Source organism: Chenopodium album, chromosome 7 (genome assembly GCF_948465745.1).
Source record: "Chenopodium album chromosome 7, dcCheAlbu1.1, whole genome shotgun sequence".
NCBI classification, from domain to species: domain Eukaryota; kingdom Viridiplantae; phylum Streptophyta; class Magnoliopsida; order Caryophyllales; family Amaranthaceae; genus Chenopodium; species Chenopodium album.
The window spans coordinates 1,184,069-1,328,247 of record NC_137840.1 but is presented as its reverse complement, the minus strand read 5'-3'; the positions used below and the strand labels follow the sequence as shown (position 1 = coordinate 1,328,247).

The window sequence follows — 144,179 nt, the reverse complement described above, 5'->3', positions numbered from 1 at the left end:
CATGTAAGTTGGCAATATTTTATTAAAGGATAGTTTGTTTAATTAATTATTAAATAGAAGTTGGGGTTTTATTTTAAGAAATTATGATTTTTAACAAGTTTTAGTAGGGAAGGGATTAGGAAAAACTAAAGGAGAAAAGTTTAGGGTAAAAGGGGTGATAGAGAAGGGGTATAAATATCTCTCTTATGAGGCAATTCAACTTTGCCCAGAGTGGAGAAAACCCAAGGTAAACTTCTCTCCCTTTTCTCTTTATTTTCTTATTTCTTTTCTTTTTCTCTCTCCTTCCCTTCCCCTTCTTGTTGCGCACCACCACCACCGGCGACCACCACCACTGGTGGGCCGCCGACCACCAGCACCAACCGGCAGCAGCGGCGACCACCGGCGTTGGCAGCAGCCGGCAGTGGCGCCGGCCTGCTGTCGGCAGTCACATCCTTCGAAAAAAAAACAAAAGTTTTAAAAATCAAATCTTTCTTACCCAAATCTAATCTAGGCTTTAATCTAATTGTAAATTATGAGTTTGGAGATTTAATTTTGATGTTTAGTTATTGTAATTATGTTAATTAATTTTCAGATTTGGTTTTTAATTAAAAAACCCCAATTTTTGAAACCCTGGGTTCTTGATTCATGAGTTATTGAAGGATTATGATGTATAATGGGGTAGACCTTTGTTTTAAGTGTTTTAAAGCTTAATTACAGCAAGTTTTAATTATAATAAAGTGCTGGAATTTTATGTAGAACACCTAATATTATGTTTCTTGAAGAAATTTTAATTACCCATTAATTGGGACTTCATTATGGTGTTTTAAATATAAATTCAGCTTACTTTAATTGAATTATGAGGGGTTTTAAAATAGTATATATTGTTGGAAATTTGTTTAGAGTGGATATTAATACTCTATTATGAATTTAATGTGTAGGAGACTTTGAAGTAAGCAATTTCTACTAGTCGTGGCAATTTTAAAATAGTACTCAAGGTACGTACGCGTACTTAGCATATTTTTGGTGATGTAGTATCATGCTAGACTTGACTTAATTAATCCTAAATAGTATCATGCTAAGATTTATGATTGGAATTGTGGATTTTTGATATTGGTGATTAAATTAGAAAGTATGATTTATTTGAGATGGATTAATAGTTGGAAAATTAATGTTTGGCATGTTGTGTTTGAATCACACTTTTATTTATGGCATGTTAAAATGCATGATTAATTATACTACATGTTTAATTAATAATTATGTTAGAAATATTGAAAAGGAATTTTATTATGGTTCAAATAATTTTTATTGATGCTTTAAGCATAAGGAAGGAGCTATATAAGTGTCTGTGTACACAAGGAATAAATTGTATGTTGGTGCCTTTGTGCACTTAAGGTGTTTTTAACACCGAGGGATAGGATTTTTGGCGCTTTATGCGTTTAAGGTGTCTTTGACACTGAGATAGAATTAAAAAGGGTTCAACATTAAATAATATGTGGTCACTAATTATTCAAGAATTAATTTGGCATGTTTGATTGATTGAATAATTATTGTTGATTGATTTATTATGCTTTGAGAGTCATCACCAAGTCCAATAACATGTAAATAACGTAAAGTGAAAGAGATTACGCACCAAAACTCTTGGAACGTATATACCTTGAGTATGAACAATGGGGGGAGTTATGGGGTTTTATATTTAACCATAACTTCTAATGGAGTACAGAACCTTGTACATTCCTTTTTATTTATTATTATGCGCAGGAATTCCGCCACCTTTGAGTGGTTTTGTCGCTGGCACGGTTAGCTCCCGTGTCAGTTAACCTCAATTTATTGGGGGAGGATAGTTGGAAACTCGTTCGATGCGTAATCAACGCTAAATGAATTATTTAGTGTCTAGTCATTGTGTTTTGTTGATTGATGTGTGTGCTTGTAAACAGGTGCAAAGAGGTAAGTGTGTTGATAGGTGAAAGCATGTTAGTGTGTTTAATTTACGCTTATGTACTCAGCTTTGCTGATTGTGTGTGTTTGGCCATGTCTTTACCTTGGCCCTATGATGACCCATTTTTAATGGAGAGTAGTGGAAACAAGTAGAGATAAACTTTTCAGGTATTGAAGCATAATCATGATGGGGCATGAGAGAAGAGTGAATCTTGCTAGCTTTCATTAGGTTACGATGTGTTTTATGCTTTATTTATTTATTTATGACTAACACAAAGGTTTGGTTTTGGAACGGTTTTGAATAAGGGCCTTTAATGGTTCCAAGTTGTAGTTTGATTTTATTTGACTTTGTTTGTTTGATTTTAAACTTTACTTTTGTTTGGTGGACTTTTGAGTTGACTTGTTTAAACGGTTTTTAATTTTAAATCTTCCGCTGTGTATCTTTGATATTTGCCTTAACCGTTTTCACGGTGGTGGTAATGTCTTAGATATTCCTAAATCGTATTTTAAAGTGTAGAATGAGTGTTTAAAGGAAAGGAATTTCTAGGGTGTTACAGGTGGATCCAGGAATCCGAACTAGGGGTAGCACTAGACAATAATAATTATAATAAAAAAGTATAACATTGTTGTAACGTATCATAATATATAATCAGCCAAATATGGATATAATGCGTTGTGTAGTCGTATAATAATTAACAATCAAATTTAGACATTTATATTAACAAGTTCAATTATATTGTGGATATCGATTATAATATTATAAACTTTCTACCTGTTTATTTTTTATTTTGTAAAAGTTACATATGAATTTATACCGAAAACTTTGGTGTAAATTTTTCCTTGTGCACATATGCTAACGTAAAACTTTGACTGAAAATATATTTAATAATTAATCTTATAATAATTGAATATTAAAGTAATAAATTTGACGATTCCAACAAGTACCCACATGAATATATTTATTGTTATGTATAAATCACAAATATTAGCTAAAGTGAATTAGATAAATTGTACAAAAAGTCAAAACGTTTCATTTATTTAAACGTAGTTGGAGTATGATTTTTTATAATTATTTCAGTGTAAATTTTCATACGATTATAAATAAGATTTAATAATGGCCAAATAAATGCAATAAATATTATGTAATGAAAATGAGAAGAATGTCATAAAATATAGCAGAGAGAGTATTTCATATTAACAAGGACTGTTTATAAAAAGTGTGAAAATGAAAAAAAAAATTTATCGTGAAAAGATAGTAATAGGTTATCCTTGTGTTAATTAAATACGTAGTAGGAGGAAAATGAAAATTCAATTGGGTTCAAAGCAAAAAAAAAAAATTTGATGCTATGGGGTCTCGAATCCTGACCTTCTTAAACAAAGATTGTTCACCCATCTAACTCCCTAACCACTGAAGCAATGCTGGGGTCATTTAACATTGATACAAATTATAATATATATACAGATATAAGGGACGCTTTTCCATTTTTTTTTGTGGGGGTAGCACATGCCCCCCTCCCCCGGGCGTCAACGTGGATCCGCCACTGGCCACTTTCTGTTAGTATATAAGCAAATTAAACGGAAAAACTTATCTCAATGTTGTGTAGACCAATTGACAATTGCCGCGTCATGGTAAACCACTGACCTAAAAGACGATTCCGCGCTACCCCGGTGCAGTAGACATTAAGCGGTTGTCTTCCAGGATAAGCACGACGTCGAAATTTGTGTGCACTCACAAACCCGAGTGGAACCAGAATACTTGCCCAAAAACCGAAGGGATAAATTTAAAGAGGGTAAAAGATAGTTGATTTTTGTGTGTCTTATGGAAGCAAGGAAACATGAATATATATATGTGTTTTAAGAGGTTGGAGCATAGCTTATAAAGCATCGGAATAAAGGGTAAAACCATCAGCCATTAAAGGCATAAATGCCATACTTAATCAACATTAACTAGCCATTAAAAGAGCTAATAAATGGGTAATTCAAGGGAGCATAATTACCGGCTATTAAAAGCAATTTCAACAGTCACACACAATTAATTATGTGACTTTCTTTGTTTAACATCAAGAACTTCCAACACTTTCTCCTTCTATTTCTTAAATACCGTGAAAAAAAACAAGTAAAAACTGTATTGGTGCGACGGAGGGAGTAGTAAATAAATGACGAAAATTTGCAAACCCACAAGTCCACGACAATAGTACTACTATCTCCGTTGCATATTATTTGCAACGATTTGACATAAAATAGAGAGGAAAAATGTCTAATCGTTGCAAATAATATGTAACGGAGGTAGTAAGTATCTAAAAGCGTAGAGGAAGAAACGAAGAATGCACTGATCTAAAAATTTGATAAAAATGCTCCAAACCGAAATTGCTTGATTAGCTGTGCACTTTTCTCTCTTCATTTTCCTGCTCTTCACTCTCTCTCTCTCTTCATTTCCCATCTGACTCCTTCAATTTCCCCAATATCTTTTATTGGGGAGAATTTTAAATCCCTAATTTCACAAATTTTACTCTCAATTTTCACATTTTTTTTTAATTTTTTTTTGATGTACTAATTATTTAGTTCGATTAATTCCGGGTTTGAAGATTTGACAATGGCGGGTCAAAATCAAGGAAATATGGATCAATTTGAGGCGTTTTTTAAAAGGGCAGATTTGGATCATGATGGTCGGATTAGTGGTGCTGAAGCTGTCGCTTTTTTTCAAGGATCTGGGTTGAATAAACAAGTTCTTGCTCAGGTTTTGCTCTTTTTGATTTCTTTTTTAAATTTTGATATGTTATATCTAGGGCATTATTTGTGTACTGGGATTTGTTTATTTGTTGATGATGTGAATTATTAATGTGAATGTGGTTTAAATTATTCAAATGGGAGCTTAATTGTTTTTAGAATTTGATTAAAATTGGGTAAGTTGTGAATTTTGGGTGCTTTTTTTTTTTTTATTATTTTTTTTATTTTTATAATGCATTCTTTGTGGTTAGTGTGAACAATTTCATGTTATATGTTTGAATATTTAGTTATTTACGAGTATTTATCTTATATCCTTGCTTAATTTGCTAAGATTGTGAGAAAAGTCTAGCAATTTTATGGATTAGTTGGTTGAGTTGGACCGGAACCACAATGTTGAGTAGACTTGTCGTAAGAGGTTTAAAGACTAGCTATACTACGAATCATAGGATGGATGTCCATGATTGAACCCTTTTGTTGAAAATAAAGTTTATAGCTTCCGCGAGGTGAGAGGTCACGATTTGAGTGAAAATTTGTATAGACCAGGCATTTTTCTACGAAGTATATGGTTATAGGTTTTTATGCTAGAATTAATGATGTGAACATCTAGTAATGAAGTTAGTCTTCCTCCTGTATTGATATGGAGGTTAAAAAAGTTACATTGTCAATGATCCAAGTATCCAACAATTGTGTACTGAAATAGTTCTGATTCGTGTTTGTTCGATTGGTTGTAGATATGGATGCATGCTGATCAGAATCGTGCTGGTTTCCTTGGTCGTCAAGAGTTTTATAATGCTCTCAAGTTGGTAACAGTGGCACAGTCTAAGCGAGAACTGACTCCTGAGATTGTGAGGTCAGCATTGCATGGACCAGCTTCAGCCAGGATCCCTCCTCCACAAATAAATCTACCTCCTGCCGCTACACCTCAAGCATCTCCTGTGCCTAATTCACCTGCAATGTCGATGGGTTCTGGGATGCCTACAGCGCCACAAAATCTTGGTTATAGAGGGCCTTTACCACCTAACCAGAACATGCAGCAGCAATATTTCCAAACTCCAGGGAACCAATTGACGAGGCCTGCTCAAGGTCTGCCTTCTAGCTCTGCTTCACATCCTATTCAAAGTGGTCATGGTCTTCAAAATTTAGGTGTCTCATCAACTGGGGTTCCAAACTCTAATTTGTCATTTCCTGGTCGTCCAAGCTTAGGCATGTCGACCCCTGGTTTCCAGAGCTCGGGCATGTCTACCCCTGGTTTCCAGAGCTCCGGCATGTCGACCCCTGGTTTCCAGAGCTCCGGCATGACGACCCCTAGTTTCCAAAGCTCAGGCATGTCGACCCCTGGTTTTCCAAGCCCAGGAATGTCGGCTCCTGGTGTCCCAAGTTCTGGAATGGCTCCATCTGTTGTTCCAAGCTCAGGAACATCTACTACTGGTCATCCACACTCTAGTGTCTCAGCCAATTGGATGGGTGGAAACATGAGTGGGGCTCCTTATGGACAAATGTCACAAGTTTCAAATATGGGGACCACTACATCTACGCCACAAAATATGCCAGTGACCCCCCAAGCTGCCAACGATAGCTCTAAAGCAACTGCTGCCTCTGGAGGTGACCCTTTTGCTGCTTTTTCAATGACCAAACCAGGTGCTTCTCCAGCAACATCTTCAGCTATAGTTCCTGTGTCTGCTCCAGCCCCAGCATCCTCCATAACAACTTCGTCGGCAATCGTTCCTGTAGCCTCTTCAACACAGGCTCCGTTAAGATCAAATTCTCTTGATTCATTACAGAGTGCCTTTGTGAATCAGCCTGTGGGTGGTGGTCAGCCACATCAGGCACAAGCTTTCTCGAATCTGTCTCAGTCTTTACCTCAAGTCACTTCCTCTGGTGTTTCACCTGGACCCGTTAAGCCTACTCTAGAACAATCCCAGCCACCATGGCCAAAGATGACTACTCCAGGTATACAAAAATATACCAAAGTATTCACAGAGGTGGACACTGATCGAGATGGAAAAATCACGGGTCAACAGGCACGTAATCTGTTCCTGAGCTGGAGACTACCAAGAGGTAAACTGCTGTTCTTATTCCTGGGATTGAGAATTCCAAATTAAGTGAATAATATTTTTATTTAGAAAAATAAATGAATTTCCCAGTGTAGCAGTTGGTTTCAACATTTCTGTATATGATCTCTCACCATTTCCCCGTGAATGCTATTTTCGCAATGTAAAATTTGAGGCTTTGCTGTTTTATTGTTATCACTTATCAGGGCATGGCCCTTGGATTATTTTCTCCACTTATCAGGTTTATATATTTGCTTCACTATTTCTTGCTGCTAACAGCTGTCAGTTGCAATGTTTGATGAAGAAATTTAGATTTAGGATTTGGAAATAAAAATCTCTAGATTTATTAATTTATAAAGAATTTGATGATATGAATTATAATTTTCAAAATCATGCTCTCACCTTTGTCTTGGATAGTTGGATATATTTATTGTCTTCAGTATGGGGATCAAATTTCAAATGGTTGGAAGAGGATTTGACTTTAGTTTGCTGGATGTGCTTTAAAGAATTACTACTGATCTTAAACAGATTGAAACTTCCAAAATATCCTTGTAAAGATTTGTAGATGATTGACCCCTCTCCATAGTCTCATTCTTTAACCTAGGGCCTAGGCAACCTCAAATGAGAAAATTCCGACACAACTATAAGGTGCAATATTTCCGAGCATCAGGAGAATTACACAATCACTTCATACTTCTTTGTCCTCTCAATTTGAATACAATGTAGTTCTTTGATTCAATATTTCTGGTAGGTAATGAGTGGGAATTTCGTAAAAGTAATTCTGCTCTGTAGACCAAATTGTAATATGAATACTAATTAAAATTTATCAAGGGTGGGGAGGAGAGGTGGTGATTTAGAAGCCTCACTTAGAGCTAATGGGTAGATAATATAATTTTCTTTAATAAGTTGGTGTGTTATTCATTCAATGGTAGAGAATGAAGCGATTGATATAATCCCAAGTTGCTCCCTTGTTTAAATGGACAAAATAGGTATGATACGTGATTAAGTGCTGCTCTTAGGGCACTATAAACATTAAATGTACTTCCTTGATTAGTTTAAGATTAGAAATTCATGTCAAAATCTTGTTTTGATTAGTGTAATTAATTTTGGATTAGTACTTAATATTTCCACTTTTAGATCATATATCCAAACCATATGTCATTTTCCTTAATAAAATTTACAAGAAAAGCAATGCCAATTGACCTCTACAAGGTGTTGGCATTAAGAAATTAAACCAAACAATTTAGTGAGTTGATGTAAGGGAAGTAGAAAAACCTTGGTTGCTGCCTAGAATCGAACAAGGCCACAAGATACACCCATTTACAGATTTCTCAAACACCCAACAAGCTGGCAAGTCGCATGACCACCACACGATCCTCCCTAATTCTATTCCTATTTTGGAGAAGCAATAATGAGAATTGGGTTGTTGAAGTTTGAAGCTGGTTCCCTTTAGTAGTTTGGCAGAGCTTGCAAATCAACATAAGTATGTTGACTTGGCATTGTTGAGTACTTCGATAGGCTTTTGTAAAGTTTCCATTTTGAGCGTCACTTCTCCATCTACATTTTGTAGATACGATCATAAAATCTACAAGTAGAGGATTTGATTTTTATCTAGCTTTCTTGCCTGAGTGTTACTATGTTTGTTAGAGCTTGATGTTGTTTTCTTAGTCCTCCTTTGGTGTAAGGTTGGTATCTTTTAGTATTAGTCTTAATGCTGATTCTTGTGAAATGGAGATCTATTGATTGAAGCAAGGGAGTTATGTGAATCTAATACTCAGGTTATTAAAGACAGATTATTGGAAGAATTGGGATGTTTGGCAATAAGGATCTTTGTTGGCTTAGATTGTCTGAATTCCAACATGCGTTTCAATATGTTGGATATAAAGATAGTGAGTTAATATATGTTTTGGGTAATGAAGCATATTGATTTCAATGGTATGAAAACAAAGAGGTTACCGAGCTGTCATATACAATAATAAATTCAAACCATATACGTTGAAATAAGAATGAAAATAATGATGCCTTTTCTAAGATGTCCTATATGGTGAATTAGTGATGGTGATGATTATTGAGGCTAGAGCAGTTATTGTTTAATGCTATCTTTCAATGATAGGATGACTTTTTGATGTGAACTTTCAGCGTTATGATAACCAAACATAATTTTAAGGGAGTGGTGTTATAGTGTTGCAGTTTATTTGGGGGTAACTACAAAAATTTATCAATCCTGAGAGGAACTTATTTATTTTATAATTTTTTTTTTGAAAAAATATTTTTTTTTTCTCTTTTTTCATAAATGCTTAACTTGCCTTTCTGCATGTATACATACCACCTATATTACCAGAAATCGCTTTAGGGTCTGATACCACTCTCCTCTAAAAAGGATTGTGGGCAAGGGATCATCATATTATTATTAAATGCAAAGCATGATAGTATCTTAAAACAATGGACTATGATGGAAGCATGGACAACCCCTGAGATAACTGACAAAGTTGCTGGATGCACTCGTCAGCGCTGCACAAAGGACAGATAGGATTCCTCATTCTATAGAAGGTAGGAACTGGCAAGTTTGCTCCTTAGAGAAACTCAAGGACTGTATGCTATATGCTGGATTGTGTTTATATCATCTGTGCAAAATTTGCCTCTGGAGGAAGTTAGCAAATGCATATTTTATGTTAGGCTTGTATGTTACTCCTGATTGATTGATGTAAAATAAGCATATTACTCCCTCTTACATACTTCATGTATTTTTTTCTGTCTTATGTCTATAGCTGTAGAGACAATCATTCTAGTAATCGGTATATATGCTCTGCTCATCGTATGATCCAATTTTTATTTCTCAGAGGTTTTAAAGCAGGTGTGGGACTTAGCTGACCAGGATAATGACAGCATGCTTTCATTAAGGGAGTTATGCATAGCCCTGTATTTGATGGAGCGGTATAGAGAAGGGCGTCCCCTTCCAGCTTCACTTCCCAATAGCATTATGTTAGATGAAACTCTTATGCGGATGTCAGGTCTTCCAAATTCATCGCATGGTAATGCAGCATGGGGAGCAGCATCTGGTACTGGTATGGTTAACACTCTAATTCTCCGATGTCATGTCTTTTTTTTTTTCATTCTTCGTGTTATTTTTGCTTAGTGGTCCCTTTTTAAAATTAGGTTACAGGCCAGTACAGGGAAGCGCTGCTTCCTCACCTGGTGCAGCTGGTTTGAGGCCAGTCATGAATTCAGCTCCTCAGCCTGATATGACCATGCAATTCCAGCAGCCAAAGTCAAGAGCATCTGTATTAGATAATTCCCAAGCAAACCATTTTAGTGACGGTGAGAAGGATTTGCTGCAATCAAGTGCTCTAGAAACAAATGATGCCGAAAATAAGGTATTGGCTTTCAACATGCTAATTACGTTGGTAATACTTGGCATTTCTTGGTTTTATAGCTGAAAATTAAGCCTTTTAGGATTTTGTATTGTTGGAAATTGGAGTCAAGCATTAGGTTTTGAGTGATAATTGACGTTTGTTAACTTTTAGTTACAGTACATTTTGGTGGTCCAAGGACATTTTTCCTTTCCTTTTTTTTCTTTCATGCCCTCCTTTTGTCCACAAGTGATCCTCCCTTCTCGTCTCTCTATTATATCTTTTGATTACTTGATCCTGCAAATTACACTGCACTAAATGCTTTCATGGCTCTTATCTCTTTGTAGATATATGTTCTATGATAGTACTTTTCCATGTTCTCATGAACTTAAGGGCAGCTCCCTTGGTGTTTTTCATTTTATGTAGCTACAAAATTTATTTTTAATTTGTTTATGATTATCCAGCCTTTTCTTCTTATACATCTTCTCTAATGTCATTTAAGAACAGTAAGAATTAGCAGTGGCCTTAATTTTTTTACAACAACTTTTTACAAAGCTGTTTATTTTCTTGAGAAAAAAAAAGCTATTGGTGGAAATATTTTGTTTGTTTGTTTCCTGTGCAATTCATCAGTTTATAAAGGGACACACCTTTTTAAAAACTTGAGCAGCGCACTAGTTCTATGTAATACTCCATAGTATCGAATTCACAATGAGAACTCTGAAAAGTGATCACTCTGTACTAAATCTGTTATCCTCATCAATATGATATAAAACCTAAGTGCTCCCTGATATATGAATACATAGCTTTTATAAGTTGAATGTGCTGTCTGGTGAGGATGCATGAACTATGGGGAGAACATGATGCACATGGTTGAAGCAGTTTCCACTTCATACAGACATTGGAGGTTCTGGTGACATTATAGCAAAAAATAGGATTCTCAGTACTAGATGCTAGTTGATATTTTGTACTTAGATGCTAGTTATTGTAGAGTATGGGATGCTCATAAGAATCTATCACATTTCCCCCGGTTCAAATGTTTCTGACTTCAAATGCAGTATTTGTATACAAGTTGGGATTAGATCTTTGAAATCAAGTACCTGATTGATTTCAATTTCAAAGCAAGACAGTAATCAATTTGCATTAGGAATCTTACTTGTCTAACTACTGTATTTATTTGTGTTACTTCAATATTGTTCAGTTTATGTTGTATTATGACATTGGTTGCTTACACATACATTGACAGCAGCACTGCTTTTATTATTTGAATATTGAAATTGTTTTTACCTTTTGTTTTCATCTTCATCAGAATCTTTAACTTTTGTTCATGAATTGAAGGTTGAAAAGGTGGAGAAAGTGTATCTAGATTCCAGGGAAAAGCTTGAGTTCTACCGTACAAAAATGCAGGAACTTGTGAGTTTATAAGTTTTAGATTTTTCCTACTTTTTCAGGAATTTTATTGGCACAGTGCACTGAACCTTCAATTCTTTCTATACGGATGTGTGTATGTTTTTTTAAGCAGGACTGTAGTAATAATTTATACCCTGATCTAATGAATTAAAATTTGAGTAGAAGTTTACTCTGATTGGATAATCTTTACCATACAGTGGTATTATTATTTTCTCTCTCTTTCTTTTGCTATTAGTATGCTGTTAAAGTTGATCAGTTATTCATTTTCGAAATCTGACAAGTAATTAGGTTCATTGATGGCTGCTGGGTAGGTCATAAAATTAGACAGTGACAAACAAAAAACTGTCATACCATTATCCCAATGCTCGTTTTTTATTTTTATTTTTAAAAATGAGTAGCTAGCAGTAAAACTCTGCAAGGAATCTCTTTCTATGCTGTTCTCAGTGTGGGAAAGTCCCACTCATTTATGAAATATTAATGGTTATTACTTGCATTTAAAATCTTGTAGGGACAACTAAAATGGGAAAAAAATGATACTAATATCAGCAGTCAACTTGATTGCTAGTATCATGATTGAGATGCAAGCTTCAATATATTTATATACGAAGTTTTCTTTTTTTTTTTGTTAAAATTTTTATAGGGCACTTACAGAGGGATCAAATCATCCTGATTCCTGAATGTGTGAGATAGTCCAATTTCCTATTGAAACCTCTGCAGAGACTTTGACTTTTCATTTGATTGGATGTTGATCTTAAATTTTAAGGCGCCGTTAGAATACCTGCTGGCTCTGCGTAGTGTTGTTAAACTGGATTGGGAACTTTTATGTCCATAGTGTGCATTTTAGTAGCACTTGTATCTACATGATTAGTTTTATTTATTTTAAATAATGTTATGAATGTCAATTTGATTTATTTTATAGGTTCTATACAAAAGTCGATGTGATAATCGACTGAATGAAATCATTGAGAGAGCATCTGCAGACAAGCGTGAGGTAAATCATATGTCCAGGGAATTTCATACATTGCATTATTGTCCCTCAACCCACATGAATCTAACAAAGTGATTTCTCAGGCGGATTTACTGGGAAAGAAATATGAAGAAAAATATAAGCAAGTAGCAGAAATAGCTTCCAAGCTAACTATCGAAGAGGCTAATTTCCGAGAATATCAGGTAACTCTTTCTTGATTGACATTTTCTTCCTATGAAAATGATTATTCCATGATGTGTGCAAGATTGGTGTCTTTTGTGGTCTATGACTTTCTTTGATATCGTTCTATTGCAATCCTGGACAGCACTAAAATTTAAGTGACAAATTGTTGTGCAGTTGAGGTCTCTTCATGTGTATTCTTCCTATAATCTACGGTATCTATTAATTGAATTTATGTGTTTTCTTCCTTAGAAATTTACTCGCATGTGCAGTTGTGCTTGAGGCAATAGGTGTACTATGATTATTCCATGCAATGGGGTCATTTTCTTACTGATTTTTCTATTATGTCTTTATTCCAGCTACTCCTTTCTTTCTTCCTTTATTCCCTTACTTTAACTTGTAGAGTGTTTTTTTTTTTCTCATATATCATTGCTCCATCTTTTTCACGAAGTTTGACTATTCCTCTATCTTAATTTCGTTAATGAATTAACTGCTTCTATAATTTGAGTCTACACATGCCTTGACAGCTTTCTGTTAGGAGTATATGATACATTGGTGGTTGCATAAAATTTTAGTCTCTAAGGCTAGGTTGTTTTCTTTTACAAATTTCTGTCTTTATTTTATTCAGGGGCGAAAAGCGGAGTTGCAGCAAGCAATTATTAACATGGAACAAGGTGGAAGTGTGGACGGTATTCTTCAGGTAGAGTGCAACAGATAGTTTATGACGGTTAACGCATGAATCTTGCTTTCAATTCTAGACTTGTATCCATGATTTTCTCTTTTTATAGGTACGTGCTGATAGGATACTGTCAGATTTTGAGGAGCTCCTAAAAGCTTTGTCTGAACGCTGCAACAAACATGGAATAGAGATAAAGTCCGCAGCATTGATTGAGCTTCCTAAAGGTAGTTTGAGTCTCTTAATCTTGCTTCTGTGTTAACTTACCCCTTTCTTAATTTCCAGTTACGTCTTATGTATTGAAACTTCATTATATCATATGTTGGGAATTGTTTGCTTGTTTAGTGCTAGCTTATAGTGTGATAAAGTGAAGCTAATTGTGAATTGACCTGAATATTGTAATAATCTTAAGGCTGGCAACCTGGAATTCAAGAAGGAGCTGCTGTCTGGGATGAAGAATGGGACAAGTTTGATGATGAAGGTATGCATTGTAGGAATTTTGTTGCTTACTTTTTGTTGATGAAGTTGTTCATATTTCAAATTATATTATTTCTAGAGCGCTTCAAATTTCTCGTTTACTGCACAAAGAGAGTAAAAAAGAAATTTGGTGTCTAATCACTTTATTTCTTCAGGACTCCAATTTGACAAGGAGGTCAGTACAGACACACAAACTGCTAAGACCTCTCCGAGATCCACATTATTCGAGAATGGAACATACTCTCATGATGATGTATATAGCCCTGATAGTAAAGGTGAACATGCTTTTGATAGTGAATCTGCATACCCCCATAGTGAAGATGATTCAGCAAGAAGCCCACATGGAAGTCCAGTACCTCGAGCATCACAAGATTTTTCAGATATTTTTGCAAAGAGCGAGGCAGATACAGATTTCCAGCAGTATGCTTTGTCCATTCTTTGCCTTTTTGTTCAACAGTTTCATTCAGTTCATTTTTTAAAAAACAATAATTTCTCTTTTGTCCTCCACAGGAGCTTTGATGACCAGGGTTGGGGCAATTTCGATGGTACTGATGATGCAGATTCAGTTTGGGGATTTAATTCCAAGGTAAGCCGGTTGCACCATTGGTTAGTGTTGGATCAAATATTCTTCTTCCCTTGTCTGGAAATGATTGTCACATTGTCCCAGTACCTTGTGATTAAAGATGTGACTTGATTTTAATCATTTTATAACACTAGTAATTTATGTTTATCTTTATCCCTATTACTTAAATATATGCAACACTGGATGTAGGGAGTATATTTCTGTCTTCATCTTTTCATCTAAGGATTTGTTCTTTCATCCTCGCAGGACCAGCGTGGTGATCATCTATTTGAATCCAGTGGCTTTGGTTTAAGTCCTAGAACTGATTCTCCACAAGGGGACAGCAGTTATAATAAAAGAAGCCCATTCAATTTTGCTGACTCTGTGCCAGGAACACCATCGTTTTCTAAGTCTGGTAACTCTCCAAGATATAGTGAGGCTGGGGACAACCTCTTTGATAATTACTCAAGGTTTGATTCCTTCAACATGAATGAAAGCAATCGGTTTTCTCCACCACGTGAAACCCTTACAAGGTTTGACTCCGTAAGTAGCAGCAGGAGTGGCTTTGGTGGCCATAGTCGAGGATTTACTTCGTTTGATGATGCAGATCCCTTTGGATCCTCTGGACCTTTTAAGGTCTCCTCTGAAACACCCAAGAAAGCTTCAGATAATTGGAGTTCATTCTAGTTCATTGGGTTTTGGTCTAGGATCAACTCCTATATTCTTCATTTTGTGGAACAAAGTGATACATGTAGCAACCATTTTTTCGCGTGCTTGTATAGTTTTGATCTTGTGTAAATTTGTCGGTATTTGTTCTTTTGTAATGTTTTGTAGACCTGCAATATGTTTCTCCTAGCATATAGAAACCAGAAGAACGTTGTGCAACATTAATTCATTTGTGTATTGTGTCAGTTGTACGCCTGGTTAGGAGTGAAACGAGATGGTTAAAAGAAACTATGGAGTAGTGAACAATCCACACATAAAAATTACGTTGCCAAGGCATAGTATTTGATAGTACTAGTATTATTTTTTTAGTTCATAAATTTTTTACGTGTTTCCAGGAATTTTGCTTGTTCATACGAGGCCACTTGTGAATTCTTAACATTACAATGTGAACTTGTATGTTGTCTCTACATACAACACCATTAGAAATTTGACACATCAACAAAAAATGGGAGAAAATTAGGAGTTAAATATAAATTGAATTTAATGGAACTTGTGCCTACTATTTTAGCCAATAAAAACATGACAATTTAGAGTTGTATGTAGGGACCACATACAACAATTGTATGTGTAGCCTTTACAGGGCTAGACTGCTGATCTTCTAGAGTAGTCTGACTTTGGGAAACAGACTGTAATCGCCGCTCACCCGAGCTCGGTTCCATAAACCTACAGCTTTCAGAACCTTTCGTACAACCATCAACAAAGAAGAGGAAAGAATAGGTAAGGTTAGAAATTACTAGCTTGTCATTAAGCGTTCTTGAGCCTAGCGAGGGCTCAGTCACTTCAAGGAGAGAAGGGTGGCTTGACCTTTTGGAATTAGAGAATAACTTCTTCGCGCTGGCAGCGTACGCCGTACGTACAAGGCTGTTCGGACCCCTTCCCTCTTGTATGAGGCGCGTTGTCATCGTCTCTTTCTTCTTTTTCCGTTGCAGGTATCTAAACATCTATTAGTTAAGGGGGTTGGGGCGCAAAGCGCAAACCGTTTTTTAATCAAATTATGATATGATTTGGTCGTTCGGAAGAGATTCTCTGAAAGCGTCCCTCACCCAGGACATCGAGCGAAGAGCTCCAATGCGCACATTCGGAGCTAGGCGGATGCCTCCACGGTTGTCCACCCTATGAGGGAGGAGATGCTTGTTAGCACTCAGGCTAGTAGAGCTAAGCGAGTGGACGAAGCTGAGAGTTCGCTCAGACCGAGGCTATCACCTTCTTTGGCCAGATTTTCCAACCTTTTCACAATTACAGTCCCCTTATAGATTTATTGTTTTCTGAGATATAATTCCTTTATTTCATTATAGTTGACACGTTTACTTTAAACCATTATAGAAAATCATATTTTAGGTTAGAGTTGAATAAACAAGTCAACCCCATTTATTCACGGAAATTGATTACAAGGTGAAACAGTGAGAGCACAAAAGACTCTTGTAATTTTGCAAATCTTCAACTCTGTGCGAACGTCAAACTTTCAAAGATGCTACTTGTAGACACCCATTTGTGTCTCCCCAAAACCAAACCCGGTGATGAGTACCTTTCACGTCGAATCATAATCGAATGAAGCAAAAGTGTGGAAAGTCTAGTGTTGCGGAAAGTTTTAATTCTTTTCTCTTCTCTCTGTTTTTGAAAACTTATTTTAAGAAAACAGCAAATCCAGTTTGGTTGGACCATGATATGGGTTCAATAGTAGTGTGGTTGGATGGGGCTTGCAAAGACCTTTCCAACGATATATTATAAGCCCAATTCCGATGAATATTGAGGAAGTTATGACCAATTTATTAAACTGGGCCCGGTTTGAGCTTTATATACGGCCCAATGATCTAGGGGAGGGCCTAATATGATTTATCATTCCTAATTCAATTAGCATTGATAAATTGACTTTTGTTGACTTTTCAGAGTTTTAATCAAAATCAAATAGCATTTTTGAGGAAATTATATGATTTTATCCTTCAGTACGGCAAACTTATCGGATTTTCGAAAACGCGTTAAAATCAGGCTTGGCGCCTAACCCCAGGCCTTGGCGCCTGGAACCAGGCCTGGCGCCTGGCGCTAGTGTTGGTGCCTAGCGCCAGCTAGCCAGGGTTGGCGCCAGCTCTGTTTTCTGTGCGTCAGACTCTGTTTTGTTTAATTTATCTTTTTGGCTGATGTCTCTATAAATATCGTATTAAAAACTCCGTTTTCATTCACCAATTCTCACCTACAATCAGTTTTCATTCATCATCAATTCTCTCTTAATTCTTTATTTCTTTTTCTCAAATACAAAATTCCGCATTCGCAAGACTTAGAAACACCTAGCCATATTCGAAGTTGCCTTCGCCCTAGACGTGAAAGGTTTAATTTCTGAGGGTTTGGTCCCAAATCTCTCTTTCAATTATTTGATTTAATTGTTTTGTTTATTATTTTCCTTGAAGTTACTAACGTGTGTATTTTGTTATTAGAAAGAGGTACGAAGCATCAAAGTAAGTACTTTAATTGTTTTTACTGATATTATGATGTAGAAATCATGTTTATATTGTTATTATGATATTCTTAGTATCATGTCTAGGGTAATATCAAATATATTAAATATGATTGTTACGATGCCTTTTATTCTCTTCCTAATATTTATGATTGTTAGTATCATGTTAGGGCTAAAGATTTGATTTTTATTGCTTAGTGACATGCTAGGGTTTGTTATTAATCTTGTTAGTATCATGCCTAGGATCTTGCTATTATTATTATGCTTTAATATTAACATGAACATGATTATGATTATAATTGTTATAATTTATGATGATTATTATTATTATTTTGATGATGATTATTTATTATAATTATTATTCATGATTATTGATTATTTATTATGTTGCTTGATACATTATTTTATTATTTATTGCTTGATCACACCTTTTATGCATGTTAAAGGGAATTGGTACTTGTAATCACGCTTAATAAGATATTTAATAATCTTGTTAGGGTTAATATGATTATAAATCAAGTGATCGCCAATAATAGATTTATTTGTATATTAAATTCAACCAACATAGATAAACAGGTTTAGGGTTAATCCTATTGATTGCATGTTAATTAAAAAGCGCACATGAATACGATCAGAATAAAGTAAAGGCCTATTATTAGGGCAGGTTCAATCTCTTTTAGGTTGGATTTGTACCTTCATCCCCGAACCCTTATTTGGTTCTAGACCTTATGGAGTTGACGATCTCTTGGATCGTTAAGGGGTGTAACCTTCACCTCGTGAACGGTTTACAAGTTCCTAAAAAAACTTGTTGGCGACTCTTTTGCTCTATCTTCTTCCCTTTTGGACGCCACCGTACTTTAGTGTATGATCACAGTGGGGTTCAAGCTAGTGGGATTAAAGCTTGAAATTATTCCCTACACTACTGCATCATATGAAAGTCACATACTTGATGTAGTTGACAAATACTTAAATTTTCCAAATATCTTTTAATTACACTTCTTAATTCTCCAACAGTGGTAAGTTCAAAATATTCACAGTAGAAAAATACAAAAAGGCAACCCCTAAATGGCACCGGTTCAGACCAAACCGGTGCCAAAAACCGCCCTAAAAATGGGCGGGATTTTAGACCAAGAGTAATGGCACCGGTTCAGCTCAAACCGGTGCCAAAAATACAAAGGGCACCGGTTTGAACCGGTGCCACTAAACCGTCCAATATTATTAAAAAAAACTAGGTCAATTTTAATACCCTAAGCTTTCCTCACTCCGCCTCCCATTCCCCATTTCCTCTCCTTTCCCTCTCTCTCCTCTCCCTTCTCTATCCTCTCTCTATCTCTCTTAGTTCTTCTTTCAGAAACCATTTTCGATCTCCTCTCTCTCTTAATTCTTCTTTCATCTCCCTTCGATCTCCACTCCCCTTAGATCCGCAGCAACCAAAGCCGCCACCACAACAACAGCCGCCACAACAACATCCGCCACCACCACCACAAACTTCGAGCACCGCCTCCATTCCCACCGGCATCAACATCAACAACAATTTATGGGTTTTTGTTTTCGAGTTCTGGTTTTTTTTTTTTAATTTTAATTGTTTTTTTTTCGATTTTGGTTTTTTTTTTCGGATTTGGTTTTTTTTTTCGATTTTGGTTTTTTTTTCCAATTTCTGGGATTTTTTTTTTGTTTTTTGATTTTAATTGTTTTTTTTTCGATTCAAATTTTTTAATTTTCGTTTTTTTTTCCGGATTTGTTTTTTTTTTTTCGATTTTGGTTTTTATTTTCGTTTTTGGTTTTTTTTTCCGATTTCTGGGATTTTTTTTTTATTTTAATAGTTTTTTATTCGATTCAAATTTTTCGATTTTAGTTTTTGTTTTCGGATTTGGTTTTTTTTTCGATTTTAGTTTTTTTTTCGATTTCTGGGATTTTTTTTTCGATTTTGGTTTTCTGGGTTTCAATTTTGATTTTGTTTTTTTTTTCAATTTTTGGGATTTTGTTTTTGAATTTGGTTTTTTGGGTTTCAATTTTGATTTTGATTTTGATTTTGGTTTTTGTTTTCGATTTCTGGGATTTTGTTTTTGATTTTGGTTTTTTGGGTTTTCTGGTATTTTGTTTTCGATTTGTTTTTTTTTCGATTTCAATTTTTGTTTTTTTTTTCGATTTCGATTTTTTTTAATTTCGATTTTAATTTCTGTTTTTTTTTTCGTTTGTTTGAATTAATGCTTTTTTTCTGGGTTTGAATTGTTTGGATTGAATTTCTGGGTTTTTTTATTTTTTCTTAAGCTTATTTTTACCATTTTTTTTTTCTGTTTTACTGGGTGCAGGTACAGATGCAAGAATATTGATATGTTCATATCGTAATTTTCTTTTTGATTTACAAGTATATTGTAATTTTTTTTATGATTTATAATGTAATTTATTTATTTATTTATTTATATGTTAGTTGTAATTAATCTATATTGTAATTTTGTATTTGATTATATATTGTAAATTTTGGATTATATTGAAACCAATTCGATTTATATTGTGATAGTTATTTTTTTTTAGTTAATTTAATTGTTAAGTGAAAAAAAAAAAAAACAAAAAAAAGAAAATTGGACATTTTTGGCACCGGTTAACCGGTGCCAAAAGGAGGGATAAATTTTTTTTTGAGTATTTTTGGCACCGGTTAATCGGTGCCAAAACGTGTTTATGGCACCGGTTTTGAACCGGTGCCAAAAAGGGGGTTAATTGGCACCCCTCACATTGGCACCGGTTCAAACCGGTGCCTTAGGCCGGGTTTGAACCGATACCATTTTCATTTTTTCACGTAGTGATTGTTGCACCACTCTCTTCCTTTCAAACAAACAAATTTAACGTTTTAATGCTCCAAAATTTATAATTATATATGCAAGTAAATTTTCCGTAATCTCCGTTCTTTAATCGTATTATATCTATGTTTAATTTTGTATGTTGAATTGAGATTGAAGTTAATGTCAAATTAATGAGACCCATTTCGATTAGATTGTATTATGTGATTCCTGTATAGTGGATAGGTCTTCTACAATTTAATGTAATAATGTTATCTTTTATTTACAATTGCTATTTCCAAAATTAAAATGAAATAAAATAAATCTTGCTCTTGGTTGCTTTTGGTGAATTATATTTCTTTTTTTAAAAAAATATTATTTGCTTATTGGTGCAATAAAAAAAAAACTTTATTGTTAGTGTAATACCCTAGAAACTCCTTTCCTTTAAAATACCTATCTTACTCATTAAAATATGATTTAGGAATATCTAAGACATTACCGCCACCGTGAAAACGGCTAAGGCAACTATCAAGATGCACAGCGGAAGACTAAAATCAAAAACCGTTCAAAACAAGTCAATTCAAAAGTCAACCAAACAAAAGTAAAGTTAAAACCAAAAGCAAACGAAGTCAAATAAAAATCAACCTACAACTTGGAACCATTAAATGCCCTTATTAAAACCAAACCGAAAACCAAAACCTAATGTTAGTTCCGTACACAAATAATCTCATGAATAATTAAAGCATAAAACACATCGTAACTAATGAAAACTAGCATGATTCGCTCTTCACTCATGCCCCGTCATGAATATGCTTCAATACCTGAAAAGCTTATCTCTACTTGTTTCCACTACTCTCCATTAAAAATGGGTCATCATAGGGCCAAGATAAAGACATGGCCAAAACACATGAACACACACAATCAGCATAGCTGAGTACATAAGCGTAATTAAACACACTAACATGCTTTCACCTATCAACACACACTTACCTCAATGCACCTGTTAACAAACATACACAACATTCAACATGACTCTTTAACTAGACACTAAATAATTTATTTGGCGTTGATTACGCATTGAACGGGTTTCCAACTCTACCTCCCCCAAATTAAATTGAGGTTACTGACACGGGAGCTAACCGTGCCAGCATCAAAACCACACATAGGTGGCGGAATTCCTGCGCATAATAATAAATAAAAGGAATGTACAACGTCCTGTACTCCAATAGAAGTTATGATCAAATATAAAGTCACATAACTCCCCCCATAAGTTCATACTCAAGGTATATACATTCCAAGAGTTTTAGTGCGTAATCTCTTTCACTTTACGTTATTTACATATTATTAAACTTGGTGATAACTCTCAAAGCATAATGATTCAATCAACGATAATTATTCAAACAATCAAACATACCAATTTAATTCTTGAATAATTGGTGACCACATAATATTTAATGTTGAACCCTTTTAAATCTACCTCAGTGTCAAAGACACCTTCACTAGTAGAAAAATTCAAAAAGGCAACCCCCTATTGGCACCGGTTCAAGCCAAACCGGTGCCAAAAACCGGCCCAAAATTGGGCGGGATTTAATAAGTTGATAAAAGGCACCGGTTCAACTCAAACCGGTGCCAAAAAAATAAAAAGCACCGGTTTGAACCGGTGGTTTTTTTTAAAAAAAAAACCGGCCCTTTTCCCTCCTTTCTTCCCCCTTCTTTCTTCCTCCTTTCCTTAACCATTCACATACTCCAATCATTCGACTCAAACGGAAAAACCCAAACCACTCCTGCCTCCGTCCCTCCACCACTGCTGCCACCTTGAACACCACCAGAAAACCCGAACCTAGCCTCCGTCCCCTCCTTTTCCCTCCATCTCTGCTGTTCGAATTGAAGAAGCCGCGCCGCAGCCCTGAACGTCGTCGCTGCCCTGAACCTAGCCTCGGTCTGCTGTTCTCCTCTTCTATTCTCCTCTTCTCTGATGTTCTCCTCTTCTCTTCTCTTCTGGGGCTGTTTGAAGACACCACGCCGCAGCCCTGAACGTCGCCGCCGCGCCACCTTCAACCGCACCACCTTCCACGGCTGCACCACCTTCCACGGCTGTTCTAGGTATAATTTTTTTCCTTTATTCACAATTATTTTATCAATTATGTATTTTTATTAATTTCTTTTTCTTGTTGAAGAATTGTTAAGCAAATTAAAATTTAGGTTTAAATATAATTTTACTTCAATTTTTACCAATTTTTGGTTTTTTTATTGGGAAATTGTGAAAATATTAGAGATTAGTAACCTTGTTACTCAATTAGTTGGATTTTATTATGTTTTAATGGTTAATTTAATGTGTTTTGGTGTATAATTTTGAAATAATTATAGAAAATATATTAATCTTGGTACTTAATTAAATAGGTGAAATTTGGTATTTTACTTTTAATGTTTAATTTGAAGTTGTTTTGATGGATTATTTTAAATAAGTTAGAGATTAGTTAACTTTGTTATTAAATAAGTTGAATTTTGGAATGTTTAAATGGTTAATATTAAATTGTTTTGATGGGTATATTTGAATTAATTTGAGATTAGCTAAGTAACCTTGCTTGTTACTAAAGTAGATGAATTTTGGAATGAGTGAATGGTTACTTTTAAGTTGTTTTGATGGGTAATTTTGAAAAAATTAGAGATTAGTAACCTTGTTAGTTTAGCAATTGTTAGTTCAATGAATGATGTGTTTTAGCTTATAAATAAATTAGTGAATTGACATGTTATGAGAAAGAAATAGTACATACCTTATATTTAACCTAATTTTTGTATATTGTGTTTTTTTAACAGATTTGTGAATTGAAGCACGAGTTTAATTAGCTTGAGGACTACATATTGAGCTCAAGTGGGTAGTTGCTATATTGGTATGACTAATAAACTTTACTTAGCTATATTTCTTTCTATTTATCCATTTAATAAAAGTTTATTCATGAAATTTCAACTTGTGTATTGTTTAATTGCAAATAAATACAACAATATATAGAATGCTTGAATTGCATCATCATATGCCTAGATACCCGTTCAAGGCTTTCTCATTAGGAGAAAGTCTTGAATAGTCCCCGGTTGGGACTGTTCTTGAATGTGTACTCTCACTTAGGTGGTGAATGTATGTTTTCTTTTCGATTTTAAGGAACATCTTGGCTTACCATTTCCTCACTATGTTCTCTGGGTACATATGTGGGTAATTAATTATCTACATCGTGTACTTGGAGAACTAGAGGGAAATGCTGCCGGATTTTCCTTAAAATTGGAAAGTTGACATACATTCACTAGTGAGAGTAGACATTCAAGGATGGGTTAGGTTGGAGTGATAAGGACCCTTTGGAAACATGCATTTTTTCACTATATGAATGGTATATTCATGTTTTGTACTTGAATTTGATTTACATAAAATATGTAGCACTTACACATTATAATTATATGATGCTATATATGTTTAGAGACAATTTACTAAATGGAGAAGGATCGTGGTTGGATGTATGGTAGACGCGATACATTGGAATTTTGGAATGGGGTTCAAGAGTTTTGCGAGAGGGCTTTAGCTTATCAACGCACACTTGGAGGCAAATGCCTTTATTGTCCTTGTGTTGATTGTAATAATGTGAATGTGGTCGATAGTGTTGAAATCATTAGAGATCATGTATTATGTCGTGGGTTTAGGCAATTATACCATGTGTGGATTTGGCACGAAGAAAGTGGAGAGTACAGTGGGGATCTTGATCGGAATGATGTGCGTGTTAGAAGCAATGAGATTCATGTGGACGAGGAATACGAGAATGATGAGTATATTGTTGATAATGGTGAGGATGGAGCCGATGAAGATCAGGCGGATGAGGTCGAGGATGAACAAGTGGATGAGATGTTGCATGGTGTTGAAGATGAAGTGTTTGAATTATTATCGGAGGCTTCCAAAAAGCCTTTGTATCCCGGGTGCAAAAAATACTCCAAACTATCGGCCGTGCTAACACTTTTCAACATTAAGTCGAAGCATGGGTGGACGGACATCAGTTTTACTTCTTTGTTGACCGCATTAAGTGATATGTTGCCTGATGGGAATGAAATTCCTAAGTCTTATTATTACGCAAAGAAGCTCATGTGTCCCTTTGGTTTGTAGTATAAGAAGATACATGCATGTCCTAATGACTGTATTTTGTATCGAAATGAGTATGAAAAACTACAGGAGTGTCCACGATGCAAGTGGTCGCGGTACAAGCGCATGAGTTGCAATCCTGGCACGGAGGGACCTCCTGCTAAGGTGTTGTGGTATCTTCCCATTATTCCAAGGTTTAAGCGTCTGTTCTCAATACCAAAAGACGCTAAAAACTTGAGGTGGCATGCAGAGGGAAGAAAGAAAAACAGAATGCTGAAGCATCCAGCAGACTCTCCACAGTGGAAGAACATTGATTTGAAGTTTGAGGAATTTGGTAATGAAGTCAGAAATTTAAGGCTTGGGTTGTGCACGGACGGGGTGAATCCATTTGGCACTCTTAGTACCCAACACAACACATGGCCGGTACTTTTAGTGATTTATAATTTACCTCCTTGGCTGTGCATGAAACGTAAGTATGTAATGCTTTCATTGCTAATAACTGGTCCTAAGCAACCTGGAAACGACATAGATGTTTACCTTGCGCCGCTTATTGACGACTTGAGAAAGATGTGGGACGAAGGGGTTTCCGTTTTCGATGCTCATCAGAACGAGATGTTCACATTGCGTGCAGCCCTTATGTGGACCATGAATGACTTCCCTGCATATGGCAACTTGTGTGGGTACAAGGTCAAAGGGAAAAAAGCATGCCCCATATGTATTGATGACACATCAAGCGTATACCTGACTCATTCTCACAAACATGTCTACCTACGGACTCGAAGGTTCCTTAGGCGTGATCGCCCGTACCGTAGGCAGAAAAAGGCTTTCGATGGAACCGTGGAAGAGGATACTGCGCCTAGACCATTGACTGGTGCTGAGATTAGTGCTCGGGTGAAAGGGATACGAACGGTGTTTGGAAAATCAGAAAAAACTGTGGTCTCAGCTGCTCTGTTTAAGAAAGAATCAATCTTTTGGAAGCTGCCGTACTGGAGAGAACATGACGTTAGGCATTGTCTTGATGTGATGCATATAGAGAAGAATGTGTGTGATGCTCTTTTGGGGACACTTATGAATATCCCAGACAAAACAAAGGACGGAAAGGGTGCACGGTTAGATTTGAAAGAGATGGGGATTCGTCCAGAATTGTGGCCTCAAGAAAAGGTTAGAAAGGGGAAGGAGCCGAGAATAGAAGATGAAAATGTTTTGAAAAAAGGGAAGGAGAAGAGCAAGGGAAAGGGAAAGGCCAAAGATGCGTCAAAGAAGAAAGTTAAGGGTAAAGGGAAGGATGAAAAGAATTATTTACCCCCGGCTTGCTATACATTGTCAAGGGTAGAGAAACGTATGTTTTGTGCATGTTTGTACAGCATTAAGGTTCCATCAGGGTACTCATCTAACATGAAAAGATTTGTAACCTTAAATGGAGGATTGAAGCTGACAAGTATGAAATCCCATGATTGTCACATTATGATGCAAGTATTCCTACCGATTGCAATCCGTGGTATTCTACCGAAACACGTGAGGGAAGCGATTACAAGCCTTTGTTCGTTTTTCAATACAATTTGTAGCAAAGTTCTTGATCCTTGTACACTAGATGCTTTGCAAGCAGATGTGGTTGTGACTTTGTGCAAATTTGAGATGTATTTCCCACCCTCATTTTTTGACATAATGGTTCATCTGGTTCTTCATTTGGTGCGTGAGATTAAGTTGTGTGGTCCAAGGTTCATGAGGTGGTGCTACCCTTTTGAAAGACACATGGGTACATTACAAGATAAAGTACGGAACCGAGCTCACCCTGAAGGAAGTATAATGCAAGGGACAGAGGGTGAGGAGATAGGTAACTTTGTGGCGGACTACATAGACCTTGCTCAACCTATTGGTCTTCCTACTTCTCGACATGAAGGTAGACTTGATGGTCATGGTGAAGGAGTTATGTCTTCGTCGTGTGCAATTACTAGATATATAAATGGATCAAATCATGGAGATAATTAAGTTCGTACATTTGGGTCGTCATTTTGCCATAGCTAGAGGTACTAACGATCTTTGGACTAGTAAAATAGCCCAAAGCCCAATTGGACGGATCCTATAAGGTCACACAAAGGGGCTAGATCGAGCATTAGAGGACGAGGCCCATCATGGGCCTCATCACTCTAGGTGGCCGGCCATATGGAGTGGACAAGGGAGTTTTGGGCTTCGTGCCCTAGTCTAATTATAATGAGATTGTAAATAGACTAGGTGCCTAGGTTTGCAGTGAGGAAGCAATTAACTGATCAGTGTGATCAAACCCGAATTAGCAAACACGAAACCCAACCCTCTCAAAGTCCTCTCTCTCACACGGCTCTCTCCTCCTCCTAGGCGTCGGTGGTGTGTCGCGGTGGTGGTGGTTCGTGCGGTGGTCGGTTGTCCGTAAAGGTGGTGATCGCGGTTTTCCTCAATCACTCGACCAATCTAGTATTGGTGGACGGCTCGTTCGAATCTCGTGGACTAAGTAGAGGAGCAACGCTTGGGGCTCTATTCTCTGCCTGATTTGCCTGTCAAATAGCTTCGTGGAATTCACGCGTCAAAGGTATGATTATGTGTCTTGTGTGTTATGCATGTGATTCTTGGGATTGGTACTTGATTGAATATGATTCATGTTTTTCCGCTGCGTAGTACCTATAAACTCCTACAGTGGTATCAGTTAGCCTCTTGCATGAACGCTCTAGATCATAATAATACGATTATTTGATGTCCACGTTAATTTTATAATCAATTAAGAGGGAGAAATTAATTTAATTATGGTTCAATTATTATATTTAATGTGATTAAACTTTTGGAATTGATTAAATGTGATTTAATTATGCTCAAAATAGCCATGAAGAGACCGAATTTAAGCCCTAAATTGTTCGAAATTTTTCGAACCCCCTCACCCTAAATTTCGAATTTTTCCGAAAAACCTAGCCCTAAAATATGATTTTTGTGCTTGATTTTGATTTAATTCGATTTATTTTATGATTCATAATTTTAATCGGATTGATTTATGCATAAAAGTGTTTTATGTATGATGATCAATTTAATTTTAAAAGTTAAAATTAAATTGGGATTAATTTTATGAAGAACCCTAATTTTAAAGTTAAATGTGATTTAATTTTAATCTTATGGACTGATTTAATTTAATTATGATAAATGTTATTTTAATTAAATTAAAATACAAAAAAAAAAAAAAAAAAAAAAAAAACTGTTTTAGGTGGTCGGCAACCGCGGCTGGGTGGCGCAGCCACGGCGGCTGCCGACCAGGTGGCGGTCCAAGAGGGAGGGGAAGGGGAGGGCGGTGGTCCTGGTGGCTGAGGCAGCAGCTGTGCAAGCGTTGCACGCTGCTGCCGTGGCTGCCACTGCTGCTGGTTGCTGCTGCCTTGCGGTAGTGGCTAGCCTCGGCTAGCCAACCACGGTGGCCAGCAACCGTGCAGTCACGGTTCTTTCAAAAAAAAAAAATTTGTTTTTATCTTATTTTTAAAATTATTTCAAGATAATTATGAATTATTTTGGGATAAAATTAGTTTTATTTTGGATAAGATAAAATATTTTGAAAATATGATCTTTTATTTTAAAAGATAAAGTTGGTTTTATTTGGATAAAATCTTTTATTTAGGATAAAATCAAATATTCAAAAGTTGTTATATTTGATATTATCCATATTTAAAGTTGTTAAATTGGTAATTATCCTAATTAAAGTGGTTAATTCTGGATAAGATTGACTAGGATATTCTGAGCATATTCCAAAAGGATAATAATTGATTTAAATAATGTGATTATCCCATAAATAGATTAGGATATAATTGATTTTAAAATTATTTGATTGGCTAGTAATTAGGATAGAATCTCCTAAATTTGTTAGGATAATCATGAAAGATTAAATATGATTTATCTTTCTAGATTAAAATATGATTTGATTCTATCTCATGACTAAATTAAATATATGATATTTAATAAACGGTCATGAATAATATATGATATTATCTAATTATGATTAAAATATAAGATATTTTAGGAAATGCGTTGACTTTATTATGAACATTCGATGTTGTAGTTTAGACAAACATGTTGAGTGATTTATTATATGGCACTTTTATAATATATGATATTATGTTGCTATATATAGACTAGTATGGCCCATAGATTCTTAAATACGATCTGCGCATCGTGATGTATTTTTGTAATCTAAAATATGGTCTGCATACCGTTAAGTATATTTGTAACTTTTATTTAAAGTAAATAGAATAGTTATTGAAATAATGTTAGTCCAAAGAAGCCCATGAAGTGAAGGCCCAAAGGAGCAAGGTGGATGGAGATCCATGACGATTCAAGTGGGAGCTTTTTCATTTCTAATTTTCTTAGGACTAAGGGGCCATACTATGTCATGATTTATTGCATTAGTAGATTATGCATGTTAGATTTTATTTATGTTGATTGATGATGCGCTAGAGTTCACTAAATAATCACAACATAATAAATCTAGGTCCCAGTAATATTGAGATAACTTTTCCAATTAAAAACCCGATGAAACCTTTGATATTTTATGATGGGTCATGCCTCAGCTGGGTGTCATATTATATCTTAGGGGAGTGGGGGTAAATCACGTTTTACACTTTTAATTGGTTATACTCAACAAGGTTACCTAAAGAGTTTAGAACCTTGAAGCTAAGGGTAATAATTAAGCATGTGATGATTAATTATTCAACCAAGAGTTGTAATCAGTAAAGAGTTTACTCACCTTGAAAATGTAATGGTTGATGGTAGGGCCTCAGTCCGGTCAATTATTGCACAAATAAAGGATCTTGGAATCACTTAATTTCAATTGGGATCAATTAATTATTGAATAAAGTGTTTTAAGTTACCAAATGAATGCGTTTATGGTACTTTAATTTTAAATTAAACATAATTATTAAACTTTGCCTTATTTTGACATAGATGGGAAGCCGTAACCACAATGACAACAACGTTTACAACCTTCGACCATTCCTTGAGAAGGATAGGTTGACAGGGGAGAACTTTTCCACTTGGGAAAGAATGCTAAGACTTGTTCTGAAATCTGAGGGTAAAGAGGATATCATTGATACCCCATTACCAGGACCTCTGCCAGAAAATCCAACTGCGGCAGAGATCAAGAAGCACAAGGAAGCTCATGACAGAGCTATACCTATCACTTGCTTAATGATTGCTACCATGGAGCCTAGTCTTCAAAAGCGTTTTGAGGACCAGGATGCCTACTCAATCATGCAAGAACTCAAAGCTTTGTTTAAGAAACAAGCTAGAGTTGAAAGGTATGAGCTCCATCGTGAGATTCTGGATTGTAGGATGGAGAAGGGAGCCACAGTTCATGATCATGTTTTCAAAATGATCGGCCTAATTCAAAATATGGAAAAACTGGGGCACCCATACAGTGATGATTTGGCAACAGACATCATTCTCCATTCACTACCAGAAAGTTTCAACCAGTTTATCATGAATTTTAACATGACTGCCACTGCAAAGACTATGAATCAATTGCATGCAATGTTGGTTAGTGCTGAAAAACAAATCCCTAAGGAACCTAAGAAGGAAGTTCTTATGATTCAAAAGGGAAAGGGGTTCAAGAAGAAGGGGCAAAAGGCTAATGCCAAGAGCAAGTGCAAGCAAGTTTCCAAGGCTCCTGAAAAGCCTAAGACGACTCCAAAGCCCAAGGCTGCAAGTGAAAGTGAATGCTTTTACTGCAAGAATAAGGGGCATTGGAAGCGAAATTGCCAGAAATACTATGAATTCCTCAAGAAGAATGGAGCATCAACCTCAGGTATAATGTTATAAACATTTTAACTTTCACTTAGGTATGTGATACCAAGTTGCAGTGCTTAACATAGTGATGTTACGCAGGAACTGCAAACAAGTGAAGCTAGCATGGAAATGGAGCTTGAAGGTGCACTAGAAGTGTTTGAGTGGCCAGAGATAGCTTCATAGTTTTAAATTTTTGATTAGTTTATCATGATTTTAGAACAAATTTCCAGTTTTGATGAAACAATATTTCGGTTTTCTTGTTTTGAATACTGAATTTGGTTTACTTGGCTTGGACAAGTGTTGATCCATGATCAAGGTAATAAATTATTTTCATTTTGCTAGACATGAGTTAATTTTGTTTTATGACATTGATATAAGTAAATCACAAAATAAGATTTAGATGATTCAAAATACACTTACTTATAACAAAGTAAGGTTAGGTCACATTAACCATTTGCACATCCAAAGTTTTGGATGGACTCTCATTCTTATATGATTATGAATCACTTGAGAATTAGAAGTCATGCTTGATAAAAGTTAAAATGACCAAGTTGCCTTTTAGTAGAAAGGGTAAAAGAAGCTAAAATGACTTTTTGGTACTCATACATATGATGTACGTGAACCAATAAGTTCAAAATTAGCAAAGAGATTTAACTATTTCATTGCTTTTACTAACGATTTAAGTAAATATATCGATAATTACTTAATGAAGTAAAGCTTGGAAACATTGAAATGTTCAAAATTTCCAAATGAAATGTAAAATCAGTTTGAGATAAACAATTTAACACCACAATATGATTGTTGTGATAAATATTTAACTCAAAAAGGAATGATCATCTAAAGGGAATTGTTGAATTAATTCACAATCCAGAAACATTACAATTAAATTGTATGCTTATGAAGAAGGAATCAAACTTTGCTTGCCATTGTTCGATCCAAGATTTAATGATTTACAAATATCGTTTTGAGGATATGCATTAGAACAACAACAATTGCGAATATATTAAACAAAAAACTTAACCAAAGCAGTAGAAAAGATGTCATAAGAGTTATGATTTGGAAATGTTCCAAAAGTTATCTTTTCTAAACAGGATTAAGGGTTATGAAATCAATGTAAAATGTTTACAAAGATAACATAATACACCCTAAATCAGAAAATTAGTTCTTCATGGGTTTTTCTCATGGAAACTAAAAGGTATTATTTCTACAATCGCGTAGAAACAAAATGTTTGTTGCTCGCGATAGTGTCTTTATAGAAAGAATGTCTTCCTACAAAGCCAAGTGGGAGTAAAGTTAGATCTCGATGAGATTCGAGACGAGCAACAAATGGATGTGGATAACACTACATCAGAGACGAAGGCATATGAAATCAGCTAATTTGATAAACCATGTGTCGAAGCAAGCTAATTCCACTAGCGAGGCTTCTATCGTCCCACTAGAATGAAAGGCTTCAAAGAGTTGAAGAGAATAATTCTATTGTGGCTCATACCTATCGTAGGTTACTTGGGATCAAAACAAACAGTTTGTTAAAGTTCTGAGAAAAGGTGGATTCTAAAATTTTCCTATTGGAATGATTGGAATCCATGGCCTACAAGCAAGCTTTGGACAAATGCCAACTCAGGAAATGGCTTAAAGCTATGAAATCCAGTATGGACTCCATGTTTGTAAAAATGTGTTAGTCCATAATAGTCTTACAAATAGAGTCAAACCTATTTGGGTAAGCCTATTCGGATTATTCTAGTAATGGATATCAAAATCACTTTCATGAAATGTTCTTGATGGTAAGAGTGTATATGATACAATCTAAGAGTTTTGAAATCCAGAAATTCCTAGAAAGTTTTGCAAACTTTAGAAATTCATTTATGGATTGAAGTAAGCATTAAGGAGTTGGACCATTCGTTTTGATTAGGAAATCAAACGGTTTGATTTCCTTAGTAGAACAAAGGAATCTTGTAGAGACAAGAAGTTTAGTGGGAGCAATTGGTCTTTTTAGTCTAGTATGTAGTTGATATACAGTACATATGAAATGATATATCAATGCTTGAATAAATCAAGCAATGGTTAGAAAGATTGTTTCAATATGATAGACTTAGAAGATGTTGAGTACACATTGGGAATTAAAATCCATGAATTGAATATTGAAGAATGATTGGAATGAATCGAGAGACTTATGTTGATAAGGATCTCGACAAGTTCATGAAGCAATACTCTAAGATAGGATATCTTCCCATGTTTCATGGTATTACACTCTGTAAAACTCAGTGCCTTCAAAAGCTAATAGAGTTGAGTTATAAGAATAGTGTACCTTCTGCTTCTGCAAAAGGTTCATTATATGTGCCATGAAATGTACAAAGAAAGATGTTGCATGTGACTCGTACATATGTAGCAGGTTTCAAGAAAATTCATAATGAGCATACGGAGAATTACTAAGAATAGATCCTTGAGTACTTGAGAAGCACTAAAAGGAATATTTCTAACTATTGTGTTAAATGGTAATTTAAGCAAGTTGTCAAAAGGTTACACGAATGCAAGTTTTCCAAACAAGCAAGATGATTCTAGATGGTGATCTGAATGCATGTTTGTGTCTGGATGGAAAAGAACAGTGAGCTTGAAGAGTTCAAAGCAGAGCACTGTTGCATACTCAATGTCAAAATATGTGTATTAAACTATAGTCAGATAGTTACAGAGGAAGTTCGAATTAGAATGTCATGTGACTAACAGGTCACCTTTGCCCAAAAACAAAGGAGCCAGAGTCACATCACAAATCCAAACAAAAGGATATGAGATATCGCCTCAATTATGAGATCATTGACCAGCGGAAGGTCGTGTTCTGCAAAGTTTTATTATGAGTGAGAAATCACTAAACCCCTTCCATGGACTAAGGTATAAGAGTCATATTAAATTCCGACGATTGAAGCAAGTTGTGTATTTTAAGTTGTATATGTTTTGAGAAAACATATTACATGAGAAATGCATCAATTTGCAGAATTATGTTTAAAATAGAAATTATTATTTCTCTTATTTAATTATGGTTTTGGAAATTAAATAAAATGTCCAAAATAATTATGAATTGATGGGCTCATCAGGTTGATGACCTGGTGAATTGAAACCCCACAGGTGAACAAAATTCATATATTATTTAAAGTTCCTAGTTCGAGATCATTAAAGTGGACATAAATGATTTCAATAAATGAACTAGCATGTAAGATTTATTGGATAGCGCAGTTTCATGGGCTATAGAGGCATAGTGATGCTCGGTCAATCACTTGGATATGCATGAATGATGCATGATCGAACTATTGACCTACTTTGAAGTTCAAGTATAGAGCTTCCGTATATATTAGTGGATTCCTTTGACATGAGTGGAACATTGATTTCATTCAATGGATGTTGTGACTGTGGTACACTCAAACGTCTAGCCGTAAATGGAGATTATAAAGGGTGTTTCCCGGTTATTTAAGAAGTTGAGTGGGAGTCATGTAACCACAAGATTGGATAGAGTCTACCTATTAAATTAGGAAATGTGTCATGGCCGCTTGAAGAGGGAGAATTCAGAAAATACGTGGCCGCGTTCAAATGCATTACACAGTAATCATTTGGTTTTGTAATTCTAACTCAGATTTCAAGAAACGATTTGTAGAGTAATATGATCTCGACATGTGATGCAATCATATTATCAAATCGACACATATATTGACTTAAGGAATTTGAATATTGCACCCTTGTCTCAGACAAGTGGGAGATTGAAGGAGTTATGTCTTCGTCGTGTGCAATTACTAGATATATAAATGGATCAAATTATGGAGATAATTAAGTTCGTACATTTGGGTCGTCGTTTTTCCATAGCTAGAGGTACTAACGATCTTTGGACTAGTAAAATAGCCCAAAGCCCAATTGGACGGATCCTATAATGTCACACAAAGGGGCTAGATCGAGCATTAGAGGACGAGGCCCATCATGGGCCTCATCACTCTAGGTGGCCGGCCATATGGAGTGGACAAGGGAGTTTTGGGCTTCGTGCCCTAGTCTAATTATAATGAGATTATAAATAGACTAGGTGCCTAGGTTTGCAGTGAGGAAGCAATTAACTGATCAGTGTGATCAAACCCGAATTAGCAAACACGAAACCCAACTGATGTGTCTATTTTATATATTATTTTACCCCCGTCCCTTGGTCATAATTAGTAGTGTTTTTGGCTCTTTAGAGCCACTTTTATTACTAATTGGTGTTTTTTAGTGTTTTTGTAGATTTGGTTGACTTTTGCAGGGATTTACACTTTTGGAGTATTTTCCCGAGATATTTTGGAGCAATCACGAGCATTGGAGAAGCACGACCAGAGTTTATAGCCCAGGGCCGGTTAGAGCCATCGAGCCGGTGATTAAGAGCTCGGTAATCGGGATACCGAGGTATATGGACCGAGTGATCAAGACCCTAAGTGGATATCCGGATTGGGCCAAGAAATAAGCCCAATCGAAGCTCCGAGCCTCGAGGTGAAGCAAGGGCCCGATCGGGCAGCTTAGCTCGATCGGGCAAGGCGCGCAAGATGTGTGCTGGTGCGTGGCCAGAGCCGCGCCCGATCGGGTGAGCTGCTAGCTCGATCGGGCGCGGCTGAAGGCCGCCCGATCGGGTGCGTGTTTCTGGAAAGGCTTTTTTGTCGAGCAATTAGTTTCTAATTAGGAGTTGTTTTAGTTTTGTTTAAGTACGTTTTTAGGACGATTAATTTCACTTACCTTCTTTCTTAGATTTTCTCTCTCTACTTAGTTTTCTCTCTCTCTTAAACTCTCTCTAAACCTTTGTTCTTAATTTTTTCATTAATTCCAGATTTATTTTGGTAACGATTTCTTTTCCCTTAATCTTAGTTATTTATTTTATTCCTTTCATCATGATTTATTTTATTACTTTGATTAGTTTAATTTTTAATATGTGTGAGTAGTTTAATTTCTAGGGTTTATGGGGATCTAATAATTAATATGAAGGGTAAATTATTGTTGTTGATTATCAATGCTAGATTAATTACCTATTGATTGATTTAATGCTCTGTGACTAGATTAGGCCTATCTTTTATGCATGAGTTTGACAATATTGATTCAAGAATCAAGAGATGAGAATTAATGTTTAGGTCTAGTTTCAATAGGCAAGTTAATTTATAAATGGTTAAGTCAAGATTCGAGAGATGAGATTTAATACCGGTAAATTAATTGTGTGATTGTAATACGTAGCGAGAGCCCTTTACAATCTGGTTAATTGATGTATTGATGATTGACTATTATTGATTATTGGTATTGCATGATAATTTCTTATTGGATTGTTTTAATGTTTTACAATTGCGGCTTGTAAAAGTATAGCAATATTAAATTGATGAATCGAGCAGATGTTAATTTGATATTGAAGGCTATTTTCAATAAGAACTTGGATCTAGTAAATTGCGAGAGCCTGTTAGATCTATATTGATTAATAAATTGCGAGAGCCTGTTAATCATGTTATTTATGCAATGTCAATGATTGATTACTATGTTTTACCCTGGAGTATTATTTATTGGTGAACCTATGCCCTAGATCCTTTCATATATTGTTTTCTTCCCATTCTCAACCTTAGTAGTTTAGTCTTTTACTTAATTATAAATATTGGTTACTTAAATAATTTAGATTATAATATTTAATTAGGAGTAAAAAGACTTGTTTCCCTGTGGAGATCGACCCTACTTCCCTATCTACCTTAGTTAGTGATTTAGGTAATAATTATTTTTGATTAGGGGATACGACTTTACCCTGTCACCAACCCTCTCAAAGTCCTCTCTCTCACACGGCTCTCTCCTCCTCCTAGGCGCCGGTGGTGTGTCGCGGTGGTGGTGGTTCGTGCGGTGGTCGGTTGTCCGTAAAGGTGGTGATCGCGGTTTTCCTCAATCACTCGACCAATCTAGTATTGGTGGACGGCTCGTTCGAATCTCGTGGACTAAGTAGAGGAGCAACGCTTGGGGCTCTATTCTCTCCCTGATTTGCCTGTCAAATAGCTTCGTGGAATTCACGCGTCAAAGGTATGATTATGTGTCTTGTGTGTTATGCATGTGATTCTTGGGATTGGTACTTGATTGAATATGATTCATGTTTTTCCGCTGCGTAGTACCTATAAAATCCTACACATGGCACAATTGGGTCGAAACGAATGTCACCAGACCGAGATCAGTTCTTACAAGCACACCTTTATGTGTTGCACCATGTTTCAGATGTGCACCCATATTTAGACGAGCACATGGCTTGTTTGCGTGCCGAATTTCCATCCAAAGGTGAAAGGGAACTTATGCAGTTGCATAATAAGAAATTTGTTGATTGGTTTCGTGAACGAGTAATGAGTGGATTGAATGATACTAATGTGACCGATACAGTACGGTGGCTTGCGTACGGTCCTAGGGATGATGTCCGTTCATTTGAGGGATATGACATCAATGGGTACACTTTTTGGACCGAGGCTCGTGATTTGAAATCTTCCTCCACCCAAAACAGTGGTGTAACTCTTGTGGCATCGTCAAGGGAGTTTGCAAGTTCTAAGGATAAATCACCTATCGATGCAGAGTTGTCATACTATGGTCGAATTCAAGAAATATGGGAGCTTGATTATTGTGACTTCACGGTTGCTCTTTTCAAGTGTAAGTGGGTTGATAATATTAGGCGTAATGTCAAACATGAGGACTTTACTCTTATAGATCTTGGCCACTTGAATGATAGTGCGGAACCATTTATCCTTGCATCTCAAGCTAAGCAAGTGTTCTACGTAACTGACCCAATGGATTCAAAATGGTCTATAGTGCTAGTTGGCAAAAGAAGAATCCTAGGCATTGGAGATGTTGAGGATGAGGAAGAATATGATGCGTTTGATGATTCAACACCTTTCACTGTTCCTAGACCTGTTGTACTAAATGACATAGACAACGAAGCAGGTTATATGCGATCAGACCACAACGAAGGAATTTCATAATGAGGTAGTTTGATTTAAAGTTAGTAATGGTTTCATTGCAAATATAGTTTAGTTATCATGTATATAGGAGCATAAGTAGGCGAAAATGATATATTTGTAGTTTGAAATTGCCTAAGTGTACTCATTATCATGCATATACAAGGTTATAGGACCATAAGTAGGTGAAATTGGCTTAAATAGCTTCTACTTAACCCAATTCTTTTGTTTTGTGTATGAACTAACATTTATTCATTCTAATAACCTACATTCAATATATTTAACATGTTTGTAGTTTGAAATTGCCTAATTGTACTCATTATCATGCATATACAAGGTTATAGGACCATAAGTAGGTGAAACTGGCTTAAATAGCTTCTACTTAACCCAATTCTTTTGTTTTGTGTATGAACTAACATTTATTCATTCTAACAACCTACATTCAATATATTTAACATGTTTGTATTTTGAAATTGCCTAAGTGTACTCATTATCATTCATATACAAGGTTATAGGACCATAAGTAGGTGAAACTGGCATAAATAGATTCTACTTAACCCAACTCCTTTGTTTTGTGTATGAACTAACATTTATTCATTCTAACAACCTATTTTCCATATGTAGATTGAAATTGGCATTTTGTACTCATTATCATGCATATACAAGGTTATAGGACCATAATAAGTAGGTGAAAATGGCTTAAATAACTTCTACATAACCATAATAACTATCATGCATATACTTTACTATACACTAATATTGTTTTATGATTGCTTTGACAGGTGCTTATATCTCATGGCGGACGATCATGATCCTCCTTTGGTAGAGGACATTGACGATGATGAGTATGAGGACGAGTACGAGGATGACGACTCCGATGATAGTGATGTGCCTTATGATGTGAATAAGGAGGATGACTTGGGTGAGCCAGAGGATCAGGCTCAAGATGAGTTCGACCGTAGGCTTGACGATTTTGAAATTGCAGTTGAACGTGCACCGACCATTGTAAATACAACACGTGAGATTGTTGGTGAGAACCCGACTCCTAAAAGTCAAGGCCAAGGACAAGATGAAAACAACATAGGTGGTGGAGGGGGGGAAAAGGCACCGGCTGAAAGAAAAACAAGGGGTCCGACGAGAAGCTTTAAGAAACCGGACGGTCCCATGGTCTTGGAGTATGACAACAAAGGCCAACCCGGGCCCAAATGGCGTCGACAATATGCTAATCAAGTTGGCTTATGTTCGCGGAAAATCCCCATTACACTTGTAATGCGGCAAGTACCTCCGGGTTTGATTCAAGCATTTTGGGATGATACAAGGGTAAGTGTCTTTTTGGCACATTTAGACAATTTAAGATACCTTAACCTTATGGTTGTTACTAAATAGAAACTAATAATCGGTTTTAATTTGTGCTTGCAGAGGCTGTTTTCTATTCCTAATGATCCCGAGAAGAGAAGGGTGTTTGAATCTTTATTAGGGGAAAGATTCAGAGGCTTTAAGACCAAGTTGACTAATCGGTGGATCTACAAGAAGAAGAAGGTGCAAACAAAGAAGAAGAATGCCAAAGAGGATAACCGTCTCCCGTGGAAAATATGGCCGACCGTGTCAAAAGATGATTGGGAAGAGTTCGTTAGAATGAAGAGTCAAAAGAAAGCCATTGTAAGTTTGTGTAAATCTGATCTCAATTGAATAATAGCTTGACACTTTTTGTAGTAATGAGACTAACATTTTTTGTTTTGTAGAAACTTCGAGAGCAAAATCAAGCGAATGCAAAAAAGAAGGAATACGTCCATCGTATGGGTCCTAAGACTTTTGGTGAAAAGAGACCTGAGTGGGTCGGTTCGGGTTTATACCCTAAAGCGCTTCTAGTGGCATCGAAGGAACCCTCTAGTTCCACAATCACTACATTGGTGAGTCGTGCCGGTGATTTCTTTTGTTCTCTCCATTCGTTTGATAAGAAAACCGAAAAATGGGTCATCAAGGGTCCGGAAGCAAAAAAACTGGCGGATAAGCTTGTAAGTTACCTATGAATTGTTGAAATTAAGTCACTTGTACATCTAAATCACTGTACAAATGATGTGTCTATTTTTTATAGTATTTTACCCCCGTCCCTTGGTCATAATTAGTAGTGTTTTTGGCTCTTTAGAGCCACTTTTATTACTAATTGGTGTTTTCCAGTGTTTTCGTAGATTTGGTTAACTTTTGCAGGGATTTATGCTTTTGGAGTATTCTCCCGAGATATTTTGGAGCAATCACGAGCATTGGAGAAACACGACCAGATTTTATAGCCCAGGGCCGGTTAGAGCCATCGAACCGGTGATTAAGGGCTCGGTATAGGTGATATCAGGGCATTGGGACCGAGTATTCAAGACCCAAAGAGGAAACCCAGATTGGCCCGAAGAATTGGAGCCCAATCGAAGTCCAAATTTTGGCCCAAATGAGCCGCCCGGCCAAAAAGGCTGGCGCCCGGAGGTGCGCCCGGCCGGGCGGGAGAAGCTTGGTCTGGCGCCCGGTGACGCGCCCGGCCGGGCGCAAGATTAGTACTGGAGTCAAAAAGGCGCGCCCGATCGGGCGGTGCCTCACCCGATCGGGCGCGTGTATTTTTAGGAGACGATTAGCGTCGTTTTAATTTGTTTTAGTTTAGGATTTTTGTACGGAGTATAAATACTCCTCCGTAATACGATTTTAGTATTATTCTCTCTTAGACTTTCTCTCTCTACTTAGTTTTCTCTCTCTTAATCTCTCTCTAAACCTTTGTTCTTAATTCTTTCATTAATTCCAGATTTATTTTGGTAACGATTTCTCTTCCTTTAATCTTAGTTATTATTTTATTCCTTTCATCATGATTTATTTTATTACTTTGATTAGTTTAGTTTTTAATATGTGTGAGTAGTTTAGTTTCTAGGGTTTATGGGGATCTAATAAATAATATGAAGGGGTAAATTGTTGTTGTTGATTATCAATGCTAGATTAGTTTCCTATTGATTGATTTAATGCTCTGTGACTAGATTAGACCTATCTTTTATGCATGAGTTTGACAATATTGATTCAAGAATCGAGAGATGAGAATTAATGTTTAGGTCTAGTTTCAATAGGCTAGTTAATTTATAAATGGTTAAGTCAAGATTCGAGAAATGAGATTTAATACCGATAAATTAATAGTGTGGTTGTAATAAGTAGCGAGAGCCCTTTACAATCTGGTTAATTGATGCATTGATGATTGACTATTATTGATTGTTGGTATTGCATGATAATTTCTTATTGGATTGTTTTAATGTTTTACAATTGCGGCTTGTAAAAGTATAGCAATATTAAATTGATGAATCGAGCAGATGTTATTTGATATTAAAGGCTATTTTCAATAAGGACTTAGATCTAGTAAATTGCGAGAGCCTGTTAGATCTATGTTGATTAATAAATTGCGAGAGCCTGTTAATCATGTTATTTATGCAATGTCAATGATTGATTACTATATTTTACCCTGGAGTATTATTTATTGGTGAACCTATGCTCTGGATCCCTTTATATATCGTTTTCTCCCTACTCTTATTCTTTGTAGTTTAGTTTCATACTTAATTATAAATATTGGTTACTTAAATAATTTAGATTATAATAATTAATTAGGAGTAAAAAGACTTGTTTTCCTGTGGAGATCGACCCTACTTCCCTATCTACCTTAGTTAGTGATTTAGGTAATTATTTTTTATTAGGGGATACGACTTTACCCTGTCAACAAACCATTAACTGTTTTACTGACCTCATTTTTCCTTATGCTATAGCTTGAGCACACTCAAGAGATGGTGGAGGGCAAATTTGAACCAAGTGTGGAGAATGACCCTTTCACCATGGCTTTGGGAAGGCCATATCATCCAGGACGAGTAGTAGGTTCGGGAGGGTCATTGCTTGGATGGAATAAGGTGATGGATCCCGAATACACAAAATCGGGTAGATCTCGAGCCAGTGTTAACTCACCGGGGGAGTTGGATGCCAAGGTGACATCAATTAAGGAACAAGTACGCAACGAGTTAGTTGGTGAATTGAATGCTTGGGCGAAGCTGATGAACTTACCGACTTTGCTATTCCTCACGAGTACCCCGGTCGACTCATGTTCTGAACCAAAAGGACAAGGAGAAGGTGATAGACATGGAGGAGATGAGATACGTGGTGAAGATGTGCCACCTGAGGTAAAATCAATTGGGTTATTAAAAGTTTTAAAATACTGAGTTAATTGAGATTTGAGGTGCAATGATTGATGTACTGTTGCAAGTTCCTACTCCTACACATGCGGACTCGAGGGAGCTTGAAAATCAAACACCGCATGAATTTCCAGAGTTACAGGTGATTTGTAACCCTCTACCTTAATGAATTTTGTTATATTATTTATGCTGTTGTAAAAGTCCTATTTAACTATCTTCTTTTTATATATATACTTGTGTAGGAAGACACCCGGTGTGCACTTCTAGCCCCGGGGCATGCAAATAGTACGGCGTTGAGTTTGGTGGCGTATGGTAGTGCCCAACCGACGACGGGTGCTACGGCGGGGCCACATCATTACTCGGTTGGGATCAATTCAGTAGTTGTGGGGTTCGAAGACATCCCACTACCCGTACCGATAGAGGAGGTTGAGATAACAACGCTTTGGCAAGATGTAGGTAGCTTCGTTGATTGGCCACGTGCATGGGTGAAGTTGATTAATAAGGAGGTAAATTATTTAGTTCTCAATTTTTTTTTTTTTTACAATATGTAAGGTCCGCCAAGTTGATTTTGAGCCGAAATGGATACTCACTTGCCTATTTTTTTCATTTCTCAACTAATAAACTTATAAATTCTCAAACCATATCATAATTACATATGTATAAGTGATTGTGAGTTGAAATTGCATAAAAGAAGCAAAGTTCTAATTTTTTTGGCGCATTTCATCAAAATAAAGCCAATTCGAGCCGAAATGGCTACTTACTTGCCTATTTTCTTCATTTCTCAACTTATAAACTCCTTGCATCTCAAAAAAACTCATAATCACATATTTATAAGTGTTTGTCATTTGAAATTACATAAAAATCGCCAAGTTCTAAGTTTTTGGGTCCAATTCATCAAAATCAAGGTCATTTGAGCCGAAATGGCTACTCACTTGCCTATTTTCTTCATTTCTCAACTAATAAACTTATACATTCTCAAACCATATCATAATTACATATGTATAAGTGATTGTGAGTTGAAATTGCATAAAAGAAGCAAAGTTCTAATTTTTTTGCCACATTTCATCAAAATAAAGCCACTTCGAGCCGAAATGGCTAATTACTTGCCTATTTTCTTCATTTCTCAACTTATAAACTCCTTGCATCTCAAAACAACTCATAATCACATATTTATAAGTGTTTGTCATTTGAAATTACATAAAAATCGCCAAGTTCTAAGTTTTTGGGTCCAATTCATCATAATAAAGCCATTTTGAGCCGAAATGGCTACTCACTTGCCTATTTTCTTCATTTCTCAACTTATAAACTCCTTGCATATCAAAACAACTCATAATCACATATTTCTAAGTGTTTTTCATTTGAAATTACATAAAAATCGCCAAGTTCTAAGTTTTTGGGTCCAATTCATCATAATAAAGCCATTTTGAGCCGAAATGGCTACTCACTTGCCTATTTTCTTCATTTCTCAACTAATAAACTTATACATTCTCAAACCATATCATAATTACATATGTATAAGTGATTGTGAGTTGAAATTGCATAAAAGAAGCAAATTTCTAATTTTTTTTGCCACATTTCATCAAAATAAAGCCACTTCGAGCCGAAATGGCTACTTACTTGCTTATTTTCTTCATTTCTCAACTTATAAAATCCTTGCATCTCAAAACAACTCATAATCACATATTTATAAGTGTTTGTCATTTGAAATTACATAAAAATCGCCAAGTTCTAAGCTTTTGGGTCCAATTCATCATAATAAAGCCATTTTGAGCCGAAATGGCTACTCACTTGCCTATTTTCTTCATTTCTCAACTTATAAACTCCTTGTATCTCAAAATAACTCATAATCACATATTTATAAGTGTTTGTCATTTGAAATTACATAAAAATCGCCAAGTTCTAAGTTTTTGGGTCCAATTCATCATAATAAAGCCATTTTGAGCCGAAATGGCTACTCACTTGCCTATTTTCTTCATTTCTCAACTAATAAACTTATACATTCTCAAACCATATCATAATTACATATGTATAAGTTATTGTGAGTTGAAACTTATTATTTCTCAAACTATTTCAGATTTCGAATGGAAGAAAAACTTCAAAGAGAAAGAGGGTGGAGAAGCCTAAAAGAATTGATCAACCTAAGAAGAAGCTAGGTGAACAACGGTCCAAGAGTGAACAAGCGTCAAAGTTGCACTCTTCGAAAGGTTCACCCATGCCACCTACTCCACTTGTTGAAGACATTGTTCTTCAATCGCTCTCTGCTGACATGACCTTTCTTCACAACCGTGCTTGTCATTTGGTCGATCCCATGGAAGTTGCACTTCCTAAGGCAATGTTCCACTATGACGAGGATGCAATTGCATGGATCAGCAAAGAAGATGTGAAGGAATTTCTACGTGGTGCAAAGCTTAACATTTCCCTCATTTAAACATTCATGAGGTACTTCAATGCCCACATAATCTATACTTTTTTCAAGTTATTCAAATTGATGGTGATTATCCTACATCTGATAAATTATTCAATGTTCATGCACGCAGAGCACTACAGGAGCACTTAACTGACACTGATTCTCCTTGTAAAGTTGGGTGGTTATGCCCCGAGCAGTTATCTACTACTAGAATCATAGGCAACCCCCATGACGTGTTGTACTATGTTGAACAGAGTATAAGGGAATCAGCGCGTGCGGGAGACAAGTTCATATTCGCCCCATGTTATAGAGAGTAAGTCTAACCATGTCAAATTCAATCGATTTGGCCTCATTATATGTTGACTCCTAAATATTAATTACCTTGTCTATTGTGAACTTATGTAGGGAGCATTGGAGCCTCATGGTGATTTGTAATTACACTAACACAATTTATCACCTTGATTCAGCTCGATCATCGGAGAAGTGGCTCGTGAAGTCTATATTGCAAAAGTAAATATATATAGCAACCTAGTGATGATTATTGCTAATAATAACTAATTTAGTAATCATACGACTAATCAAATTTGAATGTACTTTTTTTTACTACAGTGTTATGAAGAAGCTACATTGTCGTGCTCCAAAGGGTCCAACATGGAAGACACCGTTGGTAATTTACATGATATTGTGATTATCTTGAAAATCTATGTTAGTAAATATTTGCTCATTTCCTTTGCATGTTTCACTGATGTGATTTGTTTGTCATATGCTAGTGCGCACAACAAGAGAATGGACTTGATTGTGCTTTGCATGTGATGAGATTCATGCTTGACATTGTGACTCATTGTACGGACACTCAACAGCTTGATGAGGTAAGTCCTAAAACTTATTGAAATGCTATATTGATGTGATTTCTAGCCTTAGACACCTAATATTATCCAACAATGACATGTTATGAGAAACAAAAAGGCTATTTCACAAGAAAGGTAGAAAATGGGCTGAATAGAAGTCATATATATGGGCCATATTAGGGCCATTTTGTGTTAATATGCTCTTTTGATGTGATTTCTTTCCTTATACACCTATAACTAGATAATATTGACATGTTATGAGATAAATAAAGTTCATTTAATAAGAAATGTAGGAAATGGGCAAAGTAAAGTCATATAGGCCATATTCGGGCCATTTTGAGTAAAAAGCGTCATAAACCTTAATAAAATGCTCTCCTATACAATTTTAGGGCTTACACACATACAACTACCCAAAATTGACATGTTATGAGAAAGAAATAGTTCATTTGATAAGTAATGTAGAAAATGGGCTACATAGAAGTCATATAAGCCCTATTTGGGCCATGTTGAGTAAAATGCGTTGTTAAACTTATTGAAATGCTATATTGATGTGATTTCTAGCCTTAGACACCTAATATTATCCAACAATGACATGTTATGAGAAACAAAAAGGCTATTTCACAAGAAAGGTAGAAAATGGGCTGAATAGAAGTCATATGGGCCATATTAGGGCCATTTTGTTTTAATATGCTCTTTTGATGTGATTTCTTTCCTTATACACCTATAACTAGATAATATTGACATGTTATGAGATAAATAAAGTTCATTTAATAAGAAATGTAGTAAATGGGCAAAGTAAAGTCATATAGGCCATATTCGGGCCATTTTGAGTAAAAAGCGTCATAAACCTTAATAAAATGCTCTCCTATACAATTTTAGGGCTTACACACATACAACTATCCAATATTGACATGTTATGAGAAAGAAATAGTTCATTTGATAAGTAATGTAGGAAATGGGCTATATAGAAGTCATATAGGTAATATTTGATAAAATACATATTGTTTTGCCTAATTAATTATTTTTAAAATAATGTTTTTGTATTTCAAGTTTTGCAAGGTCCAAAAGGATGGTCCGTTGACAATCAAGGATCTCAATGAAGTTCGTGACATGTTGGCGTCTTTTATCACCTTCAACATGTAAATGGCATTGTAATTGTAAATTATTTATGTTAACTTTTGAAATATATAACTTATTATTCATTATATATGTACTTACTATTATTTGTATATGTAAGCAACTTTTTTTTTTGTATTGCGTTTGGGAATATTTATATCTATATATATTATTGAATTCTTGTTTTTAATATTATTTTTGTATCTTATTGTAATAATTAATAATATTATTATTATTAGTTTTTATAATAATAATATTATTAATTATTATATTTAATATAATTGCTGGAATTACAGGTTATTATTATTGCTGGAAACAAGTTTTTTTTTTTAAATATTATTGCACGATGGAAAAAAAAACAAAAAAAAAATTGGTGAATAGGCACCGGTTAGGCAGCAACCGGTGCCTAAAATATCTACCACCAAAAAAAAAATTGGCGGGAGAGCAGTTTTAGGCACCGGTTAACCGGTGCCTATTTTACCCTATGGCACCGGTTAACCGGTGCCTATTCCACCCTATGGCACCGGTTTTGAACCGGTGCCAAAAACTTGGTTTTTGGCACCCCTCACATAGGCAGCGGTTCAAACCGGTGCCTTAGACCGGGTTTGAACCGCTGCCAAATGCCTTTTTTCACCTAGTGCTTAAACGCATAAAGCGCCACAAATCCTATCCCTCGGTATTAAAAACACCTTAAGTGCACTAAGGCACCAACATACAATTTATTCCTCGTGTACATAGACACTTATATAGCTCATTTCTCATGCTTATAGCATCAATAAAAATTATATGAACCATAAATAAATTCCTTTACAATATTCCAAGTCAAATTAAACATGTAGTTTAATTAAACATGCATTCTAACATGCTACAAATAAAAGTGTAGTCCATATAATCATGCCAAAAATATAATTTTCCAATCCATAAACCATCACAAATAAATCATGCTTCACAATTCAATCACCAACATCAATAATCCACAATTCCAAACATAAACCTTAGCATGATACTACTTGTAATTGATTTAAATCAAGCCTAGCATGATACTACAACACCAAAATATGCTAAGTACGCGAACGTACCTTGAATACGATATTTAAATCGCCACGACTAATAGAAATTACTCACTTTGAAGTCTCCTACAATTTAAAATCATAGAAGAGTATTAAAATCCACTCTACACAAATTTCCAGCAATATATACTATTATAAAACCTCTCATAAATTAATTAAAATAAGCTGAAATTATATTTTAAACATCATACTTAAGTCCCAATTAATGGGTAATTGAAATTTCTTAAAGATACTTAATTTTAAATGCTCTACTAAAAATTCCAGCACTTTATTTTAATTAAAACTTGCTGTAATTAAGTCTTAAAACACTTTAATCATAAATCTAAACCATAAAACATCATAATCCTTCAATAATTCATAAATCAAGAACCTAGGGTTTCAAAAATTGGGGCTTTTTATTAAAACATAAATCTGAAAATTAATTAATATAGTACTTTTAATCAAACATCAAAATCAAATCCCAAAACTCATAATTTATAATTAGATTCAAGCATAGATAAATTTTTAACAATAAAGATTGTTATTTTTTAATCGAAAATGGGAAGGGAGAAGCACGGCAGCCACCAGCTGCCGGCGGCTGACGCTGCTGGCAGCGGCGGCCACTTGCTGCCGGTGGTCGGCAGTGGTGGGGGAGAGGGCAGCCGAAAACAAAGAAAGGGGAAGGGGAAAAAGAGAAAGAAAAGAAAGAAAAATAAGGAGAAGGGAGAGAGAAATTTACCTTGGGTTTTTCTTCACTCTGGGCAAAGTTGATTTGCGTCATAAGTGGGATATTTATACCCCTTCTCTACTAACCCTTTCCCTAAACTTTCCAATTTTTAATTCTCCTAATCCCTTCCCTAATAAAATTTATTAAAGTCATATTTTCCTAAAATAAAACCTAACTTTTATAAAATAATTAATTAAATATACTTTCCTTTTTTATAAAATATTTGTAAATTTATATAGAATAAATAATTAAAATACCATAATTAAAACATTAAAATTATTTAAATACTTTTACAAAATACATATTTTAAATAAAATACGTATAAAATACGGGGTATTACAGTTAGGGTTGGTGAGGACACCGTGGAAACAAATTAAAGATGTATGTGATAATTGAGAAAATAATCATGAGAAAAATAAACACAAGACAAGTAGTAAAAAAAATGGACATATATGAAGAAAAAAAACCCCACAAATGATAAAACCAAAATAATATACTATATGAAATAAAATAGGAGAGTATAATAACCATTCAGTACAAGAAAACTCTCACTATACGAACTCACAAAAGGGTAGTACAAAAGAAACAATGGATTCGTAAAGAAAAGGTATATTGGTAAGAAGTTATAAGGAATGAAAGGTTATGTGTATGGTATGGCTTCTAGTGTGTATTTTTATTGATTGAATTCCCATAAACTATATTTATATTGTAGATGGAGCTTAGAAGAAATGAGCACAATATTTTAGAAGTCCCATCATCATTCTTGTATCCATGATGTTCTAGAAAATTCATGAACCATATTTTTAGTTACTTTCAATGTGAAGACTTCTTTAGTTCGTTTTAGTAGCTTGCATAATACAAGCTAGTAGAAAAATATAGAGAAATAAGGAGCAATATCAGCCATGCCACAACCACATGTATCTAAAAGATTCTATTCCATCGAGATAATGTGCCTATAAAATTCACAACCAACATTTATTATATGCTTTTATTTTCTCTAACAATGCAATGTAAGATAATGATAATAAGTAATTCCATGAGTTGTGATTTTCAATAACTAAAATTAATTAAAAAGATATTGATCATTTGTACCCTTGCTTTCTTTAAATATTGTGCAAACAACTACTATGAAATGCACATGTAAAGATGACACCAACCAGTCAACCACACTATCCTATATATTTTAGTAAAGAGGTAATCATCATAGAAAAATTAATGATTTATGCAACTTCTTTCATTTGGATATGACTTAGCTTGTTGGAAGAGAAAGAAAGGAAAATGGAAGGATCCAATGTCTTATTTATACCAACTTGTTCTGAATTTTTTTGACAAGAAGAAAAAGGGATTTCATTAATAAAATATCACCAAACGACACTTACATATAATTCTTAAGAAATCAATAATTCCAACACAAGTACACACCTTAAAACTAAATACATCGTAGATTTTATTAACAATCGCCTTTATAAAAAACTTCATCTGAAGCAATACAATATGTGAGTTCGCACTGATTCGGCTTGAAATCCACGGATGCGTAGTCGTTTGAGTGAAAATATTCATGTGCTCCTCCGGATTCTTGTAGAGAAGATGAAACCCTAGATCTTCAACTCTTACCATAGAAACATAAAAAGAAAATAAACTCAAGAGAAAAATCATCATTTCAAGAATGAAATCTGTTTATTGAAAGCAAATTAAAGATTCTTGGGGATTACCAACGGCAAGAACACCAGTGGAGGCCCCTACAAAGATTCACAACTGAGACCAAGAGGAAAATAGATGGCAGAGATGAAGAGAAAAGGGAGAAGAGAGAAGGAAAACCTTCAAAATATATAAATTGAAAAAACCTAGCAATGGAGGCTAGGAAAACCCTCCCAAGGGAGAAACCCTAGAGGGAACCAAAGAAACCCTAACTTGTTCAGAAGTTGATAATATTTGGTCGGAAAGCATGACCCCACGTCTACTTTCCATTCCCTTTCTTTTGTTCCCCTATGTTTGGATAAAGAGAAATGGAGGGATGCATAATCCTTTACTTGATATTTAATGTTAGGAGGGAAGGGAAGGGAAGAGAATTGGAAGGATCCATTTTCCTTCCCCTTTTAATAAAACAAATCCCTCCATTGTTGGAGAGATTTGAAAGGAAAATAGAATGTCACCCTCTCCTTCCTCTCACCTTCCTTTCCCATCCCTCTATTTTTCTCCCTCCCTTTTGCTTCACTATAGTTGTTCGAACATAGTGTTCAAGGTGAATAAGAAATTTGAGTTGAACATAAAATGGCTCAGCTCGTTTGCTAAATTTGAGTTGAACATAAAATGGCTCGTTTGCTACTAGACTTTGATTGATTGATGGGCCAAGAAAATCATCTATTGCATAGCTATAAATCATTATAGTGTTTGGGTGTGGGATACTAAGTTCCCTCTTCCATACCTGTGGAATAAAAGGCATCACTAAGAATTATTCTACTACTCACTACCTCAACCTCAAAAATAAAATTAATGTTTATTTCCCCTTTTGTATGTTTGGATTCTGATTTGTGTATATGTAGTCCGAAGTAAGACTAAGATCCAAATCCTTTTATTTTGTGTCTAATCTATGCTATGCTTGAAACATCACACTTTGCATCAACAATGAAAACGTTCTATCTCTGAAATTGACTTGATGGATGATTTGTAGGTGTAGAGATGGATGATGCTTAAATTATGAAAGGAGATAAGCTAGAATTAAGGGGGTTGAAGTTTTATAGATTTCATGGGGTGATATTTGAAGAAAAAGGGAAATTATACATTATAGCACGAAACTTTTTGAAATTCTACACTATGCCCTTACTTTTTGAACCTTCTACACCGTTAGGGGTGTTCAAAAATACCCGACTCGTTTGACCCGACCCGTTGACCCGCTGACCCGCAAAATACCCCGCGGGTATTTTTTGAAATTTTGCAATTTTTGCGGGTCGGGTACCCGACTCGTTGAAATACTAGATTCGCGGGTCGGGTAATGGGCCGCCTTGTGAGTGAAACGGGTACCCGTTAAATACCCGAATTTTTTTTTTATTTTTTTTTATTATTTTTAGGCTGGAAGGCACTTTAGGGTTACTTACTCACTTAGTGAGTTGCCACTTTAGTGCTTCACAAGTTCACAGTTCACACCTCACCTCACCTCTCCTCTCTCATCTCACAAACACTACTCACCTCCATGGCTCCATCCCTCCTCCACGGCTCCACCTCCTCCTCACCCTCCTCCACCTCCTCCTCATCACCCTCCCTCCTCAAATCTACACACTCCATCACCACCACTCTCGACCAACGAAGAAGACGGAGCCAACGACGGTAACGACGAGGACGAAGTGAGTAAGTACACAATTTTGGGGGAAATGAATTGTAAGTTAGTACTTGGGTTTTGGCTTTAATTAATTGGAATTGTTTTCAATTTTGGTTTTGGGTGAAATTATTGTAAATTTGTAAGTTTAAAATTTAGGGAAAATGAGTAGTAAGTTTGTAATTTGGGGGAAATGAGTTTTAAGTTTGTAATTTAGAGTTTTGGATTTTTGTAATTTGTAATTGCATTTATATTAACGAAATTGTAAGAGTAAAGAATTTTAGTTTTGGGTAAATTATTGTTTGTATTTCTTTGTAGCATATGAATACAATATACTGATATAGATATCATTTATATTTAATAATTAATTGTATTTTATTTTAAGTTTGGTTTTTCACGGGTACCCTTTGACCCGACCCGTAAAATCCGGGTACCCGGAGTTCGCGAGTCGGGTCATGGGCCGAGTACTTGACTACCCGCAAAGGCGGGTACCCGAAAAGCCGGGTACCCGGTTATGAACAGCCCTATACACCGTAAGCCCAAGGTACAATTAGTTACTGTACGATAACCACGTCATCATGCATTTATGACGGACGTTAGGTGGGCATTTAAGACGTCACCTAACTCTAACTTTCTACTGATCTTTTCTCTCTCTCCAAAACCCTCCCAAACTCACTCCCTGTTTCATTTGTTTTCGGAAAAAATTGATCTGAAATCCTAAATTGCGAAAACAAAAGAGCGAATCTTCAAGTTGTTGGTGGTGCGATTTGAAGCGAGGAAGCTAGGGTTTTCTGGTGCAAAATTGTGTGCGGAATTTATCATTGTTCAAGGTATATGTGTTGTCTGTCGTTGTTTAAATTTTGCAAATTGTGGTTGGATGTTGTTGACAAATGTTTGGATTGTGCTCTTGGTTGAATAAAGTTGATAAATTTGTTTATTTGTTGCTATAATTTAGTGGTTCTGTGGCATAATTGTTACAATATTTGCTTAAATATGCGAAATTTAGCTCAAGTATTCTGGATGTGCATAGTTAGTTCGTTTTCTGGGTTTTTGGCATAATTGAGTTTGATTTTGGTTAAAAGTTGTGTAATGTATGTGGTTATTTGAATGTAATTGATGGGTGTTTGGTTGTAGTTTGGTTTGGGTTTTAAATTTGCAGATGGAAGTGATATTAATTTTAATGGATATAACCTTCAATCGCAGTTGAAAGGTTTGGAATCTTGAGTCTCGGTCAAGAAACACTAAGCAACACGAGCTTTAAACCTAAACTAGGCCAAGAATACATAAGCACAAGCTTACGTAAAACTTTATAAATTTCAAATCAATCAATCATACTTTTCGTTAAACACCATCAAGTATTTATAAGCTAAATAATTAGCCTAAAATCGTGTAAAATAAATTCTAATCATACTAGGAAACTAACACTAACTTGTAAAGATAATATTTTGCAAATATGATTTTATAGTTAAGCTTATCTTCTACTAACCAAATTAAACTAACAAAAATATCCTAATAAATTCGGTCACCTAATTATAAAATAAAAAATAACAATAAAAATAATTATAATAACAATATTGATGCCTTGGAACCGCATCAAGAAGCTTAGAGTAGAGAATGTTGAAAATTCATTATGGTGGAAATTGTGTTGATTTAATAATTGATGATGTTGATAAGTGTTTATTCTTAATTGATGTGATAAATAATATGTTTGAGGAATTTGGTAGGAGAGGTTTTGAGTTGCCTGAATACCCTAGGTTGCACTACTATTTTAAAGAGAAAGCAATTAAGTTGGTTGATGATGGTACAATGATGAAAATGTTTGAAAAAATTGAGAGTGAAGAGATTGATGTTTGGGTTGGGTATTTGAGTGAGACTTCATTTATATTAAATTTGGCCAAAATTGTTATACCCCAACAAGTGCAGCCTAAGCCACAAGCCCAAATATTTGCAAACCCACCTCATGCTCCACAAATTGAACCTCATGGCCCCTCCAACTCTTCTGTTGATACCCAATTTCAAGCTCCTGACCCATCTCACTCATGCATCCTCTTTACCAGCTGACCCATCAGTTGGTAAAGTTGCTAAAAAAAAGTTGGTCCTTCTAGTTTGTCAACCAAGCCACCTAGACCAAAACTTCCAGTAAAGAGAAAGAGCCCAAGACTAACACCTCTAGAAAATACAAGTTTACTTGACTCCCCTCCCCACCACTCTCCTGTTCATAACTCCCCTCCACAAAATCAGTTCCTCCAAGTGAACAGCGGTGGGAGGAGATTACTTAGGTTGTTGGAAGAAATTTTCTAGTCTCCTCCCCATGTATCACTAATTGCCTCCTCTCAATCCCAATTATCTTCACCAACTGAAAATAGGAGGAGCCCTAGGCTTATTCTGAATCAAAGTTAGTTAAACACTAATTCCATTTTGTAATACAAAACTGTAACATTTCCGATTTACTAATTAATAATAAACAAGAATTAAAGGAAAATAAACGACTTTTAAATAAAATTGCGGAAGCATACACCTAAATCGGAGGTATTACCGCCATACTCAACAAACTGTCAAGTGCCAAGGCATACAAAATCCCAATAATACAACTCAATAAAACTAAGTAAGCTATTTATACAACTTTACAAACTCGTTATAACACACTAATCGAAACACTTGAGCTCCTTTAGCTACGATCATCACTTGATTAACCTGCTTAAATAATCTTGACTGCTCACCATTAAGGACAAATTCCAAAATAGATCGTCGTAGGGCGACCATAAGAAAAAGACATGGTCGCAAACACAAATTGTACAACAAAACAACACACACGTAAGCAAAAAGCTGAGTAATAACCACATATCATAATAGAGAGTATAACATACAAAATAAATAATCAACATTACTAGCTCAATTAAACAATGTAGTTCAAACTACATTACACTTTGTACTTTGAAAATAACTTTTATCAACTCAACCTCGAATAATAATACGAACCTTTAGTCAACTCATCCGTCCCATAAATGTGCCACGCTCTTTATTTTATACCTAGCCTTGAACATGGGTAATTCAAAAAACAAACCAACAAGTATAAAAACTTGAATAATATAAATAAGGAAAATTTGTCAAAAATAACACCACCTTTAAGCGGTCTTCCCATAATAGCACCACCTTTTGATTATTCCTGAATAACACCACCTTTCACATGTATTTGCCAAAAATGAAACAAAAAACCGGTAACCTGTTTTACAGGTAACCCTGGGACACGTGTTCTAGTTTGATTGGTCAATTTATTTATTTTTATTTTTGGACTTTGAAAAAACTTTTAAAAAAAAACAAAAAAAAAAAACCCCTTCCCACGACTTTCACCGGCATCCACCACCTTTCGCCGGCATCCGATCCACCACCCCCACCAAGACCATCCACCTGAAACAACCCTATCCCAGGCCCCCGTCCTAGTTTTCGACCCCCTTTCCAGCACCCCCTCCCCTCCCCTACCCCTTTTCAGCACCCACCTCCCCTTCTCGACCCCTTTGCACCACCCCTCTCCCCTTCCCTACCCCTTTCTGGGCGTCCCTTTCCCCTCTTCCCTTTTTCGATTTCTGCCCCCTCCTTCCTTCCCTTTTCAATTTCGGCTTCCTCTCCCTGATTTCCGTAGGCTAGGGTTTCGGTGGTGGGTTGTTTAAGGGTGGGGGAATGGGTGGAGGGGTGTCGTTCAGGGGAGGGGGAAGGCTAGGGAGGTCGATCGGCGACGAGGGTGGGGGAGGGGCGCCGGCGAGGGTGGGGGGAGGGGCGCTGGCGAGGGTGGGGGTTGGGCAGGGAGAGGCAGCAGGGAGGCTAGGTGGTGGTTTTTTTATTTTTAATTTTAACTTTATTTTAATTACTTAGGTTTTTTTAAAAAAATGAAAATAAAAATAATTGACCAATGACATTGTGACACGTGTAATAGAAAACCAGTACAACCGGTTACCAACCGGTTGTTTCATTTTTGGCAAATACATATGAAAGATGGTGTTATTCTGGAATAATCAAAAGGTGGTGCTATTATGGGAAGACCGTCCAAAGATGGTGTTATTTTTGACAAATTTTCCTATGAATAACCAGAAAACACCTTGAACCAGACCACATACGGGCCAAATCCCACTGTAAAATAAATAATAAAGATTGTACCTCATTCTTTAATCTTAACTCATGATCATTATCTCTTTAACAACATGCCAAGAACTAAGGTATATAATACCGAGCCTCAAATTAAGAACAAAATAATAATGTTCGCCCTTTTGATCTCATACATTGATCAAATAACCATTAACAAAGTAGTAGATAATATCTCAATAATGGCACAGGTTCCTAAATTAAATAACATAACAATTCGATTCATAAATATCTCAGCTCCTAATTAATTCTCAACCCAAAACAATACTCTGCATTAATAACCATAAGTATATATATATATATATATATATATATATATATATATGATTACCTTTCTGTATGGAATATTTCAAGCATCCCACACTTGGGCCCCACTGTGATCATACACTTAAGCATGGTGGCGTCCAAAGGGAAGAAAATTAGAGTAAAAGAGCCGCCAACAAGTTTTAGGAACTTGTAAATTGTTCACAGGGTGAAGGTTATATCCCTTCACGATCCATGAGATCGTTAACTCCATAGTGGTAACTGCCCTAATAATATTGAACCTGCCTATTCATGTGCGCTTTCTGACTAACATGTAATCAATATATTAACCCTAAACCTGTTTAATCTATGTTGGTTGAAATGTAATGCACAAACGAATCTATTATTGGCGATCACTTGAATTACAATTATATTAGCCTAAACAAGATTATTAATTATCTTATTAAGCGTGATTACAAGTACAAATTCCCTTTAAACATGCATAAAAGGCGTGATAAAACAATAACAATAAATAATATATATCAAGAAACATAATAATCACAATCATCATCAACATCATAATAATAATCTCAATAAAGCATAATATATTAGCAAGATCCTAGCTTAGACATGATACTAACATGATTAATAACAAACCCTAGCATGTCACTAAACATTAAAGATCAAAGCTCTAGCCCTAACATGATACTAACATGATATTAGGGAAGAAATATGAAGCATCATAAAAACATACATGATATTAGAAATTTTAGTTATTACCCTAAACATGATACTAGGAAGCAATAAAACATCCTAACATGATACTAAGAATCAAAATAATTAAAGCATGATTTTTATATCAAAATAATAACAATTAAATTACTTACTTGGATGCCTCGTATCTCTTTCTAATAACAAAATACACGCGTTAGTAACTTCAAGGAAAATATTAAATCAAACAATCAAAATAAATAATTGAAATAGGGATTTGGGGTCAAACCCTCAGAAATAATAAACCTTTCACGTTTAGGGAGAAGGCAACTTCGAACTTGGCTAGGTGTGTCTAGAACTAATGTATGTGGAATTTTGTAAGAGGGAAGGTTTAGAAAAAGAATAGAGAGAGAATAAGCTTTTAGCTTTTAGAGAGAGAGAGAATAGAGATTAATGATTGTGAATGATTTGAAAATGAAGGCCAATGACCTATTTATAGAAAAAATAATCCGAAAACGATAGAAAAGAGTTCGAGTCCCATTCGGATTAAAAGACCTCATGTCGCGAACGACAGGAGTTAGTGCCAGTCGACAGGTATTAGCGCCAGACGACAGGTATTAGCGTCAGGCGACAGACAGTGAGATTGGGGATGATGAGGATATAGTGGAGGAGAATCTGAGTGATTTACTGAGCTAGAACTTTGTTGATGGGAATTGGATACCATTTCAATCACATGAGAGGGAATTTGAGGATGAGGGTTATTTGAGGAAGGTGTATAGAAATGGTGAAGTGTATGATGATGCTGAGCTAGGCAAGATAAGGCTTAGAGTATGACAATTGTTTGTTGATAGAGAGCATTTAAAGGATTCCCTTATAGACTACTACATCCAAGAAGGTTTTTCCATAGTTGCAAGGAGAGCAGAATGTGGTTGGTACACTGCTGAGTGTGATGAAATTAGGTGCAGTTGGAGAATACATGCAAGCACTCTCCTGATGGATAAACCTAGGAAATTAAGAGTATAAAAAACAAGCATTTGTGTGACATGAATCTAATCAAAAATCCCATGGCTAACTGTGAGTGGGCAGCTAAAAAGCTTTTAGAAGAGATCAGAGCCAGCCCTGACATCAAAGGAAAGGCATTGAATGAACTGTTGTAGGAGAGGTATGGAATTAAAATGGCTGATTCAACTATGTACAAGATGAAAGGAATTGCAATGGGGATGATACAAGGTGGACATTATGATTCCTACTCTAAGTTGACTGATTACTGCTATCTTTTGAAGGAGAGGAATCCTAAATTTGTTGCTTTTTGTACATGGAAAGTATTGCAATAGCCTAAGTAGCCTTTGCAATTCAAATCCATATTCATTAGTTTTGCAACATAATTTAGAGGTCTTGTGCAAGGGTGTACGGGTTTGGTTGGTGTTGATGGGGGCCACTTGAAGGGGAATTTTGGAGGAGTGTTGTTGTCAGCAGATGTCTCATTGAATGCCAACAATGAGATCTTCCCTGTTGATGTTGCAGTGGTGGACTTAGAAAACAAGTCTAGCTGGTGGTGGTTTTTCCACCATTTGAAGACTATCAACACTGAAATTGGAAAGAGACGACTGGACCATAATGTCAGATAGACAAAAGGTGAACATTTTGCTTGTATTGTATTGTTACTATTCTTAATTGTTTATAATGATGTGATGCTGACTTTTATTGTTATGTTGTAAATGCAAGGGTATTGACCCTTCATAGGATCAAATTTGGCCCAAGGTGTCTAGGAGGTATTGTGCAAGGCATCTATGCAAAAAATTTTAGTCAGAATACCCATGAATGTTGATGCATAAGGTGTTCTAGTCAGTAACAAATGCCTATTCTGAGTTCAGCTTCAGGAAGGCAATGACCAAGCTTCAAGCACTTACTGGTTTAGGTGCTGTGAAGTGGTTCAAAGAGATAGGGCCTCTAGAAAGATTGACGAAATGGAGATTTGATCCATAGTTGTGCTCTGATGAAAATACCGACAATTTTGTTGAATGCTTCAATAATACAATTGGTGTGGATGGAACCTACCCTATTCTTACTCTTTTGGAAGGTAAACATTGAAATTCTTTAGTTTTAACCTCTCCTTTTGTACCAAGTTCTAATTGTGTGTATCTATGTGCAGGTGTGAGAAGGATTGCTATGGTAAGGCATGCTACTAAGAAACAGAAAAGTGAGGAATGGGTTGAAGGTGTTTGTCCTAACATAAGGGGGAGGGTTAAAGTTCTTATCAAGGAATCCAGATCTTTCCATGCTTACCCAGTTGGGAGGGAGAGTATGAGACCTCAGATGGGAAGAACATGCTCCCAGTTTCACTTAACTCAAAGAGTTTTGTCTGTGGAAGGTGGTAAATCACTGGTATTCCATGTAGGCATGGAATGAGGGCTCTGTTGCATGCTGGAAAGGAACTAACTGGTTATGTCAGTGAATGATACTCAGTGGATAGGTACAAGGCCACTTACAGTGGCAACATTTTACCTCTGCCTGATCAAGAGCAATGGTTAGAGATGGATAACCCAAAACTGTTGCCAGCACCAATTAAGAGGAGTGTAGACAGACCCTCTAGGAATAAAAGAAGAGAAGAGGGAGAACAAAGGAAAGGGAAGAGAAGTGCCACAATCAAATGCAGCAAGTGCAACCCAATATGGCCATGACACTCTTACATGCAAGGGATAGGCAACAAAGAAGGAGTTGAAGGAGCAATAAGGGAAGGCAACCACCAAGAATGCTAATGGGAAAAGGGTCAACAAGACAACAACCTTCATCACAGTCCTCTGACACTAACCTAATTGACCTTATGATTAATAGCTGTACAGGAAGCCAGAATTCAACAAGGGAGAGACAACAACAGCCACTACCAAGAGCAGCAAGTGAGAGGATACCGGCTGTAGGAGGAAGTTCCAGCCAGCCAAAAAGGCGGACCCCTACACCATCAAATACAAGAGCTGGTGCTTCAACTCAGCCACCACCAAGCAGGGTATTTCACCAGAGCATCAGTCCAATAAGGCAGAAAATTCTACACAGGCTATCCATGCTATAACTTGATGTAAGGTGTTGCATTATAATTATTTTGGCAGAAATAGGATTAATATGATGTAATTAGGGGTGATTTTTATGACTACAAAACTACAATACTTAATTCTGGGGAAATTTTTGTGTAAACATTGCTTGTTGTGTATATAATCCAAGCCTCTTTTGCTGTTATATTATTTTGGTTTATGCGTAGAAACAAGTGCATTTAAAAAAAAGAATTACCAAAAAAGACTTTTATTTCATATCATTAACTTGTGTTACAATAAGCTATAATATTATATGGCAAGTACAATTAATTACCCCCATTTTTAAACAACAGAATCACAACTAGCAACACATACATAAAAATTCCAACTTTCACTATTTCCTTAACATAAGACACAAAGTTTGTCAACTGTAAAACCAATGAATCTATCCCATTGTTGTTCTTCATTACAGCATTCAGCCCCAAAATATCACTTTCGTCCAGCCACTTGAAGAACCCATAGTCATTGCACTTAGAAAAAGCTTTCCTTGGGTTGCGAATTGTGTTTGAAATCTTCAACTTCGCAAGCTTGTGTGGCTTGCACCAACATCGTGGGCTGATAAACTCTGACGAACAAGACGAATTGGAGGAAAAGGAGCAGTGAGAGGTTGAAGATGACATGATTGGGAAAGGGGCAGTGAGAGGATGAAGATGAGAGAAAGAAAACAAATTGAAACCCTAAAAATTATAATTGAGGGAAAGGGGGAACATGGAAATTAAAATAGGAAGGAAAGGGGAAACCTGTTGATTTGGTGGGAAAATTTCCCCCCTAACTTAACAACCCAATCTAAACAGTAATTAAACAATAATAAACGGAACCCCGTTAGCGGACACTTGACGGCACGGTTAGATCGTATTAACTAATTGTACCTTGGGGTTACAGTGTAGAACTTTTAAAAAGTAAGGGCATAACGTAGAATTTCAAAAAGTTACGGATTCTAATGTAGAGTTTCCCGAAGAAAAAAACCGGGCCAAAAATTTGTGGTAGACGTAGATGTGTAGATGTACCTGCGCAAACGAAAATCGAAAAAAACAAAAAACTACAGCAATGCGAACAGGCTCTTAACATTTTGGTCCGGTTACCCGCATTTTCAATGTTCGGATTTGGATTTGGTTTTGGTGATGAAATGAGAAGGCAGGAATAAAAGGCCTCATAACCCATGGCCCGATCACAGTAACCCATATACTAAAACAACAACAACCCAAAAAAAAAAGAAAAAAAAAAAACAAGAAAAGCACATAAAATAAAAGGTAAGAGTCTGAAATCCCTAATTGCAAATCTACTTCTTTCTTCACAGCACAATTTCCTGAGCCATTTTTCCCCACTGATCTACAGGTGCGACTTCTCTCTTTCTCTCTCTTTCCAATTTACTCGTCTTTTACAATTTTTGATTGTTCAACAATGGTAGTAGTATAGCAGAATCTTATCAAATCATCAGATCACAATTTTTACATGTATAATTTAGGGTTTTTTTTTATTTTTTATTTTTTATTTATTCATTTCATTTTATCAGGGATTTTTTATCCTTAATTGAATTCATTTAGCTGGATTAATTTCCATGTTTTGACCTCATTTTTATTTGATTAATCTCATAACATTTTAAGATTACTTCGCTTGGTTCGTTGAATCGAATTATTGTGTTGGGTTTGATGTTTTTACACTTCGATTTGATTCTCATGCTATTTTGATCGGGAGTTGTGCGACGGATGCTTAGAAAATGGCATCTGAAATTTTCAAGATGATGTTCAACATTGAACTTTTTTTTTTTTTTTTTTTTTTTTAACATTTTTGGTTATATAATCTATGCCGGCGATACATTTTTTCGAAGGATTTTGTATTGCATTTGATTGCAAATATGCTAAATTTTGACCATTGCTTGTCTGTTTGGAAACATAGTGCTTTTTACTTGGATTTAGATGTTGGAGAAGTTTTTTGGTTTAGGGAAGGGGCGGACAGGGGCTCAGGGAGGGGACGAGGGGAATGTATGTACCAATTGTTGTATCAGTGTTCTGTGTGGCTGTATCAGTATTTGTTCCTCGCTCACTTCTTGTAGATGGCCAAGATTGGCCTATAGACGTTAATCGACTGGGGGAGCATTTTCTGTTATTTGTTCCTTTGTTTATTTGTTGTTAGTGTTGGCATCATCAATAAAGGCTCTTGGCTTTGTGTTATTTATAAGTTGTTGCTTGCCTTTTATGCGCTTTGATATTTCATATCACCTTGCATTGCACAGTTGCACTTGGCTTTTGGCTTTGTGCTTCTCTCTCTCTCTCTCCCTCTCTCTCTCTCTCTCTCTCTGTGTGTGTGTATAAATTGGTGAGAGTTGAATGCTCCTTACTAGCACCAGGTATAATAATCAAGGCTTAAGTTCTTTTTTTCTTTTTTTTTTTGAACAATAGTAGTTTTCTAATCTGTTGTACTGAATTGTTTTAAACATGTGTTTCTGATGAGTCATTGATGTTCTGTTGCAGGGCAAGGATAATCTTTGGTTTACTCACATTTCAACTTCTTAATTATGTGAGTATATATGTTCTCTTTACTTACAAACTAATGTGGGTATTAATTATTACATAATTGGATGGAGCCTCTTATTCCTTGGATCCTGCAATTTTCCTTAGTTTTTAAAGTTGTTATACTGCCTCCATGTGTCCTTTTCCCCATTTTTATTTTACGTGAAAAGTCAATTTTCATTATGTTAATACAAGACAAGTATTTATTGTTTAATAAAAGTCTCTTGTTTTTCCTAATACCATGTAGATATATTTTTTAAAATTTGCAACATGAAATATTCAATGGCCATAGTTGGTCTATGCAAATTTTATTTGCATTAAGTTTTAGGTGATCATCTTGTTGCTGGTAGTGGTGGTGGAGCTTGAGAAGGATTTTATGTTACTTTTTTACCATTTAATTTTGCAACAAGGAAAATCTGAGTTTAGAACTTTTGATAAACGATGTGTGATGTGCATCCTTACATTTATGGGGTACATTTCAACACCTTTTCTAGCTCTCATAAATACAATCATTTCTTGATCTGCAGATTTCACTCTAGGTCTATTGTTTTGATGCCTTTAGTTCATGTTTTCATTTATATTATCTACTACTCTAAATTAATTATACCATTTTTGCTTATGGGGAAGGTTGACCCAAAAGATCGTATTTTAGGATATGAAACAATGTTTTTGAAGATTATTATTCTGTTTCCTTTTGCTGGAATGAAATGGCATTTTATCTTGAATCACCTATGATTGAAATTGTTGAGAAGCTGTCTAAACTTTCATTGATGGAATAGTTTTAAGTTATAATCCTTAAGAGGCTTTTTCATGAAGAGAAGGCTATCTTTTAGTGTTTTTATTGTAAAGAAATGGGATAAGAAGGTGGTTTACTTGGAATTCTATATTGGCTGCTAAGGATCTTGTATTAAGAGTGGATCTGGAGTGCGTTCTGGGTTTATGTTGGTTCAGGATCATCTGTTGAGACATATTTTAGTTCTTTGTAGGGTGGTATTTTTCAAAAAAGCTGTGGAGCAATGAAGTTGTCACGGAATGACAATCTTAAGCAATTTGATTAAACTATCTCTAGCTTTATTAATGAGTTTGTAGAGGAAAATAACCTTTACGTTATTGAATTTTCTATTCAATGCTTAGTCTGAAGGAGAACAAATGATGGATTTTGCGCTTATGTTAATGTGAGGTCGTTGAGTCTGTTTGGAAGCAAAGGAAAGTCATAAACTTTAATTATCTTTCTAAGGGGAATATGCATAAGCATAATGATAGCCTAAAAATATTTATTATCCAACTGGTTTTAGTTTTGCGAAGGAGCTGTAAGATCAATGATTGTCATGTAGCTCTTTTTTTAGCTTTCTCTTTTGCTTTTGAGTTAATTAGATTCTGCCTTGTTTTTATAGCCAAGGTTTTTAGGTGCTGTTGAAATGAGAAAGGAAATAGTTTGTAATCAAATTTCATGTAAGCCTATCGTCTAGTTGGGCGCCTTGGGAAATGTATTTCACAACTTTCACTTAGAATATTGCTTATTTGCTTGTCTGTTCTTGGTTTTGGGCTGAATATAACGCGTGATTCCTTTGGTTTTGGACTTGATGGTTTTTGTTTCTAGACCGCTGTTTGTGCAAGGGACTTACATACCCTTTCATAGTGTTCTTTATTGTAAAAAAATCACTTTGACTAACCTACAATGATAGTGATAAAGTATACAAATGTCAAGATTGAAATTTTGGTTTCATAATAGACCTAGCTTTGCTATAGATTTTAAATTTGAGATTTTCCAGGATCGGAATATCAAGTCTTACTCTTAAAGTTTCATTAGTTGAGGGCAATAGACAAGTACGTATTGATTCTGCTTTTCAGTGTAATCTAATGGTGAAGTGCGTAGCACTCATTTGAGGTTTATATCATAGGGTTGTTTAAATGAATGTTGGATCGTAAGATTTACATTTATTTTCTTTTTTTTGAGTGCTTGGCTATTAGTTCTGGTACCTTTTTCCACATTTCTTTATAGCTATTTCCTATGTGTGCTGTCTTTCCCCATCTCTGTCTTTCCATGACAACTGAAGTTTTCAGCATCATCCACCTTCGTCTTCGTTTCTGAGCTGGTATTGTAGGATTTAGCAAGTCCTTAAAGTAACAGTATTTGAGTGGATATGAAATACTTGATGACCAGCTCTCAAAATCTCACTCAATAAATTGCACCCCACCTCCTATTTACCAATAATAAAGAAAAATGAGAAATTGTATTAAGTTATCCTTGTAGCATAGTACTTTAATGTTTTCTTATGTATTTTCCACCTTTTTTTTTAAATATATGTAGGTCGGACGAGGAGCCTGTTGATCCTAAGAGGGAGATTGAAGAAAGCATCTGCAAGCCCAAATGTGTGAAACCCTTGCTTGATTACCAGGTAAATCATGTTTGATATAGAAATCTTTCTGAATGCAAGAGTGAGTAAGGACTTCAATAGAGATGATATCAATTGGAAAATTATGTATCTGTGCTTTCAAGCCTACCTACCTTTTGTCCAAACTTTCTCCTCAACAGGAAAAGAGATGGGCTGCTCCTTTTTAGTTGCAAAAGTTTGCCGATGTGACCTAATATATTCTAAATAAACATATATATATATATATGTTTATTTATTCTTATGACGAATGATTTTAAGCTTGGTTGGAAATGCATTCTGATGTTAGAAGCTATAATGCAGGCATGCGTTAAGAGGATCAAGGATGATGAAAGTGGACATAAGCATTGCACTGGACAGTATTTTGACTACTGGTCTTGTATTGATAAATGTGTAAGTTTTCAAACTTTTTCCTTCGGTTAAAACATTTCAAGTTGGTAGCCTTTCATCTTCATCTGAAACCTTTTCTGTGAAAATGCAGGTTGCTCCAAGATTATTTGCTAAGCTGAAATAATAGTGGCATCCTTCTGGTGTTGCATTGAAGACACTCATTTCTTGTTGCTGTGATGCAAGCTCAACCTTTCTTCTCACATTGTGATTTTGTGTTGCACAATGAATGCCTTGAAATTATAATTTTGTTCTCTTAAAAAGCAGAAATGAACACTAATTTTTAAGCACACTGAAAACTCTTTCTAGAATAAAAGTTTGTGTACTCTGTTTTGACAGATTCGCTAATCTCACCTTCCCATTTGCGATACTTAATCCCTCCATTGTGATTTACCGCCTTTTCATGTACTTAATTATCCCATCATCAAATAGACAGTAAGGAGGAAAGTGTATTGCACGCACTACTGGATGATCTACGATGTGAATTTCTACTCTATTTAGCTAGGTTTTGTCATTATGAGAAAGGTGCTGGTTAGTCTGAGATTGAACAGGAGGGAGAACATATTGAAACAAGTAAATGAGCCTTGTAAAATTGTTGGGAATGCTAGAACCGAGAGGAGGGAGTCTCCAAGGGGTATAGGAAGGTCACATAAGAGCTAAACTCATGAGATTATACTATTTGTGAGAAAAAATATTTCTCTGTTGCGAGTAATAAAAACCAGAGGTAGTACATTTTATACCTTGCTATTAAGCTATTTTGTACACTTCTAATATTGCGTAAATTATCCTCTTTACATGTTAGTTTCTTCGACTTATTTCAAAAGGAAAACTTGAAAAAAGGGTGGGGTAAAATTCATAGATCGCCTTGATTATGCTGCCATCATCATCATTTTAGGCTACATAATGGTTCAAGTTGTGCATATGGCCTAGTCATACAATTGTCTGTGCAACCATTGCTCACTATTTTTGATTACTTCAAAATATGCAAGAATAGCCTATTGTTTAAAAATCTCAGCTTCCAGGGGTATCTTTCCATGATGATCCCTAGCAATAGGGAACAAGTAACATACGTGAACATGCAAAAAAAAAAAAAAAAAAAAAAAAAAAAAAAATTATACCTACTCTCCTACCATAATGCCTTCCAACCTCGACTTATTTTGAACTTTACTTTAGGTCATTATTAGTTATTACTCCTATATACATAGTGTATATACTTGTAATACTACAGCATTTACTGAAATCTAAATTTAATAAATAAAATTAATTTTTCGTATGATTCACAAATGAAGGAAGTTCAATACACTGAAGATGGAAGAAGATTGAATTTTTAAGGAGAATTGTGAATGTTTTGCTAAATTCCTAAAAGTTACCCAACTTCAAAAGTAGCCATTATTTGATTTAATGAAAAAGCAGTAGTTATTCTGTCTTAGGTTGCAACCCAAGCTAAGTATTGTTACGGAAAATCACATTCTCAACAATTCTGATCCTTCGACCAAAACTTGACAACCACAACTCAATCCCATTCAGTCCCGATAAGAGGGCTCCTGCAAATCTGTAGCTGCACCTCAGAAATCAAATGTATGAGCTGCATATGATGCTTGAATCAAAGGGAAGTCAACTTGATGGTCACACAACACATTCAGCTGTCATACATCTTACAAATTCTTAGGTGTACCCAAAAACAAGATAGAGGTGCTGTCATGAATCTTGAGGCAATTCCTCCAACAAGATTGAACAAACCTAGCAAAGAAAATACGTTTTGTTAGCTGAAGGTCCAAAATTTAAAGTGAATAGTCTAACCATGAGCCAACTACATTTTCATAAGGAATCCTGAGAAACAGAGGACACCACCAATGCTTATGATGCTACTTAATGCAAATTTTAACAAAGGATATCACCAAGTTATTCAAAGGGGCACTGTCAGTGTTATTTTCTGGACTCACTACTAAACTACCAATCATCCAGGTATAGGAGTAAATTCTAAAGTTTGGTAAACATAAGCAGGAAGAAGAAAAGAGGATGAGAATGTTTCCAATGTAACCGTTATCTTTGAGGTGAATCAGTTGATAGAATCTCTTTGAGGTTTGGCCACTAATTTCCTCCCAAACAACACCTTCCTAGGTCTATCCAAGTTGACAATCCAAAAGAATTCTTCAGTTGCTTACAACTTGGAAATAATGAAGAGGTACCTAACAAAGTTCATTATCCCTTAGCTCTATTTTACTTGCCTACTTCCATATTCTGTGATTTATGTATGCTAGTATCAAGATTCAAGAGTAAATTCAAAACCAGAAATGGAGACATTGCAGTAGAGTTCCCACAGTCATACTGAGGTTTAAATCACAGGTACCACAGGTTTAAGACTTTAAGTCCTGTTGGGAGCCTGATCAGTAGAGCTGTTAGCCTGTTACACTTCATGCTGGGAGGACTAAGAGGAGCTCATGATCACAGACGCAAACCCTATTTACTAAATTAATCTGAGCTTTCCAATTAAACATTAGGAATTCATTGGGTAGAGGCTGCAAGTTACTATCATGAGTTGAGGGCCTAAGAACAGTTCTGAAAGAAGTCAGGCTTTGAAAAAGAAGTTAAACATTTAGTTGGTCATGGGCAGGAGACACTGGGTGAGAAAGGCAATAAATACTCCGTAAAAGATACTTTGACTAGAACAAGTCTACCTACAGTTGGGTTTTGATTCTTGAGCAATGTGTTAAACCAATACTACTTCCGGCTACAGTTCGGCTAATTGTACAAGATGAGGCTTTGAGAAAATTTCTTCAGGGAGCTTTTAGCAACTTCATCAACACAGGTGCTAGCTCCACCTCAAGAGTTTGATCCTTCAGCTAATCTTAGTAAAAAAAGATAAGATGCACAAAGTAAAGAAACAAGAAATTTAAGGGAGCAGAACAGCTGAACAGTTTTTAGAAACAATTAAAAAAAATTATACTAGTGGAGTAAAATGCAAAAGGTCATAAAACTTATAGAACACTGTAAAATGCACAAGGTCAAAGCAGAAAGAAATCCAAAAAAAAAAAAGAGAGAGCAGAACATTAAAGAAAAATGACAGTGTATGTGGAGCTTAATTAGTGGGAAAAAACAGACAAGGTGATCCGATTTGACAACTCCAGATCAAATACTGTAAAGGATCAACCATATGAAATTTAGAATTGATACCGAATGACTTGTACTAGTCCTCAATGCCATCTATGCGTTGATGTACTTGTTCGAAAGCATGTAGCATTGATGCCCGCATGTTTGCTATCTCAACCAGTTTTTCCAAGGCTGTATGTTAGAAAAATAAGATGTATATTATTACAAGAAAACAAAAAGTTGCTATAATAGATGTTAAAAGTTCATAGAACAGGTGATGAGTAAAAAGAAACGAAGAGAACATTCAAACCTGTTTCAAATGAAAGTTGAGCAGCTCCCAATTTAGGAGAACCTAATGAGCCGAAAACAGCAAGTGACTTTGATCTTTCCTTCTGTACCTGTGCAAAAGGATTTGATGATCCACTTGGCGAGCTATCTTCCTTGGCTATCCAGACAAACAACAAGGAGACTATCAGTAAATCTCTCTGGACAGCTAGACCCAACCAGAAAGGATACAAGAAACAGCACACAAACATCTGTAGGATACAAAATGATTTTAAAGCCGTTAAATCTAATATTTAGAAACGAGGATCCAGCCAAATCCTTAATAAACACTTTAACAGATAGTGTTTCACATTACACAAAACATATTGCTCAAGCTCACCAGTTCATATAAAGTGACCTAAGTTTATTACCTGTTGTTTGAGATACGTCTTTGTGTCGCTGGCGCATACTTTCAGATTTCTGCTGTAACCCGCTATTTCCTTCTTTCATTTTCTCAGAATCTGCAGCATCCTCGGATACCCACTTGCAGAGAGTAAAATGTGGTTCTGCAACAATTTAATATTGAAAGTTTAAAAACAAATATCTAGACTTGTTAAATGAAACTGTTAAGAAAGTTTGTACCAAAGAAATATACTAAGCTTCAATCTGCAAATAACTAGCATATTTTCTAGTACTAGAAGTCTAGAACCGTCATTTCTACATTTAATTGAAACAATTCTTTTCAGATCACCATCTGAAAACAATACATGCATATTGTATCCCTGACTCCTCTCTTCTGTCCAATATTTCTATCCAATTTCAATATCATCTCTGACAGCTTAAGATACTCAAACATATCAAAAAAAATTGCCAATTCATGATAGTAAAATTTCAAACTCTCACCATCACCCATTTCTACTTCCAAACGAGTGGCAGCTGAGTGTTCTTTAAGGTCCAATAAAACACTATTGACGCGTGAAGTTCCCATGGAATAACGAGCACTAGCAAAATCAAACCATCCCTGAAACCAACGTGTTGTAAGCTTAAGTATCAAAAACAGAAACAACACAATATCATAATCAAGAGACAACAGGGTTAAGTAAGCAAAAACATAAGACCACACTTCCTCTATTGATTGCACCAACCTCACCCCTATTGTAAAGGGCTTTATTCTAGGAGTGGTGATATTCGATTAGATCATCACTGTGGAGAATCGCCGATAATCTAGACACCATAGCATGACATTACAATAACAATTGAATAATCGATACCTCAGTTGTTTACACATCATTCAAGTTCCAAACTAATGTAATATACAAAGTATATTTCCATTATAATCAACAAGAACTTGCCACAGCTTTAGTAAACAGCTAAAATACAAACAAGAGTGCATTTTCAGAAACATTAATCTGTAAAAAGGAATTTAAAAAAAAAAAAAAAAAAAAAAAAAAAAAAAAAAAAAAAAAAAAAAAAAAAAAAAAACCTCCCAATTTGCATACAATAGAAAATCAACAAATTGATAAACACAGACATTTGAAGTTTTAATTATAATAGAAAATCAATAAATTGCAATAGAGCAGAAATTAATCGAATTTCGTCCCTAGAAATTCATCCTCGATTTTCAATCAATTTATAACAAGAAATTGAAACGTAATTAGCAGAAGATAGCAGATATACAAGTTGATGAAAAAGTAAATTAGGAATTGAGAAATCAAAGTAAGTAAATAGAACCTGACGAAGAGTGGAGGAGAGTTCATCGAGTAAAAGAAGGTAAGAATCAACGGAATCCATGAATTTGAGCACATCTTCATCATTGTCGTTCTTCTGTTTTAGATCATCATGATCAGCAGTAGCAGCATTATGCAATTCTGTGATTGAGGATTCAATTTCAGACATATTTATTGATTTTTTTTTTGGTTCAATTTAGGGTTTGATTCACTAATTTTGGGCTCTGCTGATCGCAAATTGGCAATATTGAGGAACTCACGATATTTTTGTTCAAAAAATTACGGAGTATGAAACGAGAAACAATAGAATACCAAACGAGAAGTACTAGTATATCAAAACTTCAAAAGTACCTACATGGAGGTAAGTTTGATAGAGTGGAAATGAGAGCACTTTTTAACTATGAAGTTAGAGATTCAATTCCCATAAAGTATGAAATTTTCTTACATACTCTTATTTTTTCAAATCTTCTAGCCGGCAGCCCAGGTCGTATTGACTTGTGAGAGGTTTCGATCTGATAGGACACTTCATCTTACCTACTAAAATAAATATAAAATGATAAAATTACCTACTCGGGTCGGGGGGATATGTGAGAAGTTTTGGAACAATAGGCCCTTTTTCCTATTAACCAAAAAACAGTTTGTATTGTGTGTGATTGACCACACCGTGTGACCGCTTGTAAAAGAATAAAAATAACCTCTATAACACTAACTGAATAACCCCTACAATATCGACCAAATAACCCCTATAACACTGACTGATAACCCCTTTAAGTCTTTATCATTGACGAAGTAGCCTCATATAAGAATTTGTGAACTAAAAAATACGAGTAATAAAAAAATCAAGGGGTAAGATAGTCAAATTGCGTTGTCCAATGTGGATGTTTAAGACATTTCACCCTAATGAACTGGGGTAACTGTTTGGCGAAGTTAGTAACTGATTATGAGCGTTCAATCCTTTGTTAATTTCATAAGGAGTAATTCTTTGCTGGCGCAAATGCCAAATGATGGGGAACTTCTATTAATCCGATTTGCTTTAGGGCTTATGTTAAGGTTTTCTAATCTAACAAATAAATATCAAAAGAATACCGAACACGTTAACTCATGTATTCCCATTCACCTAATATTTTAACATTTATCTTTTCATCTACTTTTTTTTTTTTTTTTTGGTTATTTTATTGTGTAGGCACGCAACTGCATGTATAGCCTGACCCATCATGTGTTGTGCAAGCCTCCTTAGGATAAAGGAATTTTTATATTGTTGGTGGATTGTTCGAGGTAATCAAGTCAACACACGTGCTAACTTAGTGTGTGCTTGTGTCAAATTTTTAAACTGATATACAATTATACATGCACCTCACATGGCTTATTGACGTGCCTCTCATGCATGTTGAACTAGTGATTAACTCATGTCATACCCAATCGGCCCTCATGCTGGCTCAACCTATGCCCACGACCCACCTTTAGTTGGATTGAACTAAGCTCGTGTATCTTGGAGACTTAAGAGTTGATTATGTCTAAGGTCTAACAATATAAGCAGTATGTCTTGGAGGGTTGGAGCTACGACCAAGGGCCTATTCTGATTTACTGAACTGAACTGAACCGAGGTGAGTTGAACTGAACTGAACTGATAGAATTGGAATGAATTGTTTATAAAAGAAGGAAATTAGAAGTGAACTCAAGTGAAGTGAAATTAAGCCGAAGACAATAGGCCCTAAGTTTATTCTAATTTACATTTTATTCATCCCAAACTCCCAAGGTGCTATGTGATACTCTCCCCTCCCTTTCTCTGCAAATTTGCGGGAGCATACAATTCCCAAAATCCAGAAGCACAAATTGCGATTGCCCTAAATATTCAGGTTAGTTCCGAGTTTTGAAATTTTGATGAAGAAAATATTATACTCCGTATAATTTTCCCTATTCTTTCTTTTTATTTCCTTTCCATATATCCCAATTCCAATTTCAAGAATTTATCATGATATGATCAAGAACTAAAGGGCATAATTCAGCAAATGTTGGGATCAAATTGAACTATTTGATTGAAGTTGGAATTGTAGTGGGATTATTTTGAAGATTACTTGAGTTGATGAACTGAACAATTTGACAGTGTTTCCTTGTTTCTCTAGAAAGAAGAAATCAGACTTTTGTGGAATGCCCAGAACCTGTTTGTTGAAATGCGTCAGTGAACACTTGTGAGAATTTTTTGTAATTTAGGACTATTTTGCATCTGAGGGAGTTTTAAAAAGCTAGTGAGATGATGCCAAATTTGATCTTATGTTTTTCAATCCATATGAGAAGAGAAATGATTATTTTTTAGAAATCATTTCGAAATGTCGGTCAGATGGCTTTCCTAAGACGAAGTTTAATATGGAGAAATTTTGTGTACATATCTTTTATCCTAAAATAAGTTATCAAGTTTCATTCTTAGTCCTTGAAGCTTACTACTTCAGTTACTTTACAACTTATGACAATGTGCTTTGTTGCCTTGTAGATTATGGAGATAGATAATGCAAATATTGATTGCAATCAGGAAGAAGAGTATGTATTGCTCGATCTTGACGCGGTTTGTGGCCAAGTTGACATTCCTCCAAATGAACCATACATTTTATCTGTAAGTTATGTAAGCTTTATTGGACAATTATATCTTGTCTTGCAAGAATCCTGTCTGAATGACTTATGGAGAAGAAGCCATATATCAATAAGGAAGATTGATTAAATTATCAATACATGAATTGTTAGTAGAGTAGGATAGCTGATTATGACATTATACAATTGTATGAAGACAAAATATTTCGTACTCTATGTATCCCTGTAAGAATATGAATCAATGGGATTAAATGTGTCTGGGCCATTTTTATGCTAGCTTTTTGGAGTTTCTCATTTTGAAAATCTCCAGAAAATATATCACGCATCAATTTATATGGTTAATGAGATATATGGCTGTTTTCCCCTCAAGTTTTAGCTTATCTGCTGTGCATAGTGCAAAGTTTTTTCTTTTGGCATAGAAGTTGATTAGATTATCTTCTTCTCTAATTCTTTTTTTGTCTCACTCACTTGAATTACTTAGCATACAAGAGTGTATAAGTGTATCGTTACCTTATGTGGTCAATTGTAATCACAGAATCATCTCACATGTATGCTCCATTATGTGATATTATGCTACGTGGCGCATAATATACACTAATCACGCATGCATGCCAAATGCCACTCATGCAATTAACCATAATCTAATACAAGTCATCAATCCTAACCAATCCGTCGCGGATCGCCACCATCATCACTCGTGTCTCTTTTCTCCATTCAGAATGCCTTTGCCCATAAACTGTCATCCACATTGTGAAGTGTTGCTTCGCCTTGGCTAAGCATCCAATCCTTATCCATAGATTGTAACCGTTCACATAACTGTCATCCAGCTCCAACCAACGCCTTGCTTCGCATTCCATAGCATCCCTTCACATACGGAATAACTTCCAACATCAGTGCTAACTCGCACTAGGCATTGCACCCACGTGCTGCCTCGTCAGCACCGGCCAGAGCCCAAGCGCCGCGTTGCTTCGCAACACCGCACTAGTGCCCAAGCGTTAGGGGTGTTCAAAAAACCCGACCCGGTTGTCCCGTCCCGATTTCCCGATGACCCGCAAAAAACCCGATGGGAAATTAACATTTTTTCTTTTTTTTCGGGTCGGGTACCCGTCCCGTTAAAATAACAATTTCGTGGGCTGGGACATGGGACAAGCTTTGCTATTCTCGGGTACCCGGATACCCGTTAAAAAAAAAATTTCTTACTCCCCCAACCAGCCTGCCCACTTAGATTTAGGGTTTCATTTTCGTACTACGTTATGCTATTCCTCACAAACTATTCAGCCGCTATACCTATCTAATTCTCTATCCTCTAGTTTGTTCCTTTGTATTCCAGCCACTCTCTGTATCTCTCATGTGGTTCTTCTTCTTCAGCATATCCCACCGCCACAACTACACTGCAATATCTCCATTAAATTAAATATGCATAAAATTAAAGTTATTTTTTTTTTTCAATTTCATATATACATGTACTAAAATTTTCAGATCTTAGTAATATTCTTCCCCAACCTCTTCATTATATGGTAAGTCGCTTTTTAAGTGTTCAACTGCGTGTCAAAATGATTGAACATTGCTGTTTTCATAATTGGATATTGATTTTAAGAACTTTGATTTTGATTTTTGGAAAATGTAGTCTAATTTATTGATCAATAGCATATCTATTTGAAATTAGATCATGGTCCAAGTGTCCAGCAGGCTACTTGTCTTGATATCAATGCCAACAAGCTATATCACATATTCATCTTTGTTTTTTTGTTAGAAATATTGAATTTATCAATGTGGCAGAAGCCTTGTTCTTGAGATGTTTTTGAACTTGTTTCTGTATTTGCCTATTTGGCAACATTAGCAAGCAATTAGATGTTTAATTTCGACATCAACATTTGATTAAAAAGAAAGGTAAGAATTCGGGTACCCTATGACCCAACCCGAGAAATTCGGGTACCCGAAACCCGGGTACCCGAGTTTCTCGGGTCGGGACATAGGCCGACCCTTCAACTACCCGGTAATTCGGGTACCCGAAAAATCGGGTACTCGGATTTGAACACCCCTACCAAGCGTCGCATCGCTTCGGTGTACCGTGTCGTTGATTGAGCAATGCTCCGCACCGACGCTGGTGCCCAACCGGCGCGTCGCTTCGCAGCCCCGACCACGTACCAGCAAAGACTCGCCACGAGCTTTCGCTTAAACCCAAATCACTTAGCCCACTAAGTTACCAAGAAAACCTTGTGCCCAAGTCCTAGATAGCCCACGCCATACTTAGAACCGTGCATCATGGCATTAGCCAATGACGCGCTCATGGCCGCACCAAGCCATGAGAGACATCTTCCCCCTATAGAGCTTTATTTTGCTCTAGTAGACCTAGTGAACACGCCACGCAATAATGGACTACTGGCCCCAACCCTTGGGTCCAACGTCCGGACTACTGGCCCCAACCCTTGGGTCCAACGTCCATCCAATGAACCTTAGCTTACCAAGCTAATATATAGAGGCAACCATATGCCTTTATTTACTTATTAACCACACCATATGGTCATATAGTAATATATACAAGGCCTAGCACCTAGCCAAGCCGTAGTGTCCCCTTGTTCAAGCACGCCATGCCACACATGGCTTAATAGGGGTCTTACAAACCTCCCCCACTTGAAGATATTCTTCAATCTTAGCCTCGAATTGCCATAACGTAGTGTCACGTTCTCACGAAGCCTCCGCTTCGGGGCAATTCTTCCACTTCTTCATGCGATGAGAGGCCTTTTCTAAGCTGTCTCTCGCCTCTTCTATCAACTATTAAGGCGAGAGACAGCTCATCAATAGTCCATTATTGTTGCTAGACTGTTCTTCTGTAGTTCATATTGGTTTTATTTGTACTTTTGTTAGTTAATGTTAATAGTTTGTCAAAGTAAGAGAGGTTGAACTATAAGATGAGACACACAACAGGGTAGTAGATCTCTATCATCTTAGACCCCGCCTACAGCAAAATAAATTCTGGCTAGTTATTTTTGGTGTCCTTAAGGTGGGCCCTCCCTTCTCTATGTTTTTTCCCCTTTTCATTTCAGCATGGAAAATCATTCTTATAATTAAGGTTGACAATACTATTTAAGTTTTGATTTTGTGTAATGTTGTATTTAGGTATTATTTTTATCTTCTTGATATGTAGAATTTTGATGCAGGGTTTGGATACTCAGAATCCAGTACTGACCATTGGGAATAAATTGAAGCTGGTGAGTCTCTTGATCCTTATGATTTCTTGCTAATGCTCAAGGTACATTTTTCTTCTCGTGTTAAGTACATCCTGAATTTGGTCAAAGTTATCTTGCCCTGATTGTGTTTGATCACCTCATCTAATGGGGTATAAGGGCATGGTCCAGTTAAGGACTATTATAGATACTATTTCTGTGTTATTTTGCATTCAATTTTCTCTTATATCTCACTGTTTCTAGGACTCAGAATACAGTAGGAGCAGATTCCCGGCCAAGTTATCCCTTTGTTTTCTTTTCTTTTTTAAAAAAATCAACATATTAAACTATGGCTGAACTAAAGATTTAGATCAAGAAACAAAAAATTCGATCTTCAATTTCAGACTAGGCTTTGTTTTTATTTATTATTTATTTGTTTTTTTATGGTTGATAATAAATGGTGAACTTTTCAGCATGCTTCATTGCCAACTGCCAAGTGCATTACTTTCTTGGATTTAGGCATTTAGCCCCTACTACTTTAGAAGATATTTTTAGTTTGTAACAATATCCTACCATTTGCAGATTGGAGAATACGAAGAAACAATCGGAACATGCTTAATCTTTTCAGAGAATGGTGAGTTATATTTTCCTCTGTTATGTGTAGTCTTAAAGGATAAACATCAAATAAAACATTAGAAAGTCATGTAGCAATATTGAGTTGAAGAACATTTTTGTTATTTCCACTTTGAAATGGGAAGAACACCACAACTTGAACTGTCATTTATGCGACTGAAGAAAGCACAGATTGATTGTGCTGTTTTATATGGTTCTCCTACTTCTACTTGTCAACTTGTGTATATGAGTATATCTAAACAAAGAAATACAAGTATCGTATTAATTTTTTTTAATTATTTGGTAAATGACTTATCAGTAATTTCTACGATTTTTGGCAGAAAAGACATCTTTAATTCATGAAGAAATAGGACCTTCAGAAGCTAAGCGTTTCAAGAATGATCGTACAGCTGACCCGAATTCGGGTTCATCCAAGCATATAAAGCCTGTAACATCCCTCCACAAGATTCTAAAATTTAGAGTGCTAACCGAAGTTGATGAGAAAGATTTGATGGAGAAACCTCCTGATCCTCCCGCACAAAAAAATGATCCAACTAAGAAGAATTAAGGGGAAGGTTTTTCTTTGGATCCCTTGTCTTGGTTGGGAATAATGACTTGTTCTATGTAGTAATGCTGGTAATTCAGAGCTCTAGTTTGGTCAGGCACTCCATATGCTTTGATACGGATGCATTAAGTAACCTAATATAACATGTACAGGTATGATAGCTAAGAATGCCCTCTATATTTTTTGGGTTGCCTAGTTTAACGACTGCAGAGCGTGCATTCCTGATGTTGTAATTGCTGCCAAAAACGATGAATGAGAATGACCTGTTCTCTCTTTTTACCCCATTTTCAGGTATCCGATTATGGTTTTGAACTATGACATGTAATTTTTTTGTATGCATATTTAATTAAATTAGGTTGAAGAATAAAAATTATGTTTAATTAGGGAATTAGGTTGAAGAATAAAAATTATGTTTAATTAGGGCCTCTTCTCTTCAGCTCCGCTCCAATAAGTTAAGTTAAGTTCAGCTCAACTCAGTTTAGTCAATCAGAACAAGTCCTTATTGTCTCTTTTCATCTTTTCCTCACTTCCCATAAATAAAGTACTTAGAAGAGGGGATGATTAAACCGCCTTCTCGCCTTCTCAGTTTTCACCTCACAAATTGCAGAAAAGTGTGAAGAACACTCCCTGAATAAATACATGTACACTGAACCTCAACCCTAATGGTTTTTTTTGGTCCGGTATTTGCGGGTCAGTGGAGATTGAACCCTCAAAGTGTAAGGGATCCCCACCCTCAAAGTGTCTCTAGTGGAGATTGAACCCTGAACCTCAAGGTTGGAAGGTGACAATCTTACCACTAGACCAAGCTTACCTTGGTAAAAACATATATTCCGTTGCCGGGACTCGAACCTAGGTCTCTTGGGTGAGAGCCGAGTATCCTGAGTAGCTAGACTACAACAGAATTTTTCTACATTAATGGTGACTCATTAGACAATACATGCAACATTTTTACAATTTAAACAACTAATTTACTGGCACATTTGAATTTTCCTTCAAATTTCTTAGAGCAACACTACAATCAAAGCTAAAGATTCTAGGTAGACATTAACCTAGCTTTAATTTGCTTTCGAACTATGAAGATACAAGCCACAAGAAGAGAGTGCACCAAAGAGTGAGCGCAATTGGGGACAAAGCATAAGTCCATAACATTATTACTGAACTTTCACTCTCGACTGTTCCAAACATCTCTGTCATTGTACCTGCAGTAAAATCCATAATGAGCAGCTCGTAACATAGAACGTAAACTTTAGACTTGAAACAAAGAAAATAACATCCAATGTCGATAACTATATATGTTCATTCAAGATTGTTGATCCATAACAAGTTTATATATTGATATTAAAATGTACTTCCATGATCTTTTCATAGAGTTTGTACGTCTTGTAAAAATATAATATAGTGTAATTAATGGTGAAAGCTCAATATATATAATTATGCGCCTTGTAAAAGTATAGAAACATTTTGGGGAAGAATAATAAAAGTTTAACCGTAAGACCATAATCCCAAGGGTATAAATTAGCAAAATTCAAACACAGTAAAGCTGTAAAGGTGATGTTACTTACTAATGTTCATTGCAGGCGGCACTGCGTATTGAAGAAGAAGAACAAACATAAACAGAGGATTGAATTGGATGATGCCAAAATGCACTGCTCCGCGCACAATAAGGATGCCCAACAATGGAAGAAATATATACCGAACTGCTATGATTCCCATGACTACACTATGCTGGATTCTTGATCCTTTTATGCCTGAAATTCATCCGACTTATCAGAACTTCTTGATTCTTACACCTGTTAGATTGAAATCATTTTCATAGAACATTGGAGGTAGATTGAGTTTCTAAATATATATACCTCCAACTAGACTTGCCCCTAGTATTAAGGTCATGGCCGGGACAGCTGCATCTCTGTTTGTAATAGCAGTTTCATAGAAAGATTGATATTATTATCTGATATACTGAAATGAAATAAGAGTTCAAGAGTGTATGTTCATAGACTACAACACTACATACCCAACCAGATAAATGGAGTCCTCAATGATATGCAGGACAGCTTCATTGCCAATAAGCAAATTGCGTAATGCAGGAATCATTCCAATGACAAACCCAAATATCTGCATGATTATAAGAAAGTTACTCGATCAGCATAGTAGAGATTTAGCTTTAGCAGGCTAACCTATGACAGCGAATGTGATAGTTCATGGATTTTGTAACTATAATGAAATCAATTATGGTTAAAAATACATGAATGACAAACAAATACTCGTGTGAGTGTATGACATCTAAAAAAATATGGCAAGATAGCCTGATTGCATACTCACAAATTAAAGAATAAGTGAGTAACATAATACTCTGTATAACAGTAAAAATCAATGCAAATTATCACTGTTTCAGCCTTTTAGGACATCCTAAAACAAGGAGCATCTACATGTAACTGTAATTAACAATTGGAGCGAGGATAGAATATACGAACATTGATGGAATATTAAGAGGAAGGGCGATGAGGAAATACCACTGCAAGAGTTGAAGGTGCCAACAATTCCTTGAGACTGATCTTGTCTAAGAATTTGATTATCCAATTCTTTATACTAGATGAGGAAGGAACCTGTTGACTCATAAAAAGGAGTATATCATATAAAAGCAGATTTTAATAGCTTATTTGATCAAACAGTTGTAAACTAATACTTGAAAATTTTACCTCATTTCCTAAATCCATTAGAGAATAACTTGCTCTACGTAGAAGGGGTTTTACATAGCTCTCTGATGTCGACGCATTGAGTTCATCACTAACTTCAGTACGATTTGCAGGTACTTCTTTCTCTATGAACTCCAATGCAGATAGGCGGACAATGTTGAAAGCATATGACCAGCAAATTATGGCCCCTAACTGAAGCATTTGATCGCACACAGACAGAGTTGACAGTTCAGAAAGCAATAATATAACAGACCAACATAATGACAGCATACAAGTGTTCTCTCAATCCGAGATCAATAATCACATTCCTATTTCAAGTTACACTATCGATGTGATGACCATTCATATGTACAAGTGTTCGAGTTAGCAATCATACCACCATGGAAAGTGAAGCGTAAGCCATGCCATAAGAGTAACAAACATCAGGTGCGCCAAAGGGTCCACCCTTCTCTTTACATAGTGCAGGGATGATGATAATGGGCAAGTTCCCCAAGTTCCCTAATTCGGATAAACTCAAATAGTAAATTCTAAGGCAGAAGCCTTATTTACAGAACCTATACTCAAGGATGCAACCTTAACCTTGAAAAAAAAACAACATTGACAACTTCATTCAAGTATCTTAAATTGATATATATATATATATATATATATATATATATATATATATATATATATATATATATATATATATATATATATATATATATATATATATATATTTATATATATGTGACTCGATCTAGCATGTTATTTCGATATATATACCTGCAGAAGATGAACCTATAATGAGGCCTTTTAGATGCCTTGGAGCTCTTGTAACTTTCACGAGTACCCATCCAAGCGCCGAACCTAGAAGATTTGTGATCAACACATTTACTGGCATAAACCACCTAAAAATGAACACAAGAAATTAAACAAAAAAACCAATGAAACATATATCAAAGAATGAACGAACATATACACTGATACACAGTATAGTAGATGTAACTCACAGTGTGCGTAGGCTCTCATAAGTCACAGTTTGTGCCAAGCTGCTACCCACGAAAGCCGGGTTGTATACAAAATACACAAGCTAAATTATCCAACAAGAAAATGAACAAGATTAAACACACAGAAAATCAACGCGGTTGCATTAGAATGGGATACATAGATCCTCTCCGGTTACTAGACCATATATATATATAACTCGATAATCCAACAATGAGAAATTCATATAAATTTATAACAAAAACTAAACATATTAACATTACCTTGTTCAAGTACTTCCTCGAAGTGTCACGCAAGACATCAACACGATCTATGGCGAGTAATGAACCAATCGCGGTGATGAGAAGAAGCTTGATAATGGGCATGGAAGCTACAACAAGTAGATCTAGCACCTTCATCTTGGCAACTTAGTTATCTTATCCGACCAAATTTAGTCCTGTAACAAAATCAAAGTCATGTAAATCAGTTTATACCCCAAAAAGATTGGATGTTAATAATAGTTTCAAATGCTTTTTAAATTTTTTATATTATGATCAACGTTTATTACACGTAACATACGGAGTAGATTAAATTGGAGTTATGATGAAATGATTGAAATGGGTTATGGTAATATGTTGCATCACGTGGACGTGCAATTGTTCGCAATTTTATTGTCCACCATCATAATTATTGTATAGTACCTATTCAAGGAACCATTACAATTCAATTCTTTTTTGACAAACATTACAATTCAACTCAACAAACCCTATCTATATACGTAATATATCTATCTAACATTTTAACCACACATGAGTTGATGACTATATGGCACAACTAATCTATAAATTAACCCTTCACATCTTCATTTTGTTTTAAACAAAGGAAAAAAAAAAAAAAAAAAAGAGTTGTTTGAGGTTATCTTTTAAGGATGGAGGAAGTAGTTTATAGTAGGTCTTTGAAATGATATAGGTTATTATTTGCGTGGTTACAAAATGAGAAATTTTTTTTGGAGAAAAAAAATAAAGATTAGAAATCTATACTAAATAAGTAAATAGTAAATGCTAAATTAATTATCAGAATCATCCCTAAAGTACATATGTCGCATTCACAATAAAAATTATCCTCCCAAAACTTTATATTTTTTCTTTTATTTTTTTTTTCCTTATAAAATCACATATAAGAAAAGTTAATAATAAAAACTTAAAATAATACATTAATTTAGTTTAAATAATAATAAGTTAAGGGTAGACACTAAAATGGGTCTTTGGAAAGCTTATACTCGAATTCTAATGTACACTAATTCTTCGGAAGATTGATTCTTCGCAGGTTTTTGGGGACGGTGCCAAGGCTTGTCAGAATTACAAGTGTGTCTCTGGGTACTCTAAATGGGTATTCGGAAAGCTTACAATTGGGATCTAATGTACACTAATTGTTCTACGGTATTGTCCTTGCTACTTGGTTCCAAACCTATTCTCATTTCTTCGGGGTGGTTATTGTGTGATATCTAGTATGCTCTTTTGAGTCGTTTTGAGTGCAGAATTAGAAAGGTCTCATGCTCTTGGATTACTCCGACTTATTAATTGGCCACGAGAGCCTAACATTGTCAGCTTTTGTGTTTTTCTTTTTGGCTTGTTTTGTTTTTTAAGTTATTCTTGTAGTGAGCTTTTGTATTTTTCTTTTTGACTTGTTTTGTATTTTTTTTAAGTTATTCTTGATTTTTTTTTTTTTTTTAAAAAAAAAAAAAAAAACTGCTATGGTAGGAGTTTAAGAGGAGAGGGTGGATCGTGCCTTCATATTATGGGAAGCCTTTGAGAGTGAGGGATTGATCAAGTGATTTGAGCTCTCCTCCCGCTTTGAATAGATTTTGGAATCGACTATTACCACCTACCCTATGACTCTCTAAACACCAACTAAAAAAATTAAAAAAATTATTGGACGTCTTTCTATTACCGAATCAAAAACAAAAAAAGAAAATGCTACGTAGTATACAAAGTCCGTCGTTGGCGATCCCTCCGAGTCGAAGGCAATGAGCAGGCTACATTCTAACTTCTTCTCTTCCCTCAAGCAAGTTGAGAAAAGGTTGAAACTTGAACAACCAAATTCTACGCTTTCTCAAACTCTAGAAATCAATACTTCTACAACAGAATCTCTCTCTTCCCCAATTTATCTTCATAATAATACCACTCAACTTCACCGTCAATCTTCAAATCTTGAAGAAGGAGAAGAAGACAGTGAGACACCACTTCAATTTCTCTCAAATTCATCAGATTTCCCGCCAACCCATGAAGCAGAATCATTGCTAGAAAAACCCCTTTTGATTAATCCACCTGAAACCCTCCAAGAAGAAATTACAGATTTTGATGAAATTGGATTGTTAATTGAACTTCTAGGGTTAGGGTTATCTGATTGTGACTCAAATTCTGATTATGAATTGGAAACTTGTGATTCTTGTCATTGTGGTAGTGGGTTTTTCGGGAAGATTGCTGGGGTGAAGGGTCCCAAATGTAAGAAGGAAATGGAGAGATTAGAAGGGTGGATTAGTTATTTTAGAAAGGAAAAGATTGAACCTTTTAGATTGGCTCATTTGCTATTAGGAAAGGCTGCTTTTGTTCATGGTAATGGTGATGGTGAGGGTTTTGACGGGATTGAGTTTCCTTCAACAGTTGAGGAGTTCTTGCAGCGCGATCCCCCGGCTGCCTGAGGATGAGACTTGATTGGACTGAGGTGATGGATTAATGGGTATATGAATGAACTGTTTATTGTGTATGTGGTTGTGGCCGGATGTCGGGCGATGAATTGAGGCGAAACGAGTTTGTGCCATTCGAACCATTTTAGTAAGAGGTATACTCCAGGTTATATTGCTTACTCACATTATGGCTTTGGCAATGTATGTGCATTATGGTTGTTTAAAATACTGTAATGTAGTAAGTCATTGATTAGTTTATGAATCAAGCTTTGAGACTTTATCTCGAAAGAGTGATCATATTGTATTGTAGAGATGAGAAAGAGTTTTAACAATGATGAAGATGAAAGCATTGCTGCATAGGTTTATCATATAATCTACCTAGTAGTATTAGAATACAATTAATGCAGGATCTTGAGCAGTTTATAAATAGGCAACTTTAATAGTGAAAGATTTCTAGAAAAATTGTTTTCAAAAGATAGAACATTGTTGTTTCTAATAACGAAAATCAGGTTTTTGCTATTCATACAAAATTAATATGATTAGAAATGAGGTTTTGCAGCTTCTGTCAGGTCAATCTATAGGGAGAGTGCAAGATTAGGCATATTTATGAATGTTTTTTTTACTACTGTAACATGACATAGCTTTCTTTGATACGAACTTTGTTATAATGCGAGTCTGCAATGTATGTTATGAATCCGCTCTAGTTATTAGAGTCCTCTTACAATTTGTTCTATTCAACTTATTTGTAAATTTACACTCATCCTTGTAAAAGTCTGACCAAATCATATCATATGTGGCTAAAACTTTTAATATTCATATACTTATTACTAAGTTTTATTAAATGTATACTAATAAAATTTTGAAAATCAAATATTTAGAAAGTGCACATTATGACATTAAGATGAATCTAACAATGTTTCTTCTTATACATGAGTGTAATAATATGGTTTAAGTTTGGTCTGATTGTGAAATCAAACCACACCAGACCAGGCCTTTATAAATTTGGATCAAAAAACTTCTTGTCAGGTAAAGAGAACAGGTTCTAAGTCCTACAAATGCAAACGCTGAAGAAGCATAATTTTTGTAATACGTTTAGGAATGGCTATCCTAAAAGATAATAATGCACTTCAGAAATGACAGCATTGTTTTTTTTTTTTAAAAAAAAAAAAAAAAAAAAAACTAACTACCTAGTATTAATCTTAAGAATTTAGGAGATCTAGAAGTGAGCTACCTTAATTTTGTAGTCAAAGATTAATTAAATTGTCATAATTAACGACCTAGTATTGATCTTAAGGATTTAGGAGATCTAGGAGTAGCTACCTTAATTTTGTAGTCAGAGATTAATTGAAATGTCATTGCTGAAAAGTGAAATTTTGTAATATACTCCATAGTATTTTTTAAAATTAATTGTATTGAACGACTTCATGATTTGAAAGCTATTTTAGTGCTTATTAAGCTATGTAAGAGAAGGTATCATTGATGTTTTTTCAGGTCAATTTTTTATTGGAGTTCAAGACAAGACTATTTCAAGAATTTCCTCTGTGATTTATGCATCTTTAGTAATTTTTGAAGCTAGAGCGGGGCTATAACTTGAAGCTGCTTGTCCTGTGCTACTTTCTACAATACACATGTTTTAAGGTGATTGGGAATCCACCATCTTCTGCAACTTCCAAGGTATATGAATCTTTGATATGTTATGAGCTTGTTTGGTTATTACAGTATTACACGATTTACACCTAAGCTGGATCTATCTGCTTCGGTAATTATAGTCATCATATGTCGTGCAAACTCTGAAGAATCTAAATTTTTACTTCAGAAGATAATGGTTAGTGGCAATACCATTTCAGTAGCATTTTTTCTAGAACAATGTATTCAATTAATCAATTATGTGTTAATTACAATTTCAAAATGGTTTGTTTGATTTTCATAGGAATATTGATTCTTTGGCTGTTTCTTTATTGATAAATTCTCTGATCTGAAATAAATGTACGAGTGACTTGTTAAAATGTTGGCGAAAATATTATCACTCACTCACAGTTAGTTAATGGTTACTTGATTAGCAAAGATTTAATTAGAACCGAAGACTAAGCATTGTCTGGTTCTGTATTGCCAGTCTTAATATTGCATATATATGCTGATACATCGATGCTACTAATGTATAGTTCTCTCTATCCCATCTGAGAGGGCTCATCTTAGTTGCAGTGAATTGTTGGAAGTTATACCATGAATGCTCATCAGTTCTATTTGCTGTGTTGAAGGTTCATGGATAATTTGTAATGTATTACATTCTTATTCTTCCTGCATTCTAGACTTTCTAGTGTATTGCCAATCATCTTGACTTAGTTTCGGCAATCAAGTTATGACTCTAGCTCTGAAGAAATGCTTAACATATGCTGCCGCAAATTGCATCTACTCAATTGTACAAAAGGCTTGTTTGATCTCCTCGGTCCTTTTTGACAAAACCTATCCAGATTGTGGAGTACTCGTTAAATCTCCTGAAATCGGGAGGGAAGCTCTAACCACTTGAGTTATCTCTCACTCTCACTACCTGCATTGATGATCTCTTCAAAAATAACAATAAAATCTATAATGGTACAGAAAAAGGAAGAGAGAGAAAATGTTGAAGAAGAAATAGGAGAGAAAAATGAAAGTGAATAATAACACCCCAATCTTTCCCAAAACTCACTCAAGAATCTTTCCAAACATGGATCTTCAAAAATCTAAAAAATAAACAACCTTCTCAAAATAACCTGCCTTGGAACATTTTTTGCTTCTCCTTATGGATGATTTGGAAAAGAAGAAACAACTGGCTTTTCTCAAAATTTAACACCCCTATCAAAAAATCCACAACTCAGTGTTTGCGGGCTGCTAGTGAATGGTTTTACTCCTCAAACCAGAATACTAGAATAGAGCCCACATCTCAACACTGGGCTCCCCCCCCTCCCCCCCTCATTCACTAAAAATAAATGTTGATGCTACATACTCTTCTATTTCCAAAGAAGCTGGATGTGCAGGTGTGTGCAGAGACCATATGGGAAGTTGGAAAGAAGCTTTTCAATGGAGGGGATATACTGCTTCAGCTGAAAAAGCAGAAATCCAGGCCATTTCCCTTGCGGATACAAGAAAGGGGATGGCAGAACTGCCAAATTGAATCTGACTGCAAGTTTAAATGACAACAAAGAATGTTTATTAACACCAAAATTAAATGCTTGCAGGCTACAGTTAAGGGAGCTAACTGAGGTCAAGCTCTACTATGGAGAAAGGGGCAAGAACAGCGTGGCTGACCTTTTAACTAAAGATGCAAGAGGAAATCTAAATGTTTTGAACCAGTGTTGTAATATTTTGGTTCCTCCTTTATTTGTATAAATTCTCTTCAACTAGCTAGACTCCATCAACTTAAGTAGTGATGGCAGCCATCGGTCTGTAATTTTGGGCTATCCTATGGAGAGCCAACAACGTTTATCTTAAGTTTGCCCTTTTCTTTAAAAAAAAAATAATAATAATAAAGAATCATAAAAAAGAAAGAAGAAAATTACGGGAAGAACATTAAAATAGAAGGAAGAAGAACATAGCATGCCTCGGGTTTGTATAAATATCTTGAATACGCTATCTTAAGGTTAAATAATAAAATAAAAAGTAGTAACAAATATGGGGATGGCAAAATATGTTTTAAAACTTTTGGAATCCAAGTTAAGGAATATTTGTGAACAATTACCTTTTAAATTATCATTTTTTTGCAACACAACTATCGTTTACTTTAAAATTTGTGAACAACCTTTTTATATTGATTTTTTGTTTTGATATCACTACCATTTGATGGATTCCATCAAAATTTTCGATAGTGGGACTCACATTCAACGATTTCAAACAAAATTAACTCTAATTACATATATTAGACCCTTCCCTCAAAAAAAAAAAAAAAAAAAAAAAATACATATATTAGACCCCATTAAAACCTATTATAGACACCTGGTCTGTTCTCATTGACTAAACTCAACTGAATTGAACTGAGCTGAGCTGAGCTGATCTGAGCTGAATATTTTATAAGAGAAGGAAATTAGGAGCTGAACTGAACTGAATTGAGCTGACCTGAACTGAACTGAACTAAACTGAGCTGAGCTGAACTGAACTGAACTGAACTAAATTTCAACGTAAGAGAACAGACCCTTAATGTTATACCTAGTTAATTTAAACACCATATTAATGTTTTTCACTTTTGATTTGCCTACTTAACACCCAAATTAGATTAGAGTTTTCAATTTGGGGTAAATTTTGATGGAATCTGTCAACTAGTAGTGACATCAAACTAAAAACTCAATATAAGGTAGTTATTCACAAATTCTAAAGTAAAAGGTAGTTGTTCACAAAAGTGGTAAACTTAAAAGATAGTTGTTGACAAAAATTCTCCAAGTTAATGAAAAGTTACCATTTATATCAATTAAGTACGGAGTAATAGAGTGACATTAATTATGGAATAAAAAATCAAATATGAAGTACTTAATAAGTCAATAGAGTATAAAGGAAAATATCTATATGTAGCGCCATGTCATCATCCATGCACTAGGTGAAAAAAGGCATTTGGCAGCGGTTCAAACCCGGTCTAAGGCACCGGTTTGAACCGCTGCCTATGTGAGGGGTGCCAAAAACTAAACCGGTGCCATAGGGTGGAATAGGCACCGGTTAACCGGTGCCAAAAAGGCCCACTAAAATTTTTTTCAAAGTTTTTGGCACCGGTTAACCGGTGCCAAAAACCCCCAAAAATCATTTTTTTTTTTTTTTGTTTTTTTGCTTAAAAATTAAATAAACTAAATTAAATAAAAACACAAAATATAAATCAAACATCACAATCAATATAAACGATTCTGTTTAATATATAATCAATAAAATTTTACAACATAGATCAATAAAAAAAATTACTAATAAATCAAAAAAAATTACAACATATAAATAAATCAAAAAAAAATACAATATAAATCAAAAAAAAAAATATTACAACATCACAATCTAAAAATCCCCATATTCTTGATTCTTGGATTATGTATACCTGCGCCAATTAAAACATCAAAAATAAAAAAAAAACCCATAAATCAAAAAATCAAAACAAGCTGCGAAAAAAATAAAAAAATCCAGAAAAAAAATCGAATAAAAATCGATTAAATTAAAAACAAAATCGAAAAAAACCCAGAAATCAAAAAATCAAAACAAAATCCCAGAAAATATGAAAAAAAACCCAGAAATCATAAAAATAAAAACAAAATCGAACAATAAAAAAACCCAGAAATCAATTAAAATAAAAACAAAAACAAAAAAAAATTGAAATCGAAAAAACCCAGAAAAAATCGAAAATCAAAATCAAAATAAGACAACGAAAGTAAAAATCGAAACACAAAAATCAAAACGAAAAAAAAGAAAAACAAAAATCAAAATCAAAAAACAAAATCGAAAAAATAAAAACAAAATCCCAGAAAAAAATGAAAAAAACCCAGAAAAAAACCTAGAAATCATAAAAATAAAAACAAAAACGAACAAATCAAAAACCCAGAAATCAATTGAAATAAAACAAAAACGAAAAAAAAAATTGAAATTGATATCGAAAAAACCCAGAAAAAATCGAAAATCAAAATCGAAAAACAAAATTCAAAAATCAAAAATCAAAATCAGAAAACAAAAACCCTGAAATTGAGGGAGGAGGAGACGTGTTCTTGGTGCTCTCCGTGGAGGTGTTGCATGTGCTCGCCGTGGTGGTCTTCGTGGTGAGCTTGAAGGAGAAGGAGACGCGGTAGCTTTGGGAGAATGAAGAAAGGGAAGGAGGAGATGAGAAAGGGCGAAGGAGGAGATGAGAAAGACTGAAGAGAAAGGGCAAAGGAGGAGATGAGAAGAGGAGAGAGAAAGAGTAGGAAAGAAGAGGAGGGGAGAAGCGGCGAGAATAATAGGGTTTGGTATTAATATGGCCGAAATTTTTTTTTTTTTTTTTTTAAGTTTAAGCGGTTTTCTTTAAATTAAGGAGCAGTTCAATTGGCACCGGTTCAAACCGGTGCCCTTTTAGTTTTTGGCACCGGTTTGGTCTGAACCGGTGCCTTTTATATTTGTGTAAAATGGCGCCCAAATTTGGGCCGGTTTAGGGCACCGGTTTGGCCTGAACCGGTGCCTTTATGGGGGTGCCTTATTGTATTTTTCTTCTAGTGATGTGGTGTCACATAATAAATCTTATTATAACATGGCTTACTATGGCATGGAGTGACATATGTCGTCAAAAAGTTGTCCCTATAAGTTTTAATAATACTAGGGGGGTCTACGCGCGCGATGCTAGTTTGACGCTTAGTGTGTAATTCTCGTTTAGAGGTGAGGCAATGTGGAAAAATAAAGTATTTGTTTTGCATATATGTAATGATGTTGGATTGGAGGTTTGCATTGTTGTTTAAATTAAGTGATACTAATGTTGCTAAATGTAAAGTGTCTCATAGGTTGTATTATAAGTAAATATAGTTTATTAGTTATTCAAAGGGATTAGCATTATTTTTTATTGTAGAATGTTTTTAAGTAGAAATGAAAAGGCTTGTAGGTTTGTAGACAATTGCATATTGATTGGGCCTTGGATGTAAATTGGGTCCATTATTGAAGGGACAAAAGTAGTGTTATGGTTATTATGTTGGTTAGTTGATAGGTGTTGTTAAATTGGTTTGATCAACAATATGAGTTAGGCATTTTTTTAAGTTTTTATTTTTTTTAAAAAAAAAAAATATAAAAACGGGCTAAAAATGGTTTTAAAAAATTATTATGCGTTTAAAGTATAATTTACATACAAGTATTGGTAGAAGTTGTTTTAAAATTTATTTATACTTGAGCACACATATAGTGTGCGGAAAAAGGTATTTATTTTGAAGTTACTTATATGTATGATTTATGTGAAGTGTTTGATCGGAAAGGTACGTTGTTTGAAAATAATAGCATAGTTACTTATGAAGGAGACTTAACAAAAGATTGATAGAAGATGGGTCTCTAATAAGGAAATTCTGGATTAGTAGCTAGTTTGATATTATAGGTTTCTGTCTTTATTAATATATATAATTATCTATGGTTAGAATAAGCATTTAGTGTCAGTTTGAGCTATTAGTTGGTTCTAATTGCTTACACTTTGGTTTTTAGAAAGTTCTATGTAAATAGCTTATATTTTAAAAGATGCTTATGTGATTAACTTACTTAGTAGTCTTTTGAGGTATAAATATTGAAATGTTGCATGAATCAAGATTAAATTATAGTGGCATAATAATATCCTTTTGGCAATTTCTGATCTTTGCATTGTTTATGATTAATTGCATGCTAGATTTTATATTGCATCAGTGCTGTTTTAGTTTGCATGTGAGCAGAGGAATGAGTCTTGAACCTGAATAAGGAAAAGTCCATTCATCATATAAGTGAGGAGGTTTATTATTCCCTGTCATTCTTTTTTTATAAATTATAGGTTTCTTAGTCTTGTTTATTTTTAAATTGTTAGTGTATTTGCTTTGCTGCCATAACTATTAATCTTCATAGTCTGGCATTAGTTTACATTGAACATGAGGAGAAATGGCAGTGATTGTTTAGTTGGTGAAGACCGCGATGTCCAAGCTAGGCTTCTGGGCTTACAGCTTAGGGAAGCTAAGCTAAAGGGCAAGCTATCTGATGCACGGGCTGTTCGAGTTCATGCTGAGAAAAGAATAGGCAAGCTAAAAAGAAAGCTGAATAAATTATCAGATGAGATTTCGGAGATCAGGAACTCTGGCACAGGGAAGAGGCTCATGAAGAGCAGTACAAGCTCTGACAATAATTGTCTGCCTGTTGTGCAATTAAGCAAAGCACAAATGCACAAAATTGAAGGTGCTGAAAATGTGATGGTAACTAATGATAGCCAAGATGATATGTTAGTTGAGAAAGATGAAGAAAGTGAAGCTGTCAAGGGGCATTGGTGGTGGCCAGGGGTAATGAGATAGGCAGAGCTTTTGATGGAGGAGACTAAGCAAGCACACTTTGCTAATATGTTGCAGTATTAGTAGTTTCTGTTAAAAGTTGGTTGTAATAACTAAGCTGTCTAGGTGTATGAAATGTAAGCTTGTTTTAAAGTGTATGTGCTGTATTGAATGATCTAGTTGTGCAATATATGTTTAGAAATGCTAATGTGCATTTTAAATTCAGATTCATGTTTAATATGTCGCAACCAGGTAGCAGCTTTGCAGCCACTGCCTCTGTATCAGTAGGCATTGTTGCTGCATATACACCCAAGATTGTAGAGCTAACAAGTGATGCTACACATGCATATATTGGCACAAGAGCTAGCAACAAATAAGCAAAGAGATAATATTAGCATTTCCAAAAACACCATATTTTCATATTTCATAGAATAATAAATCTTTATACGTTACGTACATGCTTATCTAGCACATTTACAAAACATAAACCCTTAATAGATTAACTATAGATTATCACTATACTTAGCAGATTAATTATAATCCTTTACAGACTTTAAATCTGCTAAGACTTCTAAACCTGGTCCAAAAAACAGCACACCATTAACAAACAAAATATAACAATGGTGTTTAATTCCTATGGCTAATTTCAATCAGGAATCTTCATAGCAAACATGGAAGAGTCTTCGCTTGTTTCTTCATTTGCTTGCTGATAATTTCCAGAGCTAGACTTTGTAGCGGTATCGTTATCATCATCATCATCATATTCATGGCTCTCTGACTCGAATGATCTATCAGAGTCTACAGCAGCTCTTTCCTCAGTCCGAGTTTCAGACTCAGAATTCACATCACTTTCAGTATTCTCATCAGTCTCATCATCTTCCTCAGTTTCCTCTTCTTCTTCAGCATTTTCTTCTTCAGCATCCTCTTCTTCTGCTTGTGGCTCACTTCTTTCTTTCTCACCATCTCCGTGTGTGTCATTTTTGTTGTTAACATCTTCTCCAGCCCCTTCAGCCTCATCTCCTTGCCAGGGTTATTTTGACCGTTTTCACTCTCAGACTCAAGAACAATGACATGCCACTTTCCACAACTATCTCGCTCAATTTCTCTTTTCCTTTTCTTACTTGATTCGCCTTTTTCATTTTTCTTTTTCCCTACCCTTGAAATTCCCTGTTCTAGCAATTCCAAATGGTTGTTCATCTTCTTTGTCATATCCGTTATATATTCACGAAAACTTGCAGCATTTTCTTGTTTTGATTTCGACTCGTTAGGTCTCCAATTCGGCGGTGCAAAGACCCTCCCAGAAGTAGCAGTGCTGTCAGTGCTGGCCATTGTTGCAGAGAAAAAGATAGAGTGTTTGGAGAAAACGAAAGCAAGCAAAGGAGATGAAAGGGAGACAAGAAAGCAGAAACAATTTAGGGGCCACGCAAGATTAGAACTCAATCAGCCAATGATGTAGCAAACTTAACAATCAAGATAAAATCTAAAAGAACTTAGAATCTAAGACTTCCATAGTACAACTCTAATGTACGTGTTCTAAAAATGTCTAAAAATAGGAAATAGCTTTTCGTAATTTTCTTTATATGCACAATATTATATGAGGGTGTTAAGCGGGTTTTTAATTTTATAAATATATGTCGAGCTATTATATTTAAGACTGTCTTACAAAAATCGTAATATTCCTAAAAAGATGATTTTAATCACCATAGATATTTGTAAAATAAAATCGTAATTTGAGTTATTATTTTTAAGAGCGTCTTACAAAAATTGAAACATTTCTAAAAAATGACATCTAATCACCATAAATATTTGTAAAATAAATCGTAATTTTTTGTTTTCTTTGTCTTTTTCAAAATCATTTAAAAAATTACTTTGCACTTTTTAAGTAAACCTTTTCAATTCATTTTCATTATTTATACATTTTTTTGCAGATTTTGGATTAACTTTAGAGTTACGGAAAATATATTAGTTTTGGATATTTCATGTCTTTAAGTTTTTTTTTTATAAGCAAATAAAGTAAAAGCCAAAATAAATAAGACACTTCTTGCGTAGAAAAACTTAATATTGTTGTGAATGTAACAACTTGTCAAATGTATTACTACACATTTTTAAGGATAAGTAAAAAGCAAATAAAGATAGGAGGACATGCAAGATAATGCAATGTTGTGTGAGAAATTCAATGAATATAATTAGTCACTATGTAATTAGGCGTAGAAATGGCGGTAGGAGAACAAAGTACAATATTAGGGAGCTTAATGGGGATTATGTTTTGAAAAGGGGCTAACATTTATTTTTTAGTTTTATTTTTTAAAAAAATATACATATGGGTTTATGCTTATATAGTTTCCATGAGTGACGAAAGACTGAAATGTTTCTTTGTTGATGTATAACTTGTATAGTGTAATGACTTGTTTGTTAAGTAGGCTGCAAAAAAGCTAGCATTGCAAAGCATATGTATATATACTTGCTTGAAAGAAAAGCGCTTTGGTAACTTGCTTTCTAAAAGGTCTTGACATTTCACATGCACAATAAAGTGATAAATATTAGATTAGCAAGCATAGAAATGTTGCACATAGAAAGTTAGTTGAGCAACCCAACAAAAGAGGCAGAGATTGTTAGCCTAAGTCTAAACACACTTAGGTGTATATTACACAAGGGCTACATAGCAGGAATGAAAGCAGCAAGTAAGTACTATAAGTTAACAGGCAAAAGCTCAATGTTTGGCAAAGAGTTGATAGCAACCAACATGAGTAAGCAACAATCAACAAAGCTACCAACAAGAACACATTCAAAATGATATGCAAGCATAATCTGGGATAATGTGTTCTGATCAGAAGCTTTTGATTGGAATAGCAGATGTTCAAGAGTGCGCAACTGACTGGACCACCCAACGCAGCACGCCTGCCCTGTTTAATGACTGGGAGGGATGAAGTATGATATGCATGGGTGTGGATTTCAGAGCTGCAGCAACGTGATCGAAGTCAGGCCAGCCATCCTGAGAAGAAAGAGTGATGTTAGGTTTTAAGTCAGTAGTGGCATTGTTTAAATAAAATCATATGCTTAAATTGAAAGCTATATTAGTACCTGAACTTTCTTGTTAAAAATTTCAGGTGTAGTTAGGCCAAAGATTTGTTCACAAACTTCGCCAAAAGCAGTTAGACGAAATGATCCAGTATCATCCACAGCATCAAAGGTGAAGTTGACTCTGCAGTTTTAGTGTTAGCTAATATTAAAGGAAAGCACTTAATGGTTACACAACACAAGGAAGTAAAGGATTACCTTTCAGCGGAAGTGCATTTTTTATCAGGGCAATGTGGGCAAAAAAAAGGTACATTCGCAGCAACACCACATCGCTTTCCACAATTATTACAGCCAATGTATGCAACAACACTGTCTAGTTGTGCATCCGGAATTGTGACTGTCAGAGTGTATACCTTTTCTTGGACAGTGTTATCCACCTGAATCAAATGTAATCGTTTAGCATAAAGGTTTACAGAGCAATTGACATAAGTATATTCTGTCAAATGAAATTACAGTTTTGTTGATGATTTGATCAAGTGTAGTTGGAACTGGTTCAGCTCCTACTGTCATGAACTCAAGTTGCCTTGCCATGTAGTCAGCAATGATATCTGGATTTGCATGGGCCCTAATGATAAGTCAATGACAGAAATAGATGATTAATCAAAATAGCCATGACTTAATCTACAATATGTGCAATGGTGGTTATAAGTAGATAAGAGTAAGATGCTAGTTCATCAGGTTTTTAAAGCGTCTACTCTTTCACCAGTGGGGGCTGGATCAATTGTTGTGGACATGCTCGATTGGAGTGAAAACCCTACGAAGGTTAGCATTAGTTTGTGCAGTCTTGTTAACACATATATGGAGTTAAAGGATTAAAACACTTGATACCTCTGTGAGTAGCAGGTTTCAATGAGGTCAAGCTTACAACCACAAAATTTGTACTCCAATCAGTGATTTTCACACAGTCTTCAGTTGCAAGTTGTCCCCATGCTGAGACGATCATTGGACGAGTGTCAGTGCTGCAAACGTAACATAGATAGTAAGGATCAAGCTATTGTGATTACATTGCTAGAACTGTTGTTAGAATGAAAAAAGAATTTTGACCTTTCATCAACGATGCTGATATCACGGACATCAGCTACTCTGTCTGATTTATATGTCACTTGTCTAATTTCTTTCCGTGTACCACAATTCCAAGTAAATCTGGCAAGCAAATAAGAAATTAGAGCCTTAGTTAAATAGCTAGGCATGTATCTAGATAATAGCATTTAGGTAGATATAAACAAAAAGTATACCAAAAAGGTCTGATGGGCCACTTGTCTTAGGTACATCAGCAATAGGGATGTAGTTTGCCAATACAGGTCCTTGAGTTCGATCTATTGCCTGAATTTTAGTCATCCCTCCAAAGGTTAGCTCACATTCTCCTGGAAATGAGCTGAATTTTGGGTTAATTGTTCTGATTGGAGCATTTGCTATTTCATATGCCTTTTTGTGTTCAAAAACTTTCTTGAAGTGATCACATTCATCCCCAAACAAAGTCGCTTTCATGCTGTTACCCTGCATCACAGTAAAGGATAGGCCATGTCAAATAGTGTGTAATATAAACTTGCAATAAACAGTATAGTGATTTGTGTGTACTTCTTCATCTTCAAACACCAATTTTTGGAACTTCCTTTTGTTGGGAGGAGTTCGGACAGGAGATTTTTCCTTAACCGTCACTCGGACTTTGTATGCTTTGCTCACAGGTGAGAGCTTAGATAGTGGTGTGTACTCAGGTTTCATCTGTTCCATGCAGAGTAAAAGGAACATGTCATATGCAATGAAATTGTACACAATAACATTTTTAAAGGCCTAACACTGTTATTTAGCAAGTAGACACTATATGCACATGTGTTGTTTAGTGCATTGTGATTGTATTCAAAATTAGTAAGGAGTATTCTTTGATGATGTGGCTACATTGTACATTTGGATAAGTATTATTTAATATAGATATACAAAGTAAAGAGTCTATGACCACATAATTGTGTAAAACAAATGCTTTTATTTGATAGGTAAGAAGCTGCTGCTTAGGTATATATAAATAGAGGGTGAGGTTCCAACTTGTTTACAAGGCCTACCTGTGCTTCTTAAACACATCTCTAATTCTTTCTCTCAACAAAGTGAAGAGTGATGGCAAGCAAAGGCAAAGACAAGGTGGACAGCAGTGAGCAAGCTAGGGTTCCTAATCAGCCAACCTTTGAAGCATTGGAGTCCAGGCTTGCTATGCTTGAGAAAAAGGTACAGGATCTTGAGGCAGTGGTGGCTGCTCTTTGCTTCGAGCCAGAAGACAAGCAACCTAGCCCGAAGATAGAGCCACCTAAAGGAGAAACAAGCAAGCCTTATCCTGGATTAGGCTTGGATGACTTGCATCATCATTCAAGCCCTTCATATTCACCTGGAAGTGATGGCTCTTATGGTGGTTATTATTAAAGATAGCTAAATTTGTGCTAATTAGTGGTACAAGCATTAGTAGTACCTATTTCTATGTTTTATGGATTAAGTGGCCTATATTGTTGTTAACTCTTGATATCAGTCAGCAGTGTTTCTTATTGCTTGTTGTTTTATTATGGTTATTAATTAAGTGTTACTAAGTGTATGAACCACTGCAGTTGTAATTGCCATTCTATGATCTAATTTGGTTTAAGGTTTATTAAGTGCAACTTGTTATGTATAATCAAGCAATTATTTTTTTCTTTATAAGAACAAAGAACTTAGTTTACCATATATATACAAAGCTGCATGTGTTTTGTTAGCTAAAGTAAACTATATTGCAGCCTGTGATTGCTAATGCAGAACTGAACACAAGGTCAAGATAAAAACATGAAATCAAAACGAAACATGGTTTCATGTCTATCAAATGAGTTACAGGTCAGGCAGAAAAGGGTAGCAATTTATGTGAAACTATTTTTTTGTGAAATATAACATCGAGTGGTACTTTGTTGTAAATTATTTGTATTGTTAAAAAGTCAGAAGGTAAATAATTCATATAACCAAATTGAATCCAACAATAAGAATGCATACAATGATATAGGGAAGTAGTGTAAATACTGTAAACAGATCCCAGGTAAAGGTTGACAATATATATACATAAACACAAGTAAATAAAGAAAGGAATAAATGTAAGAATAGAATCATTAATAATGGTACCTTGTTCAAGTGAAAATGCAGGTGAGTATTGATAGAACCAGCAATGAATAAGTACTGCAGCAAAGAGAATAGAGTAAATGCTGTATCTGAAATGTGAGTAACTTTAATAGTAGGTCGATTGTAAGAGTTTTCAAGCATGTTATGTCTTGAAATTTATTAGCCTAGAATGAAAATCTGATACATTTCATTATCTAGCAGATTATAGGTTGTATAGAGGTTACTTTTTTTAAAAGAAACTCTTCTTCCTGTTGCATATTATTGTTCACCAAATTATAGGCTGTGCAAGAGTTATTTTTGGGAAAGCAACTTGCTCTGTGTATACTCTCAGTAAAAGATATTACTGTAATGATGATGAAAGTCAGAAGATGTAATTGATAATAAGGCTATGATCATATGATATGCAAATAAAGTGATGTATTATTGACCCCTTTTTTTCCCCTGGAAAGATGATGGCCTTTGTCCTGCAGATAATGATGTGCAGATTATTGGTTAATAGTTCTAATCATGGTTTTTCTTGGTTCTTTTTTACGTTTTTTTTTTTTTTTTTTTTTTTTTTTTGAGGAATACAGTATTGTTTTTTTTTCTACTACTGATATATTCCTTAGAGTAAGCAATTTTTATTCCTATTTGAGTATTTTTTTCTTGGTAAATGCCATTTTTAAGTTGTATTTATTTCATTTTAGCAATTTAATTACCTTTTAGTAATTTAATTTCTCTGAATTTGTATGTTATTATTGAAAGTAAATATTTGTGGTGGAGTGTTTTCAGAAGCAACAAGGTATGGGTTTTGGAAAAAAATCAGAGTGAAATAATCATCACTTCAGCAAGATAAACCTAGGTTGCTAAATTTGGCTTTTTTGTTCATAAAGTACTATATATGAAAAATGATATTTATAGTAAGTTTACAATTGACTTGAGCATGGTTTTGTTCAGTAGGTAAGAGAGTGCATTAGTAATCTGCACTTTGTGAACAGTGCAAATGTCCAGTGGATAAAAAAATGCTCCGAGTCTAAAGTGCATAGAAGCTGTTGTTTGATTAATGATGATGTGCTGAACATTTTTGGCTAACATGATAACTGACAATGAATAATGTGGAAAATTAATATTTTTTGCTGAGATAATTTTGGTTACAGAATTTCACTTTTTTGAAATATTTTTTTATAGTGCTGTGAAAGATGTGTTGTTAGCTAAGTGTGGAAATCATATCAAAGCTAATGTTAACTATTTGGTTTATTTATTTAGCATGTGATATATGCATTAGTTCAATGAATTGCAACACTCTAATATCTAATTATCTAAATGTAAAAGATTTAGTGCTAATGTGAGTCACGAAGGATGCTTATTTGCTAGTGTGAGTCATAAAAAAGGAAGTCATAAGTGCTATTTTTAAATCATAATGCTGTAGTTTTAAAGCAAAGTTATGATGTATTAGAGGGTGCAGATTCTGTTCAATTTTGTAGAATATGATACTATGATCTGAACCAACAACATATGAACTAAGAAGCTAAACTGTCATTTTGAAATAGCATAAACAACATATTATATTAAGTTCAAAGAGATATTACAAAAACTGATGCTTACAAAATTGAGAATATCCAAACAGTTATGTCTTGGTTACAACTGATAAAATATAACATTCAACCTGCAATTTTTAAACAGAACAAGAACATCATTAGTGATAAAAAGAATGAGGCTTGATGTAAACTAAGAAAAGCTAAAAGGATAAGTATTATACCTTGGAAAAAGGGCATTATGTTATACCAGCTAACTATAAAACATCATAAGCAACAATGTTCTTGAGAACTGTTCCTGTGTATTTTCCAGTAGGCTGCGGAGTGATAACAGTCACTTTGTTGGATTTTTTGGCTTTAGACAATGCAACATACAGCTGACCATGGGAGAAGCATGGCTGTGGCAAGTAAACCAGAACTTGGCTTAATGTTTGCCCCTGTGCTTTGTTAATAGTCATTGCAAAACTGAGCTTAAGAGGGAATTGTATTCGTTCAAATTGAATCGGGTATTTGGTAGATGACGGAGGGCGAAGGTTTACACGATGGATGAACACAAGTTCTCCCTGGCGATGACCAAGAGCTATAGAACAAACAATGACATTTCTTCTGAAATACTTGCATATCAGCCTAGTACCATTGCACAGACCATCTGCTGGATCAATGTTTCTGAGCAAGATGACAGGACTATTTACTTTCAAAACAAGTTCATGAGGAGTCATGCCACTTGGAGCTAGCTAATTCAGGAACTCAGTTGGGTATATTGCACAGTTATCATCTAGTATGCTATCAAAACTCCTGTAGATAGTTGGTTCCCCTGGAAATTTATCAATGAAAAAAGCGTAGATAGAGTCCACTGCATAATTTAATGGTGTGAGAATGGCTCTTTCTCTAAAAATAGCCGGTGAAAAGTCTGCATGGTTTAATTTTGGGAATGCAGAAGCAGCTAAATGTTGAATAGGCTCATCAGTTGGCTGATAATAGCTGACAATGTGAGATGGCACTTGCACAAAAGAGTTTTCAGAGGATTGCAACTCACCATTGCCCAAGCTCAGCAAAAATGATGCATATGTGGGATCTTCTTTAGCTCTGATGTTTTCAGTGAGGTGCATTTTCTCTAACCAAGGCCAAATCTGTGAATTTACTAAGCTCGTAGCAACTGCCTCTCTTTGAGTTTTTTGGGGAACAACTGGCAAGACTTGCCTGAAATCTCCTCCAAATACAATGACTTTCCCACCGAAGGGCAAAGCTGGGTCACACAGATCACGGAGAAAAAGGTCTACAGATTCAATGTTTTGCTTCCGTGCCATTGAAGCTTCATCCCAAATAATAAGAGTTGTTTCTTTCAGCAAAGCAGCTAAGCTGCCTTGTTTTGGCACATCACAAGCAAGAGAAATTTCAGAATCAAGAGGGATCTTAAACCGTGAATGTGCTGTCCTACCAGAAGGTATGTTTGCTGCAGCTATGCCTGAAGTTGCTGTTGGAAGCACAATTTTACCGGCGAGGCGCACTTCTGCATATCAAGCATTGTACAGAAATGTTTTCCCAGTTCCCCCAGGGCCATCCACAAAGAAACATCCAGGTTTTTGAGCCAGAACATGAGAAATTATTTTGTCAAAGGCAATTTGCTGAGCTGCGTTCAGATTTTGCCTGCAATCAATACATTGTTGAGGAATAGGTGCATCTAATGCATCAATGATATCTTTTGTCCTGTTTAGTTCTGCAGGCACTTCTTCATGTAAATGCTCAAGCTGAAAATGGGCTAGTGATTTTCCCATAGACTCTAAATGTCGTTCTATTGACTGAATGGTCAATAGCCTAACCTGTCCTTCACTTTGAGGCAAAGTATGTCGGTAGTCATCAGACAAGTCATTGTAGAACTGTAACCATAGTGCATCTGGATTGCGTGGTCTGCAGAACACCAACACTGCTGCAAATAACCGGCGTAAGGCTGATGGCATTTGGATCTCAGCTGCTTCAGTCAAGCAGGAGAAGACAACATTGTCTTCTTCAAATAGACCTCTTTGAATACATGCTTCTTGAAATGTGGGTCAAACCACTCCGTTTACAGTTCGTAAATCAATAAATGACTTTGGGCTGAGCACATTAATCAAAAGCAGTCTCAGGAAAAAACGCTCACCTTCTGCTGGTGTGACAGTTGACAGCCGACCAATAACCTTGTTCTTATTCCGTCTTTGAAACCATGCTTTAGCACTGCTATCCCATCTATTGTGCTCTATGAATTGGCTATAAAGATATCCCGTACCTTCAACAGAGGCTGCATTTGCTTTAAAGAATTCTGTCAGCTGCGTTTTAGACCTCCGTTCATTTAGCACATCAGAATTCAACTGCTCGTCATTCCGTAAGTGAACTGTCTGCATGTTTTCCAAATGCACTGGCAAGTGCTGCACAGGAGGATACATCTCAAATAAATCAAATCCAAAGATTCGCCACGCTGCCTCACATGGTGAAACCCATCGACCAGATTGGAACCTGTCTATTTCATCTACAGAATTATGGTCTTCTCCGTTAACATTGAAAGATACCCTATCATGTCCCTTGTAGACATACTTATATAAGTATTTCACAGTTTTAATTGATGAGCATATCTCTACATTTAGATGGCAATCAAACAATGAAGACAGATATGGGTTGTATGGAATAACTGAACGATTATCAAGGTATGCACCTCGAATGCGGACTCGCTCTCCAGAATCTCTTCTTCTGTACATAGGGTACCCATCATCATGATTTGTTGTTTCAGCTAAAAAACTCTTGGGGTAACCATACTTACACGCAAGAATGTTGTTTTTCTTGGTAACCATACATGGACACTTTGGATTCTGTTCTCCACAAAGGCCATGTATCATATGCTTAACTACAATTTTCCGAAGCTGTGGGGAACTATGAGGTGGCAATTCTACTGAAACAAAGCGGTCAAAATCTGAAGGTGTTTTCATTTTGTAATCTGGCTTGAGGATGATGAGAAAATGTGCATGAGGAAGCCCTCTTTTTTGAAACTCAATAACATAAATCATAGCTGCCACTTTTCCAAAGATATGCTTCTTCATTATCTACTGCTTTAAGCAAAGCAATTTTGCTCGAAAGATACGAGCAACAAGATCTGGCCGGTTTTGAGCCAATTCTCCAGGAGCCAATTCATCTTTAATTTCTGGCCAGTTTGCATTGCATGTCACTGTAACAAACAAATCAGGCTTTCCAAAGCGCTGTACCAAAGCCATGGCATTCAAATACCTCTGCTTCATGTCCCGTGGGCCACCGATAAAAGTTGGTGGCAGAATAACCCGCCGTCCAATATTAATGGCACTTGTTTCACCATCTTGAATGGAATCCAAAACTCCCTGATACAAATCAACTCTTATTTTTTGCTGATTGTGTCGAAAGTAATCTAAACGAGTGTTTTCAATCTTCACATACATGTCAACGATGTATTGCTGAAGACACCGGCCTGCTCGTAACAGCATGTTATTTGGGCGGCATTGCAATTTGTAAGCATAGTATTCACGCGGAGAAACATGTCGTGCTGAAGTCCCACCAGCATCTGCTAATCCTGTAAGCAGGGCAGCACATAAATGTAAGTAGATAGATGATAAGATTATTTGAAAAAAGTTGTATGGTTTTAAGTGCTAAGATAGCAAGCATTTTGACACAACAACAATACTTCTAGAGAACTATTAAAGGCAGGACACTACTATTGGTAGTCAATGAAGAAACTCACTACAAGCTTCCTGTGCAATAACATCGTCCTATGTATGCACTGCTGTAGAGAGAACAGGGTCAGCCTCTGTTTGAGACTGTTGATGCACTTGCTCATCATTTTTCTTCAGACCTTGGCCCTAACCACAATCACCTTTTGGGAATAATAGCGGGTATTGGAGAGGGTCATAACAGCCATAATTATGGTATATACGATGCGATTTCTATGACCTTCCTCTGACAGTGATGTATGGTCCATTTGACTCACTTGATGAAGTATCATCTGGCCAGATTGCAGCCACTTCATCTGTTGTGGGAGCATTATAAACACGCTGGTCAAGTACACTGTTTTTGTTTATAATAATTTGTGTCTCTTCATGAATGTCAATTTCTTTTAATGATCTAAAGAATTGAGCATATGGATTTTGCTGAGTTACTTCCATAAGGATTGCTATTATATCAGCCCTGATTTTTGGGAAACTCTCTGTCCTAACATTCGATTCAAAATGGCCATCATAAAAATAGAGTTGTAAATAGCGAGGGCCTATATCTTTAGGAATTAAATCAGGCAAGTAATGATAAATCTGGCCATGTAATTTAAAGACATAAATCCCTTTGTGTTTTTTTGCTTTATAGTCACCACCAAATGAGCAAAATGCAAATAAGTTATTATACAAGCGAATATATCTTCTAAAGTGCAAGGCATCTTCATCATTAGATGTTAAAAGTCTATATAGTGCAGGGGGGTATTCATTAGTGGCTAATGTTATAGCCCCATTTCCACAGCAGAAGTGAAGTGTTTCATGCTGAAATTTTTTTGCATTGCAATGTGCACAGAAGCGAGGTGGTTTCAGTTTCAGAGGTGCTGTTGGTAATTTAAGGCTAACTGCAGCAGAAGGGGGTTCTGTTTCCCGGCAATTGAATGTTAGTCTAATTTACTTATGAATGCTACTGCATAGCTAAATCATAAAGACAGAAATATAGTGAAACTTACTAGGCTTCCTAACCCTAGGTAATTTGACAGTCTGTTTTTTCAAAACCACAACTGCTGTCTCTACAATATGCAAAGTGCATGTGAAAATATTGTGCGATTTAATATAAAGGAATGTAAAAAATGCTTAGCATGTAAACAGAAATTCTTACTTTTAGTTTGAGTTTTCTTTTTCTTCCCTGCTTGCAGTGCTGCAGGTGTATCATAGCAAGGGCCAAGCACTACAGGGGAAGATGACTTTTGAGCTGCAACAAACATTTTCATTGATAAGGCATACAACAGCAATGCAGCGTATATAACGATAGCAATCCTCGCATGCAACAATGGAAATAGCAATAATTGAATTACCCTTTTAAAAGAGTCTGTTACTTGGCATCGAACTTGCCATTAGTAAAGGGATACACTTTTTAATCTTAATAAACGTATCTAAAGCTACCAGAGCTGTGATTAAAAAACACTTACTTTTTTTTTGAATGCGTGGTTTCTTTGGTTTTGAATTTCTGGCCTCACCTCGTGCACTTGTCTCGCCAATTTCCCTAAAGTTGTGAACAAAGTGCAACACAACAACCTCAGTGACATTGTATAAAGACAGATACTAAACTGTCCCAGAAGCAAGCAAGCAAATAGTAAAACCTCATTGAAACAGGAGATTGAGACATAGATGCAATTGCTCGCTGTCGCTTGCTAATCCGTGAGGTGTTGCTAGGTCTTTCATGCACCACGCATTCATCACACTCAATGGCCGAAATATCTAAGCAGCAAAGCAAGTATTAGAAGCATATATAACTTGCCAAGGCATCAAGTACTAACATTAAATCTGCAAAATACAATTCAATCCCTCTGTTATATCAGCAAACCCTGTCAAGCTTAAACACAAGAATAGCTGCAAACTTCTTGGGTTTCTTTGAAGTGATTCACAATCCATTGCCCTTTTACTGAATTTTCCCTTTCAATTTGCCTTATTTTTCAATTCTATTTGTAATTTGAAAAGCTTTGTAAATCAATCATTCACTTATCAAAGTATATACTCTATTTCCAGACCACCTTATATATACAAATAAACTTTTTAGAGAGGTGTTCCTTATTTTATGAGTTTTTTGCAAGCAGGCTAATCCACCCTATTCAATCCTGTGCTCAAAATTTATTTCAATTGAGCGCATTGTAACCCTATTTTCCTGCTCTTGACTATGATTTTGTAGCAAGCACATAGTTTATAGATGACCATGCTTACCATGCATTGTAGTATCTTGGTTTTCAGCACTGTCATAGTTAGAATTTCCTTCTTTAGCAATTCTTGAGCTACTATGTAAGTAATCTGGCCCTGCATTTTCGTTTGTGTTTGGCTCACTTATTTCTCTGTCCAATGCAAGCAATCACCAAACAGTAAACATCAATACTACAATATCAGTTTAAAAAACATCATAAACCTTTAACAACAACAATCCAATACCCAAGGGAAGGCGGTGTTTCAATCATAGACTGAATTGCCTGTAAACGTTTGCTGACCCTGGTTTTTGGGAAAGATTTTTTTGAGAGCAGGCAGCGATCTGTAACACACATATACACATCTTGTGAAGAAACAATAGTGCTGAGAGCTATATTGAATACTATGTATTAGGAGTTTTGTATTTACTCATCGCATATATAGGCTTGAGACCTAAAGCAGCAAATAAGGTTTATAGTGGTTGCTATAGATATCTAAATGTGGTTTGTAGTTGGCAAGCACGATCAAGCAGTAGCAATTCCAAGAAACAATAAGAAAAGCCACTGTGTAGTTGAGGATTATCAAACCTGGAAAATACAAATATGTTACCAAAGTAAAGAGGTCTTCCTTAAACCATTGCTGAACTAAAACAACGAAGCAGCAGTAGGTAATTAGCATAATGTGTATGAAAGCATGCATGATCAGGGTCACATGTGACATTATTTGTGCATCATCATATATAAACACATAACCTGGAAAAGGCATAGGGAAAAATGACACAGAAAGTAAATTTCATTGATTAAATGAACAGACAAAATACATTAGATGCTAGAGAACCAGTCTAGGCTATTGTTCCCAGAATAACTGCAAAGCTAATACAAACCAGTTGATATCTAAGCAGTACAAAATGTTGCATTGCCACTATTTAAATTCCTGGCACACAAAGGGAACACAGCACCAAAAATAACAAAACAAAGCCCCATCCCAAATACAAAGCACTGCAAACTAAGCATGTCCTCCATCATATCTAAACACCTAAGACAAACCTAGCACTATGGTACTGCAAAACAGAAAATCAACCCCCCCCCCCCTCGATGCAAAGCATCACGGTCAATCAATCAAGCTTCCTACACTTAAAGAAGGCATCAAGTTCAGCTGGAGCTGGTGATGGTTGCGAATCATAGCGAGCACCAAAAGATGGCCTGGCTCTTGGCTTGTGAGGCGGTGGCGGAGGAAGAGCAGGAGACGGTATCTTATGCACGGTTGACTTAGGAGTAACACATCCATCCTCACCCAAAAAAGGAGCTAAATGCAAAGCACCTTGAATCCCAAGCACACGCTCTTTAGCTGCTAAATAACTTTCCTGAGCTAACGAGCACTTAATTCCAGCATATACTCCATTTCCATAATTCAGATCAATTATGTCAAGATTGAAAGCAGTGCGCAGGAACTCAACAGCCTTCTTAGATGCATCTTGCTTGGTAGCCCTAGAATAGGCATGGACAATGCTGAAAGTGCACTCCATTCCAGTGGCAATTGAGGGGGCATAAATTGTAACCCATGACAAGAACTTCCCTGGTTTAACTTGGAAAGTCTCAACTTCTGAAACACGTGCTTTAGTCTCCAAAGCAAGAGTGTGCAAAACATCTGTGTAGTCAATACAGACATATCTCTTGCGCTTCTTGTGATTAGGCACAGCTGGCCACTTCACTGGCACCTCACTTCCAGCTCTTTCAACAGATTCTAGTTCAATGCGTTTCATCTGATACAGAAATTCACAACGCTCAAGCTTGCAGATTTTCTTAGAAGTCAAGTCTTCAACTTGAACACTATATTCAATCCGCAACGAACGCACAACATCCTCTGCAGCCTTTTCACGCGATTCTCCAACCGTTTCAGCTGCACCACCCTCATAAACAGACTCCACACCTGGTATAGTCTCCAAAACAACTTTTACAGAGTTCTTGCAGACATCTACCAAATAATATGCTGGTGGTGGAAGCTTTAGGTACTCAACAACTTGCTTGAGCAGGGAAGAAAAAGATATAGATATTTTCCAAGTTTGAGGCCCAACAACCTGTTTGCATGCTAATGGGGTAAGAAAGAAATCTATTCAAACAACCCTAAGTCAAGGCCATCTAAGAACTTACTGAATACTCTTAAGAAATCCCTATGTAAGTTTCTAGTAGAAGTTACAGAGAACAACATAGGATAATCCATACACAATACACTGAAATCAGAACATAGCAACTGTGCCATCCCAACACATGTAATTACTTCTCAATACACAACACTTACCTTACTTCAACAAACAAAGCAAGCACCTTTCATATTACTTTTCAATACACTACACTCACTCCATCTCTACAACCAAAGCAAGCACCTTTTATATATTATTACAAACACATGTTCAATTGCTGCTAATGCAAAACACACAACAGCACCTCAAACAAATCACATCGATCAACTTATAAAGCACAGAACAAGCAGCCTAATCACTCACAACATACATAACCATGGTTTTCAATAATGCTAATAGCTAAGTGGAACGGAAAGCAAGAACAGTGAATAAACCTAAATGTAAGCATATATCAAAAAAAAGCTAATCACTTACAGGACCAGCTGCATCTCCACCCACTGCAAGATCATAACTCTGCAACAAAACCCAAAAGCATTTCAATACTTCTACCATAAACCAAGCTTTAAATGTAAAAGTATTAAAACATGAATACTAAGCCAGATTACACAACAAATCATCAACAGTATATAAGTGCAGGTCAGTGAATCAAAGGCCAACACAAAAAAACTGCACATACTCATGAGAACATAAACCAAGGTACCCATGGAAAGTGAAGCAACAAATGTTCTGTTTTCATCCATCAGGCATGTCAAAAAATTCTTCAAGTCTACATTCATCAACTTCACAAGTGGAATAGAAGAGTGTTGTTGTGTCCATAATCTGTGAGAATGTTTGTCAAGGAATATCATAAACGTTTCATTTCCAAAGTTAGTAAAATGAAAGGACTGTGATCCATAATTGCAAGAATGCTTACTACCAACAACCATATTTAGATCTAAATGAACATTACCTCTAATGTAATCTCCATGAAATTGAGCTCTGTAAATATAAATAGATTGATGAAGAAAAACAAGCAAAGGGCCATATATTTATGCTATGATATATATAATCACAATAAAGCAAAAGAGTAAACACACCCAAGGCCACAAAAAAAAAAAAAAAAAAAAAAAAAAGAAAATCGAAAAAGCCAGCTACATTTTCCACTTTACAAAGCATGCGCCAGCAATCTCACTACCCAACACTCCATATCAGTTTTTTTAAAAAGAGATCACTCTTACCCGCTGGACAATAAGGAAAACCAATAGGCTATAAGGTGCCTCATCAACAAATCCCAAAGATATCACTATAAACAATGAAATACTAAAAATTAAAAATCAAAAAAGAAGGTCAGCAAGGCAAACCATATTATAAGCAATATATTAGAAGTTAATAACAACATCATAATAAATAAACAAATGAACCCCCTTAAATAACATCAATCACTCATAATTGCATGAACACATACCTTGCTTCATCCAACTTAATTCTGATTTAAAATAATGGTTGCATTAACAAATAGCAAAGCGAAGGACTAACAATAACAATGTTCAATCCAACAAAATCAAGAAAGCGGTGAAATAGGCCAACAATGACCCTATAAATTGGCAATTAACTTATAATAAGGCAACATTAATAACGAAATAGCTCAGCAAAACTAATCTGTAACAATAGCCCAACAATAAATTGGCAATTAAATCGTACAAAAGCCTGCAATTAATTTTAAAACCACCAATCATCAAAAGCAAGATAAATTGGCAATTAACCTATAATAGATCAACATTCATAACACAAAGCTCAACAAACACAAATCTGCACCAATAACCCAACAATAATTTGGCAATTAGATCGTATAAAAGACTGCAATTAACTAAACGAAATGCCAACTACAGAAATTACACCAGCTAATTAGCAGCGACAACAACAAATACAATGGCGCAACAACAGCTTGATCAAATGTATACAATAATAACGAAACAGCTAACAATAAATTAGCAATGCATTAATATATAAATCTCATAAAAGTTTGCAATTATCAGGTACAACCTTGCAACTAATTCAGCTAGAGCAGATCAGTGTCCCACCACGTGCCCAAATACTTGCAAACATTTAGGCAGCACTCATTTCTCCTCCACCACGTGGCAGACACATGCAAGACATTTGGAGGGCAATATAGCCACGCCACTGTAGATAAGGATTTTGAGGAACAAAATACAGGGGCAAATTCGCTCGTGCACTGTTCATAAGCAATTCCTCATTTTAGTCGAATCTCTTATTTGTGATCCCCGGCTTTTATAGGGTAGGGATTATCATGGAAAATTTGTCATTTTATATTCACTATTTTGTGAGAAAGAACCTTTTTTTAAAAAAATGGCAAAAAAGGGACCCAAAATGGGTTTTTTGTTGGTGATGATGAATTGCTTGGAAATTTAGCATTGACCAAAGAAATCCGACGTTGATCACCACGAAATGAAAGTCATCACCTCGCTGTTCCACAAAACCCCCTCTCCCCACCCTTTCACGACAACCACCCACTCTCGAAATACCCTCCCCCACCCCTTTCATGGTACATACGTAGCCCCATTTCCAACCCCTTCCATGGTAGCTTTGCCCTCCCTCCTCGACAACCCCTTCCCCCCACCCCAAATTTGAAACCTACCGCCCAACAACCCCCTTCCCCTGACCACTGATTTGAACCCCAGTGTCCAACCCCCTTTTAGTTAAGGATGACAATTTTATATGGATATTCATTAACCTGATCTAGTCGATATAAATAAATGGATGACGGGTGGATGATGGATGAAGCGAGTGACGGATCGGATCGAATTCGGGTGGAGCTCCAAGCCATCCGTCACCACCTATATATATATATATATATATATATATATATATATATATATATATATATATATATATATATATATATATATATATATATATATATATATATATATATATATATATATATATATATATATATATATGAGTTAACCTTTCACATTCATAGCTAAACCCAGATATAATGGCGTTGTATATTGCTCATGCAAATAAATTTCCCATCAGCAAAATACAAGTTCCACTACATAAATCAAACATCTAAATCCTTTTAGTGGTCCGCTTGTCCTTTTATTACTATCATTGTAGATAATGAACAAGGACCTTTTTCTCTTCCATGCCTAATTGCTATCAAAGTATATATCAACCTTGCCTCTGCCATGGACTTAAGTGCTTACACAAGTTTAAGAAAGTGGTAGTCGGTGAAAGACCAAACTAAAGATAAATGATGAATAGTTAACTAATTTAATGTTGTATGTCATTTTTACCTTTCTTTTTTTTTTTTTTTTTTAATTATAGTTTTTAATTTTTAAGAAAAGTTAATTTTATTATCATATCACTCGTTAAGCACCCGATCCACCCATATATGGATGGCGGATTAGGAGGATGACGGGTGGATCGGATGGAGTAAGCGGATGGATGCAGGTGAAGGTCCATACGACCCGAATTCGATCCATTGTCATCCTTACTTCTCGTCTATCACCCTTAACGAAGTGGGTTTCTACTTTTGAGGGTGAGTTTTGAGGTTGTAGGGTGGTTTTTGATGGGCTAAATCTGTGATTTTGTTGGCTGGGGAATTTCGAGTGGTGGTGGCAGTGGTGACTGCCTTTCACGGGGTGGGGGGAGGGGTTTCGTGTAATACCCGAATATTTTATGATTTTATATAATATATTTTATTAAACAATAGTTTATTTTTATTTATTAAATAACTTTTCCTAATCTCATATTTTTTATTTTAAAGTTCGAAAAGGTTTAAAACCCTATTTTATTTTAAATTATTTTAGCCCAAGTTTTTGATAAATAAACTTTTACAGCCGTTTTGATATAAATTCATAGCTTTCTCTTTCTTTTAACTCCATTCTGTTCATGGGGATTATAGTAGCACTAGCAGCCATATGTGCTATTAATTTTTTTTAGATTCATGATCATCAATTGGTCAACTAATTACCTTTATTCCAAAAATTTTGAGTCATGCGCTGGTGAATTGGTGATTGAGCAGTAGAATGTTTGGAGTAATCATGTCATGTACAATTGCAATATTGCGTCCTACTATTAGATCGGTAATCACACGAACCTATTTGGAGATGTTTGTATTACTAGCATATGTAATCACACTACCTTAATTAATTTTTTTGACTTGTTTGTTTATAAATTGTTAGTATTATGTACTCCGTATTGTTATGTGTAAATTTTATAATTTGTGAATATATGATCATGATTTATACGTATATGATATGTGTGTGGTATTATATGATTCTAATTGACGTATTATTTTTATGGTATTGATTGATTGTGTTATTTTTCCTAGGGTTTTTAATGTTGTTGTTTTTATAGGGAGTATTGTTTTATCGAGGTTTTAGGGTTGTTAATGCAGAGTATTATTTTTGGGTTGAGAATTGATTACATTTGGGTAACTAGTATGATTGCCCTATAAGAGTTGAGATATACTACGATTGAATCGAATTCGAATTATTATATTATTTGGGAACTCGTGCCATTATTGAGATACTATTTATTATCAAGTTTATGATTATTTGATCGATGTATGAGATCAAAAAGGTTGAGATTATTATTTTGTTCTTGGTTTGAGGTTCGGCGTTATATACCTTAGTCTCTGGCATGTTGGTAAGGAGATGGTAATCATGAGTTAAGAATGAGGTACAATCTTTATTTAATTTTCTATGGCCCCCTACAGTGGGAATTGGCCCGTATGTGGTCTGGTTCAAGGTGTTTTCTAATTATTGAGAGTATTCAAGTTTTTATACTTGTTGGTTTTATTCGAATTATCCATGTTCAAGGCTAGGTATAAAACAAAGAGCATGGCACACTATTGGTTATGAGTTGAGTAAAGGTTCGTATTATTATTCGAGGTTGAGTTGTTAAAGGTTATTTTCAGAGTACAATGTGTAATGTAGTTTCGAACTACATTTTTTAATTGATCTGGTAATGTTAATTATTATATTATACTCTATATTCTGATATGTGGTGATTACTCAGCTTTTGCTGACGTGTGTATTATTTTGTTGTGCTATTTGTGTTTGCGGCCATGTCTTTTTCTTATGGTGGCCCTGCGACGATCTATTTTGGAATTTGTCCTTAATGGTGAGCAGTCAAGATTTTATAAGCAGGTTGATCAAGTGGTCGTAGCTAAAGGAGCTCAAGTGTTTCGATTAGTGTGATGTCATGAGTTTATAAAGTTGTATAAATAGCTCACCTAGTTTATTGGGTTGTAATTATTGGGATTTTGTAAGCCTTAACACTCGACAGGTTGTTGAGTGTGGCGGTAATACCTCCGATTTAAGTGTATGCTTTCGCAATTTTATTTAAAGGTTGTCTATTTTTCCTTTATTTCTTATTTATTATTAGCTAGTAAATCGGGGGTGTTACATTTCGGGAGGGGGGATGGGGTGGTTTCCATGAAAGGGGTGGTGGGAGGGGGCGGCTGTCGTGAAAGGTGTGGGGTGGGGGTTTTAGTGGAAGAGCAAGGTGGTGGCTATCATTATGTGGTAGTCAACGATGAGTTTCTTTGGTCAACGCTCACTTTTCAGGCAAAGGTCATTCCTCACAAATAAAAACTCATTTTTGGTCCCTTCTTTTTTTATAAAATAGTGGATATAAAATGTCCCTTGTGAAAAATTTTCCTACTATTATAGAATCTTAATATGACATGGAGCGACACATGTCATCAACATGTTGTCCCTATGAGAATAAATTATACTCCCTTGTTTTTAAATACTTGCTCTATTTTCTTATTTGGAAGTTTTTACAATAATTATTTCATTTCTCTCGCTAGTGGAATTAACATAGTCCTATTTTATTAATTTCATATTTTCCATCCTCCAATTTTCTCAACTACTTTTATTTTTTTGGGTTTTTCTAAGCTATACCCCTAAGGTATTCGAGTTTCTAAGGTGTACCCATGCTTTTTAAAGTTTTTAAGTTGTGCCCCTCAACTCACTACCATTAATGAATGGTACCCTCCTTGGGACTTCTAGGTCGCCTAAAGTTAACTATAAATTTAATAGAAATATGATAAAAGGTAAGGAAATGGTAGGAGAAAGAAATCTTAGTCACCGCAACCCTAATAATGAAAACTGAAGCCACGAAATCACACTCTCAAATAACTTTTAAACAACTAATAAGGGTACATTTTAGTATTGATAAGGAGTTGAAGGGCACAGCTTAGAAACTTGAAAAAGCATGGGTACACCTTAGAAACTCGAATACCTCAGGGGTATAGCTTAGAAAAACCCTATTTTTTTTTACAATTTCTTATTCTTCTACCTAATCCACTACCTCTATATTTTAATACTTCCTCCTAAAATTTTACGTATGGAGAAATGAAGCGAGTATTTTAAAAAAGGGTAATGCTATATGTAGCCCTAAGGGCTATATATAAGCATTAAATACACTCTTGGAAATTGTATAAAATTAGGAATTCAAAAATACGCGTAGTGTAATTAGTGTTTTATATTTTTATGATTTTTTAACTTTTTACAATTTTCAAGCTTAAATTTAACGGCTATTTCAACAAATGCCACTAAGCAATTTAAAAATTCACCAAATGCCATCGGACTTTTCAGAATTCACCAAATGTCACCCAGTTTTTAAAAAATTCACCGGGTGTCATTAATGACCAACGGCCGTTAACTCCGTTAGTAATTAGGGGTTAATCATGACACGTGTCATGATATAATTGGCTATTTATCTTAATTTATTAAAATTAAAAAAAAAAACAAAAAAATTAAAAAAAAAACCCAAAATTTTCCAGCCACCCCCACCACTGCCAAACCCTAGCCCCTCCCCTCATCTTGCCGGAAAACAGTGGGCCACCACCTTAACCACCAACAATCGGTCGGCCGACCCTTTAGCTCCCCACCTGATCCACCCCCAAAACCACCCACGCAGCTCGTCCCGACCCCAAAAGCCACCCACACATCCGCCCCAACCCCAAAAACCACCAGTAAAAAGCCCCTCCTCCCTTTCCCCACCCTCGAAATCGGTCGTTTCGACGGTGGGAGAAGGGAGGAGGGGCTTTTTACTAGTGATTTTTGGGGTCGGGGCGGCTGTGTGGGTGGTTTTTGGGGTGGGTGATGCTCGTGTTTGCGGTTTTATGGGGTCGGGGCAGTTTGTGAGGGAGGTTTTGGGGGTCGGCGGTGGGTCGGGTGGGGAGCTAAAGGGTCGGTCGGCCGATTGTTGGTGGTTAAGGTGGTGACCGGCCGTTTTTCTGGTGAGATGAGGGGAGGGGCTAGGGTTTGGCGTGGTGGGGGTGGCTGGGAAAATTTTGGGTTTTTTTTTTTAAATTTTTTGTTTTTTTTTTTAAATTTTTTTTGTTTTTTTCAATTTTTATCAATTAAGATAAAATGGTCCAATTATATCATGACACGTGTTATGATTAACCCCTAATAACTAACGTAGTTAACGGCCGTTGGTCATTAATGACACCGGGTGAATTTTTTAAAAATTGGGTGGCATTTGGTGAATTCTGAAAAGTCCGATGATATTTGGTGAATTTTTAAATTGCTAAGTGGCATTTGATGAAATAGCCGTAAATTTAATGCTTATATGTAGTGCTAAGGACTATGAATAGAGTATTATACTTTAGATTATAAATGCTGCTTTTGATTAGTGTTGCTGTCAATTATGCAACTTAGTCCCACGACACCCAAAAAAAATAAAAAGTTATAGAAGAGAGAGACTGGCCCCATCAGCATTCAATCATGACTGTAAGTTTGTAAGTATACTGCTGTAGTATTTTTATTTATCTATTTATTTTGTTATTTTTTTTTTTTTCTGACGAGAAATTATACAAGTATTTTCCTAGTCAACCAATCTTCTTCTTCTGCTATTCCTATTACAATTTACAATTACTCTACACTTCTTCTTTTTTTTTTTTTTTTCTTCTCTTTCTTCTTCACCCACCATTTTTCCAATACTACCCATCTTCGAAGAAGAAGATATTTTTAATTTCTCATTTATTTATTATTTGATGATTGTGGGTTTTGCTTGCCGCGGCTAAAATTCTTTACACACCCTGTAATTCAAGCAGTTTCTTCACGCGTTGGATCATATTTTAAGGTGATCCGCTGATTTTTCTCCTGAATTTTAGGTATAATTTTTCTCACTTTCCAATTCATTATTTGGTTACTCTTTTCAATAATTAAAATTACTGTTAATAGTATGAATCTGTTAATGTTTAGTTTTGGGTGTTTTTAATTTTGCTTGAATTTGTATGTTTGGTTTTGGGTGTTTCTTAATTTGGCTTATGGTTATGAATTTGGTGATGATATCTTGGATTATTAAAAGTTACTGTTTGATGAATGTTATGAATTTAGTAATGCTTAATTAATTTGGGTGTTCTATTCAAAAAAAAAATAATAATAATAATAATTTGGGTGTTTCTTGATTTGGCTTATCTGTAGGATATTAAGGATATTTTGCTCTTTTCCAAAAAAAAAAAAAAAAAAATGCTGACTTGTAGATAAAATTGATTGAATTCCAATGTCTAAATTTTGGTTACAATGTCTTAATAGTGGACCAATCGATTACTCCATACAACACGAAGAATATGCTTATTTAGGAGTGTTAATACGCAAAAGTATTGAGTATTGGAACGAAAGTACTAATACGGAATAAGGGGGGGATGGGGTATTAGGTAACCTTGGTTGAAACATTTTAAGTTCTGATGCATTTTGTTTTTAATTGAGTAACATTACAGGTAGAGCACCAACAAATTTATGTGCTCATAGAAAACTATCAAATTTAACTTGTAAAGTTAGCTTTTCGAAAAGTTACCATCTTTTCAACTATACTAATCTGTATGGTTTGTGATAAATGATGGTTTAAATAATGATTTTGTGTATACCTTTGTCCCAATTTCCATGTTCTTGCAACTCCACCCGTGAGTACATGTTTTTGGCTCATAAGTTTCCATCACAACTTGATAGTTGATACAAGATACAACCTCTAAAGTAGTATTGGAAATTATGAAGAGAAACATTTTATTGGGTGGAGTTGCATTATCATAAACAATAGCATGAGAACTTTCCTTTAGTGAAGTATGCACAAACTCATCCCATTGCTGGTTTGGTCACATGTTTATTGCCTACCCACTGGTCATAAGAGGTAATTAATATGAAGAATATTGACAGGGTGACTACAAACTCGTGTATTTGGTGAAGTCTTAGTACTACTGCCCCCCCCCCCCCCCAACTCCCTTAGTGTCTATCTTCGGTTGTTATAACCGCAATTGACAAAAGGGTTAATTATAAAGTCATAGAGTATTCACAGACAGCAGGTTCACAGTATGTTCATCATGCATTAGGTTACACAATTGAAGAGGATAATTGGATCAAAATGATTGCTAAATAGACTATCAAAGCGTACTTAATGAAGATATAGAGGCCAACCAGTATATACGAAATTTGTTAAACTAATGTCTACTTCTAATGGAGTGAAATTTTTGTTGTTTTTTTTACTTTAGTTTGTAATGGGCTGGATTAAATTGTTTAAATGGCTGAACCTCTTATTATTGTGGATCAGCATGTACTCACTAGCCTTTTTGAAAGGTGGTACTGAATGGCTGTGATGGGAATGAATGAGTGTAATTTTGCTAAGAAAGTATTATTTTAATGTTTATTGTAATGCAAACCCATCCTTCTCCATATTTCTCATCAATACCATTCAAGTGGTTATGGATGATAATGAAAAATTTATGAAGAAAAAGAGGTACTTTGGGATGAACTAGCATTGTCATGGGGCCATGGGCATAAGCATAGGACATTTCTCATAAAAATATGACCCATTACCAACATTTATTACCATATACTAAATGGGTAGGGTCAACTGCAACAACTTTTTGGTTGTCACAGGAGTAAGCATTCCTTTCTGACTTCAGAGTGGTAGCGTCGTTAGAAGTTATTAGGCTATGATGTAGTATATGAATTATGTGAATTTTTTTCTCTGGTCCAGGAGGTGCTGGTTGAGCAATATGTGAGCTTTATCAATTCTTGTGGGTATGTATACCTGTATAATGTGGGATTATTATGATGTGACCTGTTTCTCTATTTCATTATGGGTGAAATCTAACACTGATCAGTTTTTATTTGATTGTGTTGTAGGCTCTTTGTGTAATATGGCCGGGAGTTCAGGTGGAAGTAGAGACTTTGATAGCCAGTCAGATGATAGCTCACCAGTTGAGAAACTGCATGTAGAGCCCATTTTTAGCCCATTTGTTTGTCCTTTAACAAAGCAGGTCATGCGTGATCCAGTAACCATAGAAAATGGAAACACTTTTGAACGGGAGGCAATTGAGAAATGGTTCAGGGAATGTAAAGAGACTGGAAAGAAGCCTATGTGTCCATTAACTTCGGAGAACCTGAAAAGCACATATTTGAACCCGAGTATAGCTCTGAGGAACACAATTGAAGAATGGACTGCAAGGAATGAAGCTGCACAGCTTGATATTGCTCGTAGATCATTATCATCAGGGTCATCAGAACGGGATATACTTCAAGCATTGAGACATGTGGAATACATTTCAAAATGTAGCAGATCAAATAAGCAAGCGGTTCATAATCCAGAGATAGTGCAAGCAATTGTTGAAATGCTTAGAAACAGCAGCAAGAAAGTACGACATAAAGCTTTGGAAACTCTACGGGTCATAGCAGAAGAGGATCCAGATATGAAGGTTGTTTCCTGGTTATTAATTCCTTGTATAAGTCTTTTTTTTGTAAGGAAAATTGTTGGAATCATTATTTTCTGATTATTCCGATATTGGTCTTCTATCCTCATTTTGCTAAAGTAGGTCAAGCATTGGTGATGCCAAGAGTAACTTTTAAGCTTATGTCTGCACATTTACATATCCTACTGAGTGATACATGAGATTGTATTCTGCTTTCATATTTCCTTTTAGTATTGGAAGGTATAATGTAATTGAAGTTTCAATTAAAGATTTATGTCTATGCAGGAAGTAATGGGTGAAGGAGGCACTGTGCGTACCATAATGAAATTTTTGTCCTCTAAATCCTCACCAAAAGAAAAAGAAGAAGCTACCTCTTTGCTATATGAGCTTTCTAAATCTCATAATCTTTCTGAAAAAATTGGTTCAATCAATGGAGCAATCCTTATCTTGATTGGGATGGCCAGCAGCAAGTCAGAAAACATATTGACTACGGAGAAAGCTCATAAAACCCTGGATAATCTGGCGCAGAGTGAACATAATGTTCGGCTGATGGCTGAAAGTGGTAGACTGCAGCCTCTTTTGACACTGCTCCTTGAAGGTTATTGCTCTCACTCTAATATATCTAGATTATTTTTGTCTGATGTGTCCACTTAAACCTGGAGACATGAATATACTATCTGAAAGGAGGTGGGGCACTAAGCCACTTATGTGTTTTGCTTCTAAATTACGTTTCTTACTTTTAGATATTTTGCTACGAGATTGTATATGTGTTGCACATGCTGTTGAGATACAAATGTAGACTTGAGAAATTTAACTTTTAGGAATTTTCACATAAACTTGTACTTTTAGTCCTTTCTCAATATTATTCCCACTCTTTTATCTTTTCTCAAGGTAAATCATAAGTGGATATGCCTTACGAAAATCAAGAAGAATACTAGTCTTGATTCTACTTGTAAGTTTCCGGTCTTTAGGTTCATTCTCTCCTTACCTTGTATACCTCTCTACTATCTCTCATCCTTGTCATCATCATGCTATTCACTTTAAATATATATCTATCTATCTATCTATCTATATATATATATATATATGCACTTCAGTCCCTGCTCTCTTTACTCTCCTCAACACCTCCTACAACCACTGTCCCCACTTAACCTTACCTAAAATCTGGTAAAAAATAATAATAATAACTAAAACAATAATAATCTGGCCAAATTGGACTGCTCCACCAAAATATCACTTGAATGCAGTGAAAACGATCAAACACTTGGGCAACAAAATGAGCTTATGTCTTTGAAGGTTTCTAAAAATGAGCCTAACTGACATGAAGATAAGTGGTGGTGGGCTGGTGGCCAAGATTTTTGAGGGGGCGGAGAATATGAGGGGAGGCAGTGGTGTCCTAGAGTAGTGAACTAATTTCTACTTTCTAAGACGAGGCTTGTGGTGCTCTAGGGGACAAAGGAAGGTTGGATCAGGTAGAGAGATAAATAGAGGATGGTGAAACTTCAAAATAATCATAATTATAAACAGTGTTAGCTTTTCAGTCATCTTTAATGAAGTTTTCTTACTTTCTAATTGCCTCATGAAGAGGTGAACATTTGTGGATTATTTGAGAAATGATTTAAGGTAGATTTGTTTGGGATACTTTCCTCTTTGAATATATAAAACTAACTTTCTGGTAAAAGAGTGTATCTTTTCACCCCCGCCCCCCCTTTTCCCCGTCAATGAAGCTCCCATACCCTTGTGACCCTAGATGTCATTCTACCATTTGGTTATTATTATTATTATTATTATTATTGTTGTTGTTGTTGTTGTTGTTGTTGTTGTTGTTGTTGTTGTTGTTGTTGTTGTTGGGAAGCGTCTTTGTGTTTGAAAGACTCCTTTCATCCTTGAATGGCTGTCTTTCTTCCTACTTTGGTGATATTATTCCTTAGTTAAATGATTGTCCTTGGTAGTTATTCTATACATACTCACCAATTTTGTTTTCTAATTGCAACATTTTATACTTTATTGGTGTCTTGGAATTATACTCTTGAACATGTGTACAGATCTTATTGATTGCATTTTGTCAGAGGTCATAAATAAAAACCTAAATTTGTTCTATCCTGTTGACACATGAGATTCATGATGTTTGCAAGACTATTAGGGAGGCTTTTTCTAGTGTATCACAAAGAAAGAATTCCTAGTGAAAGAATAACTCCCTTCTTCCCGTATTAGTTTAAACATCTATCATGATAAAGTTTTAGGTGACAAGTTTGGTTATCACTTGCTATTTTAATGATTTAGTAGACGTTGTATGATGTAGTGGTTTTATTTAAATATTAAAGAAGTAGATGTGATTGAAGACAATGGGTTTCCTTCGTTTATTTAATGTGAGAGTAGAAAGATTTACTTTCTCCGTTCTCTTTTAACAGTAACATTTTCCTTTTTGGGACGTTGCAAATTAATTGGAACATTACTTTATTTGACCAATAATGCCTTCTATCTCTCTCCTTATCACATGGGCCTTTCTTTATCTCTCTCTATCTCTTTCCCTTCCTAAAATATTGTGCATCCTCTCCATGTTGCAATTAAAACAAAACGGAGGAAGTATTAAATATTAGTGAGACCTGATTGAAATAGAAGTATAAAAATTAATCTAGATGTATGGAGTATAAAAGAAAGGGGGGGGGGGGGGGGGGGAGGAGTTGCAAATTTTCCCCATTACTTATTGTTTATGAAATTGACCTCCTAGCTTACTATATTAGCTTGTCAATTTATTATATGAATGGACTATATAGGATCCAAGCCTTAATTATTTGATGATGACATGTTACATTAAATCTATAAATAATTTGTTGTTAGTATACTTTCATAAATTTAGTTTACACTTGCTATTATACCTTTAATTTAAATGAAAAAAGACTTAGGGTAGGAAAGAGAATAAGGGAGAATCGACTGAGTTGGTTTGTGCATGTAAGATGGAGACCAAAGATGCATTGTAAGGAAAGTATTGCTGAGAGCACATGTGCTCTCTTTAGAAGAGGGATATCAAAGATGACTTGGATGAAGGGATATAAGAATGATATAAAGAAATTGAGTTCAAGTACTTGATTGAGGGGCATGGAGGGAGAGGATATTGGTTGATGAATACAAGTTATAAACTCTTGGTTTTTGTAGCAGATCCTATCATTGGGATTTAAGCAAATATTGTTGTTATTGGGTTAGAAAAAGAAAGTTGTTTAGATTTATGGTAGGGAGTATTATCAATTAAAATAAGTTGACCTATTTGGAGTAGAGGAGGATAAAAGAGAAGGGGGGAGGGGAAGGGGGTGGGGGTGGGGGTGGGGGTGGGGGTGAGGGGGAGCTGCCAGATTTGGAATAAAGTAATAGTAAGATTTATTTGTGGAACGATGAAATGTTAAGTAAGAAGGTCTTTAAAGAGCGAAAGGAATAGTATAACTATCCTGATGTCAAAAGCATACACAATAGTCCGAGGATCCTTGTTAATATTTTCATAATTTGAGCACCTCTTGAAAGGAATTGGCCTCCAATCCCTCTATATACCATGCGCATACTTTATCAAGTTGGCGTAAGTGGTTAATAAAATGAATAAGAGATGAGTGGGCTTCAATTTGTTGAATTTGTCAGAGTATATCTAAGTTGACTTTGCTCTGCAATATCGCCGTGGGAACTACAAGGAAACCATAATTTTATGCTATTATTTACAATAGCATATGCAACAAAATATATACTCCCTCCATTCCATAATATAGTTCTTGTATGTGTTTTTTCACGATATTTAAGAAATAGGAGGAGAAAATGGATTAAGTACATTAATAAAGGTGAAAAGTACAATCATAGACAAAAGTTAGAAAAAGTGGAGAAAAGTACAAGGCATGTGCAAAATTCAAGGGTAAATTAGGGAGTACAATGAATAAAGTTAAAAAAAGTTAAAAAAGTGAGGGTATAATGGTGTTTACATACCATCCAATAATAGAAACAGGAACAACATTTTGGAGCTCCAAAATAGGAAAACATAAACTATATTATGGGACGGAGGGAGTACTTCGTATTTATATGGATTATATAATTATAATCAGGTTGTTTGATTTAGAATTTATATGGACTATAATTTAATCTTAACTTTGAAGTGAACCTTTCTCTTATATTAAAATTATATGGATAGATGTTGCAACTTGCTTAATTTAGTAATGTTGCAACTAAAAAAACATCCAATTTAGGGAAGTGTTGTAACATAAAAAGAACAGAGGAAATGGAGATTGAGGTGTGTTGTACCTGACATTTTTTTACTTTGCCAAGATTACAGTGAATATTGCTCACATTATTTTATTCAGTAGTGCGAGCTGGCATGCTCTTTGTGTTGCATGAAGAGGGTTTGTTTAAGTCCTTTGAATAAGAAGTATAACATATGGGTCGCAAACTAATATTGTGGGGTTTGGAAGGGAGTAGAAAAGGTGGTTGTGGCGAAATGCATTGATGGCTATCCTGTGGATCATTTGGCTGTAACAGAATGGTAGATCTTATACGAAGTTTCTTCTTTCCGTGACAATTTATGACATAAAATAACTTTGTTGACGTTATTATGGTCTTTGGCAGCTGGTGCTTTTAGACTATATCCAATTTGAGGAAATTTTAAGGAACTAGACAAAGCTGTATAGAGAATTTGGGCTTGAGATAGATAATTGTGTCGGTTGCTTGATTTATATGTCATTGGTCATCATGTATAGGCTCATTTAGAGCGGTCAATATCTAAGTATATTTATTTATATGAAGGAGATTCAGTTCATAAAATGACTATTCGAGTCTACACTGAAGCTAAAAAGAGTGAAATTCCTTTTTTCCCCAAGATTGTAGAAAAACCGAATTCCTTGAAACATTTGATTCCATCAAATCAATTGATTCTATCAGTACTAAAAAAATCAGACACCGAAATAAAAAGTATCCAACCTATATCCCATCTGGGCAAATCTAAAAGTCGAAATAGGAAACCCTTCCTGATACGGAGATTTTGTTATTTCAAGTGTCCCTAAAAAACCTCCTAGAAGTGTTGAATTTGCAACAGCATGTTTATTAGCCTGCTATGTCCTTGATAAGGATGACTACATGGTTAGACTAAACTCACTGAAGTCTTTGTATTGCATGCATATCTTTGCAGGACCTCTTGAAACTAAATTATCCATGGCTTCATTACTTGGTGACCTGGGTTTAAACAATGATGTTAAGGTTCTGGTCGCTGAAACTGTTGGTTCAGCACTTGTGGATCTCATGAAAAATAATGACATACAATCAAGAGAAGCTTCATTGAAAGCCCTGAACCAGATATCATCGTATGATGCAAGTGCAAAGGTATTAATTGAAGCAGGAATTCTTCCTCCTTTGGTGAATGATCTTTTTGGTGTTGGTGTGAAACAGCTTCCCATGCGACTAAAAGAGGTTTCAGCTACTATTCTTTCACATGTGGTGAATTCAGGGTATGACATTGATTCAGTAATAATAGGGCCTGAAAACCAGACATTAGTTTCTGAAGACATAATACACAACCTCCTACAACTAATTAGCAACACTGGTCCATCAATTGAGTGCAAACTCCTCCAGGTCCTTGTTGGATTGACCAGTTACCGTAAAACTGTTCCTAATGTGGTTGCTGCCATCAAAAGCTCTGGTGCTACCATCAGTTTGGTCCAATTCATTGAGGAACGGGATTTGCGTTTAGCTGCCGTGAAGCTTCTGCATAACCTCTCTTTTTTTATGGCCCAAGAACTAGCTGAGGCTTTACTCGCAGCTGGCCAGCTTGGGGCTCTTATCAGAATTATATCAGAGAACAATGGAATTACTGAAGAGCAAGCTGAAGCTGTTGGCCTATTGGCTGAACTCCCTGAAAGAGATCTTGCACTCACTAGGCGAATGCTTAAAGAAGATGCTTTCGGGCTGATTATATCTAGAGTAAAGAGAATAAGGCAGGGGGAGGCAAGGGGTGGTCGTTTTATGACTCCATACCTAAAAGGATTGGTTCGTTCTCTTGCAAGGATTACATATGTGTTAGATGAAGATCCCGAGATATTGGCTTTTTGTCGTGAGCAACATCTTGGATGGCTATTCACTGACTTGCTGCAGGCCAATGGGACTGACATTGTGCAAATAGCTTCTGCTTGGGCTTTGCAGAACCTTTCATCGGAATCCAAAAACTTGACCAAAAAGCCCGAGCTTCCTTCACCTGGTATTTTGGCAATTATCTTCGGCTGTTTTAGCAAACCACCCTCAATATCTGGATTATGCCCAGTTCATCAGGGTCTCTGTTCTTTGAAGGAGACATTTTGTCTAGTGGAGGGTCACGCTGTTGAAAAGTTGGTGGCACTTCTAGATCACACGAATGAGAATGTTGTCGAGGCATCGCTTGCAGCTCTATCCACCTTGTTGGATGATGGAGTTAACATTGAAGAAGGGGTTATTACATTGCACAAGGCGGATGGAACCAAACCCATCTTGGATATTTTGGTGGAAAAACGAACAGAAGACCTGAGGAAGAGGGCAGTTTGGGTAACCGAGAGGCTCCTACGGATCGATCTAATAGCATATGAAATTTCGAATGATCAGAATGTTGGAACAGCGCTTGTCGATGCCTTCCAGCATGGAGACTACCGCACTAAACAAATAGCTGAGCGTGCATTGAAGCATGTTGATAGAATGCCGAACTTCTCAGGGATATTCCCCAACAATGGATAGTCTGCAATTTTCTTCCGATATTTTTTCCAGAAAATTGGCAAAGTGTGTACAATGCGTTATGGGTGTTATAGGAAAGGGTGGCGAAAATGTACAAGTGTGTATTATGTTTTAACATTTGTTGTAAAGTCCATTATGTCAAATCTTTTGTTTTGAAATGTTTACAGCTTCTTTACACGAAATGAACCTATCATACATTTTTTTTACAAGACTACTTTTGCATTTATTATTATTATTTTTATTTATTTTTTATTTATTTATTTATTTTATTTTTTTTGGTGCTAGAGAGCAACAAAGGTAAGGATGAGAATCGATTTCAAACTCTAATCAATTGAGCTATCCCTCATTCCCTGGCTCTCTATTTATGGGTTTATGAATATGTGACCACTGACCAACAAATGAACCAACCTTTTAAATATTTATAGCCGTGGTAGACTGTTAGTTGAGTAAATTTAAAGAGCACACTTAGCGATGGTGATGCAGTGCAAGCCAGCGAACCTTGTGCTCAAGTAAATTAGAGGCTGGAACAGGGCTAGGAATAGTTGTGGCATCTCTATCTTTCACAAACGAAGCTCATACGTGGCCCGGTTTCTAGATTATTCAAGTGCAGATGTCTTACGCAACAATATTGTGGATGTCTATATGTACGCAACAATAGTGTGGATGTCTATTATACATTCAAATGTAAAAATGTACCATGCACATGATTCATCCACGTTCATTGCTTGCTTATTTAAATGTCAATTTATTTGCCTTAATTGGTTTTTGTGAGTTTCTTCGATAAGACAAAGTGAGCAAGAAATAGTATGTTGAGCTGTCAAATGCAGTCAATACTAAAATCAGAACAGGTACAGTTAGTGGGTCAGGAAAGGACATCTTACATTCAATTAGTAAATAATTATGATTTGAGGCCTTCATAATAACAAAACTAATACCAACAACTGTCCACTTTCTGTCATAATTCAACCAACATACATTTCCACTAAAGATCCAGCTTGATTGGTATTAATAGGAAAAACCATACACTTTTGTAAGGGGAAAAAAAAACTGTGCCTGATCAAACTGTAACATACTACAATACATGGGCATGTAAATTGCATATTAAGCATGCCAAACAATGTAATTGTCTACAGGGTATCGAAGACTTTCATAAAACTCACCTAAATCGGGCCAATTTTGGCACAATTCTTTCATACGTTTCTGGCATTGTTTATATGGCTGAACTCTGAAGCAGGGTCAGAGATGTATAGCCATGATAGTTTTCGTCACACACGAAGATGCATCAAGTTCAAGAGCCACACGATTTCTTGATATATGACTCCATTTCATGACCTTGTCGGATACATTGCAAATGGTAAAGAAGTCCAAAACTTGCCCAAATATTTTGAACATTTCAACTCCAAAGATGAGGTTTTTATCAGCAACAAATGCAGCATTCCAATCCATAGGGGCATCAGGATGTACTGATACCTCAATCCAAGCAAGATACATAAGGTCGAGCTCCCACATCTTTCGAATGGCTTTGTTTCTCCTACCTATCTGACCATCTCCTTCACACCACGACACAGAAAGCATGAACAAACGGCTATTGCAAGAAACAAGTTTGGGGTAATATTCATGAACACGAGGAGGTGAAGGGGTTGTCTGAACAACAGTCCAGAATCCTCTTTCTACATCATAGCCAGCAAGCTTGTCAGACTCTGAATAGACAAAGAATGTCCCGTTACAAACCACTCCGGAACAAACAATGCCAAAATCTACAGGAAGTTTTGGAATTTCAATCCATTTATTTGATACAGAGTCATATAACTCTCCAGAATCTAGAGGCTCATCCCAAGAACCAAGACCACCAATAGCAATCAGCACAAACCTCTTACTTTCCCTTAGGCTTGAAGTCTCACTCCTATGTCTCAAAGGCCTGCATTGTTTTTTCATTGGAGCCAAAAAACCAGCATTTTCATCAGACAAGTTTCTCAGCTGTCGTCTGACAGAGAGTCGGTGGGGATCCTCATATACATCGGAGACCCCACCAAGCCTAGACCTTGGAAAACGCCGATCTTGACGATTTGACTGACTATGCACGACTGGACAGTCTAGACTTACCTCAGAAATCCCAAGAATGGAGGATGACCTAGCATACTTCATAGACGCAACTTTACGCCAAGATTTTGTCGTGGGGCTAAAAACCAACATACTCTTATGTGTCTTGAAAGAACTTCTATCTACCCTTCCAAAACTAGTCAGACTGGAACAGCCTCCAACAATGAAAATCTCATCCCTCATGCTGGCAACAGAATACATGAACCTTCCTCTGAGAACTTCAGCATTTATGTTGTGCCACTGATTAAGAGATACATCAAGCACGTGAATCTCCCCAGTGCAATAACCTTCTTTAACAGCACCAAAAACAAATAGCCATGGAGTTTGATAAAGACCCTCACTCCGCATCTGCATAAATCGAGGAGTTGTTGTCAAGTTATTCCATCTTTTACACACAAGACGGGCATTCATGAGACTTGATAAAGGAAGTCTCATTAAACACATCTCTAAGATATCATCTGGAAGTGATAGATTTATTCTGCTGTTTCTGTTAGATCCCTCGTACTCTAACTCCTTTCTATTACTTCGCTTCCAAAAACGATCCTTCCTTCCATACGAGAAGCAGTCAACTCCAGTTTCCTCAGCCCCGCATATGGGTTTAAATCCTTTCCCTTCTTCACTAGCACTTGACCTCCTCCTATTGCTTGAGTCTCCAAACTCTTCACTGGTGTCAGCCCCTACTTTACAACCTCCACCTCTTCCATACAAAGTGAGGCATCTCAAAGAAAACCCATTAGCAGTTTCCTCTTCATCCCCGGCACTTCTGTGAATTCTCTTCTTCCGTAATTTCTGGCTGACACTTCTTACAAGCTTTCTTGACACACTCAGAGACTCCAAATCCTGGCAAAGACCGTCTTCGACAATATCTCTATCAGCAGTCATTTCAACGATGAATGCCAAGTACCAGCTACTACTATAACCCAATTTGCATCAGTCTCCTTCTTAAGCCCACCCTTATATCTCAACCCAATTCACATCAAGCATGCCACAAGGACTACAGACCTATGTTGATAAGAAAGAATTGATATTAGATTAATTACTCAAAGAAGAATTATAAATTACTAAATTCCTAATTGGGAAGATGTGAGAACCATTATTAAGAGTGACTAGAAAAAATAAAAAAATAAAAATATAAATTGTTTTGAATACATGAACCCTTTAGATCATAAATGAAACATTTTACAAATACATTGCGTAATATGGGATTAACCTCGAAAAAAACATACTATATCTACAAATCATCAAATCCCAGAAAAAATTACAGTAATTAATTAGCAGCAGAAAAAAAAAGGAAAATAAAATTTCAATCCTTTTTTCTCTTCATATCAAAAGCAATGCAAAATTCAAAAGAGAATGAAACCCAGAAACAATTTGGCATTTGAAAGTTCAATATATAACTAGCATGAGAATAATGAAGACATAATCTAACCATAATCATATAAGAAATCAGCAAATAAACCAAGAAATGATTACCAGATCTGTGACAAAAATCATCAATTTAAATTGCATGTGAAATTCAACTTATAACCCATTATAATTCCAACTAAAAACAACAGACCCACTACAGATTTCCAAATCAAAACTCAACAAATTCACAGTACAAATGAAAAGAAAAGAAAGAAAAAAAAAAGGTAAAAAGAGAAGCTTACCAAGCATTTTGCCAAAAAATCAGCAACTCTGATAAAAATACAAATAATGGGTGTATAAATTTTATGGGAAAAAACAAAATGAGAATTTGAAAATTAAAAAAAAAAAGACAAAGATGATGAAATCTGAGTAAGATTATTAGGTTATGTCAGTGTTGAAGAAGAAGATCCAAAAGAGATGTAAGATGATAAATGGGAGGAGGTGGGAAAAGTAGAAATACACACAATTTCTTTTTCTTTTTATAATAATAATAATAATAGGAAGTGGAATTTCTTTTGTTTTGTTTTCTTTACATAGTAAAAAAAATTGAGACAGGACACACTGATAAATACGCTTAACAACATCAAAAGCGACTCTTTTTTTTGCTCTTTCCCATTATCCAATCCCATATGTCATTCTCTCTCCACACTCTACTTTTTCTAAAAAAGCGAAATAAATTAAATTGATAATTTGAAAACGGAGCCTCAATTTATCACATTGATTATCATGGGCTAAATCGTAAATAAATCAATAAAACGTTCACTTAGCATGATTATTTCGTAATTCTATCAACAAATATGGACTCATATTTGATACAGAGTAAAAAATTGTTTTATTTACAATTTTGTCATTTTGTTTATTAAGGTGATAAACTTGTATTTTCTCTAATTTCAACCGCCTTTGAAATGAAATTTGATATCAATACTTATTTAAGACAATACTAAATGTAACTCTTTTTCGATGAAATGAAGTTACGGAGTATGTATAATTTATTAATTGATTTATGTACTTTTTTTTTCCTAAAGTCTATTCATTTAAGACATGATCATGTGTTGTTTTTTGTTTAAAAAAATATTTGTGGGTACAAGGCATGATTATGATTATGGGTGGTTACACTTGTAACATTTGAGTATCAACAAGTTGATTGATCTCATATAATGTGGTTAAATGTACAAAGTATGGGCCTTTTGGGGGCTTTTTTGGAATTAAGATTTTGAGTGTAATATTTATTATAGGTTAAAACTCTGTTCTCAACCAATAGGCTCAGCTCGTCACATGTCACAAGTTCAAAACATTATTGTTATGAAAAGCAAATCTTTTCATTTGGCCTAGTCTTTAGCATTTAAGGTATTTAATTGAGTCAAAGTTTTAGTTGCTAAAACTTATACTACATGAATTATTGTTATACATGTACATATATTGTTTGTTCTTTTATAAAAGTAGTTGAAGAAATTCAAACAAATCGTGATTGGAAAATTCAATCCTTCCTATATAAGGCATTTCACAATATATATAATTCAAACCAACTAATTGTGGCATTCCCACTTTGTCTAAATGTTGATCTTAATTTCTATCTTAGAATTCTTTCATACATATATTGTTTTAACTTCATACAACAAAATTCCATTATTATTCATCTCATAAGGAATTGAAGTTTTGAGAAATATATACATGTGACCAACTCATAAAGATGACATATTAAAGATTTATTTATGGTTCTAAGTTATATACAAAAGTCTATAGATATGCTTTATGGTGGAAAGTTCAATTTTCAATTTTTGAGTAAAAAGTAAAATATTGAAGCATTAATTTTTACCCCACCAAAATGAAAATTCTTCAACCTCAAAAAGTAGTTTGATTATTACTAAGACTTGGTTATAGAGATAGCTTTCTTAAACTTTGAAAGGAAATCCTTGTTGTAAATGGATAAAATATTATTGAAATTTGGAAGTTCATTCTTCAAGTAAAGCATTATCAATCATTATTAACACAATATTTTCTCAATTGAAATATTATTGAGGACATAGCCTTTAAATCCCTTGAATCTCGATTGCTACAATAACAAATTACTCGTAATAACATTCAACATATGCTTGCTTTCACAAGTTAATGATTAATCTTTAGCATTTTTTTTTTTTTTTTTTTTTTTTTTTTTTTTTTTGAAAATGAGTAATCTTTACAACGAAGTTTGCCTTAGGATTTGAGCTATATAATTACAAGACTATACTTGTTAAAATGTGTAGGGAAAAAGTGATGATGGACACTTAACAAGCTTATCTTTAAGAACTTTGGTATGGTGGATCGCTCAACTTTAAGAAAATACGAGTTGTTGAGACAACACCTAAATATGCAAGTCTTTCCAACAATAAGGTGAGATCTCGGTCCCTAAAAAGCACAAGTTAGTTAAGTGTCAGGCTGTGTCACCCAAACCATCTAGTTAGCCTTAGACAAAGACACCATGACATCACTTGAATGACACCTTAATGTCGATTCTTATTCAATGATCTATGAAGGCCTAAGGGTTATTTCAAATTTGGATATGTTTTATACATCATTTGCTTTTGTATTGTGCTTAGAATATACGAAAGACTACTATTTTGTCGAAGAATTGTATTTCTTTTAAAAAATAAATAAACTATTTTCTATTTCCTCGATTTTTGAATAATTAAGTAATTGACATTGTCAAACTTACATGCGTACTAATGTATTAGTTTGATATTGGACATATATGATTAATAGTAAAGAATATGAACAAAGTTGATAGTTAACAATATATTTCATGATAAATTGTCCAAACCGTTGAAAACTATACCGATATGGTCCTTAATTCATCGAGACAAAAGTTCCAACTTCTTTCCCTACCCAATACCAATTTCATTTCAATTCAATCTAGTCCACTCTAGTTTTGGACCTGTATGGCTGTATACGGCCCTATCAGATTCGACTCGAGTCCGATCTAATTTAGGACCTTTCTAACCCTTTTGCCGTTCAACAACTTTCAATTATTTTGATCACTGCATTCGGATTACCAGTCTAGACGACTAGTGAGTCGAGTCGATCGAGTCGTCTTCCAACAATATAGCATTTGGTGAGCAGAACATCTGAAGCTTACACAACAATGGCGGCATCCTGGTTATGGCTTGCCACATTCTTCACCATCTTAACTTTCGCTGCTTCCATTGACGACAAATGCGCTGCTTGCCATGCTGTTGCGGTCTCTCTCTCTCTCTCATTCAATTCATTCATCTCTTTCAATTGATAGTGTTGTAGATCTGCAATTCTGCATTTGATAATTCGTCTCAATCAATGAAATTTTCCTTTCAATTTGAGAAATTCAAACGATTTGTTGTTCTCTGAATTTTGTTTTTTTCAATCTTGCAGGAAGAGCTGGAGCATGGGCTTGCTAATGTAAGCACTTGCAATTTCACATTTTTTTATTTTTTTATTTTTTATTTTTATTGTATTTCTTGTTTGTTTGATTTATTATTCCTTACTTTTGTGCTCTTACTTTGTTGTTGCAAAGTATTATGTTTCAATTTTATTTCATTATTCAACTCTGGTTTTATGTGAATACTATTCTCTATAATCTGAGTTGGCCATTACTCATGTTGCGAAATTATCGGTCAGGGATTTGTAACAGAAATTATGAAGCTTGCTATAATCTAACTTTGGCTGTTTTGATTGGCATTATAATATATTATGTTGGATGTATCTTATGAGAGGAGAGGAAGTTTAAATTGTTGGCCTTGTCTTATCCCTTGCTCTATATGATTCCGTAAATCATTTTGATGAATTCGAGAAATATATGTTGCAAGTGGTGGCTATCATAATTAATTGGTGTTTTGGAGCTTCATTTTTGAAATATTGTCATAAATGTATGTTGCATATGGACAAAAGAAACAGATGTAGCTTAATGATATTATCCGAAGATTAGAGAATTTGGGATACTCGTAGTGCAGCTGTCTAACTTGTAAGTTTGAGTGAACAACATATCTATATGCTTAGAAGCTTTTGCAGCTTCCTATAAGAAAGACATGAAATGTTCGTTGTCATTTGTCAATTAATGAAACTGGCCATGGCATGGTCTTGGCGAGGTTAGGACTTAGGAATATTGGGAAATTAGATAAATTATTCTTGCTTAGGATCCTAGCATCTACAATCCGTGCAAAAAATTCTGCTGAAGTTATAAGGCACAGACGGTTTCCAAGCACAAACATTCCTCTGAACTGGACAAGAATTTTTGATAGAGATTATCTATATTATGCATATTGTCTGTGTTAAGTGCTTGGACTGTATGTTTAGGCGTGCACTTTACACCTGTAGCATTTTTATGACTACACATGATATGATATAGCATGCCCTTATTGTTGGAAACCATATGATTCCATGAACTTTATCAGATTACAAGATCTCCAGAGCAGATATATGAGATATAGGGTGCAAAGAAGCAAGTTGGCCATCCATATCCTCAGTTGTGGTAACTCAATTTTTAGCATAACACCATAATTCACGTGCAACCTATATTCCTATCAATGCATTTCTTGCTTGACTCCTTGCATCTAAGTTTGACAACAAAAATATGCTCTTTTTTTTTTTTTTTTTTTAAAAAAAAAAAAATAAATAAAAAATATTAAACCTAAAATTGGGTAATTGCAGAACCATTGCTATCCCCTTTCACCTCTACCACTTGATTATTTGACTTAAAGTCTTCAGATGGAATGGTATGCACGTACAGAATTTTTCGTAGTTAATTATTAGTTCTCTCCACCCAATCTCCTGGATTGCTTCCTTGTCATTTTTTGGTGATCAAAACACTTCAGATGTATTTAAATATGTTCAGTTGCAAAAAAATAAGTACATTTGTGTATCGTGACTTTTGAGGTTTACGAAGTATTAAATGTGTTTAATTGATTGATTGTTGAGAGTTCACCATTCAACATCATATTAATACAAGCTTCATTGCTTGTCATGACACTATATCTTGGAAGTATTGCTTTGCATAATATAAATTATAATAAATATTCACTTTTATGAAACTTAATAATTTTTTTAAAAAAAATGATTCAGGAGAAACCAAGGAATCATTTGGATTTGAGAAATCGTTTGGATTCAAAGGGACAACGTAGAGGAAAAGTGATTGATTACAGGTATTATCCCACAGACTCTTTGCCAAACTAACCCTTGTACTTTAAAATTTTATCTTCAAGCTTGTGCTACAAACTGAGTTTGGATATGGTTAAGGATTCATCAGGATAATTGCTAAATGTATGTATTGTTTATTGAACATATCATCTATCTTAAGTACTTTCATGAGGCTATGTATATTATTTCAAAAAAAAACTACCTCTGTTCTCTTTTAGTTGCAACATGGAGGGGATGCACGGTATCTTAGGGAAAGAGAGAGATAAATTGAGATAAAACGATAGACCCATGCGATGAGGAGAGAGTTGAGATATACCCATTGTCGAGCCATAAGTAGCCAAACTACATGAACAATCTAGATTGAGTTTGGTATTAAATTGGCCTCTTTTCCAGGGTTGGAAATTTGGGATTAAAGTTTCTTTCCATTAATGGACCATGCTTATGCTCACAGCCATTTAGTCTATATTTGCAAGTGATGTCTAACTGCATGATCTATATTTTGCAATTTCTTCTAGAGTAAGCGAGCTAAGAGTAGTTGAACTACTGGATGGCCTTTGTGAAAAGATGCAGGATTACACTCTTCAAAAGGTGAGTCTTGGATTGGCTTGGAAATCTGCCCTTTTTGCTTTCAACAAATCCATCCACAATGCGATTTGTGTACTCAGCTCCATTAAGCAATCAATGTTATTGTTATTTTATTTCACTTATCAAAGTTTCCAGTCATACTTATATGTTATCTTGAGGATGATTTTGCTTGCCGTGGTGCACAATGAGACTAGGGCTAATTGCAAATTATTACTTTTGTTCGATGCAGGTTGATTCCAAAAGACAAGAGTGGATCAAAGTTAACAACTGGGAGAAACTCACAGTTAGTATGTATCAGTACTTGCTAGCTTAGTGTCATTCCATCCTTTTCTCTCCCTCTGCTCTATTATAAGTATCACTATAGGATTTTTCTTCTTCTCAATCAACCATGCATTAAACAAACCAAGATTAAAGAGGGGGAGGAACCTACTAGATAGGGATCAACTCAACTCAAACATCAAAAGACTAAATTTTCATAGGATGGAAATGTTACAACATTTCAAACCACTCTCCGTCAACCCTTGTAGTTTTAATGGAGAATGATAGCTCTAATTCTATTAATGACCAAATTATAATACATCTTTAGCTGTCCTTTCTTCCTTAGTCGGACCAAAATCCCAGAAGCCTTATTTTTAGATCTCCAAACCATTTAAACAATAGCAGCTATGGCATACAGCATCACTTTCTTGGCATTCTAATACCTTGATATATTTTCAAATCATTAAAGCATGAACTTCAATTCAGATCTGCAGCCTATCATCCACAGCAGTTGAACGTTGCTGACTATAAATGCAGTCACACATGAAGTGTATGCTTAGGGACATTAAGCTTGTTCCAAACCTGAACATGCCAGATAACTCTTTGCACTTGAGGTTTAAGCCAATAGCATCTACTTTAAAGTTTTAATAGTGCACCCCCTAGGATAAGTAATCCATAACTTGCCAAGTAACTTGGTGCAAATTTCTGTTGGAACATATATATAGATAAATGTGCTTATGGTTCATATATGAGACTTATATTTTACCAGGAGTTGAGAAGGATTAGTATAATAATTATAGTATTAATGAAAAGAGAATTGCGCAAAATGTGGCAACAAAAGGCAAAATCAATTGATTTGTGATTTGTCCGGTTAGGCGAGCACAAGTTAGGATTTCGCCTATCATCTTAGTTTTACTGAGATTATGCGCGCCCCCGGTATGACTGGGCGGGTTGTTGACAGCTTATAACTAGTTTTTCCATGATATGTTGCGTGCCCGACCGGGCAATATTCAAATTTGACTGTTACCAGTGATTTTTGAATGGTTTTCTTTGTGAACAGACATGTCTGTTGGTTATCAACTGCTCTTCACATATGCTCTTTAAAATAAAGATTTTATGTGACTTATATGATGGATGATTAAGAGAAAAATAATTTTGGGACTTCCTTTTTTTTAGAGGGAAATACTTTTAGAGTATTTTCCCTTGGTTTGACAAAGACTTGTATGCAAAATTTTTGTTGATTGATTTTGTTAAACAACCAAAATCAATTCTCTTCTTTGTATCCCAATAGGTTTATCATGATATCCCCATTGTTTTGTAGAGGGTTGATAATAATCTATTAGGAAAGCGGCTATGTTACGTGCCTAGAATATATATCCGGACCCTCTTATTCCTTATCTCCTATTTCTTCTAACAATCTCTATATGATCTTACAACTTTTTTCCAATATCAACTGGCATCAAAGGGAGCACAAGAATTCTTTCTATTGAAATTATTCAAAGATAACATGCTTACTCATTTGACCTATAGATTATCAAGTTACCTGCAACATATTAGACATATATACCCAATTCCCTAAGCACCTAGATCATACCCCCCCCCCCCCCCCCCCACCACCACCACACACACACACATAAAAATCGTAAAGTTACAAATAAATTCCTAAGCAACTAGGATAATAGACTTTAACACTCCAAAGGAATTGCCTGCAGACCGCCACCACTTTAGTTTGCACACAATTAGGTAGAGTGAACACTGAAGGCTAATAAAATATGTGCCTTGAACCTCACATTCTAATTCTAGAGATTATTTCTCAGGAAAGATATCACAATCAGCAACATGAAGCTGCTTAGAGGATATAGAGATAACCAAAAGGTAGAGAACCCAGAGTCTCCAAATATATCAAATTATCAACAACCCTATTGATCAACTCATGAGATATATTAGAACAATGTTAGGCTTGGAGTTAATTTAAGCACAGAGACCAGAAGCATGAAAGGAAGAAGCAGTGGTTCTAAGCATCCACCAAATAGACTAAAGCCTCCATGAAAGAACATTGAAGGTTTATAAGCAAAGTGCAAATGGCTCTAATTCAGACCTTCACATCTCTCTATAATGAAAAGAAAGATTAAAATTTTCCACCAACATATCCTAGCAGCCTAAACAAAATTTCATAGCAATGACAATGGACAAGGGAGAAAGAGGGACCCCTTACCTTATATTAAGCCACAATTTCCAGAGAAGAATTCTTACGGAGTTGGTATATGGAATGGAAAGAGAAGTTTTAATGGTTATAATCCAAGTGAATTTGGGTAGGCATCTATCTTCTAAGAAATCCCATTTCATAGGATCATAGATTTTCCCTAGACATTTTGAAGCTAAATGTCACTACAAGGTCCCATAGCGAAAGAGGCTAAATGCACCCCAAAGAAAAACGAGTTGAAGGACCCAACCCCTTTTTGAAGTGAGGAAACCCTGCACCAAATGACTTAAAAAAAGACTATGTTGAGCATCCACACAGTTAATAGTATCCTATCTCTATCTAAGCAATGATAGTTGGTAGTTGACCCCCAACTAGGACAAAGGTTTTGGTAATTGGTATGAAAGCTCCATTCCTTAACCTTTGTCTCCAAGAGTCTTAACTACCACTATGCCACTGGAATGAACAACAATCAACTTCCTTTTCTCTGCATTCTTGTTGTGGCTATTATGAGTTATGACACCATACTTTCCAACTTTTTCATCTACCCATTGAGTGAAGGGGGATGAGCTACATCCCCTTTCTCATTATCAACATTTTTAACAACAGTTGAATAAATAGTATCAGGATCTTCCTCAAGGACAGAGCATCAAAACCTTTTACAAGAGGAACAATATTAAAAAATAGCAGCAGTTTTCATGTTTTGTCACTGCATCTAATGTAATTTTCGTACTTTGTATATTTCTGAAGTACTTCAACCCAGTTAAAGAATTTTGTTGAGTAGTGTATTTGCATATAATTCTAATTCTTGTGACTAGGTCTAGAAGAAAGGGAAAAGAGAGTGATACAGGGCAAGAATTTGGCAATGTTTTCACATTAGCCGATCTGTCTTCTCTGTTTGGCTGTGTTTTTTAAACCCCAGGGGGAGGGGGGTGGGTTGTGTGGGCTTATGCCAAATTACTATATTAGATAAACATGAAATAAAATTACTTTGTGGACCTATGCATGTATCCTCATCCCTCAATGGTGTGTGCCTCTGGATGTCAACTAAACCTGCATATCTCATTATATGTCCTATATGGTCTCTAAACTACTATTAATGAAACCGGATTTTTCATGTGTGCTTTTAGGCAAGCAAGAAGCCCGAGCACATTCTAAAGATATATCATCCTACTGTGGAAGGTTAGTTCCGGTGACACGAACATTTCTACCTATTTTCTGTTGGATTAAGGAAATTGATTTCTAATTTCTGTATATTATAATGGAGTAGGTTGCTGGAGCAAACTGAAGATGAGGCAAGTTTCTGGTTCACTTCTTTCTGAATCCACTCATGTGGAATATCTGTACATTGATCGTTCTGACTTTTCATTGGTGTTGCAGTTGGCAGAGTTGATAAAAAATGGGTCTGTTGAACTTGGAGCTGTGGGCAAGGTGTTATGCGAGGATCTTAGCCAACACTGCAGAAAGACTAGGTAATTATGAACTAAATGCTATCGTCATCTGGATATATCTTGTACCATTAGTAAATAGTCCCTTTATCCCATTTTTAAGTGCTTGTTTTCCTTTTCTAGTGTCCCAAACTCGAGTGCCTATTTCTGTTTTTGTTTTATGGACAATTACCTACATTCCTCCAGTCTATACCTTTTAGCATACTAAACTTTCCTAAATACCTTTCATAGTTGGTGCCCACATGTACTTCACTCATGCTTTTTCATTAGTCTCCACTAGAAAACAAAATGTAGTAATTTTTATATTACTTCCATGTTCTTCACACATGTTTTTTATACTTCCTTCATTTGCATTAAAAACTGTGAAATATGAGTAACGGGCACTGAAATATGGGACGGAGGTAGTAAAATTTATTTTCGGTAAGAATGTCAAAAAGAGTGCTGATAAGTGTACTGCTATAGTGGTAGGATATCCTAGTCCTGGTTCTAGGAAAACTTGGAGTGTAGTCCTTGGGCAGGGATTTTTATCTATATATTTATTTAACAGTTAACAAACTCAAGCCAGGCTGCCCAGCTTCATCCTTTCAAGTAAAATAACTTTGGAGTTTTCTGGAAGTGAAGCTGAGTGCATTAGATTTTAACAAGTACTAGAATGGTGTAGTTGTTCTTAGATAAGATTTGAGAACTTTGGAGTGAAATAAAACATTGGATTTTAATGCACAGAACAGCAACAATAACAACAAATAACATCTAAGCTGCAAGCAGTGTTCTAGTCTTCTAGTGGTCAAAATTCAGCAGGTTTACTCTTATGGTCTTATTCATAAGATATTAGTAACTTATACTGTATATTATTCAATCTATTCAAGCACCAGCTGAAGTTCTCTAGCAAGGCTACCCAGCTTCAAATTTCACACACTTTTGACTTTTAAAAATTCAGGCCAAATACATTGTAGAAGATATTCCTACCATTTAGTCATATGAGAATGGGTGTTTTAGCTATCAGATTAGAATCTGCTGTAAAATTTCAAAACAACGATGCCGGAGATAACAGCAGCAAGCCAGCTACCACAAGGATCAATCCCCTAAGCAGCCTTTTGGAGTGGTTTATATTTGGGCAATTGTACCCATGCACTCTTCTGTGATACATTAATAATTTTATCCCTCCAATATCTGAAACATTATAGCAGCATGTGTGTGAACTGTGAAGTAGTTAATGAGAAACATTTGTATTAGCCTAGACGGGTAACTAATAAGGTTCTTCCTGCTTGGAGATAGGTTCTGTATCTAGTTTGACTGTTGAATACACCCTAGTGATGCACATTCTAGCTATTTGCAACTCTGTGTAAATAGAGCTGAATAAATATGACCCTGGAGAGTGGAGATTGACTATTATTTTAAGAAATTGGTGACTACCAGAAGCATAATGGAGTCACTAGGGCTCTTTGTAGTCTACAATTTTCACACTGATGGACTTTTGTAACATTTCCATCGAAGATCCCTACAAATAGCTATAAAAGGGTTGTGGTACTATGCAGGAGTCACTTAGACTTCAGATGACCATGTCTATACAATTAAACTAAAGTCATCTGGGATTTTCCTTGTGTTTTTTCGTCACTTATGTCAATTATGATTTTGAGTATTGAAAATTCACTGCCATTTCCTTCTTATGGGAACTCTGGACTAGCCTAGCTGCCAAGGCCCAGATTGCTTCATTTTAGAATAGACAAAACCTTAATGATGGCAATCAATCAAAAGCTTCATAGAGATGTGACTATGTGAGGGGTTAGGATAATCCAGGTGGTGGTTGTTATAGGGAAGAGGGAGAAGATTTGATAGGCTTGTTTGGACCGTGTACTATTGTTTATTTAAAGTATCGATGGAAATTTGAAACATATCTGGAAAAGAAGAATCCTAAGGTTATGGTTGACGATAATGATATTGCGTGTTCATCCGGAGTGTAACTGAATAAAGAAATACAAATGTAACAGTTGGAAATGGTAACCCCCTCCCCCCCCCCCCCCCCCCACCCCCCAAAAAAAAAAAAAAAAAAAAAACACCCCACCCTTTTCGGTCTTTCTTATTCCTCTTCCTTGATCACTTCCCTCATTGTCTAGGGATATCCCACCTCCACAACCCATCATCACCCTATTCTCAAGTTCTCTATGTCATCCTATTCCTACTCGCTATGAAGCTACATTTTATCACCCAGAATGCAGGCACCTTCCCTTCCTGTTCCCCATGTTTTACCTCATTCTTGTCACTGATATGCCTCTCTCTTGGTGTGTCCATGGCCAGTCTTGCTCACATCATCATTGCTGAAGACTGGAATGGCCTATTCTAGGCATTTGGTGGTTCAATTTTATCTCCTTGCCAATAACTGTGTGCCTCATAGGTAGGGGTGTCAATTCGGATGATCGGATCCGGTCTGATGAAGTCTGGTCGGGTCAATTTTCAAAGTTGAGTCATACTATATTATTATGTCCATGCGAGTTCAAATCTGAATCGGATAATTTTTGGATCGGTTTCGAATCGGGTCGGGTCGGGTGTGCTTTTGACACCTCTACTCATAGGCTACAGTGAACCACTAGAATTCCAGACATAAACCACTGTGCTAGATCAACACATTGCATGAGAAGGCAGTGAGGCCTAAGAAGGGTGAGGAAAGAATGACAAGGGTAGAAATGGTGGCTATACAGTAAAACAAAAATGCTGTGCGGTTGGTTAGGAAGGTTGCAGGGTAATTGGCACCGAAGGTGAGGAAGGGAGAGAACAGCAATGATGATGACTGGTGTGCGACAAAATCTCCTGATCTTCTTTTAGAAGCTAATTGTTAAATCAAATCACTACACTACACTACATCCTGTCTGGGGGTTCTTGGTGGTGCATTGCAAATGGCTATTTGATTCATCGCCTCACACATTTCTTACTTAAAGAGAACAAATTGCTCTTTATCCTTGAATTGATTATCTTAGATGAATATTGATTACCCTTTTTTTTCAATTAGTTTTTTCTTTTTAACTAATTTTTCTTTCCATTATAGTCAACATCTTTATTTAGTTAACTTATTGTGTTTGTCATGATGCTTATTGAACTTTTGGACCAAGTCTTCCTCTGTCCGTTTCCCAATTTATGTTTAATTCTATTATTTGAAGTTTAAAAGTAAATTAAATTTGTATGAACTTATTGGAACATATTCGAACTTAGTGGCCCTATAAGGATTTACCTGAACTTACCTATATTTGACTTTTATCAGTAAAATGATCTTGGTAACCCTTATCTAAATTTGCTGGAACTGTGCTTCTATTACATCTTCCTGAAACCTTTTTAATCTCTCCTGTTTTGTGCAGTGGCTCGAAAAAGGAAGCTGAAAGTGACGATGATGATGATATAGAGGATGAACTTTGAAGCCTTCGATCTCCAAGCTTCTATAGCACAGTTTTTAATCTTGTGTCACATTACTACTCTGATACAATCCAAACGTTCGTGAATGATGAACTCTCGCTGCTATATTCAAGAGTTCCATCACATCAATAGGGCTAGATAGTGGTACAAATAGTGTCATCCTTTTGCTTTTCTCCGGTCCCCAAAGAAAAAGTTTAATACTACCTCCGTTAAATGTTATGTGTAATTTTGGGGTATTATTTGTGAGATATAAAATATTCCAAAGTTACACATAACATTTAACGGAGGTAGTACAAATTTTGTATGACAAGGATTCTTAGAAACATTATCCTCTAATGAGAGAAACATTCAAGCGATGTCTGTACTGTCACGGTCGTACACCCTAATGTTAACTGTCTTTCAGATCATTTCACTGTGTTTTTGCAGAATCAAATGCCTGTATTTTTCTCTCCATTTGAATTTTTGAGTACTTGACTGGTATATAGAGTGAAAGTTCGTTTTATGGTTTTGAATTACCTTTGACTTTGCCGTTATTTACTTATTTGCCTCAAAAGATCATAAGTTGCATATTTACTTATTTGCCATTATTAATGTTAATTGCCACTTCTTTTGAACTCTTAAAAATAGTGTGAGGACATTTATACCCTAATGGGGCATTTGGTAGGAGGGATGCAATTAAATGGGATAAGGTGAAATTAATAGATAGATAAGGATAAAAATAGTGTATTCCAGGTATAGGTTGGGATTAGATTGGAATATTAATAAAAATACAAAATTACCCTTATTAACCCTCTTCACTCTCTTCTTTCTCTTTCATTAAGGGTAGAAAAGTCTTTTACCCATTAAATTTAATTCCCACTTTCCCAGTCCTTATATCACCCCCTTAGTTGCATTAATTTGGAGGGATAACTCCCTTTTTTTTTTTTTATCCCCCTCCTAACCCCCTTATAATCCTCATCCCTCTAAACAAATAGAAGACTTGTTAAATCCCTCTTAACCCCCTAATAATCCTCATCCCATATTTGTTGGTCCTATAAGTAGTATCAAAGACTAACAAATCACCAAAGTAATGATAATCTCTCATCATCCTTCAATCTCTCCAAAAAAAACTAACCAATGCACCATTTTCATCTTGTTCAAAGTCATAATAGAAATCTGCTTCATCAATTTGTCTTTTTGCATAGTTGATTGTTGTCCCCTCCCTCAAGTTTAGCTCTCTTTTCAGCCGAAATAGCATTATAAGGACCAGGAGCGGTAAAACAAAGGTTAGCAGAACCTCCAACCTCCTTCTTCAAAGCTCTCAAAGAATCAGAAACTTTAATTCCACTCAATCTAAGTGTAGAAATGAAATTAATGTTTTCCTTAAAATATCCTTTTGGGACCTTATTAAATATCTCTTGTCAACAAGAATCATTTCATGATTATGGACCATCTTATGTCTTGTACATGTATATACACCTAAATGATCAATACTAAACTAAATAAAAACTAAGCAACCAATCCTTATGTCAAGTCTCTCATAGGATATTTTAATCCTACAATTATCATCTTTAAAACCCTCATTAGTACAAACAAATCTTTTCATAGAGAATGAATCATCTCTTCGCCTCTTACTTTTTCCAATTCTAATTCCAAAGCCCTTTCTAAAAGCATATTCATTTAATAATTCATAAGCCACATCTTCAAAAGGAAATTGCTTCCCAAAAAATTCAGAACTAGTTGCTTCTTGAAAAATAATAGCATCCTTTAATTTTTTTTTCCCACTGTAATAATAAAAAATATAATAAATGAACACATACAATAGCAATAATGTTCAATTATATTAAAGAATATAATAAATAACAATACAATAACCACATGTAAAATGTTAATGATTATTCATCATTACATAAATGAACATCTATTTTGAACAAAAAATAATAATTAAACTGATAATAAAACATATAAATGAACATTTATAATTACATAATTATGAATTACGTTACACATATGTAAACGTAAATGAATATATAATTTGACATACATGAGTATTATATCAATTTGCAATATTTTTATATGACGCAAAACACTGATGGAATTAGTTGAATAAAACTATAGATATTCATATAAAATGCACAAAACTGGAAAAAACATCAATCAAACAATAACATCATAATAAAATAAAATAAAATCACGACAATGCAACCAAAACTATGAATCAAAAAATTATACAACAAATAACAATTGATATACAACAACAATGCAACCAAACTATGAATCAAAAAATAACATCAATAACAATTAGCAAAACAGAACTTACATAAATTATAATTTATACAATTAGTAAAACAATGAAATAAAAAATGTAATTGAATAATTACACGCGAAAAACAGAGCATAATCAAAATTGATTGATTGATTGAATGAAAAATTACTCACATTGATTAGTAAAGGAGTCGAGTTAACCAACTCCAGGCGGAAAAATAGAATCACAGTCACGATCGAAAGCAATTGAGCTAGAATCATGGTCACGATCAAACGAAAATGAGCTACAAATCTCCATGAAAGCAAAGAGAGAAAATGAAATAGGTAAAAGAAGAGAGAAAATAAAAAAGGAAATTAGGTTAAGGAAATCATTGTATAATTGCCTGAATAGAAAGATTAAAAAAAAAATTACAAAAATGGCGGGGGATGAAACGATGTAGTAAGGTGGGGGGGGGGGGGGGGGGGGTTGTAGGAATAATTCCCTAAATTAGAGTCTAGGGAAAAATTTGTAACGTAAAAGCATGAAGTATATATAAGCTGAGTCTAATAAAGTAAATGAACATGTAAAAGCCCAATAAACTACTTACAAAATATAACTGAATTCTTTTTAATTTTACCTAGAAACCCCATTCCAATCCCTTTAAAAGTATGACGTTTTTCCTATTTACAACTACTCTCACAAATCACAATCATATACAATACTATATTTGTCTACTTAATATGATTTTGTCACATATCATTGACTTAATATGACAAAAACAATCTTTCAATTATGTTAAATATTATTGGCCCTCAAAAGAAAATAATCCAAGATCCGCCACTAGTCTAGGTGGTTCATCACTTTGAGTCTGCATAGCAATAACATATTCATAAGTCATAATGCCCTGTAGCAATGATTGTATAGTTTAAAAATGACATAAATGGGATGCAAAAGAGTTTGCAGCACAATAATTCACTGAAATACACATGTAAAGTTATGACTGGGCAAACACACGTAAAGAGGGTTGTGTCGAGGAAGGCCCCTACGATGTCGAAGTCAGTTCAATTTTTCTAGAGAGAGAAAGCTATGCAAGAGAATTAATTGCTTGAAGCTTAATGTGAATGAATGTAGAGAGAGAAGAGTGAAGGTTTTTATACCTTACCAAATAGATAAATGAGCCTCAAATCAAATGAGCTTGCCACATTAACTGGACCTTTGACTGACTTTGCACTTGAATGGAAAGTTGAACTTTGTTTTGGGCTTTTGTAATTAACACATTTATAGATTGGCCCAATTAAAGTTAATTGGACCCAAACACCACTTGTAATACCCCTCATGATTGCTTTAAAAAGATTTGATATACTACTCATATCAACAAGATGCATCTTCTTTTTAGGGAGCTCATATACTAAGATATTCCAAAGTTAAGCGTGCTTGGCTGGGAGTAGTCATACAAAATTAGTTAGCAATTGATATACTTTTGTGATGATTTGCTATCTAGTAGCCATGTAATGACTAATAATAATATTGGTGAAAATGTTCAATTAAATACATTAAAACAAATTAGCAAAAAATAAATTAAATAAAAAAAATGTTCAAAGTCCGTAGGGTTGACCCGAACCCAAAACTTTGGGCAAGGGTTGAACATTTCTTGTCCCGTAACCTAAAGTAACCCAATC

The 144,179-nt window shown here is 35.4% G+C and overlaps 9 protein-coding genes and 1 pseudogene across 14 annotated transcripts; 5 read left to right on the top strand and 5 right to left on the bottom strand.

The window, feature by feature from the left end:
* Positions 1–4,231: 4,231 nt before the first annotated feature.
* On the top strand, positions 4,232–15,232 carry LOC145638772 (uncharacterized). The gene is made up of 13 exons (XM_081689783.1): positions 4,232–4,651; positions 5,373–6,699; positions 9,533–9,757; positions 9,849–10,066; positions 11,378–11,452; positions 12,369–12,440; positions 12,521–12,619; positions 13,225–13,296; positions 13,385–13,499; positions 13,685–13,753; positions 13,905–14,169; positions 14,260–14,335; positions 14,579–15,232. The coding sequence occupies exons 1-13, from the start codon at positions 4,508–4,510 to the stop codon at positions 14,996–14,998; spliced, it is 3,177 nt and encodes a 1,058-aa protein (XP_081545909.1). The 5' UTR covers positions 4,232–4,507; the 3' UTR covers positions 14,999–15,232.
* A 50,260-nt stretch (positions 15,233–65,492) lies between these two features.
* Positions 65,493–69,697, bottom strand: LOC145638771 (uncharacterized). Its single transcript, XM_081689782.1, has 6 exons — positions 69,323–69,697; positions 68,495–68,612; positions 68,023–68,157; positions 67,638–67,772; positions 67,412–67,519; positions 65,493–65,977 (listed from the first exon to the last, which is right to left on the bottom strand). Exons 1-5 carry the CDS (start codon positions 69,485–69,487, stop codon positions 67,425–67,427), a joined length of 648 nt encoding a protein of 215 aa, XP_081545908.1. The 5' UTR covers positions 69,488–69,697; the 3' UTR covers positions 65,493–65,977; positions 67,412–67,424.
* A 1,320-nt stretch (positions 69,698–71,017) lies between these two features.
* LOC145640768 (uncharacterized) lies at positions 71,018–76,529 on the top strand. Of its 2 annotated transcripts, none has more exons than XM_081692004.1 (5): positions 71,018–71,174; positions 71,807–71,926; positions 75,063–75,113; positions 75,651–75,702; positions 76,022–76,529. In XM_081692004.1, the coding sequence occupies exons 2-5, from the start codon at positions 71,810–71,812 to the stop codon at positions 76,246–76,248; spliced, it is 447 nt and encodes a 148-aa protein (XP_081548130.1). In that variant the 5' UTR covers positions 71,018–71,174; positions 71,807–71,809; the 3' UTR covers positions 76,249–76,529. The 2 variants fall into 2 exon arrangements, with proteins under 2 accessions (XP_081548130.1, XP_081548129.1); XM_081692003.1 differs by having other exon boundaries at positions 71,807–71,935.
* A 438-nt stretch (positions 76,530–76,967) lies between these two features.
* LOC145640767 (protein PIN-LIKES 3-like) lies at positions 76,968–80,391 on the bottom strand. The gene is made up of 10 exons (XM_081692002.1): positions 80,189–80,391; positions 79,931–80,010; positions 79,704–79,828; positions 79,315–79,436; positions 78,942–79,130; positions 78,756–78,848; positions 78,257–78,357; positions 78,099–78,151; positions 77,808–77,993; positions 76,968–77,444 (listed from the first exon to the last, which is right to left on the bottom strand). The coding sequence occupies exons 1-10, from the start codon at positions 80,321–80,323 to the stop codon at positions 77,317–77,319; spliced, it is 1,212 nt and encodes a 403-aa protein (XP_081548128.1). The 5' UTR covers positions 80,324–80,391; the 3' UTR covers positions 76,968–77,316.
* A 1,106-nt stretch (positions 80,392–81,497) lies between these two features.
* On the top strand, positions 81,498–84,590 carry LOC145640766 (uncharacterized). Of its 2 annotated transcripts, none has more exons than XM_081692000.1 (2): positions 81,498–82,745; positions 84,163–84,590. In XM_081692000.1, the coding sequence occupies exon 1, from the start codon at positions 81,931–81,933 to the stop codon at positions 82,603–82,605; it is 675 nt and encodes a 224-aa protein (XP_081548126.1). In that variant the 5' UTR covers positions 81,498–81,930; the 3' UTR covers positions 82,606–82,745; positions 84,163–84,590. The 2 variants fall into 2 exon arrangements, with proteins under 2 accessions (XP_081548126.1, XP_081548125.1); XM_081691999.1 differs by having other exon boundaries at positions 84,082–84,589.
* Positions 84,591–93,393: 8,803 nt separating this feature from the next.
* Positions 93,394–98,970, bottom strand: LOC145639838 (replication protein A 70 kDa DNA-binding subunit B-like). The gene is made up of 10 exons (XM_081691166.1): positions 98,518–98,970; positions 96,741–96,794; positions 95,193–95,336; positions 94,850–95,111; positions 94,718–94,757; positions 94,443–94,573; positions 94,068–94,162; positions 93,813–93,991; positions 93,618–93,738; positions 93,394–93,528 (listed from the first exon to the last, which is right to left on the bottom strand). Exons 1-10 carry the CDS (start codon positions 98,968–98,970, stop codon positions 93,394–93,396), a joined length of 1,614 nt encoding a protein of 537 aa, XP_081547292.1.
* Positions 98,971–98,985: 15 nt separating this feature from the next.
* Positions 98,986–101,319, bottom strand: LOC145639837 (uncharacterized). Its single transcript, XM_081691165.1, has 3 exons — positions 100,389–101,319; positions 99,810–100,286; positions 98,986–99,761 (listed from the first exon to the last, which is right to left on the bottom strand). Exons 1-3 carry the CDS (start codon positions 101,317–101,319, stop codon positions 98,986–98,988), a joined length of 2,184 nt encoding a protein of 727 aa, XP_081547291.1.
* A 12,678-nt stretch (positions 101,320–113,997) lies between these two features.
* On the top strand, positions 113,998–123,948 carry LOC145638769 (U-box domain-containing protein 44-like). 3 transcript variants are annotated; one of them, XM_081689779.1, is made up of 5 exons: positions 113,998–114,440; positions 116,303–116,346; positions 116,452–117,020; positions 117,300–117,612; positions 122,170–123,948. In XM_081689779.1, exons 3-5 carry the CDS (start codon positions 116,466–116,468, stop codon positions 123,735–123,737), a joined length of 2,436 nt encoding a protein of 811 aa, XP_081545905.1. In that variant the 5' UTR covers positions 113,998–114,440; positions 116,303–116,346; positions 116,452–116,465; the 3' UTR covers positions 123,738–123,948. The 3 variants fall into 3 exon arrangements, with proteins under 3 accessions (XP_081545905.1, XP_081545906.1, XP_081545904.1); XM_081689780.1 differs by lacking the exon at positions 116,303–116,346 and having other exon boundaries at positions 113,998–114,409; XM_081689778.1 differs by lacking the exon at positions 116,303–116,346 and having other exon boundaries at positions 113,999–114,440.
* A 785-nt stretch (positions 123,949–124,733) lies between these two features.
* On the bottom strand, positions 124,734–127,774 carry LOC145640765 (F-box/kelch-repeat protein At5g42350 pseudogene; annotated as a pseudogene). Its single transcript, XR_014114968.1, has 2 exons — positions 127,484–127,774; positions 124,734–126,836 (listed from the first exon to the last, which is right to left on the bottom strand). The product of XR_014114968.1 is annotated as an F-box/kelch-repeat protein At5g42350 pseudogene (transcript).
* A 2,492-nt stretch (positions 127,775–130,266) lies between these two features.
* LOC145640763 (uncharacterized) lies at positions 130,267–140,791 on the top strand. Its single transcript, XM_081691998.1, has 9 exons — positions 130,267–130,455; positions 130,623–130,649; positions 132,309–132,388; positions 132,899–132,971; positions 133,198–133,255; positions 136,557–136,608; positions 136,697–136,721; positions 136,807–136,898; positions 140,222–140,791. Exons 1-9 carry the CDS (start codon positions 130,360–130,362, stop codon positions 140,277–140,279), a joined length of 561 nt encoding a protein of 186 aa, XP_081548124.1. The 5' UTR covers positions 130,267–130,359; the 3' UTR covers positions 140,280–140,791.
* Positions 140,792–144,179: the final 3,388 nt, after the last annotated feature.

Coding starts and splice junctions, on each gene's coding strand:
- LOC145638772 (XM_081689783.1), top strand. CDS start 4,508: ATGGCGGGTCAAAATCAAGGAAATATGGATCAATTTGAGGCGTTTTTT. Junction 11,453..12,368: donor GTACAAAAATGCAGGAACTT/GTGAGTTTATAA, acceptor TTTATTTTATAG/GTTCTATACAAAAGTCGATG. Junction 13,754..13,904: donor GGACAAGTTTGATGATGAAG/GTATGCATTGTA, acceptor TTATTTCTTCAG/GACTCCAATTTGACAAGGAG.
- LOC145638771 (XM_081689782.1), bottom strand. CDS start 69,487: ATGTCTGAAATTGAATCCTCAATCACAGAATTGCATAATGCTGCTACT. Junction 68,158..68,494: donor GGAAGTAGAAATGGGTGATG/GTGAGAGTTTGA, acceptor AAATTGTTGCAG/AACCACATTTTACTCTCTGC. Junction 67,520..67,637: donor TCAACTTTCATTTGAAACAG/GTTTGAATGTTC, acceptor TCTAACATACAG/CCTTGGAAAAACTGGTTGAG.
- LOC145640768 (XM_081692003.1), top strand. CDS start 71,810: ATGGAGATAGATAATGCAAATATTGATTGCAATCAGGAAGAAGAGTAT. Junction 71,936..75,062: donor ACATTTTATCTGTAAGTTAT/GTAAGCTTTATT, acceptor ATTTTGATGCAG/GGTTTGGATACTCAGAATCC. Junction 75,114..75,650: donor TTGGGAATAAATTGAAGCTG/GTGAGTCTCTTG, acceptor TACCATTTGCAG/ATTGGAGAATACGAAGAAAC.
- LOC145640767 (XM_081692002.1), bottom strand. CDS start 80,323: ATGAAGGTGCTAGATCTACTTGTTGTAGCTTCCATGCCCATTATCAAG. Junction 78,152..78,256: donor GACTCCATTTATCTGGTTGG/GTATGTAGTGTT, acceptor TATTACAAACAG/AGATGCAGCTGTCCCGGCCA. Junction 77,994..78,098: donor AGGGGCAAGTCTAGTTGGAG/GTATATATATTT, acceptor GATGAATTTCAG/GCATAAAAGGATCAAGAATC.
- LOC145640766 (XM_081692000.1), top strand. CDS start 81,931: ATGAGCAGGCTACATTCTAACTTCTTCTCTTCCCTCAAGCAAGTTGAG.
- LOC145639838 (XM_081691166.1), bottom strand. CDS start 98,970: ATGACTCCTCATGAACTTGTTTTGAAAGTAAATAGTCCTGTCATCTTG. Junction 95,337..96,740: donor TGCATTTTCACTTGAACAAG/GTACCATTATTA, acceptor TGCATGGAACAG/ATGAAACCTGAGTACACACC. Junction 94,574..94,717: donor CACGGAAAGAAATTAGACAA/GTGACATATAAA, acceptor TTACGTTTGCAG/CACTGACACTCGTCCAATGA.
- LOC145639837 (XM_081691165.1), bottom strand. CDS start 101,319: ATGAAGAAGCATATCTTTGGAAAAGTGGCAGCTATGATTTATGTTATT. Junction 100,287..100,388: donor AACTGTCACACCAGCAGAAG/GTGAGCGTTTTT, acceptor CCACATTTCAAG/AAGCATGTATTCAAAGAGGT. Junction 99,762..99,809: donor TGGATGTTTCTTTGTGGATG/GCCCTGGGGGAA, acceptor CTTGATATGCAG/AAGTGCGCCTCGCCGGTAAA.
- LOC145638769 (XM_081689780.1), top strand. CDS start 116,466: ATGGCCGGGAGTTCAGGTGGAAGTAGAGACTTTGATAGCCAGTCAGAT. Junction 117,021..117,299: donor AAGAGGATCCAGATATGAAG/GTTGTTTCCTGG, acceptor ATGTCTATGCAG/GAAGTAATGGGTGAAGGAGG. Junction 117,613..122,169: donor TTTGACACTGCTCCTTGAAG/GTTATTGCTCTC, acceptor ATATCTTTGCAG/GACCTCTTGAAACTAAATTA.
- LOC145640763 (XM_081691998.1), top strand. CDS start 130,360: ATGGCGGCATCCTGGTTATGGCTTGCCACATTCTTCACCATCTTAACT. Junction 132,972..133,197: donor AGGATTACACTCTTCAAAAG/GTGAGTCTTGGA, acceptor TGTTCGATGCAG/GTTGATTCCAAAAGACAAGA. Junction 136,722..136,806: donor TGGAGCAAACTGAAGATGAG/GCAAGTTTCTGG, acceptor TTGGTGTTGCAG/TTGGCAGAGTTGATAAAAAA.